Source organism: Pinus tabuliformis, chromosome 5_2 (assembly GCF_031772625.1).
Source record: "Pinus tabuliformis cultivar Carrire ecotype Pingquan chromosome 5_2, CPIR1, whole genome shotgun sequence".
In the NCBI taxonomy this organism is placed as follows: domain Eukaryota; kingdom Viridiplantae; phylum Streptophyta; class Pinopsida; order Pinales; family Pinaceae; genus Pinus; species Pinus tabuliformis.
This window is the reverse complement of record NC_142306.1, coordinates 949,166,449-949,310,627: the sequence shown is the minus strand read 5'-3', so window position 1 is coordinate 949,310,627 and position 144,179 is coordinate 949,166,449. Positions and strand designations below refer to the sequence as shown.

Here is a 144,179-nt window from a genome sequence, read left to right as displayed (position 1 = left end):
ATTAAGCGACATTAGAGCCAAATCCATGGTAAAAATACGACCAAAACCCACATTGATAAGAAATTATAGCAAATCATGAATTTTTTACCATAAATAGGGGGGTAAAAGTCATTTTTACCATTGTTACCATTTTGGATTGTGAAGAACGTTGAGGAGCTGCAAAGTTGACGGAGCGATTTCCAGCCCGTGCGGACACCATTCATTCGATAGCTTCTTCCAGGTAGGTTCTCCTCTCCCTGCGTTTCATTTTGAGCATTTTTTAAGCAATTCCATGGTGGAATGTGGCCATTTGGGAAAATTCTTTGAGCGTTGGTGCGCTCTCGGTCAGCGCGGATTTCCCGCGCGAGACCGCGCTGATCGACTTATCTTTACACATACCACCTCTTGGGTTAGCGCGGAAAACACGTGTGCTTCCGCGCTGACCCAAGGAAAAAACAAAGGGGCGCCATTTTCAGCGCGACTATTTTAAAAACAGTCGCGCTGGCGCGGAAAAATTTGATTTTTAATAAAAATGAACGTTCAAACTTCCACAATTAGTACTCTAATGTTTTTTCATGGTCTTGCAGGGCAAAATGTCTTTTGTGTGGCAAGAGAGATCCCATGATGACGAGGATATAGCGGCTTATGCACTTCCCGAATGCCGAAATGCAATGCGGGCATGCGGTTTCCTGAAATTCTTCCTGACTCCGCGCCTGAGGGCGCAACCTGACTTACTGGAGTTCCTAATCAGAGCTTGGAACCCCGTAGATGGGAAATTCAGAATCCGTGGTGAGGATATCGAGTTTAACTCCACGGACATTTACTTTTTGACTGGATTGTCACGCTGGGGTCAAATGCCCATCTTGGAAGGGCAGCGACCCAGCGGTGAGACACTGGACCAGCTGATGGCTCGAGTATGCCCAGGAGCCGCGAAAACACGGAGCGGGAAGGTTGGTATCCCGACAGTGCGAGACATGCCTCTTCGCACTATACTCTTCCTAGTGACACGAGCAGCGGGTTCTTTGGCCAATCATGAGGCCTCAAAGAACCAACTACTGCTAGCTTTGGAGTGCCTACAGCCCATCATTTTCAACTAGGCGACAGCTGTGACTAACAGCATGAAGAGGCAACTAAACAACTACCATCACAGAGAGACGAAGCAGTTTGCGTACGGGTCGCTTCTTCTTCCGCTCATGCTAGAGCGGGTGCCAGCTCTACAGCTACAGACGATGGCTGTGGATCCACCTAGAGGTCCCCGGGAGACGAGGGCCAGCCGATGGGCCCGTGTCATGCCACGTGGAGGTGGAGGCCGCCCAGTATCTTGGGGAGTGTATTTCAGAGAGTGGCTGGACCGCCAGGTTGTCATTATGGAGGACTGGCCATATGCTGGCATGGACTTCTGCAACGATCCTGACATGCCACTGCCCGCAGGAGAGCATTGGGACGACGGAGGTATGACACTTGATCTCTTTTCAATATCTTTTAATATTTTTCGATTTTTCATGTACATGTCTTAATAGATGTCACTGTATGCAGATGTGGGACCCGTGAGACCCATTGGCCTAGCCCCAACGGCACGGAGGGAGGGGCAAGGAGCTGGATCCTTGGCCCTAGTTCCTCCAGGAGTTGATACATCGGAGACGGTGGCTCGCAACCTTGAGGGTTTGCTGGAGGGAGTGCCAGATTACCAGGGGGTCGAGGAGGTCCCTATAGAGCATCAGATCCACACAGTGGGGGTGGCACCCAGGATGCACCGCCTTTTGAGGCGGGTGGCACGAGCAGCTGTATGCTACAGAGAGCATAACCCAGCACAGTAGTCACCTATATTTACTTCCACTGATGTTTTGAGAGACATATGTCTCGGATGTACTGAGGACAGTGATTCCATTTTTGACATATACACTTATTTTTTAGCACCTTAGTGCGCCACACGATATATATATATATATATATATATATATATATATATATATATATATATATATACATACCGATTTTTGGATGGATCTTGTTACATGTGATGATGTTTTGTTTATGTTATGCAAATGTTCGATACAATTGTGGTCTATGCATCTATCGCACAACACACGACCCATGTATTTTAATTTTTTAAATGCAAGCTTAAAAGCACACACGACACGCATGCAAACTATGCTTGGAAAATATTTTATTTACATATGCTTTACTCTATGGTCTTATTATGCTTTCTATGTTTTCTTGTATGATGTTTATCCATTTCGCAAATGTCTGTCTAACACATGATTTGCCAATGCATCAGTCAACGTGTTTAATCGTCTCGGAATATGTTGATATGTGATATAGTCAAAATTCCTTTCTAACAATCTGACACGTAGATACAACCTTAGGATGCGGTCGTCTCTGACGGAATATTGCCCGTTGAGTTGATGAATGACAAGCTGGGAGTCCAGGTTTACCATCATTGCACGAATGCCGAGATCAACGGCTTCGGTTAGTAGTTCAATTACGGCACTGTATTCGGCAACATTATTAGTGGTACGACTGAGGCAGACTCCTTGAAGATCTAGCAACTCTCCGTGAGGATCATAGATTGCCCACGCTGCAGAGGACAAATTGCAAGTACTACGGCAGGCGCCATCAGCGAAACCAACATAAGGTGCACTAGACATCTGCACAAGAAGGAGAAAACACAATAAGAGGCAAGCACGCCTTCATACCAAAGCAAAACATGAAATCATGCACACAAAACACACTAAACACGCGTATGTACAAACTGAGTGCACGAAGTCATGCATAATATTTCTTCAAATAAAGCCCATTGCGGGGCTTGTCAAGAGGATTTCCTTCATAATCAATCAACTCATATGCGCCCTTTTGTAAAACTCTCTTCACGATATAGGTACCTAGCCACATGGATTCGAGTTTTCCTGCCCCCAGCTTATCTTTAGCTTGATCATAGAGTAGTACTAGATCTCCCTCAACGAAGGAACGAGGATGAATGTTCTGGTCAAAGTGAGCCTTGACTCTCTTCTTTTGCGCTTCGATAGTCAGAGAAGCTAAACGACGAGTCTCGTCCAACCGTTCTAGGTAAAGAAGCCGTTCCTCCACTGGAGTGGTGTTGGGAAGCAACTCGACAGCTAATTTCAACGAAGGAATCTCGCACTCAACGGGAAGGGTGGCCTCCAGTCCGTAAACCAACTGAAACGGAGTGAAACCGGTGGCATCCTTCACGGAAGTCTGGTAGGCCCACAAGGCTGGGAACAGCATCAGATGCCAATTAGACTTGTGTGTATTGACGGTGCGTTGAATCATAGTGATTAAAACTTTGTTCACGGCCTCGACTTGACCGTTGGATTGTGGATAGTATGGTGTCGAACTATCTTGACGCAAGCCTAGTTGGGTCGTTAGTTCCGTCATCATGTGATTACGGAAATGTTTTCCGTGATCCGTGACAATAGCCTGAGGGACTCCGAAACGAGTAATGACATGATTAAATAAAAACTGCGCCGTTGTGTAACCGTCTTCGTTCAATGTAGGCATTGCTTCGGCCCACTTGGTGAAATAATCCACGGCAATGATGATATACCCATGCCCCCCGGCCGAACGAGGGTTACAGGACGTATAATCGATGCCCCATTTGGCAAATGGACCTACGGTGACAACAGGGTGCAGTGGTGCAGGAGGAGCACGCATTTTCCGGTGGTATACTTGGCATTCATGGCATGCGCGAACGGCAAGAATGCAATCTTTGAAAATAGAAGGCCAGAAGTAACCAACACATAGAATTTTTTGGGCGGTAGCATATCCGGACATGTGACCGCCACAAGCACCAGAGTGGCAGTCATTCAACACCCGCTCAGCCTCCTCGAGAGTCAAACATCGGCGGAGAACAGAATCAACGCCGAGGCGGTACAGGGTATCGCCCAAAATGCGATAGGGTTGAGATTGGTGACGAATTCGCCGTCGAGCATCTTTCGATACATTGGGACGGAAGGAAGACGTCTGCAAATATACGATAATGTCCCCGTACCACGGGTCGAGGGTGCTGATGAGAAACAATGTTTCATCCAGGATATGCTCCTCCGGACGAGATGGTGCAGAATGAGATGGTAAGGAACAGAGCAGTTCAGCAAAGACCAGAGATTTCTTAGACTTGGCCGCAGTGAATTCCAAGTCGAACTCTTGGAGGATTACAATCCACTTCGAGTATTTGCCCCCCAGCAGTTGACGCGACAAAATGTAGGTCATGGGGTTGCAGTCAGAGATCACGGTTGTTGTGCGCAATAGGATATAATGTCGGAATCGTTGGACGGCGCAGACAGCTGCCAATGCCAACTTCTCGACATATGCGTAGCGAGTTTCCGTATCCAGAAGGTTGCGACTGAGATAATAGATAACGTGCTCGGTGCCGACATCATCATCCTGCACTAGAACCATGCCGATGGTGGTGTCAGCAGTAGCTAGATAGAGAGTGTAATCACGGTGGTAGTTCGGAGGTCTTAAGAGCGGAGCTGAGACAAGAAGGTCTTTAAGGCGCTCGAAAGATTCCTGGGCGATAGCATCCCAACGAAAGGGTGTGTCTCGCTTTAATAACCGTGTGAAACCCTTAGCCACCTCGGCATAATTCGGAATGAATCGTTTGAGAAAATTAGCTTTACCCTGCAAGCTCTGCAATTGCTGCAAAGAGGCAGGGGGAGGAAGATTCAAAATGGCCTCGACTTTGAGGGGATCCAAATGGATGCCTTCCCGGGAGACGATGAACCCGAGTAGTCGGCCAGATTCTACGCAGAAGACACACTTATGCGGATTGAGTCAAATACGGTAGTGTTGACAGCGGAGAAAAATTTCGCGTAGATGAGATGGATGGTCCTGACGCTTAGCTGAATGAGCTGGGAGGTCATCCAGGTAAGGCTGTACGATGTGTCGAATATCATGAAAAGCATATGACATCGCACGCTGGAAAGTGGCACCGGCATTTTTGAGACCGAAAGGAAGCTTCTTATAAGCGAAGGTGCCCCAAGGACAAATGAAAGTTGTCTTATGCTGGTCGGCAGGGGCTATGTTGATCTGGTTATAGCCAGAGAAGCCGTCCATAAACGAATAAATCTCACTTCCTGCGCAGTCATCAATGAGCTGATCAATGAAAGGCGTAGGAAAGTTATCTTTTGGACAGGCACGATTGATGTCGCGGTAGTCAACACAGACCCAGATAGTGCCCTGCTTTTTATTCACAGGGACTATATTGGACACCCACTCCGTGAGGGGGATGGCATAGATGAAACCAGCTCGAAGAAGCTTTTCGACTTCGGCCTTGATGGCTGCAGCCTTTCGAGGGTGCACTGGACGTAAGCACTGACGAACAGGCTTAGCATCTGGATAAGTAGGTATTTCGTGCACCACAATACTAGGGTCAATGCCGGGCATTTCCTCGTAAGACCATGCGAAGACATCACGGAATTCACGAAATAAAGCAGTATAGAGTTGAACTTCCTCAGGAGTGCATGTGACTCCAATGAAAATATTCTCGACAATCCCTGGTTTGACAGAGATGTCGATAGGCTGGGTTTGCGTGATGTTACCCATATTGCCCTCCGAAGACACTTGATATAGCTGAACAGGTGTTTGGAGGGGCGGAGATGGGACACATGAAGCAAACCGCTCGAGACATGCGACCATTTCCAAATGTGGAGGGAGAAATGAAGAGCGATGGTGGTGATCTGACCAAGGGAGCTCTTCGAGAGACATAGTCTCTATGATGGCCTCATCGGAGGGAAATGTTTCCTTCAGGGGATCCGAAGTGGCCTCATCACCCAGCCAAGGGAAATGATCATATGAATCGGGAACACTGCTTAGAAAAGCAGGTTCAGGAGGGGGAGCCGATGCGGCGACAATCTCGATGTAGTTGAGCTCGGCAGGACTCAACGGCATCATATCACCCCAAGAGTCTTCTTGATTCAAAGGAGGAAGAACCCATGGATCAGAACGTACTGAAATCATGTTAACAGGGGCGAGATTCGGAGGTGGGAGGGGAAAGACTCCCATTAAGGAGGGATCTTTGAACAGTCCGGCACCCACACTTACTAATGACTTGGAGGTATGCTCCACGAACGGCACATTACCTTCAGAAGAAGAAGCAAAAAAGGACAGCTGGTCCACCGTGACGATCCTCCCCTGATGGGGGAAGCGAACGACACGGAACAAGGAGGAAGCCACGGCTTGCATGGCGTATGTCCAGCTTCGTCCAAGGAGGAGGTTGTAAGTGAGATTAGCGTCAACAACTTCAACCTCTACCTCTACTATCTTCCCTTCTAAAGAGATAGGCAATCGTGGGAGGATACCATATGGACGAGATTCTCTTCCATCGAAAGCTTCCAGGGTCGTAGGAGACTGGCTCAAAGCAGGAGAACCAATAGCCTTCCAACAAGCAACAGACATGATGCAGGTTGAGGCACCTTCATCAATGACTGTACGATGAATCGTTTTGCCATTGATGATGACCTGTATAAGGAAAGCCACTTGGTGAGGCAGTCTCTGTGTGAAACCCTCGAGATCAAAAGAAATTAAATCCAAATCTACCGGGTCGATGCCACCAATAGCTAATAGCAAGGACTTCCTCTGGGAGGGGCAACTCTGGAGGACTTCTAACGCGGACATAGCAGACGGAGCCTGAGCTAAGTCCTCGACAATGCTATAGTGCTGGGCAGAACGAGCATTGGGGTTATAAGATGACTTCCTGAGTACACCTTTGGGAGGGGGTCGGGGGATCGTCTTAGTGCTGGGCCATTCGATGTGAAGGGGACCAGAACTGGACGGAGGAGCGCTGGAGGGAACCTCCGGCTCTTTCCCGGCTTGAGATGGATAATCTTTCGCTCGAGTTGAAACATGGATGGGAATCGTTCTAGCCATGAACACTTGAGAACCGAACGAGGAAGAGGATTGAGACGGATCTGCCACCATTTGGGTCTGCTGGGAAGGGAAAGGCTCTTTTAGCACAGCAGGAGGCCCCGGAGCACCTTTCAAAAGTCGACTAACTTCGGACCGCCTTGGGCAATCCTTGGTATAGTGATCCTCATCGCAGATGAGACAAGGATACTTAGGTTTTCGCTTAGCTCCTTCCTCGGAGGGAGGCTTAGGGGGATCCTGCTTGGGCTGTCTAGATTTATCTTTAGCTTTCCCTTTCTTTTTCCGTTTTGAGGATTTGTCCGCCGCGGTGGACTAAACGGCGTTTACCTCGGAGGTACTCCCAGAAATTGATTGGCCCTGAGAAGCATTTTCGTTAGAGGCGTTCTGTTTCTGCTTCCCAGGGTTCGCGGCTGATTTCTTTGATGACGAATTCACAGAACCAATGACTCCATCAACAGAAGGATTTGGTGGAGCCCTGGGCTGTCCAGGCCTCAGAGCATCTGGAAAATACTCATACAAAGTACCCGACTGAGAGTACACTAAGTCGAGGTACTGAGCTCGCGCGATTGCTTGCTATTCAGTTACACACGCTCCCATTGCGATGTCTTTTGCAATCTTAGGGACAAAGGAAGTCGTGAACCAATCGGTCAGGAGTTGATTAGGAATCCAAAATTTGATCAGGCGACGACGCCTTCTCCATTCATGTATATGATCAGAGATGTGCGTAGCCGTATCCTGTTTGAGAGACGTGAGGAGATGTGTCCCAGTCTCGTACCGAATGGGCAACTGAAAATGAGTCAAGAAGGCCATAGCCAACGAGTTGAAATCTTGAAACATGCCGCGATTCAGCTCGATGTACCACTTAGCAGCTGAACCAGTGAGAGTTCTTTGGAAGAGGCGGAGCCGGATAGAATCATCAAGCCATGAGTTCGATGAACACCAAAGGTGATAAGTCATTACATGGGCCTGAGGGTCTTCACCAGCTTTGCCATCAAACTTTGGACAATCACCTGGTATTTTGGTTGGAACCGGTGGCCAATATGGATTATGCAAAATAGGATCATTTTTCAACTTGGACACATCAGGTAGTTCCAACGTCGCTAAGAACGGTAACTGAGGGTTAAAGGACATTTGTGGCTGCGGATTCGAGGCAACATTAGGGTTCCAACCAGGTGGTGGTTGCCCCCATGGACTCTGTCCAGATGGACCCGACCCGAAAGGGCCTGGTGCATAGGGACCTTGCCCATAGGAGTTCTGTCCATACGGATTCTGGCCATATGCGGACAGTTGTCCCTGTGTCTGCCCCCCAGCTCCCCATGTATTAGCAACTTGCCCTACAGGTGCAGCATACTGATAATTTTGGTAAGGCGTGACCTGTGGTTGTTGATAATTTTGGTAAGGAGCAAACTGATTTTGCCCCTGGGGTTGTTGGTAGCCATATGACTGCTGGGCCCCATACTGAGCCTGATAAGGAGGTTGCATCTGGTAAGAAGGTTGAGGCTGTGGCCCACCTTGCATTTGATAACCCATTTGAGTTTGAGGCCCAGAATAATGTCCTTGAACTGGCTGGGCTTGGATCATCTGGCCCGAAGGTTGACTTGGTTGGATTTGAGATGGACCTGGCTGGCCAGCAGGATGAACTTGCTGGGTGCCAGGTTGTCCGTGGACTACCAAGGTTTGTCCTTGCGGAACAAATGACTGAGCCGGCTGAACAGCTGGTTGACCCTGAGGTTGGCCAACTTGTCCAAATGGATGATTAGGGCGGACAACGGGTTGACCTTGCTGCATAGAAGGTTGGCCCGTCTACCCCCCAGGGTGCACAGGCTGAGCAGAGGGTTGGCCTTGCTGTATAGCAGGCTGCCCCCCTTGGTGCATAGGCTGAGCAGTGGGTTGGCCTTGCTGTATAGCAGGCTGCCCCCCTTGCCCAGAAGGATGCATGGATTGAGCAGTGGGTTGACCCTGCTGAACGTAGGGTTGCCCACCTTGCCCAGAAAGATGACCAGACTGGGCAGTAGGTTGGCCCTGTTGTAAGTAGGGTTGCCCCCCCTGCCCAAGAGGATATCCCTGCTGGACTGCTGGTTGACCTTGAGGAGTGTAAACTTGCCCAGCTTGTCCAGATGGGTACCCCTGCTGAAAACCGGGTTGGCCTTGTTGAATGTAAGGCTGCCCTGGTTGTCCAGTTGGGTAACCTTGCTGGGTACCAGGTTGCCCTAGATATCCAGAAGGTTGACTCTGATATGAAAATGCCGGACCACCAACGGCCGAGGGTTGTCCCGGGTAGGGTTGTCCCTGCGGGCCCCCAGATTGTCCTGGGTAAGGCGGGCCATAAAGTGGTTGCCCTTGAGGGGTTTGCACATAAGGCGGCTGGCCTTGATTTGGCGGTCCTTGGGGCTGTCCGGGAGGATTCTGGCGCCCTCGGAAAGTATGAGTAACGGGATCATACGTAACGTCCAATGGTGCCGAGTTTTCAACGAAAGGTTGACGAGGCAGGGATGAAACGTTCTCGAGGTACTGACCGTTAGCATCATAATAAAAGAGTGGACCTTGGTAATCTGGGTCCACTATGGGTTGCCCATGGGCATCATACGGCCCTGCTCCTGGAACACCACCAGAAGAGGGTTGAGGACTCTGCGTAGGATCAACGACTCCAGATGGAACTCCTGGCTGGCCCTGACTGTGAGAAGGACCAGCACCAATGTTCACAGACGAAGACGCTGACACGGCGCTCACGACCGGAGTCGAGTGCGCTACACAAACGGTCGGATTGGTGGGAACTGAGGTAACAGGCGTATTAAGACCTGAAGTAACAGGCGTATTAAGAGGTCGCGAAATAAAGGGCCCCGTGGTGGCAATAAGACTAGGATCCCATATAGTCGTAGAAGTAGTTCTAGCAGCTATCCTATCCCTCACTGACTGATATCGTGGAGGGAGTGGGGAGGTAGCTGGGATGGGATTTTCAATATCTGTCACCACGGGTGTCTCACCTGTGCTGGGAGATGTCTCATCCATGTGGGAAGTGGACATCGGAGACGACATACCGGAAGGAGTACGAGGGGTATAGTCGCTGTCAGGCTCCCAGATAGGATTCCAATCTTCTATGTAATCTTCGTCGCCCGGGGCACGTACGTTGATAGGTTGGATACTCGGAATAACGGGAAGAGTATCGCTTACAACTGGTACCTCAGGAGCAACAGAAGATGGAGAACCTTGATCACTCGGACCGGGAGTTGACGGGTCAGCCAGGATGACAAGACCCCTTAGTAAACCTAAAGAAAACTAACGATAAAGACCCTACTCAAAACTAACGCACACAAGATCTAACCAGGTGATGTTATCGTGGCTGAATAAATTTTAAGACACAAGAACCAAACTTGACCTTTTCATGTTTCAAGAGTCGAGAAAAGGATGAAAAGATGACTCCAGTCTCCTTCAAATGTTTAATGAGCACAAAGTTACAAGACGCTCATAGGCACCTTTTCATTTAGGGAGTCCGAAAAGGATCAAAAGTGACTTCTCTGGAGACTCTAGGTAAGGGGTTTACCAAGCGACCCGTAAAACTGCTTATACACCTTAGCAATCGTATGAGAGCCAAGGACTTTCCGTACTGCAGTCAATCTTCCCGAATGCTGTGTTCGGTGCATTACGGTTCACAAGGCGGCAGACTCGGCTTCCTATGGATAAAGGATAAAAGCCTAGTGGGGTCTCCCTATATACGCGACGGTACGTGGGAGCACAATCCGTGTTAGACCACTATCGAGTCACAGAAGGAGGAATCACCCAACCGCAATGTGAAACAATAGTGACTATGTTTAAAGACGTCGGAACACGTCTCTAACCTAGACCTCTAGATGTTTGCGTTTAGTTCCAATGCGTTTTTAGGTTAATTCAGTTCATTTTATGGTTGATCTTGAAATTAAGTTTCGATTTCAGGCTCTATCGTATGGTCTCTCACAATTACCTAGATGCAAGCTATATGCCAAAGAACATCATTTTGTTCGATGAATTCTAACTATGAAAAGGTTAAGAGCTTTCAAACAAACAAAACGAACTCAATCAATCAAACAATCTAATGCAGCTAATGACAAAGAAATGAGACTTTCCTTTTGAGAATGCAAATCAACAAAATGCTCTTTCTTCGTTTAACTATTGAATGCAAAAGATATTAGTTTGATTTCTTTTCCAATGGCACAATGCACCAATACACTAATCTCACGATGCATCGATACTACTAATGAAAGATTTAAATTTTGCTTTTCAATTTCTCAAACATGAAAATTCGTAATGCAAATGCACTTTCACTTTCGTATGCTAAATGAATGCAATTTTTTTTTGTGAATTCAAGAAGACAAACAAGCAAGTGTGAACTGATCGATCCAAACAATTGTGATCTATGCTTGGTAGTGAAGAAATCGAATCAACATAAAAAATTGGTTCAATAATCGACACTAAAAATCAACCAGCAACAAGTAGTGAAAAAGCCTCAAGCAAATCAATAAGAGGGTTGTGGATGAACCTTGAATAGACAAGTAACCCAAGCAAATGGTTTCTCGATGAAACTTCTAAAGGGCTAGGTCACATGGTCTAAAAAACACAAGACTCACTCGAATGAAATCAAAGAGAGAGTGTCCCTTAACCAAAAGCAATCAAAACAATCTAATGAGGGGCAAGAAACAACAGGGGATAAGAAAGATTGATGAATTCAGGAGATAAAGTTATAAAAACAACTTTTCAGGAATCAGCGCAATTTTTACACAGACCACCCGAGCTGATCACAATGTCAGCGCAATTTTTACACAGAACACCCGAGCTGTCAGTGCAAATTTTACACAGAGCACCCACGCTGATCCCAGAAAAACACAGTCGTCGCGGGAATTAAGCTAGCAACCCAAGGCCAGCGCGGGTAAAAAGCTAGCAAGCGGCGCTGACGTCGCGACTGTACACGTCTTTTCCGCGCTAATCCGATTTCCAGGATCGTCGCGACTGTTAGGCGTAATTACGCGATGAACAGGATGTTGCAAAAGGGTGAGCGCGATGACAGCGCGACTGTTAAAATTAAATCCGCGATGAAGCTCAAAAATAGTGACAGGCAAATCAAAACTCCCAAATCAAAACAGCCAATCTTTCAATCAAACAGGGGCATTTCCCAGATCAACCCAAGAAACGCAAAAGACTGTTAATGAATCCCCAAAACTTCAAAAGAGACCAATCAAATTCAAACACAAAGATGGACAAAAGAGACAAAAAGGCCAGCTCCCCAGCGGAGTCGCCAAATTGTTGGAGAGGCAAATCCCCTCTACGGATAGAGGTGATCCCTACTAGCCCAGAGTGGGTCTAGCAACAATCAGTCAATGCTACTATGCAAGTTCCTAATTGCAATTAAAAGGTAGGCAAAGAGCACCTACTTGGATTTCAGCGCTGTTGTTTGATGAAGAGATGCCACCTTCGCTCCTTCGCTCTGGCTGGTCACGATCCTCCACGATCTCCGCGAATAGATACCTGCACACACGAAGAGAAGACAAACACGAGCGTGAAATCTAATAAAAGCAATTATACATCAGTCAGAAAGGATGTAATTCACATTAACCATTGTAGAGACAAATGAGAATGGAACAATAATAGTAGTCATCTATTATTAATCAAAATCAGAGAAGAGTACAACCAAATGTTCTGACGTCGATATCCTTCTCAGGAGGGGCCAATCAGTAAGTCTCTTAAGCATTCACCTTTGGAAATGATTCTCCCAAGACAAGAAACTCTCTCTCTCACCCAAGCAACACAAAACAACCTTCCCTAAGCTATCAAGCACTTCCACACTTATCACACCAACTACCTATAGTAGCAGCAATCTGAGCACTATAAGCTTCACACAATCCAAGCTATTCCAAACTAGCTGCTCATGGTAATGGTAGAGGTTTATATAGGAGAAGGAGTCTCCTTGAATGGTGGAAGGATGAGCTTATCTTCAAGGGAAGTAGTTGCAAAGGGTCGAACAGACATGCCATAGAAGGGAGGCGATACTCACAAGGCCAACAACCAAGTCTGGAGTTATCTGGAAGGCTGGTTGTTGGAACAAATTCGCCCAAACTGGATCAGCGCGGGTGCATAACTGGTCTGGCGCGCTGACGTCGCAAAGACATAATGGAAAGGGCCATGTCAGCGCGGGTAAATACAAACAGAGGCTACGCTGGTCATGAAATTCGATCAGCGCGGGAAAGTCGTGTGCTTCCGCGCTGGCAGCGCACGCGGTCTGTTATGAAGCGCCAGTCAGCACAGGTATTTTAGAAACAGACGCGCTGATGAGGAAAACTTTAGAAAAGTAGGTTTTTGGCCAGTTCAGAAGGCATGAACTTGATTATTGTGAACTCCTGACACAGTAGGGTGACTGACAGGGAGACAGTGACAAATTACTGTGTAACATCGCTGATAGCAATAATCGGTGATTAATCGTCGACCGTCGAATCACGATCCTGATCAATGGTCGCGATTAAATCAGCCATCGCATATCGGTGTTGGCGGAGATCGGAGTTCGGAGGAGGATGTCGTAGAAGATACGGACCTGATGGAACTATGGTGTCAAGTGTATAACATTTGAGGTCCGATATATATGTTCGGAGCGGAGGTTTTAATGTATTCCCATGTATTGCGTGTTAATGCATTTCCATTAGAAATAAAGCGCGGATAGTGTTTGTGAACCCCGATTGCAATAAAGGAACCTCGATAATGTGCAGAGGCCATACCAAAGGGAAAAAGATATGTTTGCAGAGTAATTCCTTTGTAAACGTATTTATAAGGGAATTGAGCGAATGAAGGGTTTTTATGTTAAATATGTATTAACCAAAGGGGGAGAGGACTGGTTATATATATATATATATATATATATATATATATATATATATATATATATATGTGGGCTAAAGGCTTGAACTAAGGGCTGAAGGGTTTTTAAATTCCAATAAAATGATTTTGAATGAAGACTTTAATAAAGTCTTATACAAAGGCTTGAGGTCTAGTTAAAGGTCCCGATAGGAGGTATTGGCGGGGTGATTGAGTTCCATTACAAAGGAACGGTAATAGAAGGCCACAGGACCATTTAAGGTCTGAATATTTGACTCCATTGTAGAGTCAAATATCCTGGGACAGTTGTGGATGCATCACTGATAAATGCATATTGTGGGTATGTGCAGGTGTTACCGTTACCTTGCACCATAAAGGCCCTAAAAATTGACTTTAAACATTAAACAAGCCTAATAGGTCACAAGTCAAACTAGAGATAGCTTTACATAATGATAAAACATAATTAAGGACTACCCTCTCTACACACGTGTTGAAAAAGTAGCTCTCCAACATGACATTATGATCATAAGATGAACATCTCCATCAAGCAAGGTGAAAAAATGGTCCAAGAGTGCTCATCACTCCAAGACACCTCACCAAGGTAAATGGTGTATCTTCAAGCTACAACTCCTTAGCCAAGAATTCATCCTCAAGAAACCATTATTCATCATCATGGGGTTCTCATGGTTAATGTGGAACCCTTAGTGCATGATGTCATCATCAAAAGAAGGTGTGCCAACCCTATCAAATTGTTTCAAGTGATCAACATCCTCATCTAGGATCTAAAACAAGGTTTTTTCCATCAAGAAGGAACGAGACACATAGGTTGTCTGAATAATAGTAGCATACAGAATTTTGAATTTAAAGTTGAAGATAAAGTGCAATAAAAATATTGATTCACCCATGTTAGTTTATGTAGCATTGGATGTGTTCTAGCCATGAAATTTGGTGGAGAGGCTAGAATGCATGAGATCTCCAAAACCCATAAATTATTTCTAAAAATTCCACCTAGAGATGGCTTGATTATAATATTAGCCATTTTTTAAATATTTCCTAAGTCTAAATTTAGGGAATATGGTTAATTAATCAAAATTAATTAAGTCAAGGTGTGAATCATCTAGAAACACGCACGGATCGACTCCAAGATGATCTTAGCCATTGATTAAGATTTAATCTTGGTCATTGGTGCTCCAACAATGGATTATAAGAGGAATTCTATGGGCACTTGGAGAATATACACCATAGACACTTGAGAAGTTTAATTTCTTTGGCAGATAGATTTCTAGATAGCAGCAGCAATTGTCGGAGAGCCATAGATTGAAGCAAAGACAATGAGGCTGGAGGAAGATTTCTAGATCCAGTGAGTGCATTTGTAGAGAGGTAGAAGATCCACAGTGAGGTTGACGTAGAGACTATGTAGTAGTCTTTAGAGGTAGTTTGATTTGCAAATTCGGGAATTCATTTCACTGTTCCGGTGGTAGGACAATTTTGCAAAGGCTAGGAGAAGCATTTTCCTAGGCAGTGGCAAGTAGAAGAAGTAACTCAGATCGAGATCTAGGTAGTACGAATTAGAACCTGTGCAAAGCCCACGTAGAGGGAGACACAGGGAAATTCGTGGAGGGATTTCAAAGGTGAGTCTTTAGTGTCAGATTTGCCTATGGAGTGAGGAAAATTCCTCACTATATTTTTGCAAGTATTTTTCTCTGCAAGATAGCCAATTTTGGCATCCATACTATTGTACTCAGATTTCACTGTTACATAGTAATAAAACCCTCAATTGTTGCACCAGTTTTCCCGCATAGGGTTTTTCCAGGGACAATTGTCAAAAAATAGCGGATGTTAATTTTATTGTGTGTGTGCTAGTATTTTCTCAGTTTCCAGCGTTATTATTCCACAGTATTTTATTTGTGAAGGTTGCAATTTGATTTATTTGATATTTTGTTGTAGCAGATAAATTCTTAAAATAATTAACAATTAGAAAAATAAACTCCAGTTGCTGCAATAGGATTTCAATTTTTAAATTTTCACATGTTATAAGAGCGTGAGTGATCAGTCAGGAAGCTCAAAAGTGAAGGAAATAATTTCACTGCTCAAAGGGAGTAGTAGGCCGAAATTATTAGAGGCAGCATAGTGCTCAGATAGGCAGGCTGAATTGTTGGGGCAGGAGTTTGATTTTTTAGTGTAGGATTGGCAAAAAAAATTGATTTTCCCGAGATAGTGATTCCAACCATTAGAGGGAGCAGTAGCATCTTAGATTTCGCTGAGCATATTTCTGGTTGGACACGAAGGGTTTTGCATCAATTTGCAGTTGCAAAATCCACATCAGTTTGAAAAGAAAAACACACACAACAGAGGGAAAATTTATCTCAGAGAACTTCAAGTCTCATAAGTTTGGTTTTCCCAGGCATATTGGCAGTAGCATCTAGCATATCCACGCATTCCAGGAGGGAGTGCAAGTAGCAAAGCAGCAGACAAGCAAAGGGAAAGAGGGATTTTTCGACTTGATCAGAGATGACCACAACGAGACTTAGAGATCAGGATAAGTTGGATAGAGCTTCCAACTATGTCATCTGGAAGGCTAGGATGTCCTTCCTTTTATATGAATATGGCCTAAAATCATACATATATAATGTGGTGGCAATTCCTCGGGATGAGGATCATATAGTCTCACATATAGCCGCCAAGTGAATGACCAAAGAGATGTGGATGATCTCTCCACACTATACCGGGTTACTTCCAAACAGTGGAAGATGTTTCTAGAGGAGAATCTGAAATGCATTAGGATGCAGAAAGGGGAAGGCATAGATCCCTTCCTCACTAAGATTCAGGAGGTCCGAGACTAGCCTGTGTAGAAATTCTGACTATAGATCAACCTAATAATGCAATATAACTAAAGCAAAATACTTTAATCTACTTCTACAATCAAACTTGCAGAAGCTTAATAGATTTGAGCAAGATCAAGCGGAACACATATAACCAGAAGAAGAATCAATGCACATGAAACACATAAGAATACTCTGGGTAAAGCCTCAGCTAAAAACCCCACTATCTATATTATCATACAAGGTGGAAATACATTAGAATTGTACAAAGCCTTAGCTCCCACAACTAGCCAGCTCTCAGTACAATCCTCACAGATGCTCACAGGTAATCAAAGATTCTCACAAGCCTTCTCCTCTACCCTCCAAGCCTCATATTTCCTTGTGCAGTTTCTCTGGGTGATCCTCCTGTTACCAAGTGTAACACTGATCAGTCACACTGATCTCACACCCTGTAAAACTGTGCAATCCTCAAGGAACCTTATTCCTTATGCATGGATGAGTTTCCTTTATAAGAAAACTCATGCAACTGATAGTAACATGTCCTTGACATTTAGCTCAACTGGGTCTTTCCCAGAATAGACATGCATGAGTTACTGATGAGAGAATCTTCAGTTATCTGGAGTACACTAGTTGGATGCATGTGTGCATTAACTGACTGAACTCACAATTAGTTCCTCAAATAGTTTGGAACTAATTTAACTGGACTTAACTCAATAAACTAAGATAAATAATTACAACTCAAATATAACTCAATCTTATCTCCTTAATTAAGGGATAATCTCCTTAATTTAAGGGATAATTATTGCATGACTTCATAAAGACTTCTAACTTGAACTTATCCAACTAATTAACTCAAGATGAATTAATTAATTTTCTTTAAGCAGCTAGTGAGACTGTAGGTTTAACCCCGTACAAAAATTACCTGCATACGAATTCTAAAACATAGAAAATAAACAATGCGAGAGCATAACACATAAAACACATATACACAGAGATTTTCCCCTGGATCCCAAAACCGGGGCTACCAGCTTGAATTTTCATTATGTTCCTTTCAATGTTATAATACATATTTTACATGCCGAAGCATCCAATACCATGGACCGAAAAACCATCATGTCCAATACCATGGACCGAAAACCATCGCGTCCAAAAACATGTGCGAAAATCATGCACAAAAACATAGGTGGGTCCACCCATCCTAACATAGGGTCCAAAACCAAAAAATTTCGGGGCACTGCCCCGGACCCCATAAAGTGGGGTTACGGGTACGCCTCAAACCCCCTGTGACCCCCCCCCCCCACCCTGCCCCCTGCTACACAATCGATGCAACGAAGGGGGGCTCTGCCCCCCTCTAACCCCCCGGTTAACTATGTGGGCTAGTCGTGGAAAGAATATAACACAACCCAAAATTCTCCCACTTGTTGTTTTCTTTCCATAGGGGGCCACAAGAGAGTTTAGTCATTTTTCTAGCCCTGAAATGCCCATTGTCTCTCTACACCAAGAGAACTTCTTAGAGCTCACAAATTTTGTCAATGCATCTGCAGTATTCTTCAAAGTTTCCACCTTTACCAGCAACACCTTTTTGTCTTCTGTCATATCCCTCACAAAGTGATATTGAACATCAATGTGCTTTGTCTTTGAATGATATGCAGGGTTATTTGCCAAGAAAATTGCACTTTGGTTGTCACAGTCTATCCTTATAGCTCCCTGTACTAACCCCATACTTGAACACAATCTCTGCAAAGAAACTACTTCCTTGCTTGCATGAGTGGCTGCCATGTATTCTACCTATGTAGTTGATAGTGCCACTACAGATTGTTTCTTACTCATCCAATTGACTGCACCTCCAAATAGGTTAAACACATACACACTTTTAGATCTTCTCTGATCTAGATCTCCAGCCCAGTCAGCATCAACAAAGCCACGAATGTCCAACACTCTGTCCAATGCTAGTCTTCCTTGGTAGCACAAACCATAATCACTAGTGCCATGGAAATACTTGAAAACCCGCTTCACTGCTGTCCAATGCTTCTTCCCTAGTTTTGACATAAACCTGCTCAATACTCCCACTGCATGTGCAATGTCTGGTCTAGTATAGACCACTGCATACGTTAGGCTACCAACTGCACTTGCATATGGAACACGGGACATGTCTTCTTCCTCTTCTTGTGTCTTGGGACACTGTTTAGCAGATAACCTCACACCTAAAGGAATAGGAACCTTCACTGGTTTACTATCCTACACATTAAACCTCTGTAGTATTTTCTTGACATACTTCCTCTGGTTTAACCAGAGCTTCCTCTTTACCCGATCTCTTTTAATTTCCATGCCCAAAATATAGTTTGCAGCACCAAGATATTTCATGTCGAATTTGGAGGACAATTGGGTCATCAAATCCTAGATAATTTCTTTGTCATTTCGAACCAGCAACATATCATCCACATACAAGACCAGATAAATAACACGGTCACCAATTAATTTAAAATACACACAGTGATATGCTTTGCTTTTGGTGAAGCCAAGTCCCTGTATAAATGTATCACATTTCTAATACCACATCCTTGGTGACTGTTTTAACCCATATAGAGACTTCTTTAACTTGCATACAAGTTCTTTCTTACCCTTTACCACAAAGCCTTCAGGTTGCTTCATGTATATTTCTTCTTCTAGATCCTCGTGAAGAAATGTTATCTTCACATCCATTTGTTCTACCTCAAAATCAAAAGCAGCAACAACAGATAAAAGTAATCTAATAGAAGTTACCTTGGCAACAAGAGAAAAAATATCACCAAAATCAATTCCCAGCACCTGGGAATAACCTTTTGCTACCAACCGAGCTTTGTATTTCTCCACCTTTCCTTCTGCATTTGTCTTCTTCTTGAACACCCATTTGCTACCAATGGGTTTCCTTCCAGCCGGCAACTCCACCAGATCCCAAGCCTCATTTTTGTGCAAAGATTCCATTTCATCAACCATGGCCTCTTTCCAGAGTTTGCCATCCTCTAAATCTATTGTTTCCTTCACAGTTCTGGGATCATCATCAGTAATAGATAAAGCAAAATTTGAACAGAAAGCAGATGGACTATACCTTTCTGGCTACCTTCTTTCTCGAACTGATCTTCTCACACCCGGAGTTTGTGGCTCTTCATCTTCTGATTCCTCCTCTGTTGTAGAGTCTGGTTCTTCCTCCTTAACCTCAAACTCTATCTTCTCAGGTTCCTTTGGTTGGAATTCATGTTTAATAACATCTTTTACCTCTCTGAACACCACATCTCGGCTATACACAACCTTCCGTGTGACTGGGTTCCAAAGCTTATACCCCTTTAAACCATCCTTATACCCAATAAAGATGCACTTTTCAGATTTACTATCCAACTTGGTTCGTTTCTCCTTTGGAACATGTACATATGCATCACATCCAAATACCCTCAAATGTGAAAGAGAGGCTTTCTTACCAGTCCATACCTCTTGTGGAGTCTTATCCTCCAACGTTGATGAAGGTGACCTATTGACCAGGTAACATGCAGTATCCATCGCCTCTGCCCAGAATTCCTGTCCTAACCTGGCACCACTGAGCATGCTTCTTGCCCTTTCCATCAATGTCTTATTCATTCTTTCTGCAACTCCATTTTGCTGAGGTGTATATGGAGTAGTCTTATGTCATGCTATACCACACTTCTTACAGAATTCTTCAAATTCCTTGCTGCAAAACTCTCCACCATTATCTGTCCTCAGCACCTTTATCTTCTTCTTTGTTTGATTTTCCACGAGAGCCTTAAATTCTTTAAACCTGTCAAAAGTTTCAGATTTCTTCTTAAGGAAATATATCCATGTATTCCTTGCGAAGTCATCTATAAATGATACATAGTACACAAACTTACCCAGTGATGGAACCTTCACAGGTCCAAACACATCATTGTGCACAAGTTCTAATATCTGTTTCGCCCTCTTACTACCAGAGGGGAAACTCACCCGATTCTGCTTCCCATATACACAATTTTCATAGAAATCAAAATCCATAGAGCTATTACTCATACCTTCTACCATACCTTTACCATGAAGTATTCGAAGGCCCTTCTCTCCAATATGTCCAAGCCTTTGATGCCACAACATGGTCTTCTCTCCAGATACCACTAGATTTTCTGCACCACTTTCAGGAACCACAGAACTGTTGCACCCAGCAATAATAGTGCTACCTTGCAGCTTGTAAAGAATTCTAATTCGAACTCCCCGCATCAATACCAGTGCTCCCCGAACCATTTTACATGTATCTTTCTTGAACGCTATTTTTACACCTGCATCATCCAGCTTTCTTACAGAAAGCAGATTTCTGGCCAATGCACGAATATGTAGAACACCTGAAAGTGTTCTAACCCTTCCACCTTGCAACTTCAACTTTACTTTTCCGAACCCAATGATTCTAGCCTTCCTATCATCCCATAAGAAGACATCACCGCCATCGTATTTCTCATAATCGCAGAACCACTCTCTATGGGGAGTGAAGTAAAAGGATGCACCTGAGTCAATCAACCATGCCTCATGATCTACATGTGTACTTAAAAAAGCCAAGTACACATCCCCACCTTCATCTGAGGTGGTTTTCACCTCTACAGAAGGAGCATCATTAGACCCTTTCCTTTATCAGGAGCTTTAGATTTACAGTCCCTTTTGTAATGCCCTTCCTTTTCGCATTTCCAACACACCACCTTTACAGGTTTTCCTGGAGATTTAGATCTCCCTCTAGATTTAGATCTCCCACTCGATGACTTATTTTTGTTTCTGTTCTGGGACCGTCCTCGTACAGACAAGGCATCACCATTCTGGCTCTCCATATTTTTCCGTCTCATCTCCTTCGTCAGCAAGGATGAGACTATTTCATCAAACTGCAAGGCAGTTGCATTGTTACCTATTGCAATAACCAGACTATCCCACGAATCTAGTAGAGAACAAAACAAACGGCTGCACTTATCTTCATCTGAAATTTTAATATCAACAGAAGCTAACTAACTTACCACAATATTAAATGCGTTCAGATGCTCTGTCACCGAGTCCCCACCTTTCATCCTCAGGTTATACAGCTTTTTCTGCAGGAACAATTTATTCACCAGAGACTTAGATTGGTACAAAGTCCCTAACTTGTCCCACAAAGCCTTCATCGTAGCTTCCCCTGATACATTCAGCAATACTGAATCTGAGACACACAATCGTATTGTGATTTTTGCCTTCCAATCCAACTTCTTCCATTCTTCATCGGACACTCCCGTTGGTTTAGTACTCGGATATACCGCAATCCACTGATCTTTATCCACCAATAGATCCTACATCTTGAGTTTCCACAACTCAAAACTTTGACCATTAAATTTCTCGATCTCTATCTTTCCACTGCTCGCCATCTTCTTTCACCACCAGAATCAATCTCGCAAATCTCCCACTGAACAGGGTCTACCACAGGCCCGACCGAAACCCCTCGGCAATAAAGGCATCCCTTTGAAGCCAAAACTGCTCCGATACCAAATGTAGGTTTTAACCCCGTACAAAAATTACTTGCATACGAATTCTAAAACACAGAAAATAAACAATGTGAGAACATAACATATAAAACACATATACACGAGATTTTCCCCTGGATCCCAAAACCGAGACTACCAGCTTGATTTTTCGTTATGTTCCTTTCAAATACATATTTATACATGTCAAAGCATCCAATACCATGGACCAAAAAACCATCACGTCCAATACCATGGACCAAAAACCATCGCGTCCAAAAACATGTGCGAAAATCATGCATAAAACCATAGGTGGGTCCGCCCATCCTAACATAGGGTCCAAAAAGAATGTTCTGCATGCAACACTTCTCTCTAGTGTTGTTGCTCCAGTAATCTCCAGAAACAAAAAAACATCCAACCTGAATCAGAATAATGCCTCTGTCATCAAAGTCTCTGACTATTATTGCCTCTGTCGACTGAAAACTCTGCGCTTCTGTTGACTCAACCTCTCTACACTATTATCAATCCTTCTTTACACTCTTTAGTATCTGACTACTCTAGCCTCTGTCACTTTGATCTCTGACTGCATAAATCCCACTGATTCCTCCCGCTACTATGTACTTTGGGTTCTCGTAGCAAGGTACGATCCATGAGATAAAACCTCTCAATGGACCCTGCCCAATTTCAACCTTCTTGAGACTATCACTTCGCATCACCCCACCTCACACCTAGAAGTATGGCTGCATGTGATCCCTCTGCTGACTTGGCTTGAAATTTACCCCTAATGGAGGTCTCTACATGAGTGGATGCCTCCACTCGATCTCCTCTTAAAATCTCCAATTGTGGCTCCTCCACAATTGTCTGAGACTTCCTCTGGGGCTATATGTTGAGAGGTAATTTACTGTCCTTCTCAACCACCAAGTCTCTAACATTTGCTTTACTCCTTAAGGCTTTGCATGCATCTTGAACCTCAAGAGCATACAGGTTCTTGACTCGTGAACAAATTTGTTTCACCTGTCTCGTGGTGATGTGTCTAAGGAAAACCCTTCCCTTACTAAAACAACATCGTAGCCTTTATCCTCCAACATCGCGATCGATTCCAAATTCTTCTTCAGTCTAGCCACATACTTCACATCTATCAAGGTGATAAGAGCTACATGCTTCCTCTGAAAAACAACTGTCCCCACTCCTAAAACACTATACCTTTCATCGTCAGCCATCTCTATGTGCCTCTTAATGTCTTTCTCCTCCAAGGTACTGAATAAACTTTTATCGTCAGTCATGTGGAATGAGGCTCCACTGTCAAGATACCAACCACAACCCTTCATCGATGGCACCATGCATGCGATGAGGGTAAAGTCCATCTCGAACTGAGAGGCTAATGCCTCACCTTCAGATCCTTCCGGGGATCCCTTCTTGGAGTTCTTCGATGGGCAATTAGTCGCATAATGCCCCATCTCGTGACAATTAAAGCATCTCACTTTAGACTTGTCAACCTTCTTCCCTCCATGAGAAGAATTCGATTTGGAATGGTAATCCTTTCCCTTCCCTTTCCTTGCCTTACTTGCTAAGGCCATATTTTCTTCATCATCATCCTTGGATGAAGAAAAGTCTTGAGTGCTCCTCCTGATCTCCTCCTGCATGAGATCCAACCACAGTCATTCCCAATCCAGCAGTTTTTCCCTTCCATTCACAGAGTCCTGGCAGCTATTCCAGCTCTTTGGAAAGCCGAGGAGAGTGAGGCTCACCATATCATCATCAGCAGTAGCTATTCCCACACTACCAAGCTCATCTCGGCAGGTTGTGAGCTTGTTCAGATATGTGGAAATAGTATCGTCGTTCTCCATCTTGATTCTTCGAAGCTTATATTTGAGCACCAATTTCCTCTATTCGCTACTATTCTAGTAGAGGTCCTTCAATGTCTTCCTCATTGAATATGGAGTATCCTTCCCATGGAGACTCGAGACAATATGGTCTCGAACTCCCTCAAGGATGATCCGTCTCGCCCTCACCACACACTTCTTCCACTCAACCAACTCTTGTGCATTAGTTGAACCTCACTTTGGGATTTCTTGATCAATGAAATCCTTCAAGCCGTTGTCTTCTAATACAGCCTCCATGCGATCTTTCCATGTTATGTAATTCAAGCTTCCTTCCAAGGAATACTTGAGTCTCAAGCCATAGAATGCCATTGGCCAACCTTGAAGTATGATAAGAATTTGATTTGCACGTGCAACCCCAAACTTCAAACTTCAAATTCTCTTCTCCGTATATTGTTCACAGCTTCGAAAAACTTGGCTCTGATACCATGTAGAAATTTTGACGGTAAAGCAACCTCGTAATGCAATATAACTAAAGCAAAATACTTTAATCTACTTCTACAATCAAACTTGCAGAAGCTTAATAGATTTGAGCAAGATCAAGTGGAACACATATAACCAAAAGAAGAATCAATGCACATGAAACACAGAAGAATACTCTGGAGAAAGCCTCAGCTAAAAACCCCACTATCTGTATTATCATACAAGGTGGAAATACATCAGAATTATACAAAGCCTTAGCTCTCACAGCTAGCAAGCTCTCAGTACAATCCTCACAGATGAAGGTGGAATACATAGATATTATACAAAGCCTTAGCTCTCATAGCTAGCCAGCTCTCAGTGCAATCCTCACAGATGCTCACAGGCAATCAAAGCTTCTCACAAGCCTTTTCCTCTACCCTCCAAACCTCCTATTTCCTTGCACAGTTTATCTGGGTGATCCTCTTGTTACCAAGTGTAACATTGATCACTCACACTGATCTTGCACCCTGTAAAACTGCGCAATCCTCGAGGAACCTTATTCCTTCTGCATGGATGAGTTTCCTTTATAGGAAAACTCATGCAACTGATAGTAACTTGTCCTTGACATTTAGCTCAACTGGGTCTTTCTCAGAATAGACATGCATGAGTTACTGATGAGAGAATCTTCAGTTATCTGGAGTACACTAGTTGGATGCATGCATGCATTAACTGATTGAAATCACAATTAGTTCCTCAAATAGTTTGAAACTAATTTAACTGGACTTAACTCAATAAACTGAGCTAGCTAATTACAACTCAAATATAATTCAATCTTATCTCCTTAATTAAGGGATATTCTCCTTAATTTAAGGGATAACTATTGCATGACTTCAGAAAGACTTCTAACTTGAATTTCTCCAACTAATTAACTCAAGATGAATTAATTAATTATTTTTCAAGTAGTTGGTGAAACTAAATTCGAATTTAATTCACAATTTTAATTCAAGGACAAATTAAAATTGGAATATTCTGGATTATAGTTTTAACATTTCTTGTTGGTATTTTCAATAGCCTGAAGTTGTTGGAGCAACATCTCAACCATCAGAGCTAGTGTGATTGGCTCTACACAGTGTCTCGGAGGATTGGCAAGTATTCATCCAAAGTATATTGGGCAGAGATACTTTGCCACAGTTGCATAGGATGTGGTTTGATTTGCAGCAAGAGGAGTTGAGGCGAGCTATGCTCAAGAGCTCCATCAGTGGCAGTAGTAGCAGCGAATCGAAGGTGGTGAAGGAGGATGATAATGTGGTTCTCACATTAAAGGGTCCCAGTCAGGGATAGGAGGAGCAGAGAAGGAAGAAGAAGGACCTGTTGAAGGTCAAGTGTTTTAGGTGTGGTGAGCTCGGTCACTACATCATGTAGTGTCCTCTCCGGAAGAAGGAAAGGACAGAGAAGAAAGACCAGTAGGCAACATCAGCTAAGATTGACAAGTTGTACTCCAAGTTGGAGGAATACTTCAAGATGATGGAAGTCACACCTCCAGGAGTGAGGTGGGGAAACTTGGAGATGTAGCCCCAGAGAGCTACAGAGATTAGGTAGGGTCCTTAAGGAGTCCACCTCATGGATCATTACCTGGATACGGGGTCCACAATATTCAGTAGCAGGATGGATTAGTGGCAATTGATGTAGTTAGTACCAGAGAAAAAATTGCATATTATTAATAGTAAGATGTTGAGGAGTGCAGTACAATGTTGGTATCAGTGCAGAGTGGCACAGAGTAGAGTTAGCACCATCATAGATACTTCAGTGGAAAGTGCAGTAGTTAGTAGCAGTCAAGACTCGGGAGGTAGATGCATCATACTGAACACAGTTGATTCAGTATTTTGGATGCTTCTCAATTGCAGTAGTTGTAGATGCAGCAACAACTGATGAGAGGGAATTGCAGTGTAGATGCAGAGTTAGGAGAAGTACAATAGAGTCAATAGCAGCACAAATGCAGCATCAGATTTGCGTAGTAGTTGGTGGGTAGCAGCAGCCAGACTTCAACAACGTAATAGGAGGTGAGACAGAGACAGGGTGTTGTGGCGAGATGCGCAACACTAGAGAGAATACATTACTCTTTAAGAGGGAGTGTTATTTTCTATAGCATCGGATGTGTTCTAGCCACGAAATTTGGTGGAGAGGCTAGAATGCATGAGATCTCAAAAACCCGGAAATTGTTTCTGAAAATTCCACCTAGAGATGGATTAATTAGATTATTAGTATTTTTTTAAATATTTCCTAAGTCAAAATTTAAGGAATATGGTTAATTAATCTGACTTAATTAAGTCAAGGTGAAAATCATCCAGAAACTCACACGGATCAACTCCAAGATGAACCTAGCCATTGGTTAAGATTTAATCTTGATCGTTGGTGCTCGAACAATGGATTATAAGAGGAAGTCGATGGGCATTTGGAAAATACACACCAGAGACACTTGAGAAGTTCAATTTCCTTCATAGATTGATTTCCAGAGAGAAGCATTAGTTGTCGGAGAGCCAGAGATCAATGCAGAGACAATGACGGGAAGAGACATTGAGGCTGGAGAATATTTCTAGATCCAATGAGTGCATTTGTAGAGAGGTAGATGAGCCACAGTGAGGTTGACACATGGACTGTGCAATAGCCTCCAGAGGCAGTTTGATTTCTAAATTCAGCAATTTTTTTCACCGTTCTGGTGGTAGAATAATTTTGCAGAGGCCAGGAGAAGCATTTTTTGAGTTAATGGCAAGCAAAAGCAGCAGCTCAAATCGAGATCCAGGTTGTAGGAATTAGAGCCCACGCAGAGGGTGACGCAAGGAAATTCGTGGAGGGGTTTCAGAGGCTAGTCTTCAGTGCCAAATATGCTTGTGCGGTGAGGAAAATTCCTCACTAGATTTTTTCCAGCATTTTTCTCTGCTTGACAGCCAGTTTTAGCATCCAGACTATTGTGCTCAAATTTTACTATTGTATAATAATAAAACCCTTAGTTGTTGCACCATTTTCCCTGCATTGGGTTTTTCCAGGGACAATTGTCCAAAAATAATGGTGTCAATTTTATTGTGTGTATGTGCTAGTATTTTCTCAGTTTCGAGTGCTATCACTTTCGCAGTATTTTATTTGTGAAGGTTGCAGTGTGATGTATTTCATATTTTGTCGTAGTGGATGGATTCTTACAATAATTAATAATTAGAAAAATAAATTCTATTTGCTTCAATAGGATTTCAGTTTGGTAATTTTCACAACCAACCCCCCCTCGCCACTCTCAGTATTTTCCTAACATGAGGTAATTTTGTACATCTCCTGAAATCCCTAAATATTTTATACTCTGAAAAGTCCTAGATAGGAAGATATAAAAAAATACTAAACTAACATGTTTAAAATTTATTTCAATATTATTCATAAACCCTTAGTTCCACAAGGTATAACTGTGAAATCATAACACACCAAATTATGAAAAATGAAACAAATGTTCCCAAGTATATCTCCTTAATATTAGCCAAGTTTCATTCTCTAAATCATCATTGAAAAAAAATTATTGTGAAATTTCCAAACTAACCTATTTGAAATTGATTTCAAGAGCATTCAAGAACCTAGAATTCCTTAGAGCATATATCTAAAATTACAGCGAACCAAGATCTAAAATTTGAACTAGATGTTCATTGATATTTCATTTGAATATGATCTCAGTTTCATGGTATGAAACCTCATATGAAAAAAAAAAAAATATTGTGAAAATACAAAACTGACCTATTTGAGACTAATTTCAGGAGCATTTAGAAACCCTAACTTCCTTGGAACATATCTCCAAAAATACAGCGAACAAAGATCTGAAATTTGAAGCAAATATTGTCTGAGATATCTTCTCAATATTCTCCAAATTTTATCAACTGAAATATTCTAGAAAAATTATTATAGAAAAAATTCCACAATGACCTGTTTGAAGCAACAAAACCCTAGGAGCATGAGATCCGATACCAAATGTTATGAACATTGCACCTTAAAAATGATAAGAAACCAATAATTACAATTCTCTTTAACGGGGGAACCTCCTTTTACAATGAATACATTGTACAAGAAAATATTTGATGATCCTAAGACTAGGTATATATATACAATAGGAACAATTATAACAAAATGGGACCATGAGGGATTCTAGCCTACATAAAAATATAACTATAGAAACGTAATCGCTCAATATATGTGGCTTAATAGGGGGTTTTACGGTTAACATGGAGTTTATATAAGTCTAATAATCACTCAAAGATCTAACAATTAAATTTCTCAATCTTGATTTTGGGAATACTCACTATTATCTTTAACTCAAGAATCATTGCCATAGAGCTACTATAGAAATTAGATTTATCACAAACCTAAGAAAGACTTTCTCTGTTAGGAATGAGCTAAAGCCTAGAAACAAAGGCATCCCCCTAAATCCAGTAACCTTATTCTAACAACAAATATAACTTTAAAACTTTTACAAGTGAAGTAATGCATACATATTCTTAAGAAAAATGAAAAGAACAATGAAACGTGCATATTACACAAAGATTTACCGTGCAAACCTTTAACTCAGAAAACCATCCTAACTTAAAGTTGCATCTCTATTTTCCAATGTATTAACTTAACCATTCATGATACAACATATATGTATTTTGTAACATCCAAAACCTTATTATGCTAACCAAATTAGATTACAATGTTAATACTTTAACCAAGATTATATTACAATGGGTAAAAAAAAAAAAAGAGAAAAAGCAAAAAGAATTCCCAAGCTCATACTTAAATATGAATGTAGCTCATGCCTCGTGCATAAATGTGCAATATATATGTAAAGAATATAGCAAACCTCCAATATACACAACTTTCCAAATCATTTGCAAGAAATGACCTAGTTTATCTCACCAACAAAACCGTCCCACCTAAACAAGCACTACACAATTATCCACCACTAAATACACACCCAAATTAGCCCAATTGAGACTCATCCTTAGTGGAAACTCAAAATTTAGCACATAATTGTACTTAACACACTCATTCCATCGAATGCACAAAATTCCATTAACTCGTCAATTTATTGTCCATGACTAATCAGCAAATGACCACCCAAGGATCCTATTTATACCTTTTAGAGTCCCATAGCCATTTCCTTGGGCTAACCCCAATTTTCCATGCAACAAGGTCAACATGATGAACTTGGTTCCTCTATAATTGTTTGGGAGGTCCTAGTATATTTTTCAAGAGAACCATTCCTTGCAATGCCACCCCTTTACTTTTCCTTGGATGACCTCCACCTAATCTGTTCTAAGAGATGTGGTCATCTCCCTTAAATGTAGCTCCATGAAATTTTTTGTCTATGTGCTCAACATGCCATGTTTGGTTAAACAAGGGACCTCCTAAGGCAAGGAACCTTCCCTAACTTATTACACACACAAGTATGTTTTCAAGAATTTCTTAAGGCACTTGTTAAAGGTGAGTTGTCTAGTCCAATCCATTTGTTTATGTACCATGCTCTCCTAAATCTTAACCAGTGTGCCTTTGCCTTAAAAAATTAAGGTGACACTAATAACTAAAGGCACTTATTTAACCCCAATGGTTACCTCAATTGGTCAAGTCCCCATCATTAAAGCACCTTTGCTATTAGGAGGTTGTGGGTTCAATTCTCATGACACTCTTAAGATCAAGCTCTATGGTTGAGCCAACAAGAAGTGATCCCTTCGGGTGGATCTTCCTGGTACAAATATTTTGTGGACGTAGTCGTCACTGATCTCTCGGGTCTATGAACCACATAGAAAATAATTAAAAAAACTAAAATATTTTTGGATCATCACCAAACAAATCCTTTTCATTGAGACTCTCTATCACAATCTTTTCATAAAATATCCCCATTTCACTAAACAAACACATGCACCATACATTTTCGACATACCAATTCCATTTAGAAAAATAAAACCTTACACTATAAACATATATCTTTGAAAAAAACCTAAAACTCTTAAAAAATTGCCTCACCCATGTTCAAACCTTCCCTTATAATTATAAATATGTAAGCTAACCCTTATAATTGAACAACAAACATACAATCAACCCATGATGTAATATGATGTAACACCATCCAAAGATGCTAAACTATAAATGAAATGAATTTCAGTTTTCTATATTAGTAGGAGTATAGTCTAACACATCTAATGCTAAAATACATGTACATTTGAATTTTAGTCACATGGAATGCTATCGATCCATCTAAATCTGAATCTATCATGTGCCAAGAGGGATCAAATCCCTCAAAGTGAAAACCTTCTTTTTGGAGTGTAGAATATTATTAATTAATTAATTAATTATTATAATTAATAAATTAAATAATTTATAATAATATTATTAAAGATTATATTTATATTAATTAATTATAATAAATTAATTAATATTTAATAAAAACTAATTTTCTTAATTAATGTTATCAATAACATTATTAGTTATTACTTAATTAATTTATTCATGATGTGTAGAGTGATTGGTTTGTGTAGGGTTTAGTTTTCACCAGGTCATAGGTTTAAATCTCATCTCATGGGGAGGGTTTGATGATGGGAGCTATTTTTGGGGGGTATTAAACTATCCCAAGGGACATCCAAGCTCATTCTTCCATCCAACATTGGGGCTAGCCTCAAGCTAGACATAATAATAATAACCCACATGACGTAGAGCAAATGGTGATAGGGTGTTTTGTTATGGCATTTCGTGGTGGGAAAAAATCTAGCCATGCTAAGGGTTAATGTGACCCACATTGAGTGTGATCCCTGAGTGATTTTGATGGCTTAGGTGTCCCTAGGTCACAGTTACTCGATCCCTGAGTGATTTTGATGGCTTAGATGTCCCTAGGTCACAGCTACGCGATCCCTGAGTGATCCCTGAGTGCTTTTGATGGCTTAGATGCCCCAGGTCTCAGCTACTTGATCCCTGAGTGATCCCTGAGTGCTTTTGATGGCTTAGATGTCCCAGGTCGCAACTACTCGATCCCTGAGTGATTTTGATGGCTTAGTTGTCCCTAGGTCACAGTTACTCAAGCCACGAGTTATGTTGTCAATCGTCTCTGGACTCACATTATCTAGCAAACAAAAAAAATAATTTATTAATTTATTAATTATCTACTTAATTTATGTTATTAATAATAGTAATAACATTAATTATTATTTAACATTAATTATTTTGAATTATAAAGATAATGTTATTTGATGAATAATAACATGGTTGAGGGATCACATTCCAGCCTCATATCCATAATAACTCCTTATTTTAAATATTAATGAAAAATAAAAATAAAAAAATGATATTGTTTATAAAGAATTAAGGTTATGTAGCTTATGAGGGTGGCTCAATTTGTCATCATTATATTATGAAATATTATGTAGATGATGTGATTTAAGAGGCAAATCCCCATAAAAAATACTCACAAAATTATATATATATATATATATATATATTAATGATGGAAAATAAATTATTAAAAAAAAAAAAAAACATTTTTTTTTAATAATTTTTTTTCCAAATTTTATTTTTATATTAAAAAAATATTTATTTATTTTTTATTTTTAATTTCAAAAAAATTAATGTCAAATAAAAAACAGAATCACACATCACTCTCTTAATAATTTATAAAATACACATTTAAACGCAATAAAAAGATTGCGAATCAAAAATATGTATGAATATAATATTATAAAAAAAATGTTGGGATCAATGTTGGAGACCAATAATATTATGTGAATATAATATCATAAAGGAGCGAAACAGAAAAAGTGATAAGTCGGCCACAACCAACATGGGATCCTGACATAAATATAACAGACTACTAGGCCAGAAACTGAAAGTTGGGATCAATGTTGGAGTACAATAATATCTATGAATATAATATCATAAAGGAGTGAAAAAAGAAAACAAAGGATAAGTCGACCCCATGTAACGTGGGATCTTGACCTAAATATAGCAGCCTACTAGGGCATAAACTGAAATCCTTGACTGGGAATCTGCACTGACGAAAGGGAACGATAAGTAAGCGTGTTCTTTTTGCCTCTTTTTCAATCGGATGGCCATTCTTCCTATCCATTTGAGACTGACAACTGCCCACTACTCTATGCATGGATTGGTCGAGAGCTTGAATTCTTGATGTTTATGCACATGGCCTCACATGAACCAAATTCGAAGCTGTCAGGCTCTGCACATGGATTACATGACGTTCATACGCTCTGCTACATAACGCTCCTGAACTTCTTGCTCCTACATGAATTATATATCAAGCAGTTTGTTGTTTTAACTAAACCTACTGTGTTGAGATCTGTGCAATGGCACCTCGCCTGCTACATAACGCTCCTGAACTTGTTAACTAAACCAACTGTGTTGAGATCTGTGCAATGGCACCTCGCCTGCTGTTTGTTTATCTCGCTTCGTTGCTCCTTCTCAGTCTGCTGTGGGAAAGCCAGGTAACTGTAATGCACTTTGTTATGACCCAAGTCATCTACAATATAGGAGGGATATTAAATGGTTTGAGTCCTGACATTTGCCCTAACTTTGTAGGGTGTCAGTTCTTCTGCTGTGAGCACTAATAATGGCCAAGCCAAGATAGCTTTTCCAGTGAGTTCATTTTTTCTCAGTCATTAAATTTTTATTACCATCATTCAATCATGTGAATTCAGGAATTATATGCACATATAATATGCAGTGTGTGATTAACAAGCTTCCAACTTTGGAATGTAACCATAGTAGCAATGCACTTCCTTTCCCTCGGTACAATTAAGAGTACTTTCAAATTGTACATATAAAGGCAACCTCACTTGAATTATTTCCCTGGCTTTTCTGGTATGTGAAGTTTGAAAAAAACGAACTATAAGCTGGCTATGTGAAGGATATTCAATCAAAATAAGCATTGGAATGTCATAATGTTGCGACCTATTATGCCTTATGTTATTGATATAATTTGTAGAATTTGATTGATGTTTTCTTCTCAAACATCAATTGGGTTTAGATTATAGTTGAAAATACAAATAACCATTTTTATGAAATGCACCCAGTATGGAAGCCGACAAGGCAGTTTCCCAGGTGTGAAGCCAACTCCACCTTGAAATTCATTTTTACATTTTTAATAGCTATCCAATATGTGTAATGTGAGATGAGATTTACATTTTTACTTTAAAACTTTATTTACATTTTTTACAATTTTAATCATTACTCATTATTCTACTATGAGATGAGAGGCTAAAAATAGCCTATGGGACAGATTGTTTCTTCATCTGCTTGAATACGTATTCGGCCCTTTTTCTGTGAAGCTTCACAGCTTTTTGACAAACCCCTCGCTAAAGATTATCCCAAGAGCTAGTTGTAAGCATATATGCGTAAATTTCCATGTTGTCTTTGAAGGCCTCGCATTGTAAAATGAATGTTTTTCTGTTTTCACTTTTCCGGAAGAACAAAAAATGCATACTCTTTCCTCCCACACTTCTTTTGGATGCATACTCTTTCCTCCCACACTTCTTTTGGCCTTTTCCAGTGCCCTGTTTCACAAAGGAGTTGATGAGAATTATTCCTTAACTGAGCAATAAGAATTTTGGCTCTCCAAGAGATATTGGCCTCTATGTATGCTTTTGGTTGATGACTATGAGTGGAATTAAACACTTAGTACTTTTTCTTTCTTCCTAGCTCATTATCTCAAGTACACTTGTTGAACTTTTCCATAACAAAATATTTTATCTGTTTGTTGTTGTTGTTGTTTTTTTTTTTTTTTTTTTTTTTTTTGCACAATCTGTCATTAAAGACAACCTTAGGCCATCTATCCTCTTCCATTTTCTCAAAAAAATTTAAATACCTTATGACTAGCACCATAGCAATTGCTTCAATAAGAGCAGTCGTTTCACTTAACAAGATAGCATAAGAGACGGCACTTTTAATCTTGAATTTGTTTGTAATCAAACGCTTCTGAATTTTCTCAATTTGTCTCCACTGCATGGTGGATGTACTATTGGCCCATAGTTCACAACCATATAGAATCATTGGAATCACTAGAAGCCCAAAAAGAGTTTGAGTGGTTTTTCAGTCCCATAACTCTGCCCCTCTACACGCATAAAATGCTTTCCAACCCCCTAAAGTTCTTTTCTTTCTACAACCATCCCAGCTTAGATTTTTGTTGAAGTCAATTCCGAGGTATTTGTAATCCGCAACCTCTTCCAGAATGTTGCCTTCAAAGTAGAACTTATGTTGGTTATGTTTTATTTTCTTAGATAAAACCACTACTTTCGTTTTTCTGATATTGACTTGCATCTCCACACTTCTACAAAAATGCTCAAGGGATAGTAAGTGTTCTTGCAAACCCAGAGCTGATTTAGCAATCAGAATAAGGTCATCTACATACAAAAGAAGCCTTATAACAAACTTACCCAAATATATACCATCACCCCCTTGCGACTTTAACCACTCCTCAACCTTGTCGATATATAAACCAAAAAGGGTAGGAGACAGGGGGTAACCTTGCTTGACCCCGATATCGCTTCTAAAACTTTCAGAAATGCCTGCTGAAGTTCTAATTTTGACTTTCACCTCTTCATATAGCCTATGCACAGCTGCTCTCAAATGTTTAGGAACACAAGTTCCTCCATTCTGTGCCAAAGCTTATCCCTAAGAACTGAGGTAAACGCTTTTCTGAAATCAACAAAGCAACAAAATACTTCTTCCTTTTTCTCCCAAACTTTTTCAATGATGTGCCTTAAAGTTATACAATGATCAACTGTGGAATGTTTAGGTCTAAAACATGTTTTCCCTTTAGCACACTTATCTCTTCCTTCTGCCCACTTGCTAATTTTATTTTCTAGCATGCTTCCAAATAGCTTTTCAAACAAAGGGTTTATCAGGATGGTCCTATAAATGGAGGGATTATTGACGTCACCGCTCTTGAAAAGAGGTTTTGCCAGATGTCCAATCTGTTGATGCGGGAGCATAGACTCGGAAAAATACTTTGTCTTTATTAAAACTAAGGGCTCTCATGTTTTTGAGAAAATATTAAATCTATGTAAATATTAATAGGCTTTTGAGTGATTAAATTATATTTTAATATGAGAGAATTTGGTCAATTGAGGATGTAAAGGGATGAGAGATTTTTCTAAATATTAATTTAGAGATTAGTTTCATTAATTTTGGGTGAGAGAGGATCCTTAGGGATTCAAGAGTGATTTTAGAATTTTGTTGAGATATTTGAGGACTTTGTTGAGTGATTAAAGGGATTTGAACCTAAAATGGTTCAATTCAATTTATATAGATTAATGAGCTTCAAAGGCAAAAATAGATCAGGTAGACTTGAATAGTGAGAGTGTGAGAGTGTGATTGAGAGTAGGTTGAACAGCCAAGGCTGTAAGCCTTCAGGCGATTGTGAAGGGCCACAAATCTGGAATATCTGGCCAACAAGAGTTTGTAAGTAATTTGTTTTGGTTTCAGATTATATAAACATTGGTTGATTGGTTGTGAAAGTTAAAAGTATTTCTGGTTAAATGTATATATATATGGTTGAGGTATCGATCGTTGGAAAGATCGACCAAAGGAAGTGTGCAATAAAAGAAATTTTAAGATCAATTTATGCGCCCAAGCTGAAAGGATGGATATTAATATAACAATTGTTAACTGTGTTGAATAAATCCATGCATGAGTTTATTTGTGTCAAATAAGGAACTCGATTTTAAAATCGGATTGGTTGATATGTAGCACAGGAGAAATTGGGAATTAAATGTAGGAGGGCGCAGAGCTATGTTTTAAAACTCTGTTGGAATTCAATTAAAAAAATTGTTATGTTTAAATAGCAGTGACATAGTTTGAACAGCGTGGCAAATGAGTGGCTTCGACATATCGAGTTGGAAAGTCAAATTCATGGAGGCGCACACATTTTTGCGAAAATTAATTGGACTGTTGTGAATACTGGGTTTATGTTGCAACTGAAACGCTGTTATTTAAATACGCATAACACTGGTATGAAGATTTCAAGACACAAATTAATGAATTTCAATTATGAGATGTGTTAATTTGCTGAACCAGTTCTGTTGAATGTAATCAATGGCAGAAATTGTTATTCGTTTAGTGCGTTGAAGTACAGGTGTAATCGATTGCTGAATTTACTATTGGTTGAAGCGCGTTCTGGACAGAACTATGGACGGAATTAATTGGATGTTGGCTTTTAGTAAGTCAATATCGATTTTACATAAAAACTGAATCATGGAAATGTCAAACCCAGCGTTAGGAATTAAAAGGTTGCGTTTCATTTTTAAGAACAGGTTGGGAAGACTGAGCAGCGTTGAATGGTAAAGGGAATGCGTGGTTTAAATTTGTGAATTGACATTTGAAATTGCAGAAATAGCCAGCGTTATGAAATCCAAGACTGCGTTTATATATGTTTCATAAGTTGCAGGTGGGAATCGATTGGATAGCGCTGGGAATGGAGTCGATTGAATGAAGAACACAGGATATAAGGTATTGCCGGAGGTAACTTGAATCTGTTGAATTTGATTCAGAAGATTGCTGAAAGTCGATCGATGTGTTAACTGCGTTAATGCTGAGTTGAAAGTTTAATCAGTCCAGAAAGAGGACTGTATGATCTCATGAAGGCATAGAGAAAGTAAATCAAATGGTCTGATAGTGCGATACAGGAAAGTGAAGGCAGCGCCACATTAATGTTGGTGAACCAGATTCGATGTTGAGAGCGCGAGGCGGTGAATGGTGAGTAGTTGCATGTTTATTGGTTGTGTATTTTTTTAAACTGGTTCATATGTTGAAAAGCAGAATCGATGGTTAAGATGTGTTAAATAATGGACACAATAAATTTGGGGTTTCTTAAATCTCAATTTGTTGAGTTAGGCGCATTGAAGAGAGGGACTTGAATTTTGAAACATTGGGAATGTTGAATTGATTTGGAATTACATTTTGTATGTATGTGAGGTTACAAGCTTCTGCATATTTGTTGAAAATTGCCGTGTATGGAAATTGAATTGGGGAATTGTTTGAGGCGCATGTTTTTACATGCATGAGTGATGGAGATCCTGGGTATTGCAGGCTCTGCCTGCGTCATTTTTGGTATCAGAGCTGGAATAGCTCTGTTTGAAGATTCAAGTTTTTAAGTTAAGTTAATTGCATGTGATGAATGAATGTTAGATTTTGGAACTAATGAATATTGCAGCACAGAGATGCAGTGCAGTTGAGGAAGTGAAACAAGATCAACAGGATCTTGAAAGGTGAGCTGACAGGTATTATTTATCTCTGGTTTAAAGGTTATGCCTGGATAATTTGATTTACAGGCATAGTGAAGAAATCTCAGCAGGAAGAAGTAGATCACAGCTAGAGTGCAGTGATGAAGGAGTCCAGCAAGGGATTCTAAGTGAATGTGGCAGAACCTAAAGATTCAACAGAGGTTGAATAAAGTTGCAGATGAGAGAAGCCTAAAGGAGCAGTGGAGAATGCTCGAAAGGTTCCAGCAAAGGACCGGTGATTACCAAAAGACCAGATCCAGAGGGAAGGATTGGTGAGGTAAGTGGCAGCAAGAGAGTTTGCTATTGTAGAGGCTTGATGCAACTCATGGGTGAGAAACTCATGGTGAAGGAGATGACTACTGAAATTCATAAAGGAGAAAGCAGAGGTTCAGAAAGAGGCCACAGTAGAAAAGAGAAGAAATATGCCAAAGCGAATGGCATAAGACAGTAGTTGACTCAGGAAGAGTATGAGAAAGAGAAAGTTGAGATAGCAATTCATCTTGAGCTATTAATGGAGTTGTTACGGGAAAATGTGAAAGACCAGAGACATGGTTTGCTCATGAGGAAGAGAGTGAAATGGCAGAGGCTACAGCAGAAAAGAGATCGACAGATAAACATGCAGTTAACAGAGGAGCTGAGGAAGCTCGAGCAGATGATGGATGTACAGTTGAGACGGGAAGAACTCAGAGCAGCTGAGTTGGAAGAGGAGGTTTCCATTGGTGAAACAGAGGAGAAGATCATTGATGATTTCTTGAGTTATTGGGTAAATCCAGATCAGCTGGATAATGTAAAACTGTGTATTTTTGTAGCTGACAATTGTGATGTGATTACAGGTTTTACTGAGGAGGATGTGCAATCTTGTGAAACTGTTACAGCACAAGAGGAAGTTCTTATGGATGCAGAAGAAGTGGATCAGTCTGTAGCACGGATAAGTGAAGCAACAGTTGAGACTGTTGAACTTTGTGATTTTCAAACTGAAAGTTTGTGTGTGAATGCAGGGACTATAAGTGATGATGGTATGCTTCAACAATGCCACAGAGAAATTGCATTGTTGGAATACTTGTTGGAGAATCCAGAGTATGACAGGGAGATTGCAGAAGAAAGAGTTCAGTACAGTGAACAAGAGGAGAAAGACATCATGGAAACAGATGGTATGAGAGGAAGACTAGTTGATAGTCTTGAGAATTCTTTAGAGAATTCTTTGGGCAGAGAGAATCAGCATACTAATGTGCTGATTGAGATGGAGAATTTAGAACAGCATACTGAGGTGCTGGCAGAGGGAAGTAAGGCACTGATGCCTTATGATTTTTGTTTTAACAAGTGTTTTGTGAATGCAGGTATTATCGCAGGTGTTGAAGGACATTTGACTCAGTTGAGCAGTCAAATGAAGGAGAAAGACGAGAATTCTGTGGAAATTTCTAATCCATGGGATGAGGAAGTTATGTTGCTGGAAAGGATGTTTAATGATCAGAATTCAGTGCAAAAAGAATCTCAATTTCAGAATTGGGAATTGCAGATGCATAGAGATGAAGATAGCAAAAAGGAGTACACAATGTACCAGTCCAGTAAGTTACTGATAGGTGAAGGCAAGGAAGAAGTTTTCTGTTGTAGAAGACAAGAGGGCATGGATGATTGGGTGGCAGTAAGAAATGAGAAGGTAAGAACGGGAACAAGTATAGAAGCAAGAAGTCAGCAAGTGACGGTAAAAATTGAACGAGTAAGAACTGAGCAAGCCGTCTTAGCTCAGCAGGCAGCAAGAAATCAGCAGCTTGAAGATTTATTGGACAAGGAAATTGAATTAATCAGAAGAATCATGTTGAAAGTGTCTTAGAGGAAGACATCAGCAAGGAAGAGAAGCAGCAGAAGCAGCAGCAAAATGAAAACAGAGACAGATTGTGAAAGTGCAGCTAGTGGAGCAAGACAGCATAAGATATGGAGACCTGGAGAAAAGCAGCATACGACAGCAGAAATTGATGATGAGTTACAAAACAAAATGTGGGATCCAGGCGGACAAAGATTTAAAAAGCATGATCTGGAGATCATGATCATTTTCTACCTTGGGATTCAAAAGCATGATCTGGAGATCATGATCATTTTCTACCTTGGGAGTCTGATGCAGGAGCATAGACTCGGAAAAATACTTTGTCTTTATTAAAACTAAGGGGTCTCATGTTTTTGAGAAAATATTAAATCTATGTAAATATTAATAGGCTTTTGAGTGATTAAATTATATTTTAATATGAGAGAATTTGGTCAGTTGAGGATGTAAAGGGATGAGAGATTTTTCTAAATATTAATTTAGAGATTAGTTTCATTAATTTTGGGTGAGAGAGGATCCTTAGGGATTCAAGAGTGATTTTAGGATTTTGTTGAGATATTTGAGGACTTTGTTGAGTGATTAAAGGGATTTGAACCTAAATTGGTTCAATTCAATTTGTATAGATTAATGAGCTTCAAAGGCAAAAATAGATCAGGTAGACTTGAATAGTGAGAGTGTGAGAGTGTGATTGAGAGTAGGTTGAACAGCCAAGGCTGTAAGCCTTCAGGCGATTGTGAAGGGCCACAAATCTGGAATATCTGGCCAACAAGAGTTTGTAAGTAATTTGTTTTGGTTTCAGATTATATAAACATTAGTTGATTGGTTGTGAAAGTTAAAAGTATTCCTGGTTAAATGTATATATATATGGTTGAGGTATCGATCTTTGGAAAGATTGACCAAAGGAAGTGTGCAATAAAAGAAATTTTAAGATCAATTTATGCGCCCAAGCTGAAAGGATGGATATTAATATAACAATTGTTAACTGTGTTGAATAAATCCATGCATGAGTTTATTTGTGTCAAATAAGGAACTCGATTTTAAAATCGGATTGGTTGATATGTAGCACAGGAGAAATTGGGAATTGAATGTAGGAGGGCGCAGAGCTATGTTTTAAAACTCTGTTGGAATTCAATTAAAAAAATTGTTATGTTTAAATAGCAGTGACATAGTTTGAACAGCGTGGCAAATGAGTGGCTTCGGCATATCGAGTTGGAAAGTCGAATTCATGGAGGCGCACACATTTTTGTGAAAATTAATTGGACTGTTGTGAATACTGGGTTTATGTTGCAATTGAAACGTTGTTATTTAAATACGCATAACACTGGTATGAAGATTTCAAGACACAAATTAATGAATTTCGATTATGAGATGCGTTAATTTGTTGAACCAGTTCTGTTGAATGTAATCAATGGCAGCAATTGCTATTCGTTTAGTGCGTTGAAGTACAGGTGTAATCGATTGCTGAATTTACTATTGGTTGAAGCGCGTTCTGGACAGAACTATGGACGGAATTAATTGGATGTTGGCTTTTAGTAAGTCAATATCGATTTTACATAAAAACTGAATCGTGGAAATGTCAAACCCAGCGTTAGGAATTAAAAGGCTGCGTTTCATTTTTAAGAACAGGTTGGGAAGACTGAGCAGCGTTGAATGGTAAAGGGAATGCATGGTTTAAATTTGTGAATTGACATTTGAAATTGCAGAAATAGCCAGCGTTATGAAATCCAAGACTGCATTTATATATGTTTCATAAGTTGCAGGTGGGAATCGATTGGATAGCGCTGGGAATGGAGTCGATTGAATGAAGAACATAGGATATAAGGTATTGCCGGAGGTAACTTGAATCTGTTGAATTTGATTCAGAAGATTGTTGAAAGTCGATCGATGTGTTAACTGCGTTAATGCTGAGTTGAAAGTTTAATCAGTCCAGAAAGAGGACTGTATGATCTCATGAAGGCATAGAGAAAGTAAATCAAATGGTATGATAGTGCGATACAGGAAAGTGAAGGCAGCGCCACATTAATGTTGGTGAACCAGATTCAATGTTGAGAGCACGAGGTGATGAATGGTGAGTAGTTGCATGTTTATTGGTTGTGTATCTTTTAAAACTGGTTCATATGTTGAAAAGCAGAATCAATGGTTAAGATGTGTTAAATAATGGACACAATAAATTTGGGGGTTCTTAAATCTCAATTTGTTGAGTTAGGCGCATTGAAGAGAGGGACTTGAATTTTTAAACATTGGGAATGTTGAATTGATTTGGGAATACATTCTGTATGTATGTGAGGTTACAAGCTTCTGCATATTTGTTGAAAATTGTCGTGTATGGAAATTGAATTGGGGAATTGTTTGAGGCGCATGTTTTTACATGCATGAGTGATGGAGATCCTGGGTATTGCAGGCTCTGCCTGCGTCATCTATGGGGAACCCCTATTGTACAATGTTGTTGAAAATTTTTGTAATGTGAGGTGCAAGGATCTTTGAGCCCCACTTTAGATATTCTGCTTGGAGTTTAGCTAGGTCTTTTGCTTTTCCAACACCCAACTTCTTGATACCCATCTCTACCTCTTGCACCATGAAGAGTTCAGTCTCAGCATTGATCAAGGGGGGAGGGTTAACCTTGGGATCATGCTCATAGAGTTGTCTTGCATAATAAAACCATTTAGAAGTTGTAATACTATTTCCAGTTTGTATCTTTTTCGGTTGGAGCTCCTTTCAAAATAATTTGGGTTTATTTTTCCCAAGGAAGATTAGTTCTTCCCTCCTTGAAACCATGAAATTAGCCTTTTTCTTGCTTAATAACTGCTTGTAAGCTTTGATCTTTATGGTATCCTTGTTTGACTCTTTCCACATTCTCCTTGCCTTTTTGCATTCCTCGTCAAACCAAGCATTAACCAGAAAGAAATTTGTTTCAGGCTTCTTAATTTTTGCTCTTTTGCACTTTGCAAGTGCGCATTGAATTAAATGTGTTAATTCATGACTATGAAGGTTATGAATTTTGATTTACTCCTTTTCGAAGAGCCTCTCTAGCGTCATTTTTAAGGTATTACAATTTTCTGGAGTCAAAAGAATTCTGCCCTGTGGGAAATTTTGTTGGACATGCTAAATTTTTACTCTAATTGTTTCTTTCCAGTCCAATAGAAAAATAAATAAATTAGCTTGTGATCTGATTTTAAGTCCCACAGTTGATCTCCAATAAAAACTTCCTCCATTTTCTCACACAAACCATGTGAGCAAATTACATAATCTACTACACTTGCTCCATTGTAAGTATTGCAAATAAAATTGCCAAACTTTGCCCATCTAGTCAAGCCATTAGATGACTAAATCAAAGGCCCCACATAGAGTAAGCAGTTGTTCACCAAAGAGATTGTAGCCCTTGTCCTATGAAATTCTTTCCCATTGATGATTACTCTCTTATGTAAGCCAAATAGGGTCGCAATCATCTTTACAGCAAAGAATGCATGCTTGCTCACTTGCATTCCTAGCATTGAAATCACCCACTATAAGGACTTCACCTAGCTGCGAATATGTTGCAATATCCGCTTTTAAGGCTGCAAATGGATCTTTTTGGTCAAGCCCTCTACCTTTGTAGATTTTTGAAACTTGCGGCGCAAAATAGCATGCTTCAATTCTTATGTGGTTTCCATTTTTTGATATTCTAAACCAAATGAATTGCTTATTTGAGTCTTCTTTTTCTAACTGAATGAGACGACCTTCTTTCTCCCTTACTAAAACCATGATACCCTTGTGCCCTTTGCCATTCCCTGCTACCTTGTTCCACACTTCCATCTTCCAGTATCCTTCAAACAGAGGTGTCTTACACCCTTCATGCTCATGTGTTTCTATGAGGAAAATTATGTCTCTATCTTTCGCAATAGGCCCTAACCAAGGTCCTCGTCTCCATGGGTAACATCTGCAGTTCCAACAAACTAATCTTAAGGAAACTTAGGTATGACTTGATTGCTATTTATTTTGACATGCAAGACTCACATTTGAGTCTTTGTCCCTGCTTTCCCATACTGACCTTGTTTCCTGATTTCATGTTGAAGAGTGTGTTGCCTCTTCTTTATTAGCATCTTGCTGCTATGTTTTGGAAGGAGGTCCAAATCACATTATCACAGCTTCATCTTTATAAATACATGCTCTCTTGCCTTCATCTCTTGTTGCCCTAACCTTTAACATTTCCTCCCTCCTTTCCTCCTGTCCATGAGGCCCTTGAAATCATAAAACACCCTCATAACCTCAATAGGGAAGGAGGCTTGGAAATTAGAAAAAATTGGACCTCCCTTCTCACCCCCATTGATTAAAAAGGACCCTCCATTTCTCACCAGCCCTACCATCCTTCATCCTTTCCACCCTTTGCTCCCCCACCCCACCTCTCGCTATTAACCCTTTACCAAACTCACCCCTCCTCTTCATGCTCTACCCTTTAGCATCTCAACTCTCTTCCCCCTTTCCTTTCATTGACCCTACTCTAGGTCTAACCACCTCCTCACCCAACCATTCAAATATGTTTATAAAATAAACTAGACTCCATAGTAAATACAATTAAGATTCAATTTATAATACACAAACAATAAACTAATAACACAATATATATGATTCCTTTAAACATAGATAAATAAAATTTAATTAGAATAAAAAAGATAGAATATTAATAAACATAATATTAGGAATTATAAAAGATGGAATACACTTAAAAAATAAAAAACTAGAATTCACATTAATTACAATTAGGTTTCAATTTACACTAACAATAAACTAATATCACAAGACATATGATTCCTTTAACATAGATTAATATAATTTAATTAGAATAAAAAAGATTGAATATTAATCAATAACATAAACATAACATATTATTAAGCATAAAAAAGATGAAACTTACTTACAACATAAAAACTAGACTTCACATTAATTACAATTAAGATTCAATTTACTCTAACAATAAACTAATAACATAAGACATAACAAACACATTAAACTTCTCTCCTACAAATTAAACTATTGAAAATAAAATAAAATAAAATATACAATAAAAATTTGAATAAACTTATTATATATATATATATAATCCCTAAAAATACATAATAAATTTAATGAAAACCTAGAAACTAGTAAATCACATAAACTTGAATTAAGCAATATTCAAAATATTAAAAGAAATAATTTACTAAACACCTCTCCTTTAAACTTAGACAAATAAAAATTTAATTAGAATAATAAAATAATTAATAGACAATTTATTAAAGTAACAAAACTGATTACATTAGATAAATAACTAACTAATAACATAAACTTATATAAATCAATAATTAAATATTAGGTGAAGCAATTTAAACATAAATAAGTGCATTTAATTAGAATAAATTTAAAATAATAAAAAAGATTACAAGAAAGTTAATAAAACATAAAAGAAAAATGAACGCAATATATCTATTATTAAAATAAAGTAACTTATATAATTAGTAATTTATTAACAATAACATAATAATAATGAATTTAAATAGAAATCATTAAACTAGTCGGCTTCCCAACTTGACAACCTTACATAATCATATTTATTACTCGAGCTCCTATCTTTTGTAAATCAGTCCGGATGATGAGTCTTGGTCTAGACTCTAAACGTCGACAAATTAAAAATGAAAACTATGGAATATCTGAATTCATTGTCTCATAAATTGTAATTACTATTTTCTACAATAAAACTTGGTGTGGAGATTATTGGATTGCAATTATGAATCTTACACGGGAATATAAGGCGTCGGTGGTCATTATATATGGTTTTATGCTTTCTCATTTCTCTGGCTAGTCCAAGTGAATTGTTATTTTTTTTTAATTTTAATCCCAAAAAGCTGGTGGATTGGTAACACACACCACATTTTTCAAAAAAAAATGTTACAAAGCCCCTCATGTAGAAATTGCAAAATAACTTTGACATGGATAATAGTCAGGCCTTTTTTTAAAATAGTTTGCAGGTTTAGGGGATTGATTACTTATATTTTTAATAAATTCTGAATTAAGATGTTATTAGATTAATTTGTAATGAAATTTTGTTAGGAAAAAGTGTTTATATTTTTTTTTAAATTTTAAATTTTTATAATTTAATTGTAAATGTAGAAAATTGTTCCATTCATAATAATAAACTAAAACTTCTATTAATTTTTTATATCAAATTATTAATAAAAAATTAAATATTTACACTACAATAATGGGAAACAAATTATAAAAAAAATTATACATGAGGAAGAGAAAAACAAAATAATGAATAAATACTACTCTACATGACACATACTTACAATTCATAAGTTATAAAAACCTAATTACAATGATATTTACTATAGTCATGATATTTCAAGAATTAATGAATCTTTGAAGGTAGATCTCTTGTGGACACTTCCAACCAGCTCTTTCAAAATGGCATTTCCAAAATAGCTTTGAACACCTTCATTGTGGGTACATATTCTATGTATAGATTTTTGCACTTTCAAAATAATTATGATTTTTTTATTGTGGATGTGTCTTATATAGAATTTAATTTGGACTATCTAAATTTTGTGGGCATTTTTTTAGTATATCACCACTCATGTAAATACTTGCAATATATAAGAAACTCTACAGGACCAAGAATTATTCAATAGGTAATCTATTGAATAAGTGTTTGAGCTATCTCACTCTCTATTTAAATCATGAGTCACATGTTTGCATATGATTCAATAAAATTTCATGTGGTTAAATTTAAAAAACCTCTTACATAAGTCAGGTACTAAATATTCTAACTTGGGGCTTTGACTAAGATCATTCATTTTAGTAAAGTTCTTCTCTACATTAAATACTTGTGACTCCTTATAATTGATCTATTTGAAGCTAGAAAAGCAAGACACCTCTAGTCACACCATCTACCATTATTATGATCTCACAATCATTTTAAGTAAAAATAGTGAGCCTTTTTTTTGTGGAACCATAGAATATCAAAAAGACATTACCCTTCAACCATCCAAGTTCAAATAGTCATAAAGGGAAAATACCACCTTTTTCCACTCCCTAAATAGTTTGAAAAGAGACTATTCTCCACCTCTTTCAAAGCCTCTTGAATCCATTCAAGAATAAAAGAACCTCGGATCCCAAAATCATGGGGTAAACCAATAATATATCAACCTATCCATGAAATTGTACCAAGGAATCCACTCTAAAGAATCATGTAAGTGAGGATAGACTCTAATGAGTAAAACACTTGAGGTCATTGTTATCGCAAAATCTAGCAACGTAATGCAAAGCCCCAATAGGCACTCTAGGTCTTAGGGCAACAAAGAGATCAATCAGCACTATCACCTTAGTGGCTTCTCCCCAACTATTTTGTGGTTGAATATTATCCCCATGAGGAAGAAATCCCTAACAAGACTTAGAGCTTAGATGATTAAGGATCCTAGGCCAAATGGCTCTCTAAGGAGCTTGCAAAGCATACACCTTAGAATGTTAATTGATTGAGAAATGAAGGCGAAAAGAGATGATGGATTCGAGGGAACTACTAGCAAAGCCTTGGAGGTTGAGATAATATCTAAGGATGCTCAAGAAAGTTCTTCGCTAACCACTGTCAACTTATAAAATGTTATTGTAAGTTAGGTTTTCAAGGGTATGTAGGTTTACAACATGAAAAAAGTTACAACAACTATATAAATAGCCTATTAATGGTAATAGAAAGAAAGGATTGAGGCTATTTGAGGAGGTAAACAAGGGGTATATCAAGATTGTGTTTCTAATGGTTGAAAATGCACAAAATAATAAATAATACCTAGATGTCATCCTTAGAAATGGGGGTAAAACATATATAAAATGATAGATTTTTATTTTTAAACATTAATAAATGCAATAACTATTTATAGGATAAATACATAGAGGTGCAATTACGCTATAAAATGTAGATTTAATCAATAATATAACCTTAGTTTACCATAAAACACATAAAAAAAAAGGAAAAAATAGGTTGATCAATACATAAAGACTAGTTTCTTCAATCAATTGGGTAATGGAGTCAATAAGACAAGTTCAATGCAAGCAAAACTTGGACATAGAGGAAGGGGGGAGAGAGCTTGCTTCACCTCCAAATCCTAGTGGCTTCCTTATTTACAAGGTTTTAAGGCCAAAGAGGGAAAATTTAGTCACTTAGATGGATAGTTGATGACAAATTTTGCATGATGAGAAATAAAGGTTCATAAAAGATCTTGCAATTTTTAATATGGCACATGACAAACCCCTAATTTTAGCAATTCATGCAAAATGGAAGAAAATAGAATTAAAATTACACCATTCAAACAAGTCACCACTTCTTCAATCCAAAGAAAAGCCTCTTTGTGCAAAACATACCACCCCCTTCAAGGCAATCCACATGCCTACTTAGTCATCATGTCTAAGAGAAAGAATAGGAACTAGAGTGCACTCTTTGCAATAGAGAAATATGAGTGTGACTAACAATGACTCAACTAAGTCAACTCTCCTTTATTTATATGAGGGTAACCAAGTCAAATTATTTCTGTTTTACAAGTAAAAGCCCTAAAAATTAACTTTAAACATTAAACAAGCCTAATAGGTCACAAGCCAACCTAGAGATAGTTGTACATAATGATAAAAAACAATAAAAGACTCCCCTCTCTCCACATGTGTCAAAAAAGTAGCTCTCCAACACGACATCGTGATCATAAGATGAGAATCTCCATCAAGTAAGGTGGAAAAAGGGTCCAAGAATGCTCATCACTCCAAGACACCTCATCAAGGTAAATGGTGTATATTCAAGCTACAACTCCTCTCCAATATGTCATCTTCAAGAAACCATTATTCATCATCTTAGGGTTTGCATGGTTAATGTGGCAATCTTAGTGCATGACATCATCATCAAAATAAGGTGTGCCAACCCTCTCAAATTGTTTCAAGTGATCACCATCCTCATCTAGGATCTAGAACAAGGAAATTTCCATCAAGAAGGAACGAGGCCAACCTGGGGGTATCCTGGGTCCTCTAGAACACATCATTAGTCTTTCCAATGACCTTGCTTCTGTTAATTCTCAAATCATCGCCACATGTGAACGACTTGAATACTCATTCACTAAGGACTGAGGAGTCCTACCACTCTAGGTACTATAAGCTGACCTCAAGTGCACCACAGGGGGCAACCCTAATAATAGTTATGCAATTTTCAATTGGCAAACATAATAAGGTCAATTTTTGATATTTTCTTCATTGTAGTAACTATATGGTATTAACAGAAGAGGAATTTCTATCAGAAACACTTCCTGAAATCTATAATCCTAGTGTGAAAGATGAACCTTAACAAATAAATATTGAAATTTAATTATAAAGAGTTAGGAAAAAACAAAAAGAAAAAGAAAAAAAAAACATTAATGATTCGAGATGTTGAATCATTCAAATATAATAAGAGATCATTGCAACATGTACAAATGTTCTCCAACTTTCCATCCCAACTGTCTAAAGATAGCCATGTTCAATAATAAATATTGAAAACTAAAACTTGCAGAGATGATATAGAAACTTATATATTTTAAAATGCGAACAACATCATACACGAACAAATTACAAAATGTAAGATTGTAACAATCGTAAAGGTAAAAAAAAATTGTCATAAGTCAAGAGACAAGCTTCTAAAATAGATGACAATCAAATGTTGGTCATTTAACCATTCAGATCGATAGTATGATATCAGAACACAAACAACTAAACGAAATAGTTTCTAACCAAGAACAAGTCTCAGATTTAGCTTTCTATGATTGTTACGCACACATAACGAACACAACAAAATTCATCTAAAACACAAAGAAAAACTTTCAATAATGTAATAACATACTGTGTAACATGTACAAATAGCTTCACAAAATTGAAAATTATCACTTCTATCAATCACACCCCCCCCCCTACGAGAAACAGGGTCTTAAATAATTAGTCTAAAATATATCTAATTAAGTATTTGTCTCAAACGTAGAAAATCAAAATTAAAATAAAACAACTCTTAAAATAAAATTTTATGCATCATGACACCTTCACGGCTTTGAAGTCTTGACTTTATTCATTGTGCTTGTAGAGGAGAAAGCGTGGGTCCCACACACCCAAGCTATAGGTCCCTGAGTTGTAATTAAAGTAATTTCACTCCAGTCTTATGGTTGCTCTGTCATAGATTTCATTGGTGGAACTGGTTGAACAGCTTGAATTGTTGAGGAGGCATGTTCAATAACAATATTTCATTTCAAATGGTTTCTTAGCTTAGCCATTTTATCCCATTATGTGGTTGGCAACCAAGGCACATTTTTATATTTTGTTATAACCACCACCAATCATGATCTAATCTAATAATGGGCTTTAGGAAGGCTTTGTATTATCTTGGTAATTCCATCCAAGATGGCAAAGTCTCTGCAAAGGTTTTTTATGGTTGTAATTGTTGAAATCGCCTCTTCACCTTGTAAAGCCAAGCAACCAAGATCTTGTTCTATATTCTTTAGTTTATCACAGAATTCCTCCTAAGATATCACCCAATTATCTTTTCCCCAAAACGAAGGAACACCAAACCTGCCAATATAGTTCCAGTCTTCTCTAAAGTCATCTATTTCCTTAGTGGCCTTCTCAAATTCTTCCTGCATCACTTGCATCGTGGCACGCTTTTCTCTTAACATATAGAGAGAGAAAACACATTGATCTTTGGTAGGCAGATCCATCTCTCTCAAAGTTTCATCCTCAAAGGTTTTGATAAGATCAATGAGTGAATCGATATCTTTCAATCCTTCATCTAGAGTCGAGGCTGTGTTTTTTCTTCTAAGTTTACACTCTAAAAAAATACCCTTTCACAATCTGAGAGGATTTCAACATAGGCTCGAACTGTAGAGATATTTTGTCTGATTTCTCTCCATATTTCCCCTTTTTCCTGAATTAACACTTTCTTACTTGTGTGGGTAATTTTAATCACTTCCCGTAGGGTCTTAATATCATTATGCGATTTCTTTAGAGCAATTTGAATTTGTTCAATCTCTTCATTTTTTTATTTACCAAATTCTCCCCTCTATATTCGGCTCTTTCCTTATCGGATTGGGCCAATTCTAGTTCTTGTTTTAACTGAGTTATCTTAACACATAGTAGTTGGGACTCTTCGGTTTCATATGTTTGAGTAGAGTTAAGAGCTCGATCCACCGAGGCTTTGTATTCTGCCAAAAGCTTGAGGTGATGCTCTTCTTTTTCGCGGGAGTCTATCTTTAGTAGCTCCATTTGTTTAAGGGTCTCTTGGCGTTCTTCCTCCTTGAGCCACAAGGCTATTTCCATCTCTTGGAGATGGGTTTCAACCTCTTCCTTTCTTTCAAATGCCTGAATTAAAACATGAGGGTCATGATCAGGTATTTTTAGAATAGCTTGTAAATATTTGATCTCCTTTTCTTTTTCTTCTAGCAACTTCTTAATGCACCTGTTGTAGTGGCTACAACCACCCTCCAAAATTTTGCCTTCACTTCATTTTGGAGCCTCCCTCCTCGAAATATTAGCAGCCATCTTATATTACTCAGGTACTTGTGTTTCATTTGATTTTATCTTCCGCTTAACAACTTGTGTTCACTTTCTTGTTCTGTCGACTAACAACAAGTTGACCCAGCAGCTTGGTTTACATTCGGTCTTGTGCTGTCTAGGAAAACTGCGCAATCCTAAAGGGCAGTTGCCTTACACTTAGGAATTGTAGAGAGCAGGCCAATAGCCTTTCTCTGGAGAATTGCGCAAAGTAGGCCAATCAGCCTTACTCTGGAAAATTGCATAGAGGTAGCCAGCCTTGCTCTGGAAAATTGCACAAAGCAGGCCAACAGCATTACTCCCATAAATTGCGCAAAGAAGGAAGCCAGCCTTGCTCTGGAAAATTGCACAAAGCAAGCCAACAGCATTGCTCCCATAAATTGCGCAAAGAAGGAAGCCAGCCTTGCTCTGGAAAATTGTGCGAAGCAAGTAGCCAGCCTTGCTCCGGAAAATTGCACAGAGCAGGCCAGCAGCCTTTCTCTGGAAAATTGCGCAGAACTTGGAGAGACAGTCGGGGCCACTCAGCCCAAAAACGGCGCAGAAGCTTCCCTTCAATTGTTTTCAATTGCATGTGTCGGTAGGTTGCCCAATTCCCTCTAGAACAACACAACTCTTCCTTGCATGCATGGCAGTGTTTCCTAAAAAAATAAAAAAAGCGAAAAAGAATCCCTAGATTCTAAGGACCTATTTTTAGCACTGGGAGTTACATGCAAAGTCGATTTTAGAAACTTCCCACCAAGTGTCACTTTTTCGTAGTTTTGTGGCATGCATGTCATAAACCCTAAATCTAAAAACCTATTTAATAGATGCCCCAGAGCTCATTCTTCACATTCGATCTTGGAGCCCTGGCATTCCCAAGGCATCTAGGAACCTTCAGCACAATCGGCGCAGCTTTTCCGGGTAAGTTTTTATTTTCATGTCTTTTGACGCTTTTTATGTCACTTTTTATTTCTTGGCTTGTGTGAGTGTTGTTTTCCTAGTTTTATTGAATGATCGTTGGTGTTTCAATGTATTTTAACTTGTATAAGTGTTGTTTCAAGTTTTGCATTTCATTTCCTTAATGTCGCATGCATAACCCTAATTTCGCACTAACAGTCATCGTTGCGGCAACTCTCCTCATGAGCTCTGTTGTTTTCAATTTGAGTGATTTATACACTTGCTTCGATTACATGCATGATTATTCACTCCAATTTGGACCATCTTGGCACACTCATTCAATCCTTCTCATTTTCAGGTTTCCCTTGGGCAAATATGGGCTACCTTGGCCTAGATCTTGCTTATCCTAGCATACACTGCATATTCCTAGAAGTCAAGGCTCTACCTTGCCTCCAGGAATTGCACAAAGGTTACCTGACACTGGCTCCCAATTGTGCTCTACACAATCCTAGAAAACAGTGCCCAGTCCTGCCCACTAGGGCTGCGCAGTGCTAGCCAGCAACCCAGCTTTACTGAACTACACATTGCATGGTTCCAGTCCATAGTCAGCCTCTCTAGAATATGCAGTTCCAGTCAGCAGAAGGCCTCACTAGTAGCTGGAACTGCGTAATGCGCAGTTCTAGCTGACATTCTCCCAGCCTCTTAGAGTCAACGTTGTGCAACCTTGCTCAGTAGTCACCGAGTTTGTTGAATGATTACTTCCCGAGTTGCTTTATGTTTTTCAACTGATGTTGGCTTTTCGTGAGTGTATTCTTTGTCTCCAAGTACAATAGGTGTTGAGCAGGTTCTCAGTAGTATAGGTAACATGGCCTCAAAGAGAGTTGGATCAAAGGACACAGTTGAAACCAATGCTGATGATGTGGTTGAAAAGGTGTCTATGAGCTTGCACATCTATGCAGACACACATTTTTTCATTGAGAAAGACATCAAGATCACATGGCAATACATCAATACTATATTCGCAGGAAATTTTAAAGAGAATCTGGAGGATCTTCGTGTCTATGTCAACATTCATATGTTAGGATTGTACAAGGTTGCATGCAGGTATCCCACCTTCCCATGCACAGACATGATCCACTAGATTATCCCGCACATTGAACCAGAGACGATGATATTGTGAAGTGTCAGTGGAGTAGAGCTTGTTTCCTTCAGGGTGGAGGATTATCAGGAGATGTATCAGTTCCGCAGTCGGTGAACAAGATGGATGCACCGTTCTACACTCCCAACAGCAGCGCGATCACAAGAGACATCTTGAAGCATTGGGTAAGGGAGCCATCAAAGTTCAAGACGGCACCCAACTAGATATCCAAGACAAAGACACTCAGGAAAGCTTACCAATTCTTGGTCATCTTTGCATGTCGCTTGTATGGCCAATAGAGTACAGATACCTTCCCGCAGAGTTGGGTTATTGTGTTGGATCAGCTGGAAAGTGAAGGAAAGCCTTTCAACTAGTCCGACATGTTGGCTCTTCAGTTGAAAGTGCATGTATCAAATGCCCAGAGTCTACCCAAGGATCAACAAGCAATATTCTTCATGTCCGCCTACCTGCTTGATGAAATTTGTGCCCATCAACAGTTTCCTGGCATGGGTTGGGCATGGACACCTTCAAATAGTGTTGTGAACGTATATTGCAAGTTTCTCTAAGAGTGCATCTACTGAGGAGTCATGGCTAGACATTCTAACCACTTTTCTTCCCCTTTGTACATGATGACCTTTGAACAAGATCTACCTTCCATGTCCTAGGCAACAATAAAGGCATTGTTGAATATTGCAGATTGGTATGCCTCACCTGATGGCACCTTCATCAAGATGTATAACGTGAATAAGGCTCCACATTTGTTACCGGAGTTTTCCATGGACAAGTTGCTCATGCAGGAGGTTGCATACCACATCTCGAAAGGGTTATCAGTTGGATTGCACAGGAAGAAGAAGGCACCATGGCCTATGCTTCCTTTGCGAATTGAGGTGTACGTGATTCATAGATTGAAAGAATCGGATGTCAAGGTCGAGGACTTCAATAATTTTAAGTTCGACATCAAGAGATTCAATCCGTACGATATGTATAGCTTACGTAAAGAGAACTGTACAAGAGTGTAGTATCCTTGGATCCATGGGGCATGTCATTGGCCAGAGGAAGACCCTTGGAGATATTTCTATAACTCCTCTAGGCTCAATGAACTGGTTAGCATGGCAGTAGAGTGGCTAGTAGCACTCAAGGCAGCAGCACCAAAGGGATCAGCAACAACAACAGCAGTAAGTAGCAAACCTGTGCAAGACAAAGGCAAGAGGAAGATTTTCGAAAGCGCAGAGGCGGAGCAAAGCTACAAATTTAAGGAAGATCCACTTGTTGAGAGAATAGCTTTAGAGATAGAGCAAAGAGACGACAGTGTGCCAGGAGAGGAGCATAGAAAAAAAGAGATAAGAAAACATTGGAAGAGACGGAGAGGAAGTTGCAAGAAGTAGAGCAGAAGCTCAAAGAAGAACAAGAGTTGTGCAGAAGAGAGAAGGAAGCACAGTAGGGACACGAATAAGAACAAGAAAAGGAGGAAGTGCAAGGTGCTTAGATAGCGCAAACTACGCTGATACAGGTTGAAGACTCAGATCCACCAGCAGCAAATGATGAATAGGGTCAGCAGCCACAAGAACAGGAACTTGCTCAGCAAGATGAACCGATGGATGAACAAATGGACGTAGAGATGGAATAGTCGGAACAGAATTAAGACGCCAACCTCATGCCAAAATAAACCGAGTTCACCCCACAAGCTTCACTAGCTCTAGTAGCAGAGAAAGTCCCAAGTGAACAAGGAGATATCGTTGTCCTTGAGGATGATCTAGGAATAGATGTGTACAACATAGAATTTGATGAGTCATAGCACAAAGTTGTACAGGGATGCAGATCGCACATCCCGGATGAGCATGCATCACCTACGCACTTCGAAGAACAAGTGATCGTGTCAGATGTGCAAAGACATCCATCTGCCTTGGCCGATGCTACAAAGGCTTATGTTGAAGCCACAATCTCAAGTGTGAAGTTCTTGATAGAATAAAATGAGAGCATGACTAAGGAATTACAAGCAACCAGGCAGAGAGAGGAACAATAAATAGGATCTGCTAGAGAAGAGATGAAGAAATAGATACTTGCTGAAGTATCACCTCTTGGGACAGTCATGCAGAGACTGTATGACAGATTCGTCATCATGCACAAGGCAATTTTCCATCTACTTGTACATCAACACTGTTGCATCAAGATAGTGCGCACACTCACGGACATACATGTCATTGTTGATCATGTACAGACATGGGCAATGAGGTGCAAGGGAGCCCCGCTTCACTTGCACAAGATGATGAAGCCGCAAGTAAAGTTGGAGGGCAGAGAGGAAGGCTGGAGAGAAGCCAAGATTTCCTGTGAGCATCTGTGAGGATTGTTGAATATGGCAACAAGAATATTCCAATTTAATTTGTCCTTGAATTAAATTGTGAATTAAAATCAAGTTTAGTCTTAACAGCTACTTGGAAATAATTAATTAATTCATTTTGAATTAATTAGTTGGATAAATTCAAGTTAGAAGTCTTTCTGAAGTCATGCAAGAGTTATCCCTTAAATTAAGGAGATAAGATTGAGTTATATTTGAGTTGTAATTAGTTAACTCAGTTTACTGAGTTAAGTCCAGTTAAATTAGTTCAAAATTGTTTGAGGAACTAATAGAGAGTTAAAAGTTAGTTGATGCATGCATGCACTCAACTAGTGCTACTCCAGTTAACTGAAGATACCCTCATGAAAAACTCATGCATGCAGTCAAGGAATCATTCCTTGAGGATTGCACAGTTCTGACAACGTGTGAGAGAGTGTTACACTTGGTAACAAGGGAATCATCCACAAGGAACAGCGCAAGGAAATAGGAGCTTGGAGGGCAGAGAGGAAGGCTGGAGAGAAGCCAAGATTGCCTGTGAACATCTGTGAGGATTGTACTGAGAGCTAAGGCTTTGTATAATTCCTATGTATTTCCACCTGTATGATAATACAATAGTGTGGGGTTTTTAACTGAGGCTTTCCCCAAAGTATTTTCATGTGTATTGTGTGATTGATGTTGGAAATAATACTGAGAGGGAGGGGGGGGGGGTGTGAATTAGTATTAGCAATTCAATAATATTTCTTTTCACATTCAGATTTGTATATGCTACTTCATTTAATGAAACTTGCGTATATACGCAACTGTAGTTAAGGAAACTAGAGTATATCCTGCAGACTTATAATTTAGTTAATTCATCAGATGTTGATCTTTAATCTGTGCATCAGAACCATATAATAGTAACCAGGTATAGTAAAAAAAGAGCATACAATCACACACAAGAACACAAGATATAAGGTGGAAACCCAATGTGGGTGAAAACCACCTGCTGCAAATCATCTCTATCTTCTTTTAATAAGAAACTTCTTTCTACAATATTTATGTACTAGTGCAATCTTATACTAGTATGTAGGCTTCTACCTGCAGAAGGCTACAACCTTCTCTCATTCTCCAACTTCTCCTGGAAGGGAGCTACAACCCGCTAGCTCTTGTACTAGCTGATGTACTAGTACATAGGTGCTGACCTACAGAAGGCTACAATCTTCTCTTTTCTTCCAAGGACCACATTTCATAAATTTTCAAACTGGATCCATCAATAACATCAATCAAACATCAAAATATATCTGCATCAATCAATATCCTTTGCACCAACCAAAACTAAATCAAACAATCACTTCTCTGAATGTTGTAACCAAAATACAGTAACAGCAACCAAAACCCAAGCCAAAACCCAGAACACTGCAACAACGATTAGAAGTAGCTAAAACATATTTTATAAGGTGTACGCTACTTCAAAGTGACAAACCTACGTGCATATGCACTTGTATCAAGGAAAACCTACATATACGCACTTTTGGAATGTTGAACCAGCGTGTATACGCGCCTTTGCTATAATGAACCTGCGTACAGATTTGTAAAAGATGATTTAACATTTACAATTATTCAGACATCAGTTATACCTAGATCATCAGATTTACAGATTATGACATGTGGCAGAAGATCAAAACCACACAAAGATACTTCTCTTCAAGCCTTGAGATCTTGACCCATCAATAGAACTTATCCTTCATCAAGTGCTCAAGTTCATCCTTGATTCAGATCCAGCTATGCACCATAACCCAAAGACTTGTATTCTAGATCTTATTCTTCATTAGATATGCAATCCTTGAGTAACTTTGCCTAATGATCTTCTCCTCCTTTTATAGTCCTAGGCCTTACTCAATACCATGGTCCAAAACCACTTAGAAGCAATAACTTGGACCAAATACCTGGGGTCGACACTTCGGACAGAATATCTTGGACCAATACCATGGATCAAAATACCATGGACCAAATACCACGGACCAAAACTAAGTTTTCCAACATGTACATGCCTTTCCTTGCGTGAAAGTGTGTGTATACGCATACGCGCCTTTTGGTCTGCAAACCCGCGTGTATAATCGGCTTGATCAATGGGGAACCTGCATATACTTATTTTTCTTCATTCTGAGAACCTGAATTGTGATTTGTCATCTGAGTGAGTTGCCATCAAGGACAACACTTGTGACATAGCGTCATAATTCCAACAATTGATTCTTCTTCTTCTGGTTAATTTTTCAGCTCGATCTTTAAGCTTATGCAAATTGATAGTAGAAGTAGGTTATGGTATTCTGCTTTGATTTATATTGCATTATTGGGTTAACCTACACTAGATTTTTTACATGGTATCAGAGCTGGATTTGTAGAAATTTTCTACATGGTATTGGAGTTGTGAACAGTATACGGAGAAGAGAATTCGAAGTTTGAAGTTTGGGGTTGCATGTGCAAATCAAATTCATATCATACTTCAAGGTTGGCCAATGGCGTTCTATGGCTTGAGACTCGAGTATGCCTTAGAAGGTAGCGCGAATTACATAGCATGGAAAGATAGAATGGAGGTTGTATTAGAATACAATGGATTGAAGGAATTCATTGATCAAGAAATCCCAAATCCAGCTTCAACTAATGCACAAGAGTTGGCTGAGTGGAAGAAGTGTGTGGTGAAGGTGAGACGGATCATCCTTGAGAGAGTTTGAGACCATATTGTCTCAAGTCTCCATGGGAAGGATACTCCATTTTCAATGTGGAAGACATTGAAGGACCTATACCAGAACAGTAGCAACCAGAGGAAATTGGCGCTCAAGGATAAGCTTCGAAAAATCAAGATGGAGAAGGGTGATACTATTTCCACATATTTGAACAAGCTCACCACCTGTAGAGATGAGCTTAGTAGTGTGGGAATAACTACTTCCGATGATGATATGGTGAGCCTTGCTCTCCTTGGCCTTCCAAAGAGTTGGAATAGCTACCAGGACTTTGTGAATGGAAGGGAGAAACTGCCAGATTGGGAACAACTGTGGTCGGATCTTATGCAGGAGGAGATCAGGAGGAGCACACGAGATGGTTCTTCATCCAAGGATGATGATGAAGAAAATTTGGCCTTAGCAAGTAAGGCAAGGAAATGGAAAGGGAAGGCTTCCCATTTCAAATTGAATTCTTCTCATGGAGGGAAGAAGGGTGAGATTTCTAAAGTGAGATGCTTTAATTGTCACGAGATGGAACATTATGCGACTAATTTCCCATCGAAGAAGTCCAAGAAGGGATCCTCAGAAGGATCAGAAGGTGAGGCATTAGCCTCTCATTTCGAAATGGACTTTACCCTCATCGCATGCATGGCATCATCGATGATGGGTTGTGTCTAGTATCTTGACAGTGGAGCCTCATTCCACATGACCAGTGATAAAAATTTATTCAGTGTCTTGGAGGAGAAAGACCTCAAGATGCGCATAGAGATGGGTGATGACGGAAGGTATAGTGTTTCAGGAGTGGGCATGATTGCTTTTCAGAGGGAGCATGGAGCTCCTCGCACCTTGACAGACGTGAAGTATGTGCATGGACTAAAGAAGAACTTGGTATCTGTCGCGATGTTGGAGGACAAAGGCTATGATGTTGTCTTTAGTAAAGGAAAGGCGTTCCTAAGACACATAGCCACAGGTCAGACCAAGAGGACAGGGATTCAGGTGAAGAATCTCTATAAACTAGAGGTAGATTATTGTGCAGAATTGAGTACGAAAGTAGAATTGGTGCAAAGACAAGACATTGGAGAGTTGTGGCACAGGGGGTTGGGCCATTTGCATCATGGGGATTTGAAGATAATGCAGCAGATATCTACAAGAATCCCCAAAGGTAAACTTGAGCAAGTTGACACATGCAAAGGTTGTACCTTGGGAAAGTACACCAATTCTTCCTTTCATGATCGAGACAGTCGAGCAGAGGCTATCTTAGAGTGAGTTCATACTGATGTGTGGACCATTCTTGACGACATCCACAGTGAAGAAAAGGTATTATGTGATTTTCATTGATGACTATTCTCGTAAATGTTGGATTTATTTCATGTAGAAGAAGGACCAAACTTTCAAAAAGTTTTGTGAGTTCAAAGCTTTGGTCAAGAAAGAGTCAGGGAAGAAGATCAAGGCCTTGAGAAGTGACAACGGTGGAGAATATGTCTCTCAAGAGTTTAAGGACTTTTATGCAGCGGAAGGAATTAAATGAGAGTTGATGGCACCTCATAACCCACAGTAGAATGGGGTAACCAAGAGGAAGAACATAACTATTGTAGGGGAAGCACGAGAAATGTTGCATGACCAAGGCCTACCACTTCACTTATGGGCTGAGGCATGCAACACAGTGGTCTATTTGGAGAATAGAAGCCTGCATTGCATACTTGGGATGAATACACCAGAGGAAGCTTTCTCCAGTAAGAGACTAGATGTGGGTCACTTCAAGATCTTTGGCTCATCGGTATATTTCCATGTAACAAAGGATGCACGGAAGAAGCTTGAGTCGATAGCAGAGTTGAGGACATTTGTGGGGTACACTGATACACCTCACAACTATCGGGTGTTCTTGCCTACCAGTCAGAGGAAAGTGGTTCGCGGAGATCTCAAGTTTGATGAGCAGAAGGCCATGCGAGTTTCCCTTGAGAGGGAGCTTCAACTACAGGTTGTGGAGGAACTGTTGGTTCCTAAGGAGGAGGAGCCTCAGACTAATGCAGAGCAGCCGCATGCAAAGGTTCCAGGATTGGATACATCCACTCAAGCAGAGTCTTCCAGAGATGGACGGAAGCACACAAGAGAAGCTGACAGATTGTTGGAGGATGCGAGAGAGAATGTGGGAGCACCATCTTCTCAGCGCAGATAGAGGAGGTCACCTAAGAGGTACACTGGATACATGGCCCTTGTTGGGGAATGTGTTGAGACCGAGCCATCTTCCTTTGAGGAAGCAGTGTAGCAGCCAATTTGGGTTGATGCTATGGTGGAGGAGTATGACTCCATAGTTCGTAACAATGTTTGGGTCATGGTTCCGAGACAGGAGAACAAGTCATTTGTGAGTTCCCATTGGCTTTACAAGGTAAAGCAAGCTGCTGATGGTAGTGTGGAGAATCATAAGGCAAGATTTTTTGCCTATGGATTTTCATAGATCATGTTGTTGCAGTATATTTCGACAGAGGAGCAAGATGCTAACATTTTGACAAAGGCATTGTCAAAATGTAAATTTGAGTTCCATAGAGACAGGATCGAGGTGGCAGATAATCCTTTCTTGTTGAGAGGGAGTGTTGAAATATGGCAACAAGAATATTCCAATTTAATTTTTCCTTGAACTAAATTGTGAATCAAAATCAAATTTAGTCTTAACAGCTACTTAGCAATAATTAATTAACTCATTTTGAATTAATTAGTTGGAGAAATTCAAATTAGAAGTCTTTCTGAAGTCATGCAAGAGTTATCCCTTAAATTAAGGAGATAAGATTGAGTTATATTTGAGTTGTAATTAGTTAACTTGATTTACTGAGTTAAGCCTAGTTAAATTAGTTCCAAACGGTTTGAGGAACGAATAGAGAGTTAACAGTCAGTTGATGCATGCATGCACTCAACTAGTGCTACTCCAGTTAACTGAAGATTCCCTCATTAGAAATTCATGCATGTCTATTCTAAGAAAGACCCAGTTGAGTTAAATGTCAAGGAAAGTGTACTATCAGTTGCATATGTTTTATTATAAAGAAAAATCATGCATTCAGTTAAGGAATCATTCCTTGAGGATTGCGCAGTTCTGACAGTGTGTGAGAGAGTGTTACACTTGGTAATAGGAGAATCATCCACAAGGAACAACGCAAGGAAATAGGAGCTTGGAGGGCAAAGAGGAAGGTTGGAGAGAAGCCAAGATTGCATGTGAGCATCTATGAGGGTTGTACTGAGCGCTGGCTAGCTGTGAAAGCTAAGGCTTTGTATAATTCCTATGTATTTTCATGTGTATTGTGCGACTGATTCTTCTTCTTCTGGTTATATTGTTTAGCTCGATCTTTAAGCTTCCATAAATTGATAGTAGAAGTAGGTTATAGTATTCTTCTTTGATTTATATTGCATTATCGAGTTAACCTACACCAGATTTTCTACATGAGGTACAAGGGAGCCCCGCTTCACTTGCACAAGATGATGAAGCCGCAAGTAGAGTTGGACAAAGCACGCATCCGGAGTCTGATCCGAAACTATGAGGAACTCCCACTGCTCATCACTAATGTTGAGGCTTCGTACACATGGTTGTTCAAGAGTTTGGATGTCATGGTGAGAAAGTACGACACCCGTCAATTGGAACACTCACCGAAGCCAAAGAGAAGAACCAATTACGATTGGAGCTTGACGTGTACACTGATCAGTGGATGCACATGGCCACCAGTGCAGATTTTAATATCAATGTATAAAACATGCAGAGATATGTCACTGGCTCGGTCATGCTCAGGACTGAGTTGTGCATGCTACAGCACGAGTTGGACAGAGGTTTCAGATCAATATATTTGGAAGCGATGGAGGCAAGAGTTCGTTTCAAGAAAGAGATCATCAAACAATACGTGGACACCATTGTGAAATACCAAGCTTGTCATCATTTCGTCACCGAAGATAACAGAGAGGAGGTTAACGAGTTGGTCTTTAAACAGCCATCTGAGTCTTAGTGTTATCTTATCTGGCTAATTTAGGCCTATTTTTGTCCCACATGGGTATATGTGGAAAATGTATTATTATTGTAAACATGGTGTAAAGTGAAATATCAAGTGTCATTAGTGGAATGCAAACAGTCATATGAAATGTAAAGAGTTATATGTAATGAATTTGAAGAGTCGTGAGGGTATTCCAAGAGTCACAAAGGGGAATGTCAAGGGTCACCCCATCCTTTGTTATAAATAGAAACTCATAACTCATAGAACAGGCTTTTGGGAGCCAAGATTTTGCTAAGAATTGCTTAGAGAGGGATTGGAGAGTATTGTGATGAGCCTTGGCTTCTCCACAGTGCAGAGTGAGTACATCTCTTTGGAAAAGTAGGCGGTGTTGACTGTAACATTCCAATATTTGGACTAGTATCTGTCATGGTTGTATGTATGGATGGAACTTTAACTTTATGTAATAGAATAGATCCAACACATCTTCACGCATATTTTTTTATTGCAGTTCGACTATTTTGGTTACTTTAGCAATGTATGTTGTTTAACTTACAAATTTGTGTATGAACTACTTTGTATATGATTGTACGAATCTTGTTGAAGTCATGTTGTTGGTTTAACTCACCACTTTGGATTGTCAACTATTCTTCTCTCCATCTTGTGATGTCATTCAACTCGTGTGTTCCTTTCAGGCTGTGTACAATTACAGGCTTCTAAGGGGCACACTTCCTTTTCCCCTTCGTGTGTTAGAACCCTCATGCATCTCTCTTGACTCACTACAAGGTCACACACTTGCTTCCGACATAGATATCACGCTTACCTCTACGCGTTATCGCAGTCAAGGCATAGCTTTACTACCCACTGCTGGGACTCCTACTCCAAACGGTCTGAGGTCTAGTTGGGACTTCTTGCTGGGGAGATCCCCTGACATGTTGGTGGGTCCAGCACCGTCAATAGGGCATAGTGTCTTTAGGTTGTCCAGCCTGCTGAACTATTATTTCTTCTAATTATTTTATTCGATTTATTTTTGTCTTTAGAGCCACGCATGCCACATGTAGCTGATCAGAAACCTTTTCAAACATTTCCTGCATTTTTCTATTTCCTGTAGTTGAGTCCAACAATATCTGAGCCACAATTTCGCCTGTGTGTCGATGAAGATTGATAACATCCATATCAGACACCTTCCCCAAGTTAATAGCCAGGGAAGAAGTTTGAGATCCCAACACTTGTTGATTTTCCCCGATTTCTGGCTAGACAACTGTGAGATTCAAAATATTTGTTTCAAAGTCAATGGCAGAAATAAATCGGGGACACCTATAGAAGTTGCACCTTTAAGTGTTGGAATCTCTGTTAACTGAGATTGTTCTGATAATACAACCAACTCTGCACCGGTCTCCATTATTTGTTCTCCTTCAATAAAAATGTGTTTAATGTCAAGGGCCTGTGCCCCTGAATCTTTCAGCCTTATATCATTAATAATTTGTTGCATTTCTTTATCCAGTTGCTCTACCTCTTGTTCAAATATGTCAGTGTCTATGTCATCTTCCTTTGCCTTTACCCATCGTGACATTTCAGATGGGGTCACAACTTCTACTTTCCTTTTCGCCGTAGTGGCTAGAACAATAGGGACTGCCTGCATCTATTTTTCAGTACAACTAGGAGTAACATAAGTTTTTCCCTCATCTTTTGTAGGTAGAGGTGGCAACATCTATATGATATCATCCATGGGTAACAAAACGTTTGTCACCTCTTCTTCTTTAGGCTTGCTCTCATGAGAATAGGTTGATAACCCTGTCTGTTTCTTTAATCCCAAGATGATTCCCAAAGGATCATAATGCCAGCTATTGTCCTACAAGAATCTGAAAGACAACATTTCCTTTTCTAGGATATCTATAGAATTTTTATTTTTGGCAATTAGAGGTGAAATTTCATATGGATAGTTAAATAATGCTCCTTTCTTCTTAGAGACAAAATGTAATTCATTCACAATATTTTTTTGCCTAAGAAACTCATAAGCAAACAATAAGGGTGAAACATACTTTGGTAGCTGAAAGGGTTACTTTTCAAAACCATATAAACAAATCACAGTAAAATTAGGGTATAAAAACCAACTCCCTATACTTTGTGCTTCAGTAAGCCTTAATATTTTCCTTTGCTCCTCTGAAATTTTGTGTACCACTGCCTCTATTATTTTAACCTTTACAGGATAAGCAAAGAAATCCATATATTGGGGATGCAATGAGGATAAATTACATCAGTCCATTTATAAAATTCCTTCTCTTTATTATCAACATCTGTAATACTCATGAGGAGCTTGGTAGATAGAAAATAGGAGAGGTAATTGAAGAGGACTAGATGAATTAAATAGGTACAGTGGCAATAGATTATAGGAGCTAAATGGGACGGTAGTAAATAGGTCAATTGTAAGGGCTCAGGTTAGATACTTAAGAAAACTTATCATCTAATGGTCTGGATGGAGAGTGAGGAGTCATATGGCTAAGAAGATGGACTCGTCCATTTTAGTATCATTCACTAATCCAAAGATAACAAAAAAAAGAGAAGTGAGTGTCTGAAAAAAGGGTTTTAGAGATTGAGTTGATATGGGAAATTGCAATTTTAACTTCGGATCAGGATTCTCAAGTAAAGTTTTCATCAATTCCAATTTATCATCTTCCACCCAAGTAATAAATTCTTGGTCTAGCCCCTTATCAATTATGTTGGTCCCTTGGGCAGGAATGCCTAACATATTGGCCATTGTTTCTTCCCCTAATTTCAGGAAGACCTTACAGCTAGATTGAAAGAAAAAGACTTGTTGTTCCAAGTCATAGTGCCTAGCAAGTAACAGAATGGAGTCGAGGTCTAAATGAATAGGAGGGAGAGTGGCATATAAGATTCTGGACTTGAAAAGGCACATATCATCATTTGATACACTGGTGGAAGGGGTTAAAGTCCTTTTAAGAGTAAGGACATCAGTAACACAGACTTTAGTATCTTGAACCCCAGCTATCTCATTTATTAGAGCTTCCTTACTTGAAGACTCAGACATTATCGACTTTTGTAACTAAATTACTAGCCTGGAAAAGCAAAGTAAGCAAGAGTAACTTACCCGACTAATAGAAACAAATTTTGCGTGTTTTACCCGCTTAGAAGTTAGCTTTTTTCATTGACGGGTCCTCGAAGCGACATGAAGAAGCAAAGGCGGAATGAATGAATCATAAAAGGTTGGAGGTATTAAGGTTAAATTAAGGTTACATAGATAATTAATGCACACAACAGCTATCGAGCGTTGATTGGTGGAATGTCGTCCAAGAATACGGGTCCTCCTGGTCAGGCATAAGCGCGTGATTAAACTCTGCACAGGTTAGAACTTGACAGTCGTTGATGTTCAGAGAATTTGATGGCTGGGATGGTATTGGGTCGGTCGAGCATGCTATCTATCGAGCATGTCCCTACCCAATGTGAAACGAGAACCATCAGATCAGATTGGTTTCTATGGTCACAATCTATCGGGTGGTGAGTCTGCCTTTAACTCCCGCGCATGTTTGGATGCAATGAAGAGGATCAAGATGGCTATCGCACATTGAATGATAGCGGAAAAAGAGAGTTAATCGAATTTTACGCTCGTCGAGATTTTTAATAAAGTTAAATTTATGTCATGGACTATTCCGATGTGTGATCTCTACCATAGATTTGATAGGGAGGTGAATCAACTGATCAGATCCGTAATTGCATTATCATTTATCTCTATTTCCTTAAACTTAAAGGGTCCTAATTAATTAAGTCTATGATTCTACTATAAAACAATTCAAAAGGGGGGATTTAGAGCATAACAAATTCTTTGCACAATGTTTCATCATCTAGAGGTGTATAAAGGGTCATACATTAATGTGGAGGCTACCCATGTTCCAACGCTTATTTTTGGAGGGGAAATGTTATGGATGCAAAGTCACAAGTGCTCTTATGCTATGCTAGACATTCTCTTCTATGTGTTGTAGAAGAGTTAGGCCATCCCTCAAGGGATATCCAATGCATCTAAGATAAACCACCTGAAACATAACCTCAATATCAAGTGATATCAACATCATCAAGTAAAGAAACAATAAAAGCATCAGAGTGGACCATATTTAATGCTAGGAGCACAAAGATGCTTCACACAGCCTTTCCTTCAAATGTATTTCTAGTTGATGACTTGTAAACGAGTTACCAAGCTTATGTTTGGGATCAGAATCCAATTACCCCTATTAGGTGTTTGTTGTATTCTAGGGAAAGGTATGCATTAGTTAGTAGCAGTTTGTACACCAAGCAATATTATACAATATACCTAATGAGAAAAAGGGAAAGAGATAACATAAGTAGTGGAGAACCAGCAAAAGAACCCATATATTATATTGATATGTCAATAACCAACAATCACTTCATTGTGTCAAGTAAATACATGTTTATACTGCCATTAGACAATTAGATTAGTTATAGTAACTAGTCGACTCATTCATCTAACTCAACGGGGAGTCAAAAAACTTACAATATAGACCAAAATTGAGTCAAGTATGTCAATTCGACAAGGTTAGTCGACTAAGTCGACTAGCCCCTCTAACATCTCCCCCATCCTCAATGCCTTCTTCATCCTAAATAATGGTAGATTTGGAGTTGTTACATTTACAAAATAATTTTAGAATGAGAGTAAAAAAGAAGAGAAGAATTAGAAGATTGGGTCAAATGTTGGTAGAGTTAGTGAAACTATGATGGTGTTGGACTAGCTTGAGTGGGTGAAGTGACTAGTGCTAGCTAGAGGATCAATTTTGTTTGTTTAGCTTCATCCATATTATCTAATGTCATGTCTAGGTGTGAAATTTAGATCCCTCGTCTTTCTCTCTCTCTAGGCAACCAATTTGATCATTCAACTTCTATTTTTTGGAGCGGCTAATTGTGTTGTTTGCAGGGAACGACCACATTCTGACATTGTAAGCACAATGTAACGCCACCTCCCATATTTACCCACTTTCACTAGCCTATCAGGGTAAACATGAGTGGAGGGCTACTATGACATGATTCAACTCCCTAAGTACAGTTAAGGAAGTGGAATTGACAATATGAAACTTTACTAACTTCCCTCAGTGTTGGGTTGTGTTATATTCTTTCCACGTAGTTAACAGGGGGTTTGAGGGGCACCCGTAACCCCACTTTATGGGGTCCAAGGCAGCACCTCGGAAAATTTTGGTTTTGGACCCTATGTTAGGTTGGGTGGACCCACCTATGGTTTTGTGCATGATTTTTGCACATGTTTTTTTGGACGCGATGGTTTTCGGTCCATGGTATTGGATGCGTCGGCATGTATAAATATGTATTATAACATTGAAAGGAACATAATGAAAAATCAAGCTAGTAGTCCCGATTTTGGGATCCAGGGGAAAATCTCTATGTATATGTGTTTTATGTGTTTTGCTCTTGCATTATTTATTTTATGTGTTTTAGAATTTGTATGCAGGTAATTTCTGTACGGGGTTAAAATCTACATTTGGTATCAGAGCAGATTTGGCTTCAAGGGGACGCCTTTGTTTCTGAGGGGTTTTGCTCGGGCCTGTGGTAGACCCTGTTCAGTGGGAGATCTGCGAGATCGATTCTAGTGGTGAAAGAATATGGCGAGCAGTGGAAAGATAGAGATCGAGAAATTTAATGGTCAGAGTTTTGAGTTATGGAAACTCAAGATGGGGGATCTGTTGGTGGATAAAGATTAGTGGATCACGGTAGATCTGGGTACTAAACCAACGGGAGTGTCCGATGAAGAATGGAAGAAGTTGGATCGGAAAGAAAAGAGCACAATACGATTGTGTGTCTCAGATTCAATATTGCTGAATGTATCAGGGAAATCTACAGCAAAGGCTTTGTGGGACAAGTTAGGGACTTTGTACCAATCTAAGTCTCTAGTGAATAAAATGTTCCTACGGAAAAAGCTGTATAACCCAAGGATGAAAGAGGGGGACTTGGTGACAAAGCATCTGAACGCATTTAATACTGTGGTAAGTCAGTTAGCATCTGTTGATATTAAAATTTCATATGAAGATAAGTGCATCAGTTTGTTGTGTTCTCTACCAGATTTGTGGGATAGTCTGGTTATTGCAATAGGTAGCAATGCAACTACATTACAGTTCGATGAAACAGTCTTAGCCTTGATGACGAAGGAGATGAGATGGAAAAATATGGAGAGCCAAAATGGTGATGCCTTGTCTATACAAGGATGGTCCCAGAACGGAAACAAAACTAAGTCATCGAGTGGGAGATCTAAATCTAGAGGGAGATCTAAATCTCTAGGAAAACAAGGTGGTGTGCTGGAAATGCAGAAAGGAAGGCCACTTCAAAAGGGACTGTAAATCTAAAGCTCCTGACAAAGGAAAGGGATCTGATGAGGCTCCTTTTTCAGAGGCGAAAACCACCTCAGATGAAGGTGGGGATGTGGACTTGGATTCTTCAAGTACACATGTAGATCATGAGGCATGGTTGATTGACTCAGAGGCAACCTTTCACTTCACTCCCCATAGAGAGTGGTTCTGTGAGTATGAGAAATATGATGGTGGTGATGTCTTCTTGGGGGATGACAGGAAGGCTAGAATCATTGGTCGTAGAAAAGTAAAGTTGAAGCTGCAAGGTGGAAGGGTTAGAACACTTCCAAGTGTTCTACATATTCCTGCATTAGCCAAAAATCTAATTTTTGTTAGTAAGTTGGATGATGCAGGTGTAAAAACAGTGTTCGAGAAGGATACCTACAAGATGGTTCGGGGAGCACTGGTATTGATGCGGGGAGTTCAGATTGGAACTCTGTACAAGCTGCAAGGTAGCATTGTTGTTGATGGGTGCAACAGTTCCATGGTTCCTGAAAGTGGAGCAGAAAATCTAGTGGCCTCTAGAAAAAAGACCATGTTGTGGCATCAAAGGCTTGGACATATTGGAGAGAAGGGCCTTCGAATACTTCATGGTAAAGGTATGGTAGAAGGTATGAGTAATAGCTCTCTGGATTTTGATTTCTGTGAAAATTGTGTATACGGGAAGCAGAATCGGGTGAGTTTCCCCTCTGGTGGTAAGAGGGCGAAACATATATTAGAGCTTGTGCATAGTGGTGTGTTTGGACCTGTGAAGGTTCCATCATTGGGTAATTCTGTGTACTATGTATCATTTATAGATGACTTCTCAAGGAATACATGGATATATTTCCTTAAGAAGAAATCTAAAGTCTTTGATAGGTTTAAAGAATTTAAGGCTCTAGTGGAAAACTAGATAGAGAAGAAGATAAAGGTGTTGAGGACAGATAATGGTGGAGAGTTTTACAGTAAGGAATTTGAAGAATTCTACAAGAAGTGTGGTATAGCATGGCAGAAGACTACTCCATATACACCTCAGCAAAATGGAGTTGCAGAAAGAATGAACAAGACGTTGATGGAAAGGGCAAGAAGCATGCTCAGTGGTGTCGGGTTAGGATAGGAATTATGGGCAAAGGTGGTGGATACTGCATGTTACCTGGTCAACAAGTCACCTTCCTCAGCATTGGAGGATAAGACTCCACAAGAGGTATGGACTAGTAAGAAACCCTCTCCTTCACATCTGAGGGTATTTGGATGTGATGCATATGTACATGTTCCAAAGGAGAAAAGAACAAAGTTGGATAGTAAATCTGAAAAGTGCATCTTTATTGGGTATAAGGATGGTTTAAAGGGTTATAAGCTTTGGAACCCAGTAACAAGAAAGGTTATGTACAGCCGAGATGTGGTGTTCAAAGAAGTGAAAGATGTTATTAAACATGAAGTTCAACCAAAGGAACCTGAGAAGATAGAGTTTGAGCTAAAGGAGGAAGAATCAGACTCTACAGCAGAGGAGGAATCAGAAGATGAAGAGCCACAAACTCCGGCTGTGAGAAGTTCAGTTCGAGAAAGAAGGCAGCTAGAAAGGTATAGTCCATCTGCTTTCTGATCAAATTTTTCTTTGTCTGTTACTGATGATGATCCCAGAACTGTGAAGGAAGAAGTGGATTCAAATGATGGAAAACTCTGGAAGGAGGCCATGGTTGATGAAATGGCATATTTGCACAAAAATGAGGCTTGGGATCTAGTGGGGTTTCCAGCTGGAAGGAAACCCATTGGCAGCAAATGGGTGTTCAAAAAGAAGACAAATGCAGAAGGAAAAGTGGAGACATGCAAAGCTCGGTTGGTAGCAAAAGGTTATTCCCAAGTGTCAGGAATTGATTTTGGTGATATTTTTTCTCCTGTTGCCAAGGTAACTTCTATTAGATTACTTTTATCTGTTGCTGCTGCTTTTGATTTTGAGGTAGAACAGATGGATGTGAAGACAGCATTTCTTCATGGGGATCTGGAAGAGGAGATCTACATGAAGCAACCTGAAGGCTTTGCGGTGAAGGCTAAGAAAGAACTTTTATGTAAGTTAAAGAAGTCTCTGTATGGGTTAAAATAGTCACCAAGGATGTGGTATCAAAAATTTGATACATTTATATGGGGACTTGGCTTCACCAGAAGCAAAGCAAATCACTGTGTGTATTTTAAATTAATTGGTGACCGTGTTATTTATTTGGTCTTGTATGTGGATGATATGTTGTTGGCTGGAAATGAAAAAGAAGTTATCCAGGATTTGAAAACCCAATTGTCCTCCAAATTCGACATGAAAGATCTTGGTGCTACAAACTATATTTTGGGCATGGAAATTAAAAGAGATCGGGCAAAGAGGAAGCTCTGGTTAAACCAGAGCAAGTATGTCGAGACAATATTGTAGAGTTTTAATATGCAGGATAGTAAACTGGTGAAGGTTCCTATTCCTATATGTGTGAGGTTATCTACTGAACAGTGTCCCAAGACACAAGAAGAGGAAGAGGACATGTCCCGTGTTCCATATGCAAGTGTAGTTAGTAGCCTGATGTATGCAATGGTCTGTACTAGACCAGACATTGCACATGCAGTGGGAGTATTGAGCAAGTTTATGTCAAAACCAGGGAAGGAGCACTGGACAACAGTGAAGCAGTTTTTTAGGTATTTGCATGGCATTAGTGATTATGGTTTGTGCTACCAAGGAAGACCATAATTGGACAAAGTGTTGGATATTCATGGCTTTGTTGATGCAGACTAGGCTGGAGATCTGGATCAGAGAAGATCTACAAGTGGGTATGTGTTTAACCTATTTGGAGGTGCAGTCAGTTGGATGAATAAGAAACAATCTATAGTGGCACTGTCAACTACGAAGGCAAAATACATGGCAGCCACTCATGCAAGCAAGGAATTAGTTTGGTTGCAGAGATTGTGTTCAAGTATGGGGTTAGTACAGGAAGCTATAAGGATAGACTGTGACATCCAAAGTGCAATTTTCTTGGCAAAGAACCCCGCATATCATTGAAAGACAAAGCACATTGATGTTCAGTATCACTTTGTGAGGGATATGATAGAAGACAAAAAGGTGTTGCTGGTAAAGGTGGACACTTTGAAGAATACTGCAGATACATTGAGAAAATCTGTGAGCTTTGAGAAGTTCTCTTGGTGTAGAGAGACAATGGGCATTTTAGGGCTGGAAAAATGACTAAGCTCTCTTGTGGCCCCCTGTGGAAAGAAAACAACAAGTGGGAGAATGCTGAGTTGTGTTATATTCTTTCCACGTAGTTAATAGGGGATTTGAGGGGCACCCGTAACCCCACTTTATGGGGTCTGGGGCAGCGCCCCGGAAAATTTTGGTTTTGGACCCTATGTTAGGTTGGGCAAACCCACCTATGGTTTTGTGCATGATTTTCGCACATGTTTTTTTAGATGCGATGGTTTTCGGTCCATGGTATTGGATGTGATGGTTTTTAGTCCATGGTATTGGATGCTTCGGCATGTATAAATATGTATTATAACATTGAAAGGAACATAATGAAAAATCAAGCTAGTAGTCCAAGTTTTGGGATCCAGGGGAAAATCTCTATGTATATGTGTTTTATGTGTTTTTGCTCTCGCATTATTTATTTTCTGTGTTTTAGAATTCGTATGCAGGTAATTTCTATATGGGGTTAAAACCTACACTCAGGGTCTACAGGACCCCCAGGAGCTAAACAACCACTCCAACCGCCCAAACCCTGAGTTAACTTTCTTTTTCAGTGATCTGGAGCCCCAGTTGCTCTGATGACAAGGCAAGCCAGTGGCTTTAACCCTCCAGTCACTCTGATGAGCCTGCCTCCTAGCGGCTAGAATCTAGATTACCCAGTTTTGAGCCTACGACCCCAAAATCAAGCCACCTTTTAAGGGCCTGACTCTCAACCATTGCCCAGAAATTAATGAGATTTTTAGAAATGATAAATGACGAAAGGAAAAATCGTTTGATATAAAACTTAAACAAGGAATTGACCTAACTAGGTCTAACCATGACAGTCATTTCGTCAAACACATAATGAACATGAAATCTATAGGTCATGAATGCATATCTAAACATAGAGATCTAAAACTTATATGAGAATCATCAAGAAGGTCTAATGCCCTCTCACAATAGCTACAATAACATATATTAGGTCATGCATTCAATAACCATTCATTTACCAATCAAACATGATAAGAGCCATAACTTGAATCTGTCATAAAACCATGCTTATAACCAACATATAACTAGAATAATAACAATGATAGAACAACCATTAAAGCCACATATTAACAAGTACATTTACTCATAAAATACAAGAGGAAATTAGCTCTTATTAACATATGCAAAATCCAACCAAGTCAGGGACTTCCACATACCACTCAACCATAGATTGCCCTGAACCAAATATTTCTTTCATTCAGTCACCCACGTGCCATATCTAAAGCATGAATGTGGGATCTCATGGGATAAAACAATCCATAAAAAATTAAGGGAATCCAAAGGTTAAGCCACCTCCACCCTCACACTACCATGATCTCACTTAAACCTGTCCTAAGATCATAAAACCAAACCAAGCTTGGATGCCTTAGAATTCCTTCACCATCCCTTGAGGAATTTTCCTGTCTCCACCCATATGTTGAGGGCTTCCCGGAGAAAGCCATCTCCACCCCTAACCCTTGGGATTTTCCTTAGACCACCTCACCCGGATCCAAAACCTTCCGGCAAAACCCATGCCGGTGACATCAAATGAACCAAATACACATATTCAAGTACCATGCATGCCAAAACTAGCTAGGAAATCACACATGCAACCTGTTACCTGCAAGTATTCCTACTGAAGTCTCTTGATCCAAATCTTCCTTGCTTAATCCTTGCTTTCCTTTTCTTTCTTGTCCTTTCTTTGCTTGCTTGATTTCTTTCTTGCTTGCTCCTCTTGGTGCTCTTCTCCTCTCTAAATCCAATTCCAAAATTGAACTGACAAAAGGCCCCAAACTGATGCTCTGATGTATTTTAATTATTGATGCCTCTAATTTCTTCATTTTTCTTCTATTTTCCTTCAATTTCTTCCTCACATGAAACCTATGACCTTTCATCTCCCTTTTCTCCTAATTTCCTTTATTTTCATAAATAAAATGTCAATAATTCCTTTTTTCCTTTTCAAAGTCTTTGCCAATGCTGTTTCTAATTTCCCCTTAGCCATAATAACAACAAGTGATGCCCACTAGGATGCTTTGCCCAAAATTCAGCTTGGAATACGTGTCCTGTGACCTTGGTCTCATTTTTCCTTTATTAACTTTTATTACATGAAATTTTAACCCAGGGCTGTTATACACAAAACAATGGTACTTTGATCATGGAGGAGGTGGTTGAGGTGAAGGTACATGTAGTGAACTTTCTCTGAATGTTGTCTAATAAATGACTAGGCCAAGCCTATAAAGATGTTGATCAAATGTCGATCAGTCTCTAACTGAATATTGTGACTGCACTTCCAAGGCCTTCATTTCGATTAATTATTTTAGCTTGTTGAATAGTGAACTTTATTTGAAGGTTGTTAAGTCAAGGGTACCTTATTGCTCTAGCCATTATATTTTGATGTGAAATTTATGCAAATAATTGATTGCATTTGTAGCTTCTATCTGAGATTTCTTTCCTTAGCCACTGACATTCTTCCTATATCAACTTTGTCTCTATCTTCTTCTACTGTATGATTTAGTTTTCAAGGGATGATATATCTCGACGTTCAAAAATACATTGTTGCCAATCTTATAAGTCCTTAATAAGTGCTTGTTGGATTATCAGTCGATTACATGTGTTCGACAAATAGGATAACAATTTATTAAGGACAACATTAAGATTGATTTCCTTACCCATGGTCTCTTCCAACTTGTTCTTTATTTCTTTGAATGAATTAACCTCCTTCTCCAATGTAAATTAATTCTTCCATATTTTGTGTTTGTCTTTGTTGTTGGAGTTGTTTGACCTATGCTCTCATTTCTAACTTGCCATCAATAAGTTGATGAACAGATTGTTTCATGGCATCCATCCGGTCATCCCATTGGCTTGGGAAATCTAACTGCAATTTATGCATGGCCAATGTTATGCACTCAGTCCATACCGCTTCTTCCTTCTCCTTTTTCAATTGCAGTCTGGTCACTGCCATCCTTGATCGCTTCCATATAACATTTGTTTCCATTTAGACTTCCCAATGAATCCTTAAAACTTGATTTCCTGATATCTTGTCTATATCCTGTGTTGTTGTGGTTGATTCAAGTTGGGTACCCTTTGGTTTCTTTGATTTATCTTTTTGGATCTTGTCGTGGTGCCTTTTTGTTGATGTCACCATAGGAATTTGTGTCACTAGTTGGGTTGACTGGACTAGTTGTTGCGACTACGATTGGTGTTACTTGATTGTCCTTGTGTTGTCTAATGTTGTTCCTGGGGTAGGCATTAATAGCATCTATCAAGCCAGGCAATAACTCCACAAAGCAAAAACCGATTCATGTATTTTATTTCATCAGGTAGGTCTATTATATACATGAGGGAGAGACTGTTCAGCTCATCTCCCAATGACTGTTCATATTTCTCATTTATTTATTTATATATATTACCCAATCACAAGGATTAGGTGTCAACATTCCCCCCTTAATCTGAAGGGATGTTGGTGAGTCCAAGCATCATTCTGAATCATTCAAGCTTTTCTCTTCCAAGCGCTTTGGTGAAGATGTCTGCAATTTTCTCGTTTGTGGAACAATGATGGAGATGGATTGTTTTGGCCTCAACATGATGTCGAATCAGATGATATTTAGTATTGATGTGCTTCGTTCGATCATGGAAATTTGGGTTCTTGGCCAACTTTATTGCAAAGGTATTGTCAATCATGAGTGGAGTTGATTGTACTTGTTTTACCTGCAAATCTTCAAGAATTTTCCTGAGCCACACAATTTCTTTTGTTGCTTCAGCTGCTGCCACGTATTCTGCTTCTGTTGTGGAATCTGCTAGAATTGATTTTTTGTGTGATCTCCAGGAGACAGCTCCTGATCCAAGACTCATAGCATATCCTGAAGTTGATACCCTAGTTTCTTTATCTCCATCGAAGTCTGAATCAGAGTATCCAATCAAGTTGAAGTCGTCCACCTGTGTGTACTTGATTCCAAAGTCTTGAGTTCCCTTCAAGTACCTTAAAACTTTTTTTGCAGCAGACCAATGTCCCTCACAAGGCTTTTGCATAAACCTGGAGAGGATTCCAATAGCAAACAAAATGCCTGGTCTGGTAGTAGTTAGGTATTTGAGACTTCCTACAAGCTGTCTATACTTTGTTGCATCCTCAAATTATTTTCCTTCAATAGATGTGAGCTTTAAGTTTTGTTCCATTGGAGTAGTAAGAGGATTGCACTCTGTCATGCCAAACCTATTCAACAGATCTCCAATGTATTTATTTTGAGAAAGAAATATGGACTTTGCATGTTGGGTTACTTCAATGCCAAGATAGTAATGAACATAGTCCAAATCAGTCATTTCAAAACTTTTCCCCAATTCCTTCTTTATGGATGCAATGTAGCTTTCATTGTTCCCTGTCATCAAAAGATCATCTACATATGCGACAAGATATACAACTATTTTGCCAACTTTCTTGACAAATAAAGTTGCATCATCAAGATCAAAATGTTTGAAATTGAGTTTCAGAAGATGCTCAGTTAGTTTTTCATACTGATGAGCCCCCAAATTGGGTAACTTATTAGGCTCATTTTGCCTAATTGTCCTTGTTCAATCCTCCATTTTTCATATATTATGCATTTTTTTCTAGTATGTTTATGTTATTTGAACGAATAAGGGTGGTCACTCTACCTAGGAGGCTAATACGTTGTTATTTCAGGATTTTTGGACAAATTTTGGAGCAAAACCAAGCAATCATGGGTCAGCGAATAGCCAAGCTTGAGGGGAGGATTCGTAGGGAGGTTGTCTCTTGCATTAAATGGCCTTCCTCAAAATCTCCACCCTCAACTCCAAGCTCCACAGGCCACCAAAACGAGTTTTAAAGGCAGCCAAGCAGTTTTGGGAAGAGTTATTGTTTACTAGCAGTTGGGACAACCGAGTCCCTTGAATCTAGGAGGGCCGCTAGCCCCCTCGTATTGTACAAATAGGAAGGCCTCAGCCTTCGTAGTTTACTTTTTTTGAACTATTGTTATTTTTGCACTATAGTGCTGTCATTTTTCTCGGCCTGTTTTATTGTAGCTACTGCTGTACAACTTTCATATGATGTTTATTTTTAAATAATGAGAAGCAGCTTTACTTGGCATCAGATCTGAGTTCTTTATAGGAGCCTGCAGCTCTTGGGGTTGGGCCCAACCCAAGTGCTAAGACCTCCTTTATGTACTGTTATTTGTTCTTTATGCATTTGCAAAAACATTTCTGTTAAGTAGGTTAAATTTTGCTGATTAGCTAGGTCATTGTTAATGGTTAGAAAGACTTTTGAATGCTCAGATTTAGTTGATAGGTTGTTAACAGGAAAAAGCTTCAAGAAAAGGGCCATCAAACATCTCTGGTTTCACCTCTCCTTCAGTAGGATCAAGAGCTGGGATCAGGATAGCTTTGTTGCCCACAAAAACACTGATTTTTCTTTGTCATGCAATCACTAGTGTTTGATTTTCATGTGTAGAAGTTGGTTACAAGTTCAGACTTTCATTTGCTTAGTTGCATGAGTTAAAATACATGGTTTCACTGTAGGTCACACTTTTGTTCATTCTCTTTACTGGCAGCTAGCAGATTCGGCCATCGTAATTAGGTTTTTGAATTTACAAGTCTTTGTTGGATCAATTGGAAAAACGCCTTGCAGAGCACCTGTACCACTCCTTCATTTGTTTATTCTCCATCAACACCATCCACTCCGCCCTCTACTTAGCATCGTTTCCTCCCGTTCGCCATTTGCTCCCATAACCCTAGTTTTGTGTGTAACCTTGCTTTAGTCTTCTTTGAACCAAATCCAGCCATCTACACCTGCCCACAACTCCATCCACCGAGTCCTAGACTATCTCTAGCCCTCACCCTACCTCCACACTCACTCCTTCACCTTTCCCTCTCCATTCACCCACCAAAAACCTCACTTCTGAACATCCTGTAGAAAGTTACAGACATCTTGTAGAAAATCGCAAACACCTATAGAACCCCTGTAGACTTCCTATAGAGGCTCACGGATGAGGTTTCTTGATAGCCAAACTCAGTGAAACTCTATGGAAGGGTGTTAGGGACCCCTTAGGCCCTCTCTAAACCTTATTGACCTCCTCCAAGCATTTCCTCTCGCCCATCCACCTCACACAGCCAAAAACAGTCAAATCATATGCATAATAACTCTGGCAACTTATTCAAAAATACAAAAAGATGTTTTTTTTCAGATGTTATTGTAGAAGTAGCTTAGATACATGTATTTACCTTCCTAGAAGTCAATAGCATTTCTTTCAGTAGCTTGCATCCTCTTTCTTGCATCAGTAGGGTTAGCTGGTAGAATTAGGGTTTGCTAGGGTTTGCGTTTTCTTTTAGCTTTTCAATGTCTTTCTGCAAGTAGATCAGCCTTCTTTAAATTAGCTTTCATCCATCGGTTAAAAAGCTTCTTCTCAGAGCTCATAGAAGTTGGCTTGAGCCCCTAGCGGACTTGTGCCAGCTGACCAAGTGACAGCTGCGGCAAGAGCTAGTACTTGTGCATACAGCACCGTCGCTTCCAAGTTTGTTACGAACTACCAGGTTGATAAAAGTAAAGAAGGGAGTCCCAGGAGTTGTAGCATTATTGTTGCAATACTGGAGCTCACCACTCTTTTTGGCGCCGTTGCCGGGGAAGCGTCAGAGTATTTGTGATTGCTGCTTTTCTTCTATTTTCCTACTCTCGCCTTCTACTAAATAGTTTATTTCATTTCCATTCTGCAATTTCATTTCTGCAAAAGTAAATTAGACATTTCCTGCTTTCATAGATTAACCTTTCAATTCTGCAAGCGTAAGATAGAATTTCAATTCTGCAAGCGTAAAATAGAATTTCAATTTTGCAAGCGTAGTCTAGTATTTCCTTCTCGCAATTTGATTTCAGCAAAATAGATTAGTCTTTTCCTGCTTTCATTTCAATTCCGCATTTTCATTTCTGCAAGATAGATTTTAGTTAGTTGCAATTCCACCTGTTTCAGTTTTGCAGGTACAAGCAGAAAAAAAGCAAAAAAACAACCAAAAGTCCTTTCATGCCTCGTAGGAACAGAGATAATACCGGAAAATTCCTACCCAAAACCCCTACCACTTCACTAAGTCACCCTTCACTCTTCTTTGGTGGCAGTGATCCAGAAGAACCTATAGGTGAACCTCCTGAGATATACAAAGATCCTATAACAAAAGAAGAGCAAGAAAACATTCCTTTTGAGACTATGGCTGACAACAGAAATGGTAGAGACGATGATGAGAGAATAGAAGGCACCTTCCCCATCCGAGAGACTAACGGGGACATGAAAATGAAGAACATAAGTCCCTCAACCTTACCTCATTTCCATGGATTGACCACTGAAGACCCTGATACCTTCCTATTTGAGTTTGTTGTCCTTTGTTGAACTTATGACTATACAGAAGACGAGAAAAAGTTGAAACTCTTTCCCTCTACCCTCAAGGATGTAGCATTACGTTGGTTCATGGGGTTACCTGGAAACAGTATCACTACTTGGGCTCAGATGCAGCAAGCCTTTAATAACAAATATCGAGATTACTATAGGTCAAAGGAAACCAAGGGAGAAATCTTTCGGATGACCATGGGAAATGATGAGTCTTTAGAGGACTATGAGGAAAGGTTCCAACTTAGCTATAAACAGGCCAGGTGCACACTTGACCCTGAATATCTAAAATTGGTTCTACTCCGAGGAGTCCTTGAAGACCTTCTAGATACCCTTCACATGCTAGCTAGAGGAGATATTTACCAACTACCTTATGAGGACATAAATATTGTGTTTAGAAACCACTCTAGGGCAGCCCGGAAAAGAGGTAGGGGGAATCCACTTTCAGCTAGTACTACCTTCTCCAAGCATGAGTTTGCTAATTAGATGGAAGACCTCAAAAGTGAGATGAGACAGACCATTGCCATGCAACTTGATACTTTCCGAATCCAACAAAAGAAAGAGGAAGCTGAGAGGGCTTTGGCCATCTTCTGTCCCAGATGTACGAGGAAGCACCCTAAGAATGAGTGTCCATTGCACTCAGTAGAGGTATGTTTCGTTTGTGAGGAGGACCACCCCACAAACCAATGCCCAACCTTACCCGGATTCAAAGCCATGTACCAAGGGACTGAGGCACCCACTGAACCTCTCTACTTCCTCAACCAAAGGAGGCCGCATGGACCCAGGCCTTACCAACAGGGGATGCAAGGGACATCCCAAGCTTATTATAGCCCCAACCAATCTGCTCACATGCCTTCTTGGGGTCCCCCTGCTCATCCTTCCTGGTCTGCACCTCCTCCGTGGTCTTATCCACCTCAATACCATACTCAACCCACTGCTCATTCGTTTCACTCACATGTCCAGCCACAGCCTCAATGGAATGCACCTCAACTGGGGTGGAGGCCCAATACAACTCTCCTCCCGCCATTCTGCCTCCACCACTGGCTCAACCACAACCATTACCTCCTGCTCCTCCAAGACAACCCCAAATGCCTGCTCAACCAAACCCGAACCCCAACAACCGAAAGACCCAGCAGGTATACACTGGGGAGACAACATGTCCTACCTATGCTGTGGAGATCCAGGAGATCAACCTACGATCCAGGAAGACCCTTCCAGATCGCCAACCTCCTCCCCCAGAGGACGAGGAAGAGAAACAGGAAAGTGAACCCAAAGCCATTCCACCCTTTCCTGAGTGACTAACAGTAACCACACAACCAAACCCAGAGGAGACTGAACTTCTGGGGGAACTAAAACAGTTGTGTGTGAAAATACCCCTTCTCCAGGCCATCAAAGATGTACCGATATACAACAAATTGATTAAAGAGAAGTGTTTCAGGCACCCAGGTAGGAGAAAGAGAGATGCCTCGACTATCAATGTCATAGGACAACTGTCTGATCTAATGTTGGGGCAAGTAATCTGTCCAAAGTATTTGGACCCTGGGAGCCCTGTAGTTGATGTCCACATCAATGGCACCATTATCCCCCATACCTTGATTGATCTAGGGGCTACCATTAATGTGATGACCTGGGACACCATGCTTAAAATCAACCTTCAGAGTTCCTTAAGGAAGACCTCGACAGTCCTGCAGTTAGCAAATCGCTCCACCATGACTCCCGAAGGGATTGTGGAGGATGTCTTGGTCTCTGTTGACTCTTGGGAGTATCCTGCGGACTTCTTGGTCGTTCAACCAAAGGCAAAGCTTACTGGATACCCCCTCATTTTGGGAAGGCCTTGGTTAGCCACTGCGGATGCTTACATCAGTTGCCGAGCTGGAAACATGACCATCAAAAATGGTCCTATGTCCAAGCAGCTAGTCCTATACCCTCCTACCCAGCCTCTGCTATAACATAAATTACCGCTCTGGTTGGAAGAAGGAGATGAGGATGAGGTCTACTCTGCACCCTTGTGCACAATAGAAACCACTAGGGGAGGTCCTCAAACCGAGGATGATTTGATTGAGACCTTGATTCAAAATCCACCTCCCAGTGCATTGTCCTTAGAGGAATTGGTGGAGGATACCCAAGCCAGCACCTCAGTGGACCTCTGTGTGACTGATCCAACCCCTCCCAGAGTTAAGAATGTGGAGTTTGGTCTCGAGAGAACTTTAAAGATTAGCTCCTCCCTATCTCCTTCCCAGGAGAAGGAGCTGTGTAGCTTACTGAACAATCATTTAGATGCTTTCACTTGGAACTATAAGGAGATGAAAGGAGTCCATCCTTTGGTCTGTACCCATCACATCTACATTAAAGAAGATTGTAAACCAGTCAGGCAGCCTCAGAGGAGAATGAATCTAGCCCTTAAGGACATTGTCAAAGAAGAATTGCAAAAATTGTTGGATGCAAGATTCATCTATCCTATCTCCGATAGTGAGTGGGTTTCACCTCTAGTGCTTGTGCCCAAGAAGAACGGGAAGTGGAGAATCTGTGTAGATTACCGAGAACTTAACAAAGCCACTAAGAAAGACCATTTCCCTTTGCCTTTCATAGATCAGGTGTTGGATGGACTGGCAGGGAAGAAGTTCTTCTCTTTCCTAGATGGGTTTAGCGGGTATAACCATATCCAAATCAGCCCGGAAGACCAAGATAAAACCACCTTCACCTATCCTTGGGGTACCTTTGCCTATCGAGTCCTTCCCTTTGGGCTATGCAACACTCCTGCTACTTTCCAGAGAGCAGTATTGAGCATCTTTTATGAGTTGGTCCATGATTCGGTAGAAATCTATATGGATGACTTCACTCCTTATGGGTCCAACTTCCAAGAATCATTGACCAATCTAGGAAAAGTTCTAACCAAGTGCATTAAGATGAACCTATCCCTCAGTCCTGAAAAATGTGAATTCCTGATGACTGAAGGGATCGTGCTAGGACATACCATTTCTCGCCAAGGATTACAGGTGGATCCTAATAAAATTGCTATCATCCAAAAGGTCCCACCTCCTCAAAAGGTAAGAGATGTTCAGAGTTTCCTAGGCCTAGTAGGATATTATCGAAGATTCATTAAAGACTTAAGCAAGCTAGCCTCGCTTTTGTTTGGACTCTTAGGGAAAGATGTTGAGTTTAAATGGACTGACAACTGTCAAGGGGCACTGGACGAATTGAAAGATAAGCTGGTGTCCGCCCCGATCTTGAGAGGTCTAGACTGGGCCCTACCTTTCCACATCCACACTAATGCCTCGAACAAAGCCATAGGGGCAGCGTTAGGACAAGTTCAGGATAAACTCACATATGGCATATACTTCGTTAGCAAAAACCTGTCCAAGGCAGAAATGAACTATACTGTAACCGAGAAAGATTTCTTGGCCGTAGTCCATTCCCTAAACAAGTTCAGACACTACATCATCGGTTATCAAACATTTGTGCACACTGATCATGCAGCGATTAGATATTTAATGAATAAGCCTGATGTCAATTCTCGTATTATTAGATGGTTACTTTTGTTACAGCAATTTGATTTGACAATTGTCGACAAGCTGGGTAAGGAAAATGTTGTTGCTGACTTCTTGTCTAGATTGGACTTGCCTGCAGGTGAAGAAGGAACAGTGGATGACCAGATGCCAGATGAACATCTATTTGCTATCTCAGTACTCTCTCCATGGTTTGCTGATATAGCAAATTACTTGGTCTCAGCACAGTTCCCTCCGCATCTGTCCTCAAAAGAAAAGAGCAGAATCGTAAGGAAGAGCGCCCCGTTCACTTGGATCGGGGGCAACTTGTTTAAGCTTGGCCTAGATCAGATCTTGAGACGTTGTGTTAGGGAGGAGGAAGTCTTTGACATCCTCCTAACCCATCATGATGGACCTTGTGGAGGCCACTTTGCAGCAAAAAGGATTGCCTTCAAAATTCTATAGGCAGGCTACTATTGGCCTACTCTTCATCAAGATGTCAGAAGATACATCAGCCAGTGTGACCGATGTCAGAGGATGGGGAAACCGACTCCAAGAGATGAAATGCCTCTCCAACCTCAAGTGACCATCGAGACATTTGAGAAGTGGAGCATGGATTTTGTGGGTCCTATCAACGCTCCTTCAAAGCAATGGTCTTACATCATTGTGTGCACCGACTATCTGACCAAGTGGGCAGAAACGAAGGCAATCAAAGCAGCAACAGAAGAAAAGGTGGCTGAGTTTCTGAGGGAAAATATCTTCTACAAGTTTGGCTACCCAAGAGAGTTAGTCACAGATCAAGGAAGCCAATTCACCTCCAACCTGATTGAAGAATTTCTCGTGCATCACAAGATCAAGCACAAGACTTCAACCCCCTATCATCCTCAAGAAAATGGGCAGGTGGAAGTCACTAATCGAGCATTGGAAGGGATTTTGACCAAGGTTGTGAGCAACAGCAGAAAGGATTGGGCAGATCACCTGGTTGAGGCCACCTGGGCCTACAACACCACTTGGAAGACCACAACCGGTTTCACACCTTATGAGCTGGTCTACGGGAAGAAAGCTTTGTTGTCCATAGAGTTCGAGTACAATACATTGAGGGTGGCAGCTCAGCTGGACCTAGATCTCAGCCATGCTCAACGTGAAAGATTATTGCAACTGAATGGATTAGATGAACAAAGGATGCAGGCCCTTCTCCACTCAGAGGTAGTTCAACTCCAGAGGAAGATATGGCATGACCAGCACCTTAATGAGAAGCAATTCTAACCGGGAGATTGGGCGTTGTTGTATGACTCAAGATACAAGGATTTCAAAGGAAAGCTGAGGACAAGGTGGTTAGGACCATATATAGTGGAGAAATGTAACAATAATGGTTCAGTCCTTATCAGGACCATTGATGAAGAGGCCATCCCCATGCTTGTCAATGGGCATCGACTGAAAATCTACAAGAAACCCCTCTTGAGGCAGGAATTCATTGAAACTGTGGAAAAATCAGTGCTGGTAATAGAGCAGGGTTCTGCCTCTATTCTGGCCACACCTTGATCATCAAAAAAAAAAAAAAGAGGAATAAAAAGATCCCTAGACGAAAACCTCTCTGAGGCGGCTAGGGCAGGCAGTGAGGGTGAAAACCTCATGGAGGTGCCCCCGTTGTCTCTAAGAAAATAAAAAAATGGAATTAAAAAATATCCTTGGGTGAAAACCTCTTTGAGGCGCCCAGGGCAGATAGTGGGGGTGAAAACCTCATAGAGGCGCCCCTGCTGTCTCTCAAAAAAAAAAAAAAAAAGAGAAAAAGAAGAGAAAAAAGAAAAAAACAGGTCTGATCTTTGAAATTATTGCAGGTTGCAGGGATATAATGCAGATAAAGAGGGTCGCGCAAATCAAGGACAGGGGTCCATCCCAAGCTACCAGGCATCCTCACCGACACTCCCTCCATGGCCACACACTTTTTCCAGGATTTGGACACATTCGGGTCAAGATTCAACCTCCTACAGGAAGTTTCAGGGCTTTCTACAGGAAGTTCTGCATTTCTACAGGAAACATCCTGTAGAACCTTTGGACAAGCCAAAATCGATTCTGGAGGAGGATTTAAAACTTGAAGTTTGTTGGTGAGGCCTGCAGCCACCCCTTTGTCCCATCCATCACCTGTTTCCTCTCTTTCCACTGCCATTACCACAATTTGGTCCTGTACTCCTGCACAGTCATGCAAAAAGTCATGTTTTCCTCAGATCGCCATTTTTTTTTTCAAGGGACAAATCAAATACATGAAGGCCCGCACACTCTACCTGTCAAAAGCTCCAATAGGACCCTTCATCCGTGACTATAGCCGTGCCCGTTTCAGCATGCAGCCCAGGAGGAGAAGCAGCTACAGGATGTCCTACAGGAATCCTGTAGCAGCTGATCCACCTGGAATACACACTATGGAGTCAAGAGCAGTTGAAATCAACACAGGAGGCATGCAACCAGCTCCGCGTAACAATGAACACCTCCTCGACAGCTGAGAGAAGACAAAGCCGTGCATGCAACGTTCACCACCAGAGGACCGGGTCCTGAAAGCCTTGCATCCAGCATCAGCAAATGAACGAGGGAATTCAAACACCGGTGCACGAAGCAGCAGGGAGCAAAGCCATTGTTTCACGTCCAAAAACCTGCGAAACACGTCCACGGCCGCACAGGTAAGTGCCTAACCTTATTTCGTCAAATTGCATAAGCTATACTATGAACACTGCATATCTGTGAATGGGGTGGATTGAACGAATGCAATGGCCAGTCAACTGGCCACCCACAGCCAGTAGAATTGCCTCATGGGATCCGAACGAGCATGGTTACACTCTATTCCACCAGAAGGACGTGGAGCCAACACGTGGGAAGTGTCCAGTCGGGGAGTAGATTTGCAGTGAAATCGACAGACTGATAGGGATGACGGCGGGTAATGGTGGAGATAGACATTGGCAGTCAGAGACACGCTGGGGAATAATGACCATGACGTTGTTTAACGGCTCGGCCTGGACACGTCACCCGCGCGCCATGAATTGCACCGTATTTCAAAATAATTCGGCCAGAGCACTCACACTAACCACAGTCATTCATGCTTACCACCGATTTTCCACAACATGAGTGTCCTCCTCCTCTGTAGTTCGTTAGCCCGAGTTTCTCGGCCCGGTTCAAACTCTTCCCCCGTCCCAGACTTGCTCCGCAGCGCCGTGACGTCCTCCAGAAGCAGCAGAAGCTCTCTACAGGAAGGAGCTCTACAGGAAGCACAGAGAAAGCTCCCGGAGCAGAGAAACCCATGTCTGTTGCATCGAAATTCAAAATTTCGAAGAGAGGTAGGCTCGAACACGCCATCCCCATGCTTAATTTTCGAAAGGTGGTGAACTAGCTTGTTTGAAGTGGGGAAAATTGAAACCAGTCTACCTGTGGGTCAAGAATGGTGGTTTTGCTTATATGATACACAGAATTTCTTTTAAATGGTGCTACATCATATTCACCTCCATGGTTCCTATTAACAAACTCTCCCCATTATAATGAAAAACCGCTGTAAAGCTCACCTGTGCACATATAAAAAAATTTGTGACTGTTACATGGTTGGTGTGAAAATTAGCTCTGCACTCTGTCTATGAGAGCTTAATTCCTTTTGACTAGTCGAGTTTTGGGCAGCAGCAGTATTATAACCAGAGAATTGCTGAAATGGGAGATACACACAGTGGAGAAATCATGTCCTGAGAATCAAGGAGGAAAACCATATCCGAGTTTCCATTCTACCCAGAGCTCAAGCCAAAAACAGAGTGTTTTCATCATGCCAGGAGGGTTTATCATAAAGGAACCCTCAGATTCCAGAAAATTGAGGGAAACTCCCGAGGTGGTAGAACTGTTTACTCGTGCCCACTGGATGACCTTCTGTGACAAAATTCAAGGTCACGATGATGAAATAACAGAGGAGTTCCTAAGGTCCCTGCAGCCCAAATCAAAAACACTGGCCACTGTAAAGTTCAGAGGATTGACCTTAAAACTCACTCCACAACTCATTAGTCGGGTCACGGAGTTGCCATTGGGGATACCGTGGTATAAAGAAGAAAGGAAATTGGGCCAGAAGGCCAAAAAGGAATTTTTCCTACCGAAAGAACAATTTTCAGAGGATAAGAATGGGGTCCGAAGAGCCAGCCTTCAGCCATTTTGGAGTGAGGTCATCCTTTAAATTATGAAATATATTACCTGTGAGGGGTGATTTAGTATTGTGTATGGTTATCACTTCCACTTTTTAATCGAGCTCAAGCATAAGATGGATTTGCCCTCAGAACAAAAATTGAGCATCCCATACTTCCTCCTATAGTCATTGATTGAGTGTGGCACCAAACTGAAGGAGGGGACACCAGACCAGCTGGCTCATCATGGGCTTATCAAGCTCCTCGTAGAAGATGCCCTCCATACTTATACTGTCCCTATCTCCTGGGATATTTTCCGCAATATGTCCAAGGATGATGATATCCGGACTCTGGCCGAAGAACTCACTTCATCCAGCAGTGAGGAGAAGGAGCATATTGAGGCAGAGAAGAAAACTAAGGGTAAGGAAGCTAAGGGTAAGAAAACCCAGGGCAGGCCATCATAGGAAAAGCCACAGGAAAGGCAAGAGGAAAAGCAAGAAAAGGGACAAGCTGTTGAGGCCAAAGCTGTGAGTGGAGTAAACACACAAACGCCAAGGGAGAAGCGGTTGCAAACCCGGGCAGAGAGGACTGAAAAAGTACAAACAAGTAAAGGCACACCCAAGGCAACCACAGCACAAGTCAAAGAGAAGGCACCCCCAGCCAAGCAAGAAAAATCAGGGAAAACTGGTTCTATAGGAAGCTAGCAGATTGTTTCTACGGGAAGCCAGAAAACTGCTTCTACAGGAAGCCAGAAAACGGCCACTTTCTATAGGAATTCTGGGGAAAGGGCAGCAGAAGGAGAAATCGGCCGAGATTTTAGCTAGGGAGGTAGCAGCTGTGCTGGCCACCCTAAGCACATCCCCCAAGCAGAAGGAAAAGCGAAAGAGGGAGCCTCCCCTGTACTTTAAGGCAAGAAGAAGTGTAAGAATTAAAACCGGCAGACCCCAACCATCGTCCAAAGAACCAATCACCATTGTCGACACCCCTACCACACCAAGGGAGAGGTCCCCCTCCAAGGTAGCCATCACTTATGAACGGGGAAGCCCGAAGACATCCACCTGGAGGGAGAGGATGAAAATGTTGGACACCAAGGCCTCTCTACAGGATGCTGAGGCTATTCTACAGGAAACACTGGCTAGACTGAAGGAGACCGAAGCAATGGAGGGCGAGGCAGCTAAATCACCTCAGAGGGAAGAAAAGGTAGAAAACATTATGGAACCTAGCCCCCAGCCCAGCTTGGGCTCCTATTATAACTTCTTGGAGGCCGGAAAGATCATTCCTCAGAAATTCACAGTGCCACTTTTCCTTGCATTAGAGGAAGAGAGAGTGAGGACCCACACTTGGATGAAAATCGCTAAGTCCAAGGGTGTGGCGGATATAGGTCCTCTGGAGGAACAGCTCAAAGAGGCAAGGAGGGAATTGGCTCTAGTACGGCATGTGGAGAGTAGCCAGTGGGTCAGGCTACAGGAAGAAAATGAGCTGCTTAGACAACAGCTGCAATTACAGGGACAAAGGAAGGAAGACAGGCCTCACATCTTGGGGGAACAAGAGCAACAGGAGGGGCCCACAATAGCCACAGATACCCCTTATGAACAGCAAAGAAAGGAAGGGACACAGACTGAAATTGAGGCACTGAACCAACAGCTACAGGAACAAGAATTACAGATACATTCTCTGAAACAGCAGCTGCAAGAAAAGGAGGCCCAACTGGCCTGCATGGCCAGCTGGGCAATGGAAGCTCTGCAGTGCAGGCAGCCTACCAAATCCTATGCCCTATACCTCAAGGACCAATGGTTACAGTTTCAAATCAATACCTTGGCCCAAAGGGGCATCACCCCTTTCCAAAATTATCATCAGTTTGCAGCTTTATGTGGCAGTAGTTCATCTGAGGATAGGGCCAAATTGGCAGAGTTCTACTTGCACAACTTCGCCCTTCCGGACATGAACGCATGGGATCCCAACACGGTGATAGGAGATGTCCAGCTTATGGCCATGGCCTCTTGGATGAGCCATGAGGAGAAGAGAGCAGCAGAGGTTCGCAGTATCATAGGCAGAGATCTCAGTGAGCCTCTTATGATCAGAGCAGAGCCAGATGACCCATCAACAATGATAAGCGCCCACCAGCACTTGGCCAACAGTCCTCAAGATCTACCAGAATACATTGAGCAACAGGCTCAAGCCATTGCCCATTTTGAGGACATGCAGAGACTGTTGGGAGAAAATTGTATGCATGCCTGCACAAGGCGGTGGAACACACTACCTCACAGCCTGAAGATAAAAGAATAACACTCTCCCACTAGGATGAGGGAAGCCTTTGCAAGGGTACCCCTCTACAAACAGTTGATGCAGAACTTGCAGGCCAATTGGATTGGATTGAAATTCAGTCCTCCTTTACTTTTGGGATTGCTAGAAGGAGTGAAGGCAGAGGAAGAAGGTAGATAATGGGAGGAAGTGGAAAGGAAGGCAGGATTCCACGACCGGGAAGAGGATATCACAGCAGAGGCTTGGGATGTGAGGGAGGCGATCAAAGCCATAAAGGATGATGAGCTGGACTAGTTGCTCAGAGGATGAGCAACTGATTTAGCAGGGGGTTGATGATGAGCCCCCAAATTGGGTAACTTATTGGGCTCATTTTGCCTAATTTTCCTTGTTCAATCCTCCATTTTCATAGATTATGCATGTTTTTCTAGTATGTTTATGTTATTTGAACAAATAAGGGTGGTCACTCTACCTAGGAGGCTAATACGTGGTTATTTCAGGATTTTTGGACAAATTTTGGAGAAAAACCAAGCAATCATGGGTCAGCTGACAGCCAAGGTTGAGGGGAGGATTCATAGGGAGGTTGTCTCTTGCATTAAATGGCCTTCCTCAAAATCTCCACCCTCAACTCCGAGCTCCACAGGCCACCAAAACGAGTTTTAAAGGCAGCCAAGCAGTTTTGGGAAGAGTGACTATTTACTAGCAGTTGGGACAGCCGAGTCCCTTGAATCTAGGAGGGCTGCTAGCCCCCTCGTATTGTACAAATAGGAAGGCCTCAGCCTTCGTAGTTTACTTTTTTTGAACTATTGTTATTTTTGCACTATAGTGCTGTCATTTTGCTCAGCCTGTCTTATTGTAGCTACTGTTGTACAACTTTCATATGATGTTTATTTTTGAATAATGAGAAGAAGCTTTACTTGGCATCAGATCTGAGTTTTTTATAGGAGCCTGCAACTCTTAGGGTTGGGCCCAACCCGAGTGCTAAGACCTCCTTTATGTATTGTTATTTGTTCTTTATGCATTTGCAAAAACATTTCTGTTAAGTAGGTTAAAGTTTTCTAATTAACTAGGTCACTGTTAATGGTTAGAAAGACTTTTGAATGCTCAGATTTAGTTGATCGGTTGTTAACAGGAAAAAGCTTCAAGAAAAGGGCCATCAAACATCTCTGGTTTCACCTCTCCTTCAGTAGGATCAAGAGCTGGGATCAGAATAACTTTGTTGCCCACAAAAACACTGATTTTGCTTTGCCATGCAATCACTAGTGTCTGATTTTCATGTGTAAAAGTTGGTTACAAGTTCAGACTTTCGTTTGCTTCGTTGCATGAGTTAAAATACATGGTTTCACTGCAGGTCACACTTCTATTCATTCTCTTTACTGGCAGCTAGCAGATTCGGCCATCGTAATTAGGTTTTTTAATTTACAAGTCTTCATTGGATCAGTTGGAAAAACGCCTTGCAGAGCACCTGTACAGCTCCTTCATTTATTTATTCTCCATCAACACCATCCACTCCACCCTCTACTTAGCATCGTTGCCTCCCGTTCGCCATTTGCTCCCATAACCATAGTTTTGTGTGTAACATTGCTTTAGTCTTCTTTGAACCAAATCCAGCCATCTATACCTGCCCACAACTCCATCCACTGAGTCCTAGACCATCTCCAGCCCTCACTCTACCTCCACACTCACTCCTTCACCTTTCCCTCTCCATTCACCCACCAAAAACCTCACTTCTGAACATCCTGTAGAAAGTTACAGACATCTTGTAGAAAATCGCAAACATCCTGTAGAACCCCTGCAGACTTCCTGTAGAGGCTCACGAATGAGGTTTCTTGATAGCCAAACTCAGTGAAACTCTATGGAAGGGTGTTAGGGACCCCTTAGGCCCTCTTTGAACCTTCTTGACCTCCTCCAAGCATTTCCTCTCGCCCATCCACCTCTGCACAGCCAAAAACAGTCAAATCATATGCATAATAACTCTGGCAACTTATTCAAAAATACAAAAAGATGTTTTTTTTCAGATGTTACTGTAGAAGTAGCTTAGATACATGTATTTACCTTCCTAGAAGTCAATGGAATTTCTTTCAGTAGCTTGCATCCTCTTTCTTGCATCAGTAGGGTTAGCTGGTAGAATTAGGTTTGCGTTTTCTTTTAGCTTTTCAATGTCTTTCTGCAAGTAGATCAGCCTTCTTTAAAGTAGCTTTCATCCATCGGTTAAAAAGCTTCTTCTTAGAGCTCATGGAAGTTGGCTTGAGCCCCTAGCGGACTTGTGCCAGCTGACCAAGTGACAGCTGCGGCAAGAGCTAGTACTTGTGCATACAGCACCGTCGCTTCCAAGTTTGTTACGAACTACCGGGTTGATAAAAGTAAAGAAGCGAGTCCCAGGAGTTGTAGCATTATTGCTGCAATACTGGAGCTCACCACATACCAGGCTCGCAGTGCTTGTTTGAGGCCATACAAGGACTTCACAAGTTTACATACTTTATGTTCATGTCCTTTCACAACAAATCCTTCAGGCTGGGACATAAAAACATTCTCTTTTAGATCTCCATTCAAGAAAGCAGTTTTTACATCCATTTGATGGACTTTCCAACCGTTCTGAGCTGCTAGTGCAAAGAGAGTCCGGATGGTAGCCCATTTTGTTGTGGGGACAAAAGTCTCCTCATAATCGACCCCTTCCTTCTGTGCAAAACCTTTTGCCACAAGCCTAGCTTTGTGCTTGTCAAGTGAGCCATCAGCTTTATACTTGTTCTTGTGGACCCACTTGTAGCCAATTGGTTTGGTTCCTAACAGAGGATCAACCAGCTTCCAAGTTCCGTTCTTTATGAGGGCATCATACTCCTTTTGCATCGCTTCTTTCCATTCATCATGAGAAGCAGCTTCTTTGAAGGAAGTTTGTTCAAAATCTGTAGACAAGTTCAATTCACAATCATAAGAAACATCCATATCAACAGGTGAATTAGAATCATCTACATCACCTCCATTTTGTCGGTTTGAATTTCTAGTTCTTGTCTTTCCAATTTCATCAGGATGAACACTTTCAAGTGTCTTTGTCACCCACTTTGGGGGACCTTTTTTAGATGGTCCAAGCTGCTCCGTTGATTGAGTTGGGACTGAATCAAGATTAAGTCTCCCAATTCTATCAATTACATCACTTAAAGCATCATCCGTTGTTGGAGTTTTATGCGGGGGAGAGTGTTCTTCAGAAGAAGATTCCACATGTTTATCTAGTATAGGAATCCCCCCTTCAAGATGTGGAATTTGATTATCAAATTCTTAAAATGATTTTGCTTTTGCGAATCTATCCAAGCGATCAAGTTGTCGCTCAACAACATTGTCAGTTTTGGATGATTCAAGGAAAATTACATCTCTAGATACAAAAAATTTCTTATTTACTTCATCATAGAGGCAGTATGCTTTGGAGGTGTTTGAATATCCCAAGAAGATACACTTACGACTTCTAGCACCAATTTCATTTCTATGTACCTTTGGTATCAAAGCATAACAGGTGGAACCAAAGACCCTGAGATGCTTTACCGAAGGAACATGTCCATACCATATTTCATATGGAGTCTTGTTTCTTATAGCATTAGATGGACATCTATTCTTTATATATGCAGCACATAGAACAGCATCATCCCAAAACATTATCTTTACATTTTTGAAGAAGAGCATGGATCGTACCATATTTAAGATTGTCCTATTCATTCTTTCAGCTACACCATTCTGTTGGGGATTATAAGGCACATTTGTTTGATGTTTTATCCCATGTTGGCGAAGATAGTTTTCAAATTCATTTGATGTGTATTCTTTTCCATTATCAGTGCGAATATACCCAATATGAGATTGTGCATCATTATCAATCCATTTATGAAAATTCTTGAATGTTTGAAAAGCATCATATTTGTTCTTTAATAAATAAACCCAACACATTCTGGTGTAGTCATCAATAAATGTCATGATATATTTATTTCCATTTATAGAAGGAACAAGAATTGGACCACATAAATCTTAATGAATGAGTTCAAGTTTCCTATGTGCTCTTGAATGTGAATCATGAAAAGATTGTTTGCTATGCTTTCCTAGAATGCAAGCATCACATTGCTTAAGTTTTCTAAGAATTGTAGGCAAACCAGCAACACCATTTTTCTTCAATAAGCGGAGACTGTCATAGTTCAAATGTCAAAATCTAGCATGCCATAATAAACTTGATGGAAGTGTACCTTCTTCATGATGAGAATTGTATGAGAAATGTTGTGCATGAGCAGAGGTTCCTTGCAGCTTAATAAGCCTTTCTTCTTCTATTCCCCTCATGACAAGTGAGTGGTCAGATGCTTTTCTTACCTCAAGTTTTCCCATCAAACATATGAATGGAGTGACCTTGCTGGCGGATGTGGACCAAGGATAGCAAGTTTCTCTTGAGTTGTGGGAGATATAGAACATGATGCAGAAGAAACTCTAGAAGACCAAGTAGTTTAACCCTGATTGTGCCAAGCCCTGATGGATTGATTTTTGATTGATCTGCAAAGTATACTGCTCCATCAACATTGTCAGTGAAATCTTCAAAAAAATCTTTTCTATGAGTCATGTGGAAGGTTGCTCCTAAATCAAGCAACCAATCATTCTTCCAAGAATCAAGTGAAGCATTAAATAAATCTTCATTTACTCCAATGTTACATTGTGCCACAACATAGTGAGCGGATTCAGGTGCTTTACCTTTATCTGTATCATCAGTTTTACCTTTTTGTTGGTTTCTTTTCTATTCCATTTTGTCCCATGGTAGCTTGCATGTAGAGGCATCATGTGATCCATTTCTTTTGCAGCGTATGCAGTGAAAATCTACCTTTTCTCCTTGAGAATGTCTGCCCCCCCTTCCTCTGAAATATCTTCCTCTTCCTCTTCGTCCACCTCTTCCTCTTGTAGAATCTTGAGCATGATGCTTTTCTTTATGAGCAAGGCACACAGCCTCTTCAAAATATTCAAGGGTTTTCTTCTTTCCAAAAGCTTTCTCTCTTTCAACAATTTTTTTTGCAAGAGAGTCAAAGGTTATATCTTTGAGATTTCCATTTGCTTGCAATGACTCAAGATAATTGGAGTAAGTAGGATAAAGTGCCTTGAGAAAAGCAATAAGAGGAATATCCAATTCAACCTTAGTGGATTTTATATCATGCATTATAGACTTTACTTCAGATGCAAGAGCAATAGGATCATTATTTTGCAGTTCAAGAGTGAAGAGTTTAATCATGAGTTCGGCAACTTCAAGTGTAGAATGTGAGTCATAGAGTTCTTTCAGCTTTTGTAAGGCTTCAAAGGCAGTTGAATATGACGAAATATGGCGACTCACCTCTTCATTTACAGATGCTGCAATTAATGCATAAGCTTTGTTGTTCTTTTTTTCCCAAATTACGAGCTCTTTGTCTAAGGTAGGCTGTATTGGGTCATTGTCTCCTTCTCTAACACACACTCCTTTCCACAACTCATTGAAAATGAGGGTGTGTTTTATCATCCGGGACCATTCAGGATAGTTCTCCTTGCCAGTGAGAACTATTCCCACCATGGATACGATTGAATGCATTCTGTAAAAAAATTACTTTTGCTGATAGAAAAATACTTCTACTGTCAGTGTATAAAATTGTACTTCTCGTGGAGAAAAAAATGCAGCTCTGGTGTAAAAATTGTAAAAAAATTGCACTCTTATATATAGGAATTGGTAACCTTATGGTGGAGATGATATCACTCACAACACAAAGCTTCAGAGAACCACATAACCTCGAGCTAGAAAACTCGTGCAACGTACCAAATCGGCCAAAAGCAACTAGTCTGAATGTAAAGAGACCTAGAAACTAGCCGAGATGTGGGTTATATGTGAGAGGTTATATCACAGTGGCTTTGACTGTAGAGGAGGTCCAGTTACCATCATTGTACGCAGAGTATGGAGGGGAGTGAGCATTGTATGGCAACGTTCAAACAATAGATATGGCTATGTATGGGAGCAGAGGTATGGCAACGTTCAAACAATACATATGGCTGCATATGGACAACGTTACTTATATGGACAACGGTGGTATTAAAGGCAGAGAGAGAATTTATGTATGAACTATATGGTACCAGTGGTTAACACAGAGCGCTATTACCTGTGATATGGTAACGGCTCCTGCACAGTCGGCTCATACAATTTTATACAAGCAAAACGCTACCACAATTATAAAATAGAGTCTTCAAAAAATATTTAACGCAGAGGCATCATACTGTTGCATTTCTCATGCCACTCCAATGGAATTAAATGCATTGATTCCACCATTAATTATCACGTCATGCTTCATCAAACAAATTTAGGTCAGGCCATTCCGCTACAATACCATTCTCTGTGCCACCCTCGAGCATTGTGCCTGGTGTTGAATGACGGTGGACACCCTCCAAGACTACTTCAAGCATGCTCCGCTGCTCTCAACCATTGACGGAGGGCCGATTGTCAAAGGAGATAAGTCACTAGCTTTCAAAAGAGTCGTCGTCATTCAACACATTCAACCTGAGTCTCCAGGTATGGAGGCCGGATGCACAGTCGAGGTATGTGTGGAATATGGGCGAAAAATGCATATGACAGTGTATGAAAGGTGGGTTCAGGCTTCAGGAGTATGGAAGAGGTGTCAGTTCTGCAAAATAGGCAGAACATAGGCAGGAGGGAGTTACAAGGGCAGAGAAGGAAGCCAAAAATGGAGCTGGCTCTGATACCATTTTAGGCCAGGCAGTAACTCCACAAAGCAAAAACTGATTCATGTATTTTATTTCATCAGGTAGGTCTATTATATACATGAGGGAGAGACTGTTCAGTTCATCTCCCGATGACTATTCATATTTCTCATTTATTTATTTACATATATTTACCCAATCACAAGGATTAGGTGTTAACAGCATCTGAGTTAAGGGGCTCCTCCTTGATCTCGATATCAATGCCCTTTGCTAACTCTATGTGCTCTAGAAAGATAGCTTGGGCTTGCACCTATTGTAGCACATAATCACTCCTTCAAAAAATTTCTTTTTTGACTTCTTCATATTTGCTCAGATGTCCATCTAACTTCGTATTTTTACAACACCACGCTCACCCATCTACTACACACGTCTATGTTGTTGACACCATGACATCTTCCATTTTATTCTCTTTCATAAAAAGGAAATCAAAGAAGAAAAGGTAAGAATTTATAAATGAAACGAATTGCAGTAAATGTAATGAAATTTTGATGGAAGCTCACTAAACGGAAATAGTAAGGGAGAAAAATTGCTAAAGAATGGAACAATATTTTAAATTTTACGTTTCAAGTAGGCTTACTGTCAAGCCTGCTCAGGTGAATTTGTGCAATGGCAGCCTTAGTTCGTTAATGAGTGCATGGACTTGGAAGAGCTTGTTGGCTACTTGAATTGTTTATTGATTAAACAGTCGAGTACCACATTAACTTGTCAACCCGGGAAAGTCCTTTTATTTCAAAGGTGACCTCGTACTGTATGTACTTAATTCTAAAAGCATTAAAAGTTGTAGTATACACAATTCTATTTTCTGTCAAACTCCTTACTCTATGTTATAACAGTTAAAGTATATTGCAGAGATAAAATGAAAGCAGTTAACTAAGAATACAAATCTGCAAAGAGAAATAATGGCTGCTCTGTTAGCAGAGGATCAGGAACCTATCCTCAGGGTAAGGATGTTCAACACCTGCCCCTGTAACCAGGTTGCTAATACACACTGCAATTCCAAATCACCGGTGAAGTATTCTTTTACAATATCAAGCAATTAACAAAACAGAGTATCAGCAAAAGGAAATTATCAGAGGTAATGCTACAGAATCCAAACAGCGTACCAGAAAAAGGAAATTATCAAACACACTCACACACTAACAGGAAATAAATGGGTGAATCTTGTGAAGAAGGTGGGCCTTGTCCTTCTCACAAGATTCCCCAGAACACAAATGTTGGATTAGATGCTCAGAACAACCTTTTATTCATCTGCCAAAATGTCCAGTTACAATAAAGATTTAGACTTGCTTTTGTTTTTCAAAATTTCCCTTACAACTTGTTTCCTTTTCCCCCCCTTTCTAATGTAGATGTCTCCTCTTTATAGAGGAGACATCTATTACAATAGACCATCATAGTTCATTCAGTTAAACCTTTTTGTCAAAAATAAGAAATCCATCCTTGTTACAGGATTCCGTTACAACAGTGTGACGGTGTATTCTTTCTTGGGTCTCTTACTGTTACACAGCTGGTAAACAAACTTCAACCGTCTTCTTGAAATCCTCGTACTATCCTTTGCCGCTTCCCCATTGTTGCTAATTTAGTAAACTCATGTTGTTCCTAGTATTTTAGCAACTGTAACCATGTTTTACCCTTTCTGGACAGTTGCTAATCGTGCTGTGTCAGCATGGAACTCTGCCGATCTTCTGATAGTTGCTGTTTGTCATTTCTGGTATTCCAGTTGTTGCAAAATAACGTTTTCCCTGCTTTAGATAGTTGTTGTTGCTGATGTTGCAGCAACTGCGTAGTTGCTGTTTCTGGTGTTGCAGCAACTACGTAGTTGTTGTTTCTGGTGTTGCAGCAACTACGAATTATAATTTCTGCAGACTTTAGACAGTTCAACGGTTACTTAGCAACTTGGTTAACTTTTCCAAAGATAATTATAAAGATAACATGAATATGTAATGAATAATTAAACATATAGTAATGCGGAGAGTTACTTCATACCTTGGAATGATTAGGTCATTATATAATCAAAGCTTTCAACTTATGGACTAAAGAGGGTAATATTAGAGCAAAAATACAAGGTCAAAAATTGTCAATTTGGAGTCCTAACATCCCCCCCAACTGAAAGGGTTGCATGTCCTCATGTAATGCTTACTCTGAATCTGAGTCGGAGTACTGGGATGAACAGTGTAAATTACTGATACAGTAGCTATGGAAAGTGTTATCAAACTTGTCTCTGAACCCACAGACAGTCTCTAGTTGCCTCCATCCTGCCACCTCTTCTTTTTTGGATGATCCAAACTGACCCTTGTATTGTTGACCAGATAACCATAAGAGGGGAAATTTAAATCTGTAGCCAATCCATTTTTCAGCACATTGTTCCATACATCTAACATAGTAAGGTACCCTTGAAATTGCTGCCTGTAGATTAGGGGGATTGTAGGGATGATACTCCTGCCTTTCCTTGGGATAGTTTTCCCAGAATAGGTTGTTGGCTTTAATAGCCAAAGGTGCCTTCGTTTTCACATAGTGTTGGCAATCTCGCAAGACCACTGCTTCTAGTTGCCTAATGTGATCAGTCATTCCAGGTTCACTTAACATTCTTTGGTGTTGTGCAATGAAAGTAGCTGCATTTTGAGGTTCAACCCTAATCCAAAGGAGGCAGTTCTGTTCATTATGTTGTGCTGAGATGAAAGCGTTTTTCCAAGTGAGTTGGTTGGCTAGAAAGGAAATGAAAGCTCTGAGTTGTATGTCGCCAACAAGAGGGAGTATATTCATTTTTCTGTCTTCAGACATGGCTTCGTTGTGGAGATAAAGCTCACACAACAAATCCTGATCATTCTTGGGTGCCTCTACAAAGGTTTCAATAAATTGTTCTGATGTAATCACCTGATGAGTTCTACCGTCTCTAATTGCCTTTATCTGTAAGAATGTTAGTCGTTCCCTCAAAAATGCTGCATAGTTGAAAGAGGGTTTTCTTGTAGCAAGTATTCTTTGAACCAACTCAAAAATCTGGGACAATCTAGCTTTTAGTTCCTTAATTTCTTTGTACTGAGCTCTAGACTGCTCAAGTGCTTCCCAATTCTTATATGCATAATTGAACTAGATTCCCTTTTGCTATTGGAATGCTTTCCCTTGTGACAGCTCATATTCTCTCCACCATTTTCCTTTTAATTCTTGAAAACTAGCGGTCTCTATGCATGCATCACTGACAGAGGGAGATTCAGTTTGTGTAAAGGCATCAACAAGAATTTTCTGCTCTGCGATAATTGGAGTAGGCCGGGGTGATTCAATGTCTTCTTTTCCATTTCCAGCCAATGTTTCTTCTTCTTGTTCCATAACAGTTTGGGTAGGCCGGGGTGATTTTATGTCTTCTTCTCCATTCCCTGTTGATTCTTGTGTAACAGCCAATGCTTCTTTTTCTTGTTCCATAACAGTTTGGGTAGGCCGGGGTGATTTTATGTCTTCTTCTCCATTCCCTGCTGATTCTTGTGTAACAGCCAATGCTTCTTTTTCTTGTTCCATAACAGTTTGGGTAGGCCGGGGTGATTTTATGTCTTCTTCTCCATTCCCTTTCAGTGTTGCTGGAAACAGTTTTAGTTTCTGATTAGGGCTTGCATAATCATAACTCCTACATAGTATATCAAATTCAAAGATGAATTCATCCGGGTCTTCAGAGGATAACCCATGAAAGTTGGGTAATGCTGAAAGTGGAATGTTCTTCATAGGGGTTGCTCCTCTTGGGAGCTCCCCAATAGGGAACTCTAGGGTAGAGAGTGAGTTTTCCCCTCTTCCTTCTGCTCTGTTATCCTCCATTGGTCTTTTTCCTTAATTGCTTGCTTTATCTTCTGTATCTTCTGTCTCTTCAGGTTCTTCTACCGATTCCTCAGTGTATTCTGGTACTTCCAGCTTCCTTTCAGGTCCTATTACTTCCTCCGTCTGTCGATCTGTTTGTGAGGAATACTGGATCTGAGGTCTCCGTGAACTCGTCCTCTGTGATGTCTCGGCTTTTGAAATAATTTCGTCAATAAAGGTTTTTCTTCCTCCTCTGCCTTTGCCGCCTATGAAATTAGGTTTCCTGCGTCCTCTCATGCACCTGTTATTCTTAAAAAGAAATCATTAATGCTTTTAAAATCTCTAGTCACCTTCCCCGGAAACGGCGCCAAAATGTTGGCTACTTGAATTGTTTATTGATTAAACAGTCGAGTGCCACATTAATTTGTCAGCCCGGGAAAGTCCTTTTATTTCAAAGGTGACCTCGTACTGTATGTACTTAATTCTAAAAGCATTAAAAGCTGTAGTATACACAATTCTATTTTCTGTCAAACTCCTTACTCTATGTTATAACAGTTAAAGTATATTGCAGAGATAAAATGAAAGCAGTTAACTAAGAATACAAATTTGTAAAGAGAAATAATGGTGGCTCTGTTAGCAGAGGATCAGGACCCTATCCTCAGGGTAAGGATGTTCAGCACCTGCCCCTGTAACCAGGTTGCTAAGTCACACTGCAATTCTAAATCACCGGTGAAGTATTCTTTTACAATATCAAGCAATTAACAAAACAGAGTATCAGCAAAAGGAAATTATCAGAGGTAATGCTACAGAATCCAAACAGAGTACCAGCAAAAGGAAATTATCAAACACACTCACACACTAACAGGAAATAAATGGGTGAATCTTGTGAAGAAGGTGGGCCCTGTCCTTCTCACAAGATTCCCCAGAACACAAATGCTGGATTAGATGCTCAGAACAACCTTTTATTCATCTGCCAAAATGTCTAGTTACAATAAAGATTCAGACTTGCTTTTGTTTTTCAAAATTTCCCTTACAACTTGTTTCCTTTCCCCCCCTTTCTAATGTAGATGTATCCTCTTTATAGAGGAGACATCTATTACAATAGACCGTCATAGTTCATTCAGTTAAACCTTTTTGTCAAAAATAAGAAATCCATCCTTGTTACAAGATGCCGTTACAACAGTGTGACGGTGTATTCTTTCTTGGGTCTCTTACTGTTACACAACTGGTAAACAAACTTCAACCGTCTTCTTGGAATCCTCGTACTATCCTTTGTCGCTTCCCCATTGTTGCTGATTTAGTAAACTCATGTTGTTCCTAGTGTTTTAGCAACTGTAACCGTGTTTTACCCTTTCTGGACAGTTGCTGATCGTGCTGTGTCAGCATGGAACTCTGCCGATCTTCTGATAGTTGCTGTTTGTCATTTCCGGTATTCTAGTTGTTGCAAAATAACGTTTTCCCTGCTTTAGATAGTTGTTGTTGCTGGTGTTGCAGCAACTGCGTAGTTGTTGTTTCTGGTGTTGCAGCAACTACGTAGTTGTTGTTTCTGGTGTTGCAGCAACTACGAATTATAATTTCTGCAGACTTTAGACAGTTCAACAGTTACTTAGCAACTTGGTTAACTTTTCCAAAGATAACTATAAAGATAAGATGAATATGTAATGAATAATTAAACATATAGTAATGCAGAGAGTTACTTCATACCTTGGAATGATTAGGTCATTATATAATCAAAGCTTTCAACTTATGGATTGAAGAGGGTAATATTATATCAAAAATACAAGGTCAAAAATTGTCAATTTGGAGTCCTAACAGAGCTCAATTCAAAAATTGAATGTTCGAACCTGCAATTCGAGTCGTCCAAGGACCCACCTGTCGTCAGAGAAGCTTTTGTTTTCCCTCCATCACGTGGCAACGATATGTGAATTGACGGTATCCATCTTATTCTGCCGCCCTCACAATTTCCATTCAAAGTTTCGAACGAAATAATCAGGGCTCTAGGTGGCTGGCATGCCCCACTAACTAATAGTTTATTTTGGTGGATGGGAATTGTTTACTAACACAAATTGTGGAGAGCCTCCATTGTGCTTGTCATAGCATCTAATGCCTCAAGTCCTCGAGCAGGGTTTTATCTGAATTTTGTTCAAACTTTATATCTATTTTTCAATGGAATCCAATCTATTTGGGCTAGATAATGCAAGATGGGATTTTATTGTAATACAAATGTTTATTATGCTAGTATTTTTAATAATTGTTCAATTTGTATCCCAGTTTTGAAACATTATATGTGGGAACCTCTTAGAATAAGAAGATTTATGGAAAGGCAAGGAGTGAAGGGACCTCTGCCCAGCTTTATGGTTGGAAATATCATCACCATTTCCAACCTTTGTGAAAGGGATATTGAGAATGATATGGAACACTTGATCCATGACATTGTCAACAAGGTTTTGCTGCATTATGCTAAATATGACAGAGTTTATGGGAGTTGCTTCATATTGTTCTAGAGTGTGGAGCCACAACTAGCAATATTTTAACCTAACCTGAACTAATAAAGGAGATATTATTATCCAAGCATAGGTACACCTATGGAAAGTCTCAGTTATAGAAAAATGAAATAAGGACTTCATTGGAAAAGGATTGTTAATGGCCAATGGAGGGACCGAGGCCCACTAGGACTACCATGGGAAAATGGAATAATTTGTAACTTAATTCAAGCACCAATTGCATCTAGAAACACACTGCATTATGCTAAATATCACAGAGTTTATGGGAGTCGCTTCATATTTTTCTAGGGTGTGGAGCCACAACTAGCAATATTTTAACCTAACCTGAACTAATAAAGGAGATACTATTATCCAAGCATAGGTACACCTATGAAAAGTCTCAGTTATAGAAAAAATGAAATAAGGACTTCATTGGAAAAGGATTGCTAATGGCCAACGGAGGGACCGAGGCCCACTGGGACTACCATGGGAAAATGGAAGAACTTGTACCTTAATTCAAGCACCAATTGCATCTAGAAACACAACAGTCTCTATCTAGCTGCATGTTGTTCATCAATTGGTAGATAAAAAGTGTACATGTTCAAAGAAGCGATGCACCTGCCAAATGAAATCAAGGTCAGAGAACGATTGCAGAGTCCCCCACCTTTCAATATTTAATAGAGGGGAGGCCATATTTTGTGGCTAGCTCCAAATGACTTTGGTGACATGCAAGACATTGGAAAAGGGGTGGAAACCACTACATCATCTTCTACCCCGCCTCCTCGGGCCACATTTCACTTGTAGAATTCTTCGTACAACTATTTTGACATTAGTGCAGTATGTTGGGCTCTGTTTTTGTCATGTTTTCCACTCAATAAAATTTCCATATTAAACCATTTTCCCACACTTCATTGGTGATAAATAACCATTTCCATCATCAAACCTTCATTATTCACAATTATACATCCGTTTGGTTGATATATTGTTTCTCTATGTTCTTAGTATATTAAAGATGATTATAGAATAGTTTTGCTAATGATGGTTTATGCTGTATGATTAGCATAGTTCAATTTTTTTACCAGCAATTCATTTTTGGTACATGAATATGTTGTTTAGCATATGTGCATGCTTCTAGAAAGGAATCTTCCATATATATTTTGAAGGCTAAGATTTCAACATGGTTCTACACCTCTCAGAATGTGTCCATCACAAAGAGTGGATTTTTAGCATGTGATTTAAGTTATAGTCAAAATAAACAACGGTTTTGAAACTGTCAAGTTGCACTTTGATTTATGTGTCGATGGGAAAACCTCAAAAATGTAAGACATGGATTTTGTTTCCATTATGAAAAATTGAGTAAAAAGTAGGTGGTTTCTTGAAATTTGAAACAGTTTGAGAGTTATGATCATATCTTCAACTCTAATTTTCCTGAAATGCATAGTTTTCTCAGATTTGAAAAATACCAAGAACATCATTAGAGTTCAATTGATATAACATTTTGATTTTGGGGGATGGGATCTTATCTTCCCCATTGATTTTCACGTATAAATGAAACCTCATAAATCATAGGAGGGGGCATTAAGCTTTCATAGGAAAGAATTTATCATTATATCAAGGGAGCTAATTGTTGATTTGTAAATAGGGTTTTGATCTTAATAAAATTTTGATTTTTCTTGCCTATCCATTAACATCCATATATGATTTAGTTTTCCAGGTGCATTACCTAGGTCGGGAATAGCCCCTTGATCCAGGTAATGCCCTATTATTTCCATTTTGTTTTCTAGATCAGTTTTTCTGTTACTATTTCATTACAATTTCAATGTGATTATTGTGTCTTCATATTTTTTATTACTGTGTCTTTTTTATCATTTCCATTGCTCATATATCATACACAGAGTATTCTCGTGTGAAGGATTGTTGCCACATAGGAATGCGCCTTATTCCTTTACTAATATTACTTGTGATATTGTATTGTAGCGATGGTGTTTACAACGTTATTGAGCAGAGGTTTCAATGATACTTTGAAAGGGGATCTTTACCATACACAAATCTATTTGTATTCATATGCAATAACCCTCAAATTTCCACTATGAATTGAAGTCTGATTCAATTTGGTTTTTTTACTGAAACCATATCACCTTTAGCAATTTCAATTTTTGATTTGTGAGCATTTGAAATACTCTAACTTTAGTTCTAATACAAAGTAGGCTTCGAGACAAAGTTTCTTGTTATACTTTACCATACTTTGTTATTTATACCTCAGGTCTAATGTGATTTTCTCAGGATCTATACGAGAATAGTATTGCCTTTTATTGACAGTGTGTTGAGACCTATATCAAGGCCTTTATTCGAGTTCTGATAATACATACCCGTGCTAGCATAACTCGATTTACAATAGAGCATATAAATATACATGTTGTGCACTTGAGTCTTTTCAAAAACAGTCTTTGTCTTTGAGCAAGATTTGATATATTTCATATGGTTCATGATATGATAACATAAGGCATGCATTACTTATTGAAAAAGGACTACTCCGTGATTTACAATATCTAATATGAATTGCATGGTGATTTGTTGAATGAATCCATATTGATCCATTGTAACAATGTTACGAATGCACAGTGAGCTAGTGCAGTAAGTGTGATCATTGATATGAATGTATAGTGTTATGGATATGCAACAAATTGTTTGCAGCATTGTGATTTCATTAAATGGTGTGAATCTTATTTGGTTTCATATATGTAAATTTTATGAAGTCTTGGATTGAAAACAATATTTAGTCTTAGGGTAGTGTTTTTGCTCGAGCAACTAGCAGCTAGCAAACTAGTAACTAGTCATTAGCATTTAGCTATTTATGGTAACTAGTGAATGAATGTTTGTATACATTGGTAGGTTATCATAGAATAGTTTTGAGTGAAATTCCATTTCAATTGTTTTCATTTACATTCCTCGCTCTTCATTTTAGTATTTGGTTTTCAAGAACTTAGGTCAAGAACTAGAACCATTTATATTTTAGATCTAACTTTCATTGAGTAGTTGAATGCTTGCCTTGGGAGAAATGAAAGATTGTACTTTGAAGCCAAACCATGAGGTCTATGATAAAGGCTAGATAAATAGGCCTAAAGTTCATGTGATTTTCATTTCATCTTTCAAAGTTTGTTTAGTATTCTCAATTAGATTATATTAGAGTAGATTAGGGCTTTGATCCTGAATAGATTTGTTAGCACCTCTATGTTCATGGACTCTTTGTTGGATGATTAAATATTGAAAATATAATACATATATTTTGACTAAATCAATGCTCAGCACTCAAATTTTATATCAAAGTTTCTTCATAAGCCCATGCTTTATACTATGTTCATGCATCAAAACTTGCCTCAAAGATTTGCAAATAACTTTAGGACTCAACTCTACTGCCTCCAATTCCATTCAAATTCAAAAATTTTTACAACCTGTAAACATCTAGAAAATTTAAAGGTTATACTCATATGGCACTTTGGAGTTTGTGAGGGCCATAGATTATATTGGGAGAAATGGATAAGTGGATGTTTGTGGTGAGGAAATAGGATTTTATTTGGCCATTACAACGAAAGGAATTTGGGAGTTCTAAGTCAACTAGAAGGCTCCTTTGAACGAAAGCATGCATGTGTATGGATACCACTTGGGTACACGATGCATGTCAACCTATCGTGGAGTTTGTGGTGGAATTGATATGTTATACTCAGTTTATCGTGAAATTGATGTATGTTGTCCAGGTCTTCCATGTCCTTTGGATTTTTGGAGCTTCCTACCAACCACAACGAGGTCATCGAATCAAAAAATAACCATCAAAATTTTTCAATCTATTCATTGATCTGAAAAATGCCATGGATATTTCACTAGACATTTTGTCACAATAGATTTGGTAAAATTATATTTAAAAAAAAATACAAATTCTACACTTGTATGGTTTTATTTCTTTTTAGACTTCTAGATATGTATATTATTGTTAATTGTGTATGCATGAAAATTAAAATTATGCATAAAATAGAGAACGACAAAATAAAAAATTGCAAACACATTTGACACAAGATATAACCTGGGAAACCCTTTCGGGAGAAAACCCAGCTGGAAGGTGAGACCACTTTGCTCACTTTCTCTAAAAAAAAATGGTTGCCAATACTAAGAAGTATGGCCTTTGGTGTGTTGGTTACTACAGTACACAAATACTTTATGTGTGCTTTATCTCCTACCCATCTCGACTATTTTTGCTCATCTATGGAATATATGCACTCGAATGAATAGACCCCTTTTCCTCCTAGTGGCCCAGTTATATCAAAGACCGATAGCCTACTAGTGATTAGATTTGACTACCTCTACTCTTAACAATAGTTACAATATGGACTTTTCTAGATTCTTCTTCGTCATAATCATGCGGTTATCCCCTTTTCCATGAATGATGGGGGTTTATGTGGCATTCTCTCGAATTATGGTGGTGAAAACAGGAAGGTCAACTTTTGAGTGGCATAACGTTTGCATACAGACTCTTATTGACATGATTCTTGCATCGTTGGAAAGTCTGAGTGTGTAGAATACGAAAATAGGTGCTACACTTTAGAAATAAATGTGTACCCCAAAACAGCATCAATAGATACCTCAAAATGCTCTTAGAAGGTTTCAAACCACAATTTGCCAAACTAGGTCCCGCTGGTAAAAATGGTCCTGTGAGCTTATTCCCCCACTTATTCCACTCTTAAATCATCGATATGGATGAAAATAAATATCATGGTCCAATCTAGATCACACATCCCCATTTTGGGAAGCTTTTTCTCCCCAAAATCTTCTACTAAATGAGGTGAGGAAATATTTCCTCCACCTTCTCTTGGTGTACCATTTAGCTTTTCCTGGAAGTTGTCCTTTCAACCATATCTGTTAAAAGTCATGTTTTCTTTGTCTTCTAGTTCTTAACCTCTTTTGCAAAACTATATCTTCTTTCAAGTCTGCCTGAGCATTTAGTGCCAAATCCTCCATAGAAGGTAGGACATGTTCCTCTTCTTGATCTAGCATGGAAGGCTCATAAAGTTTTAAAGTCTCTACATTCACAATTGAGTAAATTCACATGTATGGCGGTAGAATGAGTCAATAGGTATTAGGACCAACCTTTTCTAGTATCTCAAAGGGACCATACTGCAAAGCCTTGATTTTCTTACCAAGACCTTGTAGCCTCTCCTTATTCAACTATAACCATACTTTGTCTCCCACCTTAAGCGATTTCTCTATTTTGTGTTGATCATGCCTAGCCTTATATTTTTCTTGTGACGTTTGCAATGTCTCTTATACTTGTATATGGATTTGCTTGATATTCTCTACAAATTTTTCAGCCTTCAATGCGTCCCCTATAATATCCTCCCCTCGCTCCTCCTTACTACCCTTATGCAATATCCAAAGGTGAAGGTGGAAAATATCCAAAACAAATTTCAAATGGGGGCTTACCAATAGAAGTGTGGATTGATCTTTTATAAGAGTGTGATATATATGAGATTTTCAACCTAGGTCTTCGAATGCTTCTAATTATAACCCCTCAAAATTTGCACCAAAGTCATACTGACTACTTATGTATGTCCATCTCTCTATGGATGGAATGTTGTAGACCTCTTCAACTTGGTGTCCATCTTCTCCCATAATGTAGTCCAAAATGCACTGATAAATATCATGTCCCTATATGAAACAATTCTCCTTGGTATCCCAAATTTCACCCAAACCTGTCTAACAATTTTTTTGCTTCTTGCCCACTGATGGTCTTTTTATAGGGCGTCAAAACAGACATATTGTTGAACTTATCAACTACCATGAATAGGTAGTCATGTCCCTTCCTGCTTGTTGGTAAACCTCCCACAAAGTCCATGGAAATGCTTCCCCAAGGATGAGTAGGTACAAATAAGGGATGATATAAACCTTGTTTCATGTTACTAGGCTTGTTGGTAAAAGCATGCAACCTCTTATGAACCTCACTAGTAGTCTCCCTGACTAAAGTAACTTGTGACATGGCATGCCAAAGTAATAAAAATTTAAAATGGATTGCCTAACTTGATTTATGCATTTCTTACTTCTTGTCTTAAAGTTATATATGACATGGTTGCCCTAATTATATTGTTTTGTTATCTTAATGATTTGGTTGATGGCTTCAAGTATATTTATATTGATATCCAACACATGAACTACCGAAGTGAGGCACAGTGATACAATAACATAGACCCACTTCATTCATAGGTCTAAAACTTGTCTAATGATCAGTCCTGTAGAATTCTTTGTGGTCATTCCCCTAGTGAACCACTGAAGCCAAGCATTAGAGTCGATTGTACTAAAAGTTTTTTCACCATTTTATGGAAGACTTATGTTTCCTAGATTGTATCCATAGTGAGAGATAGATGGATTTCTAGCTAGTGCACTCCATCATGGAATTAAATAACCATACATTTTTCAACCTCCTCCTTTGTTCCCTGGAATTCTGCAGTTAAAGGAGCGCTCAAGTAATCTCGAATACTATAGTGTAGGGGTGTTACACCTCTACGCACCACTTCTTTTCGACGAGGGACCAGTTTTTGAATAATGTCTAGTTTTTATCCAAAGAGGTCTCTTCAACCTTGGCTTGTCTTATATTTTTTAGGCAAACCTTAAGCTCTATAGAAATAGATTTATTAAATCGAGTTTTCATCCTTGGTTTGACTACTGTTTATTTTAGCCTGCGCCTATGCTCTACGTGGTGGCATTTTTAAAAATTCCTCTAATTCTTTCCCTCTCAAGCAATCGAGAAAGTCAAAATTAGATCTTGCAAGGTTCAACAAATTGAATAACTTGGGAATTTCTGCAAGTTTAGTGCTCGAATGCTCAAGCACGTAAATGTGTATAAATGGTAAATTGCTTGGCTTAAATAAGAATTTTGAGGATTGTGTGGCATTAAATTAATCTGCTGGTTCCAACTATTTTTGTCTTATCATCTTAATTAAAGCACCAATATTGAGCGTGTGGGTCTATCGTTGTGGCACTTTTGGCAATTGAGTGCTTTATTGGACTAACCAAATTACATGCATCAAAAATTTTGTCAGTTTTGAAATTCTCAGCAGTTTTGGGCATTGGTCTAACTAAGAAATTTCAATTTCATCGATGCAACTTACATACTAGACTTGAGAATTTTGGTCAATTCATTTAGTCGAGTCAAGGACACTATATTTTTTATAATATTCATTGTGTCTTTGTTAAGGGTATTTCAACTTTCCTAGTGATAGTCCTTCCGGTCATTCCTTTGAATTTTTCTATGATTTATTATCTACAAAAAATCATATGTACTTGACTTGGTTCATGATGATTGTTTTTGCTTGTAATAATACTTTGGTTAGTACTTATATGTTGAACTAGTCTGTGATTGTACCTATTTTGATAATTGAATCTTTTATTGTTAAATTCAATCTCAATCTTAATTTAAATATATTATCTTTAGATTATTGTAAAGATGTCATATTGTTCGATTGTGACATATTGGTTTTCATCCTAACCCATGCTAATTGGATCCTCAGCAAGGTTTTCACCAGTGGTCATGCTAATGTTATTATGCCTTATATTTTTTCAATCGAGCGTCATTAATGTTAGAGTTGAATAATTGTCCTTGAAGCTTCCTTAGTTTTATTTCTCACAATAGTTGTATATCTTCGAATATAAAGGGTCCTAGACATGCAGTGTTCAATTTTCTAGGCCTCCCTTTAACTCGACTATTGTATAATAATGAAAGATCTCATGTTTTTAAGTTCTTTGTTTTAATATTTCAATCATGCCATTCCTTTTGTTGTTTTTTTTGCACTTGTTGATGTTGGAGTGTGTGCAAACAACCTTCTTCCAATATGTGTATCCATTAGAGGTGTTATTTCTCTACTTTATAGTATCAAACTTTAAAATGGTCGACACCCTTGTGCATTTGTCGAGAAATGTAGTGGAATTGTGCCTTCCTAACCATATACTAGTTTGAATGGGGTATATATTTTTTCCTCATTTTAATTCAATTATACCCATGGAGATCCAACTTGGTAAAGAGAATTTCTCCTTGCAATTCATTTAATGATTCATCCATGACTAGAGTAGGAAACTTATCTTATAATGGTCATTTTATTGAACTCTCTATAATCTGGACACATAGACCATGAACCTTTCTTTTTGTAAACCATCACCACTAGTAAAGAGAAAGCACCTTGGCTAGGTTGAATGATAATGATATTTAACATATATTGAACCATATGCCTAGTCTCATTCATTTGTGTGTTTGAGTACCTATAAGGTTTGATGTTAGGTGGCACACATCCAGGTTTCAAATGAATAGCATAATTGTGACCCCATGCAGGTGGAATACCACCTTGGAATTATTGTACATTTTCAAGATCCATGCAAGTATAGTGTCAAGATGTTTGTACATCTAATGAGCACAACAATGAAATTACACCATGGTGTCCCTTTTTAAGGAATATTGTCATGTTTTTAGATCTTATAACTTTAGATTATTTCCATTAGATGCCTTTGATTTCAATTTCCTTTCTGTTATAGACATTTTTGTGCCTTACAGCATTGAGCATGAAATGTCCATAATCCAAGGGATCCAAAGTCCCTAAACATGTTGTTCCTATCCCTAGAGGAACAAGGCTAACAAACCACAGCAATTCACAGAAGTTCTCCACCAGAAACTGCTCAAAAACAAGTCAATTCAGAGGCTCCACTAGCTGTCTGCGCTGAAATGCAAAGTCTGCACTGGCTACCTACACTGCAACACAGGTAGAAGCACTACCAGGGTGCGCTGAGCGGGAATTGACAAATGGCAAGTTCGTTCAACGAGGTTTCAAAGCACTGGAAGCTTCCAGAATCTTCCTCAATGACACTTGCCTCAGTGAATTCGACTAGTGATGAGTAAGAGGTTCTCAACCTCCAAGTGGAAGCAAGAACCTCCAAGTGGAAACAAGAACTGACAGAGGGAGAGGACACTAGTCAGATCTCAAGCTGACTCATCCTCTCTCCAAACATCTATATATGGATCTCTCCTCCATGAGATCCAGAGGCTGGAATTTTGTACTTTGCAGAGAATTGTTGTTGGTTTGAGATTAGAACTATTGGGTGATTTGCTTTGAAGGAGGTGAAGAAGGGGATTCCTTTTGCTGGGAAGGTGATGCTGGATTGGGCCTCACTTGGTTGTATCTCTTCCTGAACCTTGTTACTTCATCAATAAAACCATTTGAGTTTCTCCTATATGCTTGTATATCAATGATGTTTTGTTGTATTTGCATATTTAGTTTATTCTAATCCTAAACTAGTTATGAATGTGAATCTATGCTCTTGTAGTTTCCCTCTCTTGTGATCTTGCAGGACCTTGACGAAGCTGGACCAGTGTAGGAGCAGGCAGCGGGAAGCGAACAAAAGAGAGAGATTGGATCAGCAAACTAGCGGAAGACACTGGTTAGTTACATCCTACTTCTCTATTTGCATTTCATAAAGAAGAACACTCAGATAGTTTTCCTTGTTTGTTGCTAAGGCACTATCACACCTTAGAGTGGGATAGGGGCATTCCGTATTGGATACTTTTCCCAACAACAAATTGGCGACTCCGCTGGGGAAAGTATCTTGTTAGTTTATTTGTGTTTTTGCTATTCATTTCATAAACTCAAAGAGTACCGAATCGAACTGCATTTGCCATTGTCAAATGCAAAGTAGAGGGCAGCTACTCTAGTCCACCCACTGGGCCTGTTTATGATCTAATTAGCTGATCTTAGTCCTCCTTTAAATCATCCTTTAGATTGTACTTGATTGATAGCTTTTATTTGGCCAAAAACTGTGAATTTAGCTGCAAACTGTAACCCGGAACCCAGAAACAAGTCTCGTTTCTGCTCCAGCACAGACCCTGTGAAGGGATTCTGCATTTCAACGCAGGTCCCGTGAAGGATACCTGCGCTGAATGTCAAAACCCCTGTGTTAGACCTGCGCTGATCAGCCTTTGCCTAGTGCAGCTGTGGTTCCCTGCTTCCCTTTGCTCAGTTTCATCTCTGTTTTTTGCAGCCTGTTATCAGTCAGTGTACCTATCTGAAACCCCTTTTCTTTGCCTCAATTCCGCCTCAGTTGTGTAAAGAAATTGTATTTTTTCTTTGTGTATTTGTTACATCATTTGCAGTTTCCCATTTCAAGAGTAAACTAGTCATACTGTCGCCCTTAGATCTTGACCTGTCATAAGTGTCGCTTTGATCTTAGGAGTGAGTTTGTTTGCTGTTCACAGTTGATTTAGCTTTTACTTTTGTCATTTGGTTTGAATTTATGCATTTCTAGTGTCGAAACAAGTAGATCATAAGGTGTCGTAATCGTCTTTTGATTTTGAAAAAGGAACTTGTTTATGTTTTCACTTGAAATCGAATTCAAATTTATGCAACAGCTTTCTTTTTAGAACATCAATATTAAGAAAGCGAAAAGAAATACATGCATTTGTGCATTTGCATTTTGACAGCTTGTATGTTGATTTAGGAAAAAGTGCATTACTGTGTGCTCTATGCTCTTTGAGAAAAGATGGTGTCTTTCTTTTCCCCTTGTAGCTAGGATTTTCATTGTCGAAAAGATATAAAAAGCTTGCTTATCATCTTTAGACTGCATTTAGGAGTTGTACCATACATCTCGTGGTGATCCAAAAAGGCAAACTTCTAAGAAAGATCAACCTAAAATAAATTGAATGAACTTAATAACGCTTTGTAACATAACGCACAACATAGAGGTCTAGGCTAGAGACGTGTTCCGGCGTCGTAAAACCTGATATCTTACCGTTGAGTGGTTGGGTGATTCCTCCACGGTGAAGCGATAAATATCAGTACGGATTGTGCTCCCACGTACCGTCGCGTATATATTGGGAGACCCCTATAGGAATAAAGCCTTTATCCATAGGAAACCGTGTCGGCCGCCCTACTGATCGCAATGCACTGAACACAACATTCGGGAAGATTGACCGCCCGTACCTTAAAAAGTATTCTGCAGTTTTGCGAAAAGTTTGGCACACCCTCTACCTAGAACTCCAGATCAGTTCCTTTTGGCCTTTTTCAGACTCTATAATAGAAAAAGTCCATCCGAGCATTTGTCACTTCGGGCTCGTTAAAACATCGAAGGAGACGAGAGTCATCTTTAGCTTTTTCTCGACTCTTTAAAATTGAAAAAGAAAGTTGTGTCTAAAAGCGTCTAAAATTCATTTAATTCGGAAACACATTTTCCCCTTTTATATTTTGGTTGATCGAGTAATCCGCAATTGTGGAAGAAAGTCAATTGAAACCCCGTCGTTCGCGGAGGCTTACGAGTCAACCGTCTTTGTCTCCGGAATCGAAAACAGTACGGACAAAGCAAACTCGTTTAACCGGTTCGAAATCTCCTATCAAAGTTAGAACAAGTGTTCCAACAACATCTGAGATTCCGGTTACTCCAAACATTTCTGGAAACCCTGCCTCTATAGAAGAAGTTCAACAGCCACAGAGGGACAGTGATACTGATCCTAGTCTGAGAGCAAACACTTGCGTTACTGAACCAGTTCCATCTGTAACCGGTCCAGAGAGTCTTGCTCCTCAAACATCTGTCGCTGTCGATTCAACCCCTTCTTCAGCACCAGAAATATTTTACGGACCTGACGGTCTTCCTCTTCCACCTGGTTTGATTGCAATAGAGGAAATTGTAGAAGATCCGCAAGCAAGTACTCCAACACATTTTGGAGTCGGGGTCACTCTATTTCCTTCGACATCAGAAGTTAGTCTACCACCAGTGGAAGTTCCTGTAGAATCGCTAGGTAATCTTTTGGATAGACTCAAAATGTCTGAACAACCGTCAACATCTAGGACTGTGTCGAATGACACAGCAACAGCAGAACTCCCTGCCGTAACTCCGACAATGTTTGACGGCATACCATCTGTCCCAACTAGCTCACAACCGATAGAAGGAGTCCATCCAGGGACTATTTCGACAGTGTGGTCTGTTCCTGTTTGTTCCTCCGGAGTAATATCCGGCAACTCTTATGTTGAGACTCGACAAATTGATCCATTTGGAGGTCAATTTGGGCCATCCAGTCCCTAAGGGCAAACAATTCCCTTGAGTTCCGGATTACCACCGTATGGGGGGCAGTATGCCCTTTCATTACCCCCTCCGAGAGGATATCCATACGGGAGTTCTCAACAATATTCAGGTTATACTGGAATTACGACAAGTGGTTGGGTACCTATGCTACCCCAGCAACCAAGAGTTGTATATTCTATGCAACAATGTGTACCTATGTCGAACATCCCGACCACACCGGCTATTGTGACAATGTCACAAGTTCAAGCGTTGCATGTTGTATGTCAACCTCAGAATTCTCAGGTTGTAATGCAACAGCCCCTTGACCCTGTGACTCAACCACAATCACCTACTGGTGGGGCGACACAGGTCCAAACGGGTACAATTACCCCACATCTTGGTCCAACGGTTAGTATGGCGCAACAAACCATGGCTTCACAACCATGGTTGGTGCAGTACCAACAACCACAATTCCAACAAGTATACCAAGGTTCCGAGCAGCAGATCTTTGCGAACAGTGGACAACCGTACATCCAAAACGGTCAAAATCAGCCACTTTACAGTGGTCAAGTCCACCAACTGTATCAATCATACCAGCATCAACTACATTATGCTGGTATGCAAAGGCCAACTGCTCAGGTAATTCCATCATACCCCGGGTATGCTTCACCTAACCTGAATCAACAGTTACCATTCATGGCAACTTTAGAGTTACCCGATTTACACCGGTTAACAAACGATCCAATTGCTTACGCCCCTTGGTGGCCAGCGATTCCTCACAAACTTCCTTCAGACATTCCTAAATTTAATGGAAATCTAGGTGAAGACCCATCGAATCACGTGATGACATTTCATCTATGGTGTTCATCAAACACCCTAAACGATGATTCGATAAGGCTTCGCCTTTTTCAGAGGACGTTAACGGGTCCAGCGGTAAAATGGTATATTGAATTACCTAGAGCTTCATTCGACAATTTCAGCTCCTTAGCCACGACTTTCTTAACCCATTTTCAATTACCAATAAGGTATGAAACGGGAACGGAAATCTTAACCAACTTCAAACAGACAACCACTACTCACATCTCTGATCATATACATGAGTGGCGACGTCGTCGTAAGATGGTAAAAACGTACATTCCCGATCAGCTATTAGCTGAATGGTTTATCAAGTCGTTACTTCCGGCCATAACAGAAGATGTGGCAAAGGGTGGAGTCGTAACGGAAGAGCAAGTTATCGCTCGTGCGCAATATTTAGACTTGGTCTATACTCAGTCTGGCACGCTCTATGACAAAATACCTGACGCCCCTAGACCGGAATTCTCAATTCCTCCTCCTCCTAAATCAAATAATGACTCTCATGCTGGCGATGGCGTGATTGGCACGACAAGCGCGAAATCAACAAAGGCCAATTCCAAAAAGGCCCGTAAGATTTCAGATCAAAATGCAAAAGAAGAAATTCTTGCTTCGGAAGTAAATGCCGTATCAGCAGATAAGGGCAAAGAAACCAAACAACCAGGAAGCAAGAAGAAACAAAACAAAGGGAAGAAGAAGAAACAAGGCGAATCGTCTCCTGAAAAAACTTCTTCAAACCCTCCTGGAAATAGGAAACCACCCTCCAAAATAGGGTGTCAGATATGTGATGAGGGTCATTGGACCTCTGACTGTCCATACAAAGCTGAGCTTAAAAGATTCTTTAAGAGTTCGCAAACCTCAGCTATGTTAACTGACCCGTTTCCAAATCCAGGTGCAAATCTGGTTGATAGTGGAAATGCTTCCCCATCGCAAGTGCTTATGTTGTCGGTTTCAAAACAGCAAAATGATGCTTTGATTTCGACAAGGAACAAAGATTACGGGAATCCGCAGCTGTCGAACGGCAAGGAAAAAGATCAACCAAGCAGTTCGACAACAACTTCGACAAAAGTTGTACCACCCATCATTCCTGAATTAACAATAAAACCGCCAAAGGGAGTAGTACACAAGTCGACATTTAATCCTCGCGCCAAAGCAGCGCAGCATTATAACATAGTGGAAGATTTGGCACAATCGCCATCCGTTATGTCGACTCTTGAAGTACTACAAAATTGTCCATCCCAAAGGCAAGCTTTGTTATCAGCCATTGGTGGGGTTGATCCTAAGGATTCCAATCTTGTATCCTTTGACCACAAAGGATACGATCCTCAGTTACCAGCTCAACTAGCTTTCCTTATTCAAGTGAAAGCCCTCAACAAAACTGTTCATCAAACAATTATTGATGAGGGGGCATCTACATGTATAATGTCGATGAGTTACTGGAAAACTTTAGGATCTCCAACCTTGTCGCAATCCTCGACAACATTGAAAGCATTCGACGGAAGGACATATACCCCATATGGTATCCTAAATAACTTAAAAGTTGAACTAGGGGGGAAAACAGTAGAAATAGATGTTGAAGTCATCGATGGGAATCTTGATTACAACATCCTACTAGGAAGACCATGGATCTATGCCATGGCAGCTGTTGTGTCGACCTATTTTAGAAAGATTGCATTCCCTTTTCAAGGAGGGATTACGATCGTCGACCAACAAAACTTCCTCCCTAATGGTTCACAAGTTACAGGAAGCATTCCCATGATCCATGGAAGCCCTCATTCGCTTCAGAATATCGGAGTAGGCCTACTAAAAGATCCTATACTAATGGGAACTTTCGCTCTTCCACCTCCATTTGATATGGCGGAAGTAGCGTCGATAGGTACCTGCAATATGATATCTTCCACAAAGATCTCAGAAAACGATATCAACATGGATCATGCAATGGTTTTGCCCCCAAGCCCAATAGAAGTATTGTAGCAATCAATGTTTCTAGCATGGGAGGCGAACCTGAATCAACGCTCATCAAGCGTTTGGGTAGATAGGTCTAGAGAATATGGTACCCCTTCAGATCCTTGGTCGCAAGTGCATGGAACCGACGAAGGAATTATCGAATCAATGATGATTGAAGGAAAACCATGGAATGATTACCACCATCGTTCCCTTCTTCCAGATTGCGAAGAAGATACTCAAGAAGACCTTTATCACCCTTCAGTCTTTGAATTCCTTTCAAATACTGTAAATACGGTGGATTCCGAGCGAAACTTATCCAATATTGAAGAGACTATAGCCATAAATATCTCGACCAAAACAGATGTTGTAGAGAATATTCATGTTGGCAAAGGTTGTTCTCCTTCAGAACTGGAAATATATAACGCTCTTTTTCGCGAGTTCAGAGATGTCTTTACATGGTCATATGATGAAATGCCAGGCATAGACTCGAGTATCGTTGAACATGAAATTAAGATGTATCCAGATGTCAAACCGGTAAGATAGCGGCTCAGGCAGGTGCACCCCAAGAAAGTCGCTGCCATTAAAGCAGAAGTCGAAAAACTTCTCCATGCTGGTTTCATCTACCCGGTTCCTCTAACCGATTGGGAATCGAATATTGTCCCTGTTATGAAGAAACAAGGGACGATTAGAGTGTGCGTCGATTATAGGGATGTAAATCAAGCTTGTCCAAAAGACAACTACCCTACACCCTTCATCGACCAGATAATTGATGAATGCACCGGATGTGAAATATTTTCATTCATGGATGGATTTTCCGGGTATAATCAAATAAATATCCGCCCACAGGACCAGTCAAAGACTGCATTCATTTGTCCGTGGGGCACATTCGCTCATCGAAAATTACCCTTTGGTTTAAAGAACGCAGGGCCGACGTTTCAGAGGGCAATGAATTATGCCTTCCATGACATCAAGAGCATCGTTCAACCATATCTCGACGACCTTCCGGCTCATTCGCGAAAGTGGACTGATCATCCACAGCATTTAAGAGCGATATTTCTACGTTGCCGACACTACAAGATAAGACTCAATCCACACAAGTGTGTGTTTTGCGTCAGTTCTGGTCGTTTACTTGGCTTTGTAGTCTCTAAGGATGGGATTCGTCTCGACCCGTGTAAGGTTCAGGCAATCATTAATTTGCCTCCACCTTCAAATTTGCTTCAGATTCAGAAACTCCAAGGGAAAGCAAACTTTCTAAGGAGGTTCATTCCAAATTACGCAGAACTTGCTAAAGGTTATACACGTCTTTTGAAAAAGGATGTACCCTTCGTTTGGGACCAGGTTGTGCAAGCTTCCTTTGACGCTTTGAAAGAGTCTCTAGTAAAAGCATCATTAATGTACGCCCCTGACTATCTTAGGGATTTTAACCTGTATCTGGCTGCAGCAGATACGACCATTGCGATGGTTTTAGTTCAAGAGGTCGATGGAATTGAACATCCTATATATTATTTAAGTAAAAACTTAAATGATACAGAAAGTAAATATTCTTACGTTGAAAAGCTAGCACTCGCTGCTGTTCAAGCAATACAGAGATTTCGTCATTATATACTCTTTCGGAAAACTACCATTCTGTCAGATTGCAACCCCATGACTTATATATTGTCGCGACAGTTGCTGGGGGGCAAATATTCAAAATGGATAGCAATCCTTCAAGAGTTTGATCTGGAATTTGTGAAATCCAAATCAAAGAAAGCTCTAGTATTCGCAGAATTATTATGCGATCTCCCATCGTCGTCCAACGATGAAACCTCCGAGGAATCGATCGTGGATGAGACTTTGTTTCTGATATCTACAAGCAATGAGTGGTATGGAGATATAATCGTTTATCTCCAAACCCAAAAATTTCGGCCAAACACCTCACACTCTGAACAAAAACGTATTCGATACCAAGCAAAAGACTACATGATCGTCGGTGATACTCTTTACCGTCGTGGTGTCGATACAGTTCTGAGGAGGTGCCTCACCCATGAGGAAGCCGAAAAAGCCCTGAATGAATGTCATTCAGGTGCCTGTGGGGGGCATCAATCTGGTTATGCTACAGCACAGAAAATCTTACGAGCAGGATACTTCTGGCCAACAATGTTCAAAGATTGCATAACCGCAGTCAGAAGTTGCCATGCTTGTCAAATTTTCGATAGCAAAACCAGAAGACCACCCGCTCCGCTACAACCGATAGTAGCTGTGGGGCCTTTCGCCAAATGGGGCATCGATTTCATGCAATGTAACCCCACCTCGACCGGGGGGCATGGGTATATTATAGTCGCCGTTGACTATTTTACCAAATGGGCCGAGGCGATGCCTACATTAGATAATACTGGTGAAACAGCTGCCCTATTCTTTTTCAATCATGTAGTCTCCAGATTCGGCATACCACAGACTATAGTTACAGATCATGGATCACATTTCCGTAATCACATGATGGTAGAATTAGCTGCCAAGCTAGGGCTATCTCACGACAGCTCTACTTCGTATTACCCGCAAGCCAACGGACAAGTTGAAGCAATCAACAAAGTCCTGAAGCGTATGTTGCAAAGGATGATCGGGGTTCACAAAAGAAGATGGCACCTAATCCTGTACTCAGCCTTGTGTGTTGTGGGGAAAAATGCCTATGCAGGACGATCCTATCCACCTAAGGTGTGACAGTGCCTTAGCAACAAACAGAGACAGCTATTCTAGTATTCTTCCTTTATGAATTAAGAATGAAGAGAGATGGATGGACTAACCGGTGTCTTCCGTTTGTCCCTCGATCCGGTTTCTCTTCTCTTTGGGAGTAACCAGCTACTTGCCTTCTTGCTCGCCCAACTTCAAGAGGTTTCTGCAAGATCACAAGAAGAGAACACTACACAAAGACATAGATTCATATTCATAACTAGTTCAGGATTAGAAATAAACTAAACATACTAATGCAATCATACATCAAAGATACATCAGCATATAGGAGGAACCAAGATAGCTTTATTGATGAATAACAAGGTTCAGGAAGAGATACAACCCAGAGGGCTCCAATCCAGCATCTCCTTCCCAGCAAATGAAATTCCTATCTTCACCCCCTTCAAAGCATTAAGCACCCAATGATTCCAGTCTCAAACCAACAGCAATTCTTTGCAATAACAAAATTCCAGCCTCTGGATCTCATGGAGGAGAGATCCATATATAGATGTTTGGAGAGAGGATGAGTCAGCTTGAGATCTGACTAGTGTCCTCTCCCTCTGTCAGTTCTTGATTCCACTTGGAGGTTCTTGCTTCCACTTGGAGGTTGAGAACCTCTTACTCATCAATAGTCGAATTCACTGAGGCAAGTGTCATTGAGGAAGATTCTGGAAGCTTCCAGGGTCTTTGACACCTTGCTAAATGACATTGCCATTTGGCATTTCTCGCTCAATGCACCTGGGTAGTGCTTCTACCTGCGTTGCAGTGCAGGTAGCCAGTGTTAGCTTTGCATTTCAGCGCAGACAGCTAGTAGAGCTCTTGAATTGATCCTGAATTGACTTGTTTTTGAGCAGTTTCTGGTGGAGAACTTCTGTGAATTGCTGTGGTTTGTTAGCCTTGTTCCTCTAGGGGTAGGAACAACATGTTTAGGGACTTTGGATCCCTTAGATTATGGACATTTCATGCTCAATGTTGTAAGGCACAAAAATGTCTATAACAGTTGCCCCCTAAAGTATGAAGCCGTTTATCGGGTGAAATGCTTTATCAGGAGGATCCGAAGTTCTTCCAATGTTGGGAGGGGACCTGTAATAAGATACAATACAATACATTATTTTTCATACTGCTTTCATGATCTAGCTGAGGCGGGCATTCCCATGCTCAGCTTTATAAATTCATTTTTCTGTACATAGAACAGACAATCTTCTGATGGTAGACTGATGATTTTGATGAAATCATCATCCCTTTTTGTAGGATGATTATCTGCTGCAATGTTGTACATGTCAATGTCTTTATTTCCTGAATATATATCGCAGCCCGGATGGATGAAACTAGATCTGGGGTCTTCAATCTCGCCCGATCTTCACTCGATGTACAAGTCGATCCATGTGAGAATTTTCTGAAGTCGAACATGGAAAGACATCGCTTGATTACCAGTCAATGATGTAAACTGTTAACAAGCGCGAGAGGAATCACCGATAATGATGATGACCCTCAAGGTACTGCAGTACAATTCACGTGGTGTGAATAGAGCACTTGGCGTCGAACACCACGCAAAATCTTTCGGTCGAAGGTCATTGATGTATACCTGTCGCCGGAAGTGAGAAACTTTCCATTGAGGCATGCAAGCTTCAAAGTACTGAAGGGGTTGTTCCTAGATCAACTTCTTGGATAATGAGCTGATGTCGACAAGAAGCGATCCGTCAAAGGAGGGCCTTAATGTATCCCACATCAGTGACATGGAACGGAGCTAATGATTTTGATGGAGATGAAAACGATCTGTGACATATGATTCAGGGTGGCGGTCATGAAAGGATGAAGGATAATGTATGGCAGTGGATGGGACATGGTTGACTTTTCTGAACGACTTCTCTTGAACATATGGCGACACTGATGCGATGGATCAGTAGCATTACCCCAAATATGGATGGTATGGTGAGACCATGGTGATGGGACCGGTGAATGAAACAACCCAACCCGATTGTGGTACGGAGGAAAAGTGTCATGTTCAAGAGCGACTTGCTACCATCAAAGTTTTCTTGAGTTTCTCCCAATTTTTCCCCAGTCATTGCTGACCAGTACCTCTTTATTTTTGTCAAGCTTGAGGAGGATAACATATGCTTGTTCTATAACATGCCCTTCGGGCAAGCCCATCGCTATGTTTTAACGAGCCTAGCGATAGTGAAACTCGTTCTCGTCTAAAGACAAGTTTGTCGCTATTTAATGCTTTTAACGAGTCTAACGACAAAGATAACTCGGTCCTTTTCAATTTTAGAGAGTCTGAAAAGGTACGTAAAGATAACTCCAAAGTTCCTTTTTCATCATCTAATCCCTTAAGTCCGAAAAAGTATAAAACAATACAAAAGGGATGAATTTTCGATAGTTTTAACGAGCCGAACTAAACAAGCGCTCGATCTTTTTGTGCAATAATCCCTCAGGTCCAAAAAGATTAAAATCTAAAGGAGGGATAGCTCTTCCGGCCGTTTAACGAGCTGGGAGGCCAAAACTCGGCAATCTTTTCATATTTTACGAGTCAGTTGAAAAGAACTTAAAGAAGACTCGTCTTTTGAGGAACGAATGATAAACAGGGTAGCAACAGATTCCAGGTACGGCTTGGAATGTTCCAATCATGGCAGTGTCACAAGGATGGCTTAGTGAAATCACTCTTCACAGCTGTTCCTCAAAATGGGTAAACAATCAAATGGAGGTGAATGATCGGCCAATAGAAAAGTGGAGGTGACGGTACAAACACGACCAAGGCTTTAATGGCTGATAATTTTACTTTCGCAGTGGTTATTTACCGGATAGTTCATTTTTTAACGAGCTTAAACGCGGGTTGAAACATTTGCTCGATCTTATGTTTATTTTTTAACGAGCATGAACTATGTGCTAAAACTGCTCGGATCTTGCGTTTATTTTTTAACGAGCATGAACTGTGTGCTAAAACTGCTCGATAAGTTTGCATGCCCCCAGCATAATAACTGCTCGAGGTGCATGCCCCCCAAGCTTCATTGCATTCAACTTGGTGGTTGGAATGAAGGTTTACCTTTGAGATTTGGAAAGGGGTTCGTTTCATTTTTTAATGAGGTTGACACGAGATAAGAACCATCCTCGGAGCCCACTGTATTTACAATTTTTGGTAGAAAATCGAAAACTGAAAAATGATAAAGGTCATCTTGAGTATCTTCTTCGCATTCTGGAGGAAGGGAACGATGGTGGCAATCATTCCATGGTTTTCCTTCAATCATCATTGATTCGATGATTCCTTCGTCGGTTCCATGCACTCGTGACCAAGGATCTGAAGGGGTACCATATTCTCTAGACCTATCTACCCAAACGCTTGATGAGCGTTGATTCGGGTTCGCCTCCCATGCTAGAAACATTGATTGCTACAATACTTCTATTGGGCTTGGGGGCAAAACCATTGCATGATCCATGTTGATATCGTCTTCTGAGATCTTCGTGGAAGATATCATATCGCAGGCTCCTACCAATGCTACTTCTCCTATATAGATTGGAGGTGGAAGTGCAAAAGTTCCCATTAATGTGGGGTCTTTCAGTAGGCCTACTCCAATATCTTGAAGCGAATGGGGGCTTCCATGGATCATGGGAATGCTTCCTGTAACTTGTGAACCATTAGGGAGGAAGTTTTGTTGGTCGACGATCGTAATCCCTCCTTGAAAAGGGAATGCAATCATTCTAAAATAGGTCGACACAACAGCTGCCATGGCATAAATCCATGGTCTTCCCAGTAGGATGTTGTAATCAAGATTCCCATCGATGACTTCAACATCTATTTCTATTGTTTTTCCCCCTAGTTCAATCTTCAAGTTATTTAGGATACCATATGGGGTATATGTCCTTCCGTCGAATGCTTTCAATGTTGTCGAGGATCGCGACAAGGTTGGAGATCCTAAAGTTTTCCAGCAACTCATCGACATAATACATGTCGATGCCCCCTCATCAATAATTGTTCGATGAACAGTTTTGTTGAGGGCTTTCACTTGGATGAGGAAAGCTAGTTGAGCTGGTAACTGAGGATCGTATCCTTTGTGGTCAAAGGATACAAGATTGGAATCCTTAGGATCAACCCCACCAATGGCTGATAACAAATCCTGCCTTTGGGATGGACAATTTTGCAGTACTTCAAGAGTCGACATAGCGGATGGTGATTGGGCCAAATCTTCCACTATGTTATAATGTTGCGTTGCTCTGGCGCGAGGATTAAATGTCGACTTGTGTACTACTCCCTTTGGCAGTTTTATTGTTAATTCAGGAATGATGGGTGGTACAACTTCTGTCGAAGTTGTTGTCAAACTGCTTGGTTGATCTTTTTCCTTGCCGTTCGACAGCTGCGGATTCCCGTAATCTTTGTTCCTTGTCGAAATCAAAGCATCATTCTGTTGCTTGGAAATTGACAACATTAGCACTTGCGACGGGGAAGCATTTCCACTATCAACTAGATTTGTGCCTGGATTTGGAAACGGGTCAGTTAACACAGCTGAGGTTTGCGAACTCTTAAAGAATCTTTTAATCTCAGCTTTGTATGGGCATTCTTTTGTCCTGTGATTCTCATCATATATCTAACACCCAAAAGGTGGTTTCCTATCTCCAAGAGGGTTTGAAGAAGTTTTTCAGGAGATGACTCTCCTTGTTTCTTCTTCTTCCCTTTGCTTTGTTTCTTCTTGCTTCCCGGTTGTTTGGTTTCTTTGCCTTTATCTGTTGATACGGCATTTACTTCCGAAGCAAGAATTTCTTCTTTTGCATTTTGATCTGAAATCTTACGGGCCTTTTTGGAATTGGCCTTTGTTTATTTCGTGCTTGTCGTGCCAATCACGCCATCGCCAGCATGAGAGTCATTATTTGATTTAGGAGGAGGAGGAATTGAGAATTCCGGTCTAGGGGCGTCAGGTATTTTGTCGTAGAGCATGCCAGACTGAGTATAGACCAAGTCTAGATATTGCGCACGAGCGATAACTTGCTCTTCTGTTACGACTCCCCCTTTTGCCACATCTGCCGTTATGGCCGGAAGTAACGACTTGATAAACCATTCTGCTAATAGCTTATCAGGAATGTACGTTTTCACCATCCTACGACGATGTCGCCACTCATGTATATGATCAGATATGTGAGTAGCGGTTGTCTGTTTGAAGTTGGTTAAGATTTCCGTTCCTGTTTCATACCTTATTGGTAATTGAAAATGAGTTAAGAAAGTCGTGGCTAAGGAGCTGAAATTGTTGAACGAAGCTCTAGGTAATTCAATATACCATTTTGCCACTAGACCCATTAACGTCCTCTGAAAAAGTCGAAGCCTTATCGAATCATCATTTAGGGTGTTTGATGAACACCATAGATGAAAGGTCATCACGTGATTCGATGGATCTTCACCTGGATTTCCATTAAATTTAGGAATGTCCGATGGAAGTTTGTGAGGAATCGCTTGCCACCAAGGGGCGTAAGCAATTGGATCATTTGTTAACCGGTGTAAATTGGGTAACTCTAAAGTTGCCACGAATGGTAACTGTTGATTCAGGTTAGGTGAATCATACCCAGGGTATGACGGAATTGCCTGAACAGTTGGTCTTTGCATACCGCCATAATGTAGTTGATGCTGGTATGACTGATACGGTTGGTGGACTTGACCACTGTAAAGTGGTTGATTTTGACCGTTTTGAATATACGATTGTCCACTGTTCGCAAAGATCTGCTGCTCAGAACCTTGGTACACTTGCTGGAATTGTGGTTGTTGGTATTGCACCAGCCACGGTTGCGAAGCCATGCTCTGTTGTGCTATACTAACCGTTGGACCAAGATGTGGGGTAATTGTACCCGTTTGGACCTGTGTCGCCCCACCAGTAGGCGATTGTGGTTGAGTCACAGGATCAAGGGGCTGTCGCATTACAACCTAAGAAATCTGAGGTTGACATACAACAGGCATCGTTTGAACTTGCGACACGGTTACAATAGTCGGTGTAGTCGAGATGTTCGTCACAGGTACACATTGTTGCATATAATACACAACTCTTGGTTTCTGGGGTAGCATAGGTACCCAACCACTTGTCGTAACTCCAGTATAACCTGAATACTATTGAGAACTCCCGTGTGGATATCCTCCCGAAGGGGGTAATGAAAGGGCATACTGCCCCCCATACGGTGGTAATCCAGAACTCAAGGGAATTGCTTGCCCTTGTGGACTGGATGGCCCAAATTGACCTCCAAATGGATCAATTTGTCGAGTCTCAACATAAGAGTTGCCGGATATTATTCCGGAGGAACAAACAAGAAAAGACCACACTGTCAAAATAGTCCCTGGATGGACTCCTTCTAGCGGTTGAGAGCTAGTCGGGACAGATGGTATGCCGGCAAACATTGTCGGAGTGACAGCAGGGAGCTCTGTTGTCGCGGTGTCATTTGACACAGTCCTAGATGTTGACGGTTGTTCAGACATTTTGAGTCTATCCAAAAGATTACCTAGCGATTCTACAAGAACTTCCACTGGTGGTAGACTAACTTCAGATGTCGAAGGAAATAGAGTGATCCCGACTCCAAAATGTGTTGGAGTACTTGCTTGCGGGTCTTCTACAATTTCCTCTATCGCAATCAAACTAGGTGGAAGGGGAAGACCATCAGGTCCGTAAAATATTTCTGGTGCCGAAGAAGGGGTTGAATCGACAGCGACAGATGTTTGAGGAGCAAGACTCTCTGGACCAGTCGAAGATGGAACTGGTTCAGTGACACAAGTGTTTGCTCTCAGACTAGGATCAGTATCACTGTCCCTCTGTGGCTGTTGAACTTCTTCTATAGAGGCAGGGTTTCCATAAATATTTGGAGTAACCGGAATCTCAGATGTCGTTGGAACACTTGTTCTAACTTTTATAGGAGATTTCGAACCGGTTAAACGAGTTCGCTTTGTCCGTACTGTTTTCGATTCCGGAGACAAAGATGGTTGACTCGTAAGCCTCCGCGAACGACGGGGTTTCAATTGACTTTCTTCCACGATCAACCAAAATACAAAAAGGGGAAAGTGTATTTCCGAATTAAATGAATTTTTTAGACGCTTTTAAACACAACTTGCTTTTTCACTTTTAAAGAGTCAAGAAAAAGCTAAAGATGACTCTAGTCTCCTTCGATGTTTTAACGAGCCCGAAGTGACAAATGCTCAGATGGACTTTTTCCGTTATAGAGTCTGAAAAAGGCCAAAAGGAACTGCTCTGGAGCTCTAGGTAGAGGGTGTGCCAAACTTTTCGCAAAACCGCAGAATACTTTTTAAGGTACGGGTGGTCAATCTTCCCGAATGCTGTGTTCAGTGCATTGCGATCAGTAGGGCAGCCGACACGGCTTCCTATGGATAAAGGCTTTATTCCTATAGGGGTCTCCCAATATATACGCGACGGTACGTGGGAGCACAATCCGTACTGATACTTATCGCTTCACCGTGGAGGAATCACCCAACCACTCGACGGTAAGATATCAGGCTTTACGACGCCGGAACACGTCTCTAGCCTAGACCTCTATGTTGTGCGTTATGTTACAAAGCGTTGTTAAGTTCATTCAATTTATTTTAGGTTGATCTTTTTTAGAAGTTTGCCTTTTTGGATCACCACGAGATGTATGGTACAACTCCTAAATGCAGTCTAAAGATGATAAGCAAGCTTTTTATATCTTTTCAACAGATGAAAATCCTAGCTACAAAGGGAAAAGAAAGACACCATCTTTTCTCAAAGAGCAATCAGCACACTCTAATGCACTTTTCCTAAATCAAACATGCAAACTATCAAGATGCAAATGCACAATGCAGGTGTTTGTTTTCCGCTTTCTTAGTATTGATGCCTACAAAGAAAGCTTTTTGTACAACTTTGAATTTGCTTTCAAATGACAAATACAAACAAGTTTACTTTTTCGAAATCAGAGAGGGTAGAAGAGATTACAACACTTAACGATTTCCGAAATGAATACTTGTTTCGACACTTAAAAGAGACAAACTCAAACCAAAAGCAAAAGTAAATGTATAATCAACTGTAAACAGCCAATGAACTCTCTCCTAAGATCACAATCAACAGATCTAAATCAAGGGCTACAGGATGACTATTTCACTCTTGCAAAGGAAAACTGTAAATGACGCCACAAACACATAAAAACACTCACAGTCTTTTTGTACAAAAGGAGGCAGAATTTAAGCAGAGAAAAGGAGTTATCAGACTGGTACCTATGCTGGTTACAGGCTGCAAAAATCAGAGATCAAAACAAGGCAAAATAGAGCAGAGAACCCCAGCTGCACAAGGCCTAACTGGATCAGCGCACCCTCAACACAGGGGTTTTGACATTCAGCGCAGGTAACCTTCACGGGACCTGCGTTGAAATGCAGAACCTCTTCACAGGGTCTGCGCTGAAGGAGAAACGAGAGTTTCTCACTGGGTTCTGGGTCACAGTTTGTTATTTAATCTACAGTTTCAGGCCAAATCAAAGCAACAAGCAAGGTACAATCAAAGGGATGCTTTGAGGAAGGGCTAAGATCTATCACAAAGGATCATCAAATCATTTGTGAGTCTATTGTTCAGATCATAGACAAATCCAGTGATTGGATCAAAGCAGCAACTATCTACTTTGCATCTGAGAATAGCAGATGCAGTTCGATTGTTGTTGTTGAGTCTATGAAACAAACAATGATAGAGACACAAATAAAATGACTAAACAGATTTCCCCAGCGGAGTCGCCAATTTGTTGTGGGGAAAAATGCCTATGCAGGACGATCCTATCCACCTAAGGTGTGACAGTGCCTTAGCAACAAACAGAGACAGCTATTCTAGTATTCTTCCTTTATGAATTAAGAATGAAGAGAGATGGATGGACTAACCGATGTCTTCCGTTTGTCCCTCGATCCGGTTTCTCTTCTCTTTAGGAGTTCCCAGCTACTTGCCTTCTTGCTCGCCCAACTTCAAGAGGTTTCTGCAAGATCACAAGAAGAGAACACTACACAAAGACATAGATTCATATTCATAACTAGTTCAGGATTAGAAATAAACTAAACATACTAATGCAATCATACATCAAAGATACATCAGCATATAGGAGGAACCAAGATAGCTTTATTGATGAATAACAAGGTTCAGGAAGAGATACAACCCAGAGGGCTCCAATCCAGCATCTCCTTCCCAGCAAATGAAATTCCTATCTTCACCCCCTTCAAAGCATTAAGCACCCAATTATTCCAGTCTCAAACCAACAGCAATTCTTTGCAATAACAAAATTCCAGCCTCTGGATCTCATGGAGGAGAGATCCATATATAGATGTTTGGAGAGAGGATGAGTCAGCTTGAGATCTGACTAGTGTCCTCTCCCTCTGTCAGTTCTTGATTCCACTTAGAGGTTCTTGCTTCCACTTGGAGGTTGAGAACCTCTTACTCATCAATAGTCGAATTCACTGAGGCAAGTGTCATTGAGGAAGATTCTGGAAGCTTCCAGGGTCTTTGACACCTTGTTGAATGAACTTGCCATTTGGCATTTCTCGCTCAACGCACCTGGGTAGTGCTTCTACCTGTGTTGCAGTGCAGGTAGCCAGTGTTAGCTTTGCATTTCAGCGCAGACAGCTAGTAGAGCTCTTGAATTGATCCTGAATTGACTTGTTTTTTAGCAGTTTCTGGTGGAGAACTTCTGTGAATTGTTGTGGTTTGTTAGCCTTGTTCCTCTAGGGGTAGGAACAACATGTTTAGGGACTTTGGATCCCTTAGATTATGGACATTTCATGCTCAATGCTGTAAGGCACAAAAATGTCTATAACATTGTGGGCTTACCGAACATCGGTAAGGAATGCAACCGGATTCACACCTTTTCAACTGGTGTATGGCCTGGAAGCAGCCTTACCAATCCAATGTGAAATCTCGTCTCTCAAACTCGCAATTGATCTCCTCCCCGGAACTTCGAAACAAGAGGCCCGTTTCTTGGAATTAATCCAATTGGATGAAAGCCGTCGTGATGCCGCTTTGGCTAACGAAGCCCATAAGAAACGAGTCAAGGCGCAGTTCGACAAAAATGTCAAACCCCGTGTCTTCTCAGAAGGTGACTTGGTCTTGCTTTACGACCATGAATCCGATAAATTGGGAGCAGGTAAATTTAATTCTTTATGGATGGGCCCCTATGATGTTAAACGAGCGTTAGCAAAAGGAGCCTACGAGTTAATGGATTATGACGGAATTCCACTGGCGCAACCTCGTAACGGGTTGTACCTTAAGCGTTACTATGCTTAAATAGTAACCAATATGCTTTTGTTGTATTTTGTTTTCGCTAAAGTGGTTGTTTTGGTCGAGTAATCCACCTTTTTTACATTTATTGCAGATGTCAAACCTTCTGGAGACATGTGTGGGATATGCCGACGGAGCGAGTCGTAGTTCGCGGAACCTGTCCTCCGCAGCCTGGGCCATTTTTGATCCAAGCGGCGAGTTAGTAAGTTTCAGAGGCGTATGTATTGGTCAATCAACGAATAACATCGCTGAGTATAGCGCGTTGATAGAACTGCTCTCTGATGCCATCACCCATGGTATACGCCGACTAATCGTCAGGCTAGACTCACAACTCGTAATACTACAACTCAATGGTATATATTCCGTTCGTAACCCAGCTATTTATCGCATGTTCCTAAGGGTTAAGATTTTGGAAAGACAATTTGATTTAATTCAATACCAACATATTTCCAGAAACTTAAACACATTAACCGACTCATTAGCAAACTATGTGTTAGATAGACATTTGCGACATTTATAAAAAGGAACACATCATCAATGTGGTACATATGGATCATATAACTCAACCAGAATAAAACCCCGAAAATCAAAATATATATATAAGCTATTTATGGTTTACATATAATGTTCTGTAACCAAGACAAAATCGGTCACATGACCCAAAAACTCAAAAATGCTAGGGGGCACCCTAGTCTAATGATGCTCATGATAGCACGTCACGGCCTGTGCAATCATGCGTAAGAGACGAGTCCATCGTCTAGGCACACCAGTAGTATGCCGCTGCAACTGTAAAGGTAACTCGTCGATCCTCACGTCTGGAATACCAAGAGTAAGGCTCTCAACCTGCTCCTGCACAGCTATGAGGGTCTCGGCCACATCAAGGTCACGAAGAATAACCCTCCCGGCAGCCTCTCCTGCTGGGGCAGTGGCTGGCGCTCTCGGGCGAACTACTAGACGAACAGGACCAACATCTGCATGCACATATGAGTTTGATTAAAGTCTTGATAGAATAAAGCACAAGAACATTATGAATAAAAACAATAAACAGTGATATGGTCGAAATTTTTACCAATAGCGCCCCACTGCTCGCCGTCTGGCAGTACCAAATCCGGATCACCCCGGAAGTCCATACCAACATATGGATACTCAGAATAGACCATCTCCTGACGCTCGAACCACCTGAAGAAGGTATCAGTGAAAGAAATCTGAGATTGACCAGCATGTCTAGACATGTGATCAACCCATCTCTGCATGCGTGGTTCAGTAGGAGAAGGCAAGCCGAGATCGATGTACTGTGGCTGCATCAGTGGTATTTTCTCCAAAGCAAAGGAAAATGGAACCGAACCCAAAGTTCTTCAACTTCCCGTCCTTTACCTTGGTCAATTGACTTTTCATCTGAAGAAGTACTGCATCACACCAGTTGAATATTTTCGGTTGGAGACACTCCAAGGCATGCTGCACATAGGATCTGTTGGCTACATGAAGGGATGCACTACCGGCCATCCTACCAATAGTATACAGGATAGACCTAAGGGACCTGTCAGCAACCTCACGGATAACGATCTTGTCGTCTCTGCTCGGCTGAGATCCTTCCCTGCAATACTGACGGACATAATCTCTCACAGAGTCACTCCCTCGGGCCGAACCTGACAAAGAAACGGGGGCACCCCGCCTCGACAAGCCAGTCAAGAAGTAAATGTCTACTGTGGTCAAGGGATGGGTTTGCCCCTAATCTGGAATACTTGGTTGATAGGATCCCAAGCATCAAGCAAATACTGCAGTAGGGCGATCTGCTGTCTCATACTAGAGATACAGAAGAACTTCAGCAGGCCGCAGTTCCGCAGCGCATTCACCGTGACAGGATCATGTAGGGCAATCATGTCCTCTTCTTCGTGTTCTTGTTCTCGCCATGTAAGGGTCATTTTGCTCCAATATCTCTGAAAAACAAACATGAGATGAGTTAGATCCTGGTTTTGATGAGAAACTAGCAAAAATTTTCATCAAAAACTGTGCAACAAAACCCTCTTTTTCGCCCAACGCACCTGCCCAGTGTTCCACCTGCGTTGAAGGTCAAGCTGCCTTTATACTGCTTGACATTCAGCGCAGGTTTCGAATGGGAAAGGTGCGCTGATGGGAGAGCGACCCCATCAAACCCCAGGGGCTCAGGAAAACAGGAAAACAAGCACAGAATGCAGAAAGGAAACCATGAAATGAAAGAGCTCAGGTTTAGCTCCTACCTGGTCCAGACGGCGCCGAGAATCGTCCACAGAATCTCCCGAAATCAGCTGATGAAAATCAAGGGGAAAGAGGCACCTCCAAAGCTCCAACAAACCAAGTTCAAATGAAATGGTAAAATGAGAGGTAAAAACACTTTTTAATTGCTTTTTACGTAGTTCAAAGTAAAAATTAATGTTTTAATCTCATTTTCAAACAAATGTTATTCATTTCTAACTAGTTTGATGCAGCAATTGAAGGTACAGTACTATCTTTGAAAAGAGAAAAGCTATTTATGGTAAGAAATCAAAAGTAGACCATGTTATCGAGCAGTTTTAGCACATAGTTCATGCTCGTTAAAAAATAAACATAAGTTTCGAGCAGTTTTAGCACATAGTTCATGCTCGTTAAAAAATAAACATAAGATCGAGCAAATGTTTCAACCCGCATTTAAGCTCGTTAAAAAATGAACTATCCGGTAAATAACCACTGCGAACGTAGATTTATCAACCATTAAAGCCTTGGTCATGTTTGCACCATCACCTCCACTTTTCCATTGGCCGATCATTCACCTCCATTTGATTGTTTACCCATTTTGAGGAACAGCTGCGAAGAGTGATTTCACTAGCCATCCTTGTGACACTGCCGTGATTGGAACATTCCAAGCCTTACCTGGAATCAGTTGCTACCCTGTTCATCACTCATTCCTCAAAAGACGAGTCTTCTTTAAGCTCTTTTCAATTGACTCGTAAAATATGAAAAGATTGCCGAGTTTTGGCCTTCCACCTCGTTAAACGACTGGAAAAGCTATCCCTCCTCTAGATTTTAATCTTTTTGGACCTGAGGGATTATTGCACAAAAAGATCGAGCGCTTGTTTAGTTTGGCTCGTTAAAACTATCGAAAATTCATCCTTTCTGTATTGTTTTATACTTTTTCGGACTCAAGGGATTAGATGACGAAAAAGGAACTTTGGAGTTATCTTTACGTACCTTTTTAGACTCTCTAAAATTGAAAAGGGCCGAGTTATCTTTGTCGTTAGACTCGTTAAAAGCAGTAAATAGCGACAAACTTGTCTTTAGACGAGAACGAGTTTCACTATCGCTAGGCTCGTTAAAACATAGCGATGGGTTTACCCGAAGGGTAAATTATAGAACAAGCATATGTTATCCTCCTCAAGCTTGACAAAAATAAAGAGGTACTGGTCAGAAATGACTGGGGAAAATTGGGAAGAAACTCAAAGAACTTTATTGGTAGCAAGTCGCTCTTGAACATGACACTTCCACTCCGTGCCTGAGTCGGGTTGGGTTGTTTCATTCACCGGTCACATTACCATGGTCTCGCCATACCATCCACCTTTGGGGTAAATGCTACCAATCCATCACACAAGTGTCGCCGATATGTTCAAGAGAAGTCATCCAGAGAAGTCAACCGTGTCCCATCCACTACCATACATTATCCTTCATCCTTTCATGACCGCCACCCTGAATCATATATCATCAGATCGTTTTCACCTCTATCAAAGTCATTTGCTCCGTTCCGTGTCACTGATGTGGGATACATCAAGGCCCTCCTTTGACGGATCGCTTCTTGTCGACATCAGCTCATTATCCAAGAAGTTGATCTAGGAACAACCCCTTCAGTACTTTGAAGCTTGCATGCCTCAATGGCAAGTTTCTCACTTCCGGCGACAGGTATACATTAATGACCTTCGACCGAAAGATTTTGCGTGGTGTTCGACGCCAAGTCCTCTATTCACACCACGTGAATTGTACTAGAGTACCTTGAGGGTCATTATCATTAACAATGATTCCTCTCACGCTTGTTAACAGTTCACATCATTGACTGGTAATCAAGCGATGTCTTTCCATGTTTGACTTCAGAACATTTCTCACATGGATCGACTTGTACTTAGAGTGAAGATCGGACGAGATTGAAGACCCCGGATCTAGTTTCATCCATCCGGGCTGCGATATATATTCAGGAAAATAAATACATTGACATGTACAGCATTGCAGCAGATAATCATCCTACAAAAAGGATGATGATTTCATCAAAATCATCAGTCTACCATCAAACGATTGTCTGTTCTATGTACAGAAAAATGAATTTATAAAGCCGAGCATGGGAATGCCCGCCTCAGCTAGATCATGAAAGCAGTATGAAAAATAATGTATTGTATTGTATCTTATTACAGGTCATCCTCCCAGCATTGGAAGAACTTCGGATCCTCCTGATAAAGCATTTCACCCGATAAACGGCCTCATACTTTAGGGGGCAACTGTTATAGACATTTTTGTGCCTTACAGCATTGAGCATGAAATGTCCATAATCCAAGGGATCCAAAGTCCCTAAACATGTTGTTCCTACCCCTAGAGGAACAAGGCTAACAAACCACAGCAATTCACAGAAGTTCTCCACCAGAAACTGCTCAAAAACAAGTCAATTCAGGATCAATTCAGAGGCTCCACTAGCTGTCTGCGCTGAAATGCAAAGTCTGCACTGGCTACCTGCACTGCAACGCAGGTAGAAGCACTACCAGGGTGCGCTGAGCGGGAATTGACAAACGGCAAGTTCGTTCAACGAGGTGTCAAAGCACTGGAAGCTTCCAGAATCTTCCTCAATGACACTTGCCTCAGTGAATTCGACTAGTGATGAGTAAGAGGTTCTCAACCTCCAAGTGGAAGCAAGAACCTCCAAGTGGAAACAAGAACTGACAGAGGGAGAGGACATTAGTCAGATCTCAAGCTGACTCATCCTCTCTCCAAACATCTATATATGGATCTCTCCTCCATGAGATCCAGAGGCTGGAATTTTGTACTTTGCAGAGAATTGCTGTTGGTTTGAGATTAGAACTATTGGGTGATTTTCTTTGAAGGAGGTGAAGAAGGGGATTCCTTTTGCTAGGAAGGTGATGCTGGATTGGGCCTCACTTGGTTGTATCTCTTCCTGAACCTTGTTACTTCATCAATAAAACCATTTGAGTTTCTCCTATATGCTTGTATATCAATGATGTTTTGTTGTATTTGCATATTTAGTTTATTCTAATCCTAAACTAGTTATGAATGTGAATCTATGCTCTTGTAGTTTCCCTCTCTTTTGATCTTGCAGGACCTTGACAAAGCTGGACCAGTGTAGGAGCAGGCAGCGGGAAGCGAACAAAAGAGAGAGATTGGATCAGCAAACTAGTGGAAGACACTGGTTAGTTACATCCTACTTCTCTATTTGCATTTCATAAAGAAGAACACTCAGATAGTTTTCCTTGTTTGTTGCTAAGGCACTATCACACCTTAGAGTGGGATAGGGGCATTCCGTATTGGATACTTTTCCCAACAACACTTTCCTTCTAGGAAATTTTCATGAAATTTTCCTAAAAATTTAAATTCAATGTCCTCAATGATTGTAACCATTAAGCCCTAATACAGCATTAGCACCACCCATTTGGATTGCAAGCATGAGACTAAATAAAATTAGACCCTCATAATAAGTACAATATTATGTCACTTTCCTAAAAAAATGTGTTACCTCCATTTACAATTTGGTGTGGCTACAACAACAACCCCTTTTATTTTGCTTAGAGAAGTAAAGAAAAAAACTAACAAAATTTTTATTTTAATACCTAATCTTGTGGGTGTACTATATATTCGTTTACTACCTCTAGTTTTGAATTAGATACATAAGTTTTGGTCTTCTTTTGTTTTTATTACATTCATCATTTGTGATAGGTCATAGTTTAATGTACAATTTACTTTTAATGTATTTAGTATTTTACAAAAAAAATATTCTCTTAGTTTCATCTTGTCCTACTTTTGAGGTTACCACATCTTCTACTCATCAAGAGCTTTTCGATGATATACAAATTTTCTCATTCTAAGTTCTGGACACGGAGTTATGGATCCCATAAGTTTTGTAGTATCATTGTGTTCTGGTGACATGGTATATGACATGTCCCTTTTATCCATGTGGCAAATGATTGCAGTGAATATGCTAACATGCCAAATGATGTGTCATGTTGACTTGGAAAATTATTGGATCTCCCAATCCAGACCTTTCACATTGCAAGATTTTTCAAATGTCTCGCGTGTCAGATGTCCTAAGTACATTTGGTCATAGATATATATCCAAATCCAGATGTCTCATGGGTGTCCCATATCTTGGATAAATCCAGATCTAGATGTCCCATGGGTGTTCCAAATCCTGGATATATCCATATCTAGATGTCTCTAATTTCATTTTCTTTATTTTTTGTTTTTTTTTTTTTTGAATTTTTTATATTTTTATTTACTTTATTTTTTATAGATATTTTTACTTTTTTTTATATTGGGATTATTGAACCTCTGGGAATCCAAACCTTTCAAAAAAAATGACATCTAAAGGTTCCAAATATCTTAGTTTTTTGGAAATATTTGGACCTCCGAATATTCAGATGTTTCACATTGCATCACAATTGATTTCTCTTGAATACTAAATATCTAGATTTTTTGAAGATATCAAGGAATTTTGGGTTTTAGATATTTCACATTGCATGACACTTAAATTTTATCAAATACTAGATTTCTAGATACATTGGATCTCATATGCATGTGCAATAAAACTTTAGTGTATGCTCCATATTTCATACTTCCTAGAGCTTCACATACAAATTATTATTGGGGAGTGAATGAGTATATGACATTTTTTATTGATTTGAACATTCAAACACGAAAAATTATCGGTGTGTAACACAAGTGTTGGCAGTGTTGGCTTCCACTAATAGTAAGGGGGTCTCCCTTGTATGAAGTCCCAATTAAACCTCACACCATTTGGAGTAGGAGCCCCAACCACAAAGTATAGTTAGTTTCCATTATCTTAAGGATTTTCCTTAGCTACAATAAATGACACAAGAGAAATGCATGCACTTTTGAGACAAACAAGTATGTTAGCCTTGTGATGTATTCGTAAATTATATAATGGTTCTTTCACAAAAGGGGAATGAAAGTAAGTCTTTAAAAGAAAAGTAATAGTACTATCCTAAAAAAGGCACACGTATATATCTGAAAGAAACATGAGTAGTCTTGTGAAATATTTCACAAAGAAGCCATGATCATGAAAGCAAAAGACACACGATTCAAAGAAATGTAATAAAGCCAATGAAATAGTTCAATTTCATTAGTATAAATTAACACAAACATATACCTCAAACAATGGAAGAATAACCTCATAATCATTCACGACATATGTATGAATAGTGTGTCGGCTTCAAGAGCTTCAAATTATGAAGTGAAAGTTCCAAATTACACCATTACAATGATACAACACTTGTTCCAATATTGGAACTTTAAGCAATTGCTTGCTTCTCAAAAGCCTAATATTCTCTCCTATTCCTAGCTTGAGAAGCCAAGTTGAAAATTCCTTTGCCTGAGCTATGAGGGTGTATATATAACAAATGAGGTGACTCTTCACCTCATTTTTGACTCTTGAGCTCCCCTCATGACTCTTGAGCTTCCATATGACTTCAAACTCCTAAGATACCTTTAGACTTCTATATGACTTTTCACATTCTTTGGGTGACCTTTGGACTTCCACACACTTTACATTTCTTATTTTCTTGAAAATTACATAATTACATCCACAAATGATGTGGCAACATAATGACTCTTGAGATGACACCCAGACAAGACATGACTTGGCACTGATGACTTGGACTTCATTGTAGAGTACTTATGTCAAGCTTCTCTTCTTGTTGCTATCTTTGTATCTTCATGATAGATGTTGCATGTTCTTCATATTCCTCCTTTGAAAGGATTGAAGATATGAAGTCTTCTTTGTGATCTTGATCTTCCATCTTCTGTCATGATCTAGTGTCCCTTTATCTTCTTGTTTTATGACAATCTTTTCTTTGCAAATTCATAAGTGTCTTCTTGCATGGTCTCCTTTTCATCCTTTTTGAGCACATCCTGTCATGTCAAGATATAGTACTTGCATATGAAATTCACTAATGACAAGATGATATTAGTCTTGAAATATCCTGATCTAACTCTCTTCATGTGTTTCATTGATCAAACCCAAGATTGTGTGTTGGACAGAAGAGTAGGCTCAAGGATTGCGCAGTTCCAGGAGGCAATAATGAGGGATTGATGATTGTGACTATGCAATGTGTAGTGGTTGGAGGACTAAGAGACAAGACTACGCAGTTGAGGGAGATAGTAACACAATGAGGCAGGCTTGCCCAATGTGACTGCACACTGTGCAGTTCATGCACAGTATACAGTTCAAGAGGGATACTGGGTCACTGGATTGTGTAGTTTCATAGTTCAGAGAGACAAGGAGGCTAACTGCTAACAAAAATTGCGTAGAGGATGGTGGGAGGCTGACTAGGAGGCAAGATTGTGCAATTATGAGGGACATGAGGCAGTAAATAGGCATTGTGACTACGCAATGTGCAATCATTGGAGGCAATGACTGCACATTTCACAGTTCCAGGAGGCAGGGGATGTTGACTAAGGTTTACAATCACGCAATGTGCAGTTTAGGGAGGACAAGTGGAACAAAGTTGGTCAGTCAAGGAACTCTTCAAAATTTGACTAAGTGTGGGATTAGGGTGGAAAATATGAAGCCAGGATAGGACTTGAACATGATCACACACTCAGAATGATCGCCAACACAATAATGAACACTTAACACCCAAAATCAGCATGAACCTAGTGAAATGACAACAAAATGACACTTACCTCCAAGTGTAACATTTAAGATACACTTTGTGACACAAGTGATGATAACAACCAAACAACGCATAAAACTTTTGGAACGAGTCTAGTTCATATCTGTTAGGCCCCTATACTACTAGTGTAAACCCTTATTGTTATTAGTACAACCCACTTATTATATTGATGTACCCATGTAGTGCCCATATCGTTACTATTGTGCCCCATAGAAGCCCACTATTGTTATTATTGTGCCCTTACATTATTATTGTTATGTCGGCTCTGATTATGTTATGACCCCTTAGACTCCTATATATATAAAGGAGGTCTTTTCATTTGTATCATCGGAGAATTGTTCATTTATGTAATGTAAAGGAGGTTGGAATTCTAAGGCGTGGATCTATATTTTCTATCTTTTTCTTGAGCTGGTTCATAACATTTGGTATCAGAGCTTTGGATTCTAGGGTTTCGCTGCTCTAAACAGATCATCGTGGCATTTTCGCTATAAATTTTTGTCTGCGACGTTTCAGAAGCTAAAAAAAAAAAACCCATTTGAGAATAAATTGATCTAAATCGTGGGTCCGAATTTCAGAGCTTGTCGCGCTATATTTGCAGAGATATGATCTGAGGAAGTTGGTCTTTTTGAGAAATCCTGAATTAAATTCGAAACAGGTGACCTGGGAAAAATCGTCATAACTTTCTCTCTGAGCATCGGATTGAAATTTTGTAAGAAGGTACAGAAAGAGGACGGACTGTAGTTTCTTTTATATATTTTTCAATGCCAAAGGTCGAAACAGTGACACGTGGCACTTCATACAAGTTGGCTCTTCTGGAAAGGTCTATAATCAGGTCATCTTGGTAGATAGTGCATAACTCTTTCTTGGAGAATCCAATTTGGATCAGACTAGTGGCATTGGAAAGAGGACATAGAGGGCTACTATAGGTTACAATTTCAGAACTTAAAGATCCGAAAGTACAGAGTTACAGTTGTTTCAAGATCGAGCTCCTAAAATCAAGAAAAAGCAAGATGAGGAAGTTTGATGGCAAGGATCCGATAAATTGGATACTTCAGATGGAGCAATATTTTGATCTACATGGTGTACCACTGTTACAAAAGTTATGTATTTCATCCTCATATTTAGAACCGGATCAATTTTTATGGTATGAAGGGCTTTGTTCTCGTAAACAACTTGTTACGGGTCAATTTTCATGGAGGAAATGATAGCACATTATGAGGATACAAAGAGCAACACCTTCTTTAGAGCAACAACACAACAGTTGGAAAGAGTAAAAGGGCTTTGTGACATAGTGGAAAGCAAAATTATGGAAACCAGGAAGCATACCCCTCACAACTATAAACATGGAAGTGTTGTTTCTCCTAGCCTTCCACAACCTACAAGGGTTACACCACAACAATTGGAAGAAAAAAGAGAAAAAGGGCTTTGTTACAATTGTGATAGAAAATGCACTAAAGGTCATAAGTGTGCTGAGAAGAAATTATTTTACATAGAATATGAAGACGAGGAAGAAAAGGATCAAGAAACATCAAAAGAAGAAGATATATGTCAGGACCCCACCCCAGAGAAAGAAGAAATGAATCAGACCATATCTTGTAAAGCATTGGCAAGAATTACCACTCCTCAAACTCTCAAGATAGAAGGACATATCAAGAAGAAAAAGGTGCAAGAAGTGAAAGATCACATCGAGAAAGAAGAAATGAATCCAACCATATCTTGTAATTCATTGGTCGAAATTACCACTCCTCAAACTATCAAGATAGAAGGACATATCAAGAAGAAAAATGTTCAAGAAGTGAAAGATCACATCGAGCATCAAGAAATGAATCCGACCATATCTTGTAAAGGATTGGAATAAATTACCACTCCTCAAACTCTAGAGATAGAAGGACATATCAAGAAGAAAAAGGTTTAAGCAGTGAAAGATCACATCGAGCATCAACAACAAGTTCTCCAACTTTTAAAGGATAACGCCACTTCGGTGCAAAATCAAACAAAACAACAGGTAGATCAACATCGTAGTGAAAAATGTTTTGATGTCGGTGATTGGGTATTTCTACTGCTACGTCTCAAGCAAGCTATTTATGATAAGGAAATGTTGGCAATACTACATGCACTTAAAAAATGGCAACCTTACCAAATGGGAAGACTCTTCAAGGATGAGGATGTGGAAGCATCGTTTTGTGCTATTTCTATTATCCAAACAGATTGGATAAATGAAGCAAGGGATGAATGGAAGAAGGACGAAGAAGTATGGCCACTTATTCAAAAGATACCAATTCAAACAATATTGCTAGAAATTGAAAAGGAAGGAAAAATCATATTGGAACCTGGAGCAGTCATAGAAACAAGAACCCGACAGCTACAAAATCAATCAATTTCAGAGTATCTCATCAATTGGAAGAACTTACCTGCTGGAGATTCCACATGGGAGGACAAGAATTTTATACAAAAGCATCAAGAACTACTCAAGCGTTGAGGACAACGCTTTTTGAAGGAGAGGAGCATGTTAGGCCCCTATACTACTAGTGTAACCCCTTATTGTTATTAGTACAACCCACTTATTATATTGATGTACCCATGTAGTGCCCATATTGTTACTATTGTGCCCCATAGAAGCCCACTAATGTTATTATTGTGCCCTTACATTATTATTGTTATGTCAGCTCTGATTATGTTATGACCCCGTAGACTCCTATATATATAAAGGAGGTCTTTTCATTTGTATCATCCAAGAATTGTTCATTTATGTAATGTAAAGGAGGTTGCCCCCTCGAAGAGGCTAAATTCGAAGGCGTTGATCTATCTTTTCTATATTTTTGAGTGGGGTACAAAAGGTATGTATTGCATCTTCATATTTAGAACCAAATCAATTTTTATGGTATGAAGGGCTTTGTTCTCGTAAACAACTTGTTACATGGTCAATTTTCACGGAGGAAATGATATCAAATTATGAGGATACAAAGAGAAACACCTTCTTTAGAGCAACACCACAACAATTGGAAAGAGTAAAAGGGCTTTGTGACATAGTGGAAAGCAAAATTATGGAAACTAGGAAGCATACCCCTCACAACTATAAAGATGGAAGTGTTGTTTCTCCTAGCCTTCCACAACCTACAAGGGTTACACCACAAAAATTGGAAGAAAAATGAGAAAAAGGGCTTTGTTACAATTGTGATAGCAAATGCACTAAAGGTCATAAGTGTGCTCAGAAGAAATTATTTTACATAGAATATGAAGAGGAGGAAGAAAAGGATCAAGAAACATCAAAAGAAGAAGATATACGCTAGGACCCCACACTAGAGAAAGAAGAAATGAATTAGACCATATCTTGTAAAGCATTGGCAAGAATTACCACTCCTCAAACTCTCAAGATAGAAGGACATATCAAGAAGAAAAAGGTGCAAGAAGTGAGAGATCACATCGAGAAAGAAGAAATGAATCCAACCATATCTTATAATTCATTGGTCGAAATTACCACTCCTCAAACTATCAAGATAGAAGGACATATCAAAAGAAAAATGTTCAAGAAGTGAAAGATCACATCGAGCATCAAGAAATGAATCCGACCATATCTTGTAAAGGATTGGAAGAAATTAACACTCCTCAAACTCTAGAGATAGAAGGACATATCAAGAAGAAAAAGGTTCAAGCAGTGAAAGATCACATCGAGCATCAACAACAAGTTCTCCAACTTCTAAAGGATAATGCCACTTCAGTGAAAAATCAAACGAAACAACAGGTAGATCAACATCATAGTGAAAAATGTTTTGATGTAGGTGATTGGGTATTTTTACTGCTACATCTCAAGCAAGCTATTTATGATAAGGAAATGTTGGCAATACTACATGCACTTAAAAATTGGTGACCTTACCGAATGGGAAGACTCTTCAAGGATGAGGATGTGGAAGCATTGTTTTGTGCTATTTCTATTATCCAACCAGATTGGATAAACGAAGCAAGGGATGAATGGAAGAAGGACAAAGAAGTATGGCCACTTATTCAAAAGTTGCAAAAGATCCCAATTCAAACAATATTGCCAGAAATTGAAGAGGAAGGAAAAATCATATTGGAACCTGGAGCAGTCACAGAAACAAGAACTCGACAGCTACGAAATCGATCAATTTCAGAGTATCTCATCAAGTGGAATAACTTACCCGCCAAAGATTCCACATGGGAGGACAAGAATTTTATACAGAAGCATCAAGAACTACTCAAGCGTTGAGGACAACGCTTTTTGAAGGAGAGGGGCATGTTAGGCTCCTATACTACTAGTGTAAACCCTTATTATTATTAGTACAACCCGCTTATTATATTGATGTACCCATGTAGTGCCCATATTGTTACTATTGTGCCCCATAGAAGCCCACTATTGTTATTATTGTGCCCTTACATTATTATTGTTATGTCGGCTCTGATTATGTTATGACCCCTTAGACTCCTATATATATAAAGGAGGTCTTTTCATTTGTATCATCGGAGAATTGTTCATTTATGTAATGTAAAGGAGGTTTCCCCCCTCAAAGAGGCTGAATTCTAAGGCGTGGATCTATCTTTTATATCTTTTTCTTGAGTTGGTTCATAACAATATCTCTATGATAGATAGGACTTATAAAGTGTGACACTTCCCTTACCAAAAGATGACGCTTATGTTTTCTTCGCAATGGGACTTATAAACTTAGAGGACAAGCATGGAACATCTTGTGCTACTAGAAATGACAGGTCACATAGTTAAAGTGGGCTCAAAAGTTTGAATATACGCCAAAATTTGTAGGGTGTTGTAGCAGAGACGACAACAAGATATACATGGAAACCCTTACAGGAGAAGAACACCAAATTTCTTTATATGAAATATCTTGTAGGCACCAACCTGTTGTTGCATCAATTTTTAGGCACTAACGTGCAAGAGACACCAATATCATCAATTTTCATTTTTTAGGAACTAGCCTAAAGGAGACACCAATCCCCTCTTATTTGCAAGCACCAACTTATAGGAGGCCTCAATCTTGTCCAATTTGTAAGCATCAAGCTATTGGATATGCCTATCCCATTTTCCACTTTGTATGCACCAACCTAAATGAGACACCAATCCCCTCTGAGATCTATTATGAATCATTTTTGCAGTCTTCCCCACTATTATGCTCTTCACAAATCTACAATATGTTGTTCTTCTCTTCACAACTTTGCAATATGTTCTGCTCTATTGTCTAGAACTTTGTGATTTTCCTCCCTTAGCCTCCAACTTGATCTATTTATTAACTTGACTTTAGCCAACTATATTCTTTAACTCTATGTTTTATGTATTTTTTCAATAGTTGATTCCTTCACCCAAACAAACACAACTATCAAGGAAGGTGCTTCCTTCAGTCCTTGTTTTCAAACATATTCACTTGCAAGCTAATACCATAGGCTTTATATATCTCCATGTGCTTACCAATTTTATTTCTCTACTCTCCAACCTTGACGCATAAAAAATTATAACATATTTCCATGTTATACCACCATGTGCTCACTAGCCTACTAGGTCTTTTCAACACTAAGTTTGATGTTTATGGAATGTTGGGGTTCAAATCTCACATTTCACCTTCATGCTTGAAATCTTTAACAATAGAAAATGCTTACAAAACAATATCATTTTGACCTCTTTG

General features: G+C 40.1%; 1 long non-coding RNA gene across 2 annotated transcripts; it reads left to right on the top strand.

The window, feature by feature from the left end:
• Nucleotides 1-32,420: 32,420 nt before the first annotated feature.
• LOC149162404 (uncharacterized) lies at nucleotides 32,421-104,136 on the top strand. Of its 2 annotated transcripts, XR_016261932.1 has the most exons (4): nucleotides 32,421-32,777; nucleotides 32,872-32,928; nucleotides 103,508-103,552; nucleotides 103,779-104,136. It is a non-coding gene; the product is annotated as an uncharacterized LOC149162404 (long non-coding RNA). The 2 variants fall into 2 exon arrangements; XR_016261931.1 differs by lacking the exon at nucleotides 103,508-103,552 and having other exon boundaries at nucleotides 32,422-32,777.
• The last annotated feature ends 40,043 nt before the right edge of the window (nucleotides 104,137-144,179 follow it).